General features: G+C 41.2%; 10 protein-coding genes across 27 annotated transcripts; 5 read left to right on the top strand and 5 right to left on the bottom strand.

Annotated features, from left to right (window-relative positions):
- Window positions 1-600: 600 nt before the first annotated feature.
- LOC124851010 (holotricin-3-like) lies at window positions 601-1,979 on the bottom strand. The gene is made up of 4 exons (XM_047337508.1): window positions 1,874-1,979; window positions 1,718-1,764; window positions 1,259-1,623; window positions 601-916 (listed from the first exon to the last, which is right to left on the bottom strand). Exons 2-4 carry the CDS (start codon window positions 1,734-1,736, stop codon window positions 881-883), a joined length of 420 nt encoding a protein of 139 aa, XP_047193464.1. The 5' UTR covers window positions 1,737-1,764; window positions 1,874-1,979; the 3' UTR covers window positions 601-880.
- A 4,048-nt stretch (window positions 1,980-6,027) lies between these two features.
- lss (lanosterol synthase (2,3-oxidosqualene-lanosterol cyclase)) lies at window positions 6,028-22,586 on the bottom strand. Of its 5 annotated transcripts, XR_004784337.2 has the most exons (26): window positions 22,437-22,586; window positions 21,105-21,273; window positions 19,653-19,791; window positions 18,708-18,816; window positions 18,172-18,293; window positions 17,821-17,917; window positions 17,272-17,407; window positions 16,414-16,522; window positions 15,989-16,107; window positions 15,656-15,753; window positions 15,415-15,442; window positions 15,158-15,214; window positions 14,897-14,968; window positions 14,632-14,682; window positions 14,346-14,495; window positions 13,871-13,967; window positions 12,901-13,006; window positions 11,739-11,804; window positions 11,568-11,648; window positions 11,285-11,455; window positions 10,202-10,280; window positions 7,650-7,853; window positions 7,394-7,536; window positions 7,100-7,127; window positions 6,853-7,016; window positions 6,028-6,357 (listed from the first exon to the last, which is right to left on the bottom strand). XR_004784337.2 is itself a non-coding variant. In XM_035604120.1 (22 exons), exons 1-22 carry the CDS (start codon window positions 22,448-22,450, stop codon window positions 9,901-9,903), a joined length of 2,247 nt encoding a protein of 748 aa, XP_035460013.1. In that variant the 5' UTR covers window positions 22,451-22,586; the 3' UTR covers window positions 7,963-9,900. The 5 variants fall into 5 exon arrangements, 3 of the variants coding, with proteins under 3 accessions (XP_035460013.1, XP_035460012.1, XP_035460014.1); XR_004784336.2 differs by having other exon boundaries at window positions 7,394-7,853; XM_035604120.1 differs by lacking the exons at window positions 6,028-6,357; window positions 6,853-7,016; window positions 7,100-7,127; window positions 7,394-7,536; window positions 7,650-7,853 and adding an exon at window positions 7,963-10,077.
- A 272-nt stretch (window positions 22,587-22,858) lies between these two features.
- LOC118282750 (minichromosome maintenance complex component 3 associated protein) lies at window positions 22,859-43,792 on the bottom strand. The gene is made up of 29 exons (XM_035604103.2): window positions 43,652-43,792; window positions 41,786-43,427; window positions 41,086-41,333; window positions 40,539-40,620; window positions 40,136-40,283; window positions 39,834-40,027; window positions 38,924-39,063; window positions 38,330-38,527; window positions 37,358-37,626; window positions 36,993-37,155; window positions 32,800-32,957; window positions 31,617-31,840; window positions 31,154-31,398; window positions 29,787-29,887; window positions 29,453-29,584; window positions 29,080-29,193; window positions 28,594-28,746; window positions 28,214-28,411; window positions 27,969-28,037; window positions 27,754-27,888; window positions 27,459-27,615; window positions 26,263-26,518; window positions 25,969-26,066; window positions 25,075-25,465; window positions 24,637-24,927; window positions 24,370-24,502; window positions 24,007-24,192; window positions 23,618-23,768; window positions 22,859-23,422 (listed from the first exon to the last, which is right to left on the bottom strand). The coding sequence occupies exons 2-29, from the start codon at window positions 43,317-43,319 to the stop codon at window positions 23,261-23,263; spliced, it is 6,330 nt and encodes a 2,109-aa protein (XP_035459996.1). The 5' UTR covers window positions 43,320-43,427; window positions 43,652-43,792; the 3' UTR covers window positions 22,859-23,260.
- A 294-nt stretch (window positions 43,793-44,086) lies between these two features.
- On the top strand, window positions 44,087-46,238 carry ybey (ybeY metalloendoribonuclease). Its single transcript, XM_035604126.2, has 4 exons — window positions 44,087-44,302; window positions 44,392-44,523; window positions 44,762-44,830; window positions 45,435-46,238. Exons 1-4 carry the CDS (start codon window positions 44,093-44,095, stop codon window positions 45,513-45,515), a joined length of 492 nt encoding a protein of 163 aa, XP_035460019.1. The 5' UTR covers window positions 44,087-44,092; the 3' UTR covers window positions 45,516-46,238.
- A 224-nt stretch (window positions 46,239-46,462) lies between these two features.
- Window positions 46,463-58,773, bottom strand: usp37 (ubiquitin specific peptidase 37). Of its 2 annotated transcripts, none has more exons than XM_035604111.1 (24): window positions 58,613-58,773; window positions 56,980-57,208; window positions 55,815-55,965; window positions 54,862-54,950; window positions 54,663-54,778; window positions 54,215-54,292; window positions 53,881-53,969; window positions 53,154-53,247; window positions 52,907-53,062; window positions 52,418-52,549; window positions 52,115-52,238; window positions 51,649-51,896; window positions 51,417-51,534; window positions 51,184-51,263; window positions 50,776-50,940; window positions 50,509-50,562; window positions 50,270-50,417; window positions 49,966-50,185; window positions 49,484-49,650; window positions 48,939-48,999; window positions 48,450-48,565; window positions 48,214-48,283; window positions 47,570-47,708; window positions 46,463-47,414 (listed from the first exon to the last, which is right to left on the bottom strand). In XM_035604111.1, exons 2-24 carry the CDS (start codon window positions 57,151-57,153, stop codon window positions 47,327-47,329), a joined length of 2,877 nt encoding a protein of 958 aa, XP_035460004.1. In that variant the 5' UTR covers window positions 57,154-57,208; window positions 58,613-58,773; the 3' UTR covers window positions 46,463-47,326. The 2 variants fall into 2 exon arrangements, with proteins under 2 accessions (XP_035460004.1, XP_035460005.1); XM_035604112.1 differs by having other exon boundaries at window positions 50,270-50,414.
- A 58-nt stretch (window positions 58,774-58,831) lies between these two features.
- On the top strand, window positions 58,832-63,885 carry cnot9 (CCR4-NOT transcription complex subunit 9). 3 transcript variants are annotated; one of them, XM_035604125.2, is made up of 8 exons: window positions 58,833-59,212; window positions 59,489-59,644; window positions 59,752-59,867; window positions 60,516-60,625; window positions 60,746-60,855; window positions 61,122-61,220; window positions 61,351-61,442; window positions 62,818-63,885. In XM_035604125.2, the coding sequence occupies exons 1-8, from the start codon at window positions 59,195-59,197 to the stop codon at window positions 62,984-62,986; spliced, it is 870 nt and encodes a 289-aa protein (XP_035460018.1). In that variant the 5' UTR covers window positions 58,833-59,194; the 3' UTR covers window positions 62,987-63,885. The 3 variants fall into 3 exon arrangements, with proteins under 3 accessions (XP_035460016.1, XP_035460018.1, XP_035460017.1); XM_035604124.2 differs by having other exon boundaries at window positions 58,834-59,212; window positions 59,459-59,644; XM_035604123.2 differs by having other exon boundaries at window positions 58,832-59,212; window positions 59,459-59,644; window positions 60,516-60,855.
- A 1,271-nt stretch (window positions 63,886-65,156) lies between these two features.
- On the top strand, window positions 65,157-82,724 carry plcd4b (phospholipase C, delta 4b). 5 transcript variants are annotated; one of them, XM_035604117.2, is made up of 16 exons: window positions 65,157-65,507; window positions 68,027-68,081; window positions 68,247-68,405; window positions 69,973-70,084; window positions 70,349-70,499; window positions 70,822-71,053; window positions 72,388-72,589; window positions 73,389-73,533; window positions 74,041-74,193; window positions 79,121-79,291; window positions 80,130-80,286; window positions 80,378-80,494; window positions 81,042-81,220; window positions 81,499-81,631; window positions 81,789-81,938; window positions 82,071-82,724. In XM_035604117.2, the coding sequence occupies exons 2-16, from the start codon at window positions 68,063-68,065 to the stop codon at window positions 82,160-82,162; spliced, it is 2,172 nt and encodes a 723-aa protein (XP_035460010.1). In that variant the 5' UTR covers window positions 65,157-65,507; window positions 68,027-68,062; the 3' UTR covers window positions 82,163-82,724. The 5 variants fall into 5 exon arrangements, with proteins under 5 accessions (XP_035460010.1, XP_035460008.1, XP_035460007.1 ...); XM_035604115.2 differs by having other exon boundaries at window positions 65,158-65,507; window positions 68,030-68,081; window positions 69,856-70,084; XM_035604114.2 differs by having other exon boundaries at window positions 65,158-65,507; window positions 69,856-70,084.
- A 275-nt stretch (window positions 82,725-82,999) lies between these two features.
- znf142 (zinc finger protein 142) lies at window positions 83,000-91,570 on the bottom strand. 6 transcript variants are annotated; one of them, XM_035604105.2, is made up of 8 exons: window positions 91,437-91,570; window positions 90,390-90,881; window positions 90,049-90,276; window positions 88,696-89,520; window positions 88,362-88,539; window positions 84,625-87,397; window positions 83,977-84,082; window positions 83,000-83,622 (listed from the first exon to the last, which is right to left on the bottom strand). In XM_035604105.2, the coding sequence occupies exons 2-8, from the start codon at window positions 90,874-90,876 to the stop codon at window positions 83,099-83,101; spliced, it is 5,121 nt and encodes a 1,706-aa protein (XP_035459998.1). In that variant the 5' UTR covers window positions 90,877-90,881; window positions 91,437-91,570; the 3' UTR covers window positions 83,000-83,098. The 6 variants fall into 6 exon arrangements, with proteins under 6 accessions (XP_035459998.1, XP_035460003.1, XP_035460001.1 ...); XM_035604110.2 differs by having other exon boundaries at window positions 90,390-90,787; window positions 91,437-91,516; XM_035604108.2 differs by lacking the exon at window positions 91,437-91,570 and adding an exon at window positions 91,271-91,402 and having other exon boundaries at window positions 90,390-90,787.
- A 1,199-nt stretch (window positions 91,571-92,769) lies between these two features.
- Window positions 92,770-98,476, top strand: LOC118283047 (mitochondrial chaperone BCS1). Of its 2 annotated transcripts, none has more exons than XM_035604690.2 (7): window positions 92,770-93,398; window positions 93,596-93,735; window positions 93,863-94,057; window positions 95,894-95,957; window positions 96,081-96,253; window positions 96,459-96,576; window positions 98,177-98,476. In XM_035604690.2, exons 1-7 carry the CDS (start codon window positions 93,079-93,081, stop codon window positions 98,424-98,426), a joined length of 1,260 nt encoding a protein of 419 aa, XP_035460583.1. In that variant the 5' UTR covers window positions 92,770-93,078; the 3' UTR covers window positions 98,427-98,476. The 2 variants fall into 2 exon arrangements, with proteins under 2 accessions (XP_035460583.1, XP_035460585.1); XM_035604692.2 differs by lacking the exon at window positions 98,177-98,476 and adding an exon at window positions 97,604-98,147.
- A 1,028-nt stretch (window positions 98,477-99,504) lies between these two features.
- Window positions 99,505-113,381, top strand: LOC118283128 (sterol 26-hydroxylase, mitochondrial). The gene is made up of 9 exons (XM_035604845.1): window positions 99,505-99,773; window positions 100,688-100,869; window positions 103,474-103,673; window positions 103,882-104,079; window positions 110,104-110,267; window positions 110,601-110,767; window positions 110,915-110,996; window positions 111,158-111,358; window positions 112,733-113,381. The coding sequence occupies exons 1-9, from the start codon at window positions 99,537-99,539 to the stop codon at window positions 112,862-112,864; spliced, it is 1,563 nt and encodes a 520-aa protein (XP_035460738.1). The 5' UTR covers window positions 99,505-99,536; the 3' UTR covers window positions 112,865-113,381.
- The last annotated feature ends 1,378 nt before the right edge of the window (window positions 113,382-114,759 follow it).

Below are 114,759 nucleotides of genomic sequence, written 5' to 3'. Positions count from 1 at the left end.
TGGTCAATATTAACATGGAGATGTGTTGAGGGCGGGACTCTTATCATACCTGAGAAGTTTCGTACAGATCAGACCAAGTACCTTTGATTCATAGCCATCACAATATGGACCTTGACACACAAAATGACAGAAGGGGGTGTATTATAAGGGGGCGTCAATTTCTGACGTGTATGCAAATTTTCGTGAGTTTTCCCATGTGGGAACAGCATAAAAAATGAGCGAACAGTAAAGAAAAATAATAATAATAATAATAATCCTTACGGAAACAATAGGGCCTTGCACCTCAGTGCATGCGGCCCCCTGGTGCATGCACCGGGGACTGCGCATCTTGGTGCTCGGGCCCTAACAAGAAATAGTGGCCCTTAAAGCCTGGTGAACGAACCTGTCTGGTAAAAGGCTTCATATCATTGTGAACTAAGTGTTTGATTACACAGGCTATCAAAATTTGATTTGGGTGATTGCACTAGTTGTTCCAGGGTGTGATGTACTACCATGACCAAACATTGTGGCTCAGCTAACTTTGCTTAAGGTTTCCTTAAACAGCTAAGTGTTTAAGGAAACTTGGAGACAAAACTAAAAAAAAGGCAAAACACTGCATAATTAATGTACTGGTATTTATCACGCAGTAATCTGTTTCTCAAAAACAAACATCATGGAAACAATAATGTCTTCAATAGGTCCCTTACACCAAAGTTATTAAATTTCGAATTTATCTGAATTGAAGTGAAATGTTTTTTTTGATACAATATGTTATGTCAGAAGGCATATGAAATTGAAATTAAAAAAACATATGTAGAGAAACATCTAGGCAGTAAAATATTGATTATAAAAATATGGTCGATGATCTCCAGGTGGCCACTTGTCTCTTTCCATCCAGGAATCAGTCAGAGTCACTGCTGCAGGAGCTGCTGGAGGACTACAGCAGGGACAAACAGCAAAGACATCCTTCAATGAATAACCTTGATCCTCTGAAACTCAGAGTTAAACTCTTTTATCTGCATTAGATTTGAGAAAAGATGAATAAAATCCTATTAATCTTTCAGCTTTCAGCTTTTTGGCCCCAAAATTTGAATAATTTGCCAATATCTGACCAAAAATACATAATTTCCATGATCTCCTCTACGTGGTTTGATCATATTAAGTTGTACAGAACCACTTTTTATGTTTTCTATATTTCAAAGTGTGTAATCAGAATAAAAGTGAATTTCTGGAGCAAACAAAACCAGAAAATCATTTTGAGAAAATCCCTGAATCTTACCCCATGACAGTCCTTTCCTTTCTTGTGGCACTTGCCATGCTTGTGACCATGCTTGTGCTTGTGCTTGTGGCCATGGCCGTGGCCTTGTCCATGGCATTGGCCATGGCCCTGTCCGTATCCCTGCCCTTGGCCATGGCCATAACCAGGCCCAGGTCCGTGGCCATAACCAGGCCCAGGTCCGTGGCCATAACCAGGCCCAGGTCCGTGGCCATAACCAGGCCCAGGTCCGTGTCCGCGGTGGCCTGGATGTGGACCGTGGGGCTGAGGAGGGCAGTTTGGTTGTGGGACAGTGCCTGGAAGATATTGAGGGTAACCCCCTGGCATCTGTTGAGGGTGGTTCGGGTAGCCAGGGGGGTACTGGTTTCCTAAACATTAGGAGAAGTGAGGAATCGGGTATAAGTCAGTATTTAGTAAAAGTGATTATTGAAGCATATTTTTTATGTGAAAGCAGATGTTTACCTTGGTTGTGACCGTACATATTGAATCTTTAGACAAAACAACGGATGCTGAGGAGAAAAAAAGCAGTCTGTCTTTCCATATGCATACACAGTCCTGTCATATTAATGTTACCTAAAGAGCTACAAACCATCAGCAGAGTTTCAGGGGTGAACTTACTGTGAGCTGGAGAGTAGGTCCACAGACACATCCGTCACCTGTCGGCCCTTTATTTATGTGCAGCCGCACCTCAGCTTGAAGCCTCAACTCCCATCAGAACATTTTTCCTCCATGACCTAATTGGGTGTGTGTGATTGTAATCTTTAACATACAGTCATTACGGATGATACACAATCAAATATTTCCTTAGGATACACACAGTCACACCAAAACCTTTGGGATTTTGTTATGTTGAGCTTTTCGTCCTGCAGTCACAGATATTTGGATCATTTGCAATATCATAACATTTGATTGATAAATTGTTTATCTGCCTTTATTAGACAGAATATTGAGTTCATTAATTACATTCATCAAGTTCCTTTTTTATCAGCTGTCAAACACAACTGACTGGCACCAGGCCAGAGGTGCCACATATCTAAAAGTTTCAGTCTGTTGAAGGCAGCGTGGGAAGAGCTGCAGTGTTTGCTTGTCACATGTGTATTTTCAGGGTTAAAGTTTATACAAAAAGGCACCTGACACTACTCTTCACTTGTCAGTGTCAGTGACACAGTTTGCAAGCCTAAATCTTTGATTTCTTGGGTGATGAAACAGGATTCACGTGAATGTACCGGGGAGGTGCAGGGTGTGTAACTGTTAGTGGAAAATATTGTTGGACAAAGGTCTGAATTCAACCTTCCCTGGGTAAATACAGATAATGTCAGTGGACGTTTATTAAGAACACAGAGAAATAAGGAAATTTGAAGTCAAATGAAAAAGAGAATAAAGATGAAAGACATTGTCAAGAGGTCAAAATAATTGCTTTTTCTGTGAATATATTGTTGATTATCAGATGGGAACAATTATGATCAGTGTCTAATGCATGGACAACATACACACTGTCACAAGCAGACTAGTGTTAAAGACTTTTAAAACATAGTGCTGGTAATCCATCTGAGTGGAGTCGGAGACCGGAGCTGTGTTGCTGAGTAGCAATTTAAACCTTCATATTTATACCTCATACAAGATATTACAGTATGTGACAGCTCAACAAGACTCAAAAAAACATTGTGTTGCATTTAATATCCTGGGTTAAAAAAAACACACATCGTTTAAAACATTGGTTGCTGAATAACTGTTTATTATTGGAGGTAGGAGTATGATGGTGTCCAGGTGGTTTCTCTACACATGTAGTCAGAGTCACTGCTGCAGGAGCTGATGGAGGACTACAACAAGAACAAAACATCACCATTTCCTGTATTGATGATTTGTCAATCATTTCAATAGAAGTTATTATTGAAATTCCTAATTGAAAAATTCAATTCATTAGATTGTAAATACAAATCTTGCTTCTTGATAAATGTCAAGAGTAATATTTTTGCCTCTGACAACTCACCAGGGAAGTAACGCTTTACCTGCCAAATGCTCCACTATGGTCACCAGCTAAGTGCTATTGTAGCGCGTCTGCTATTTGCTGCTGGGCAGGTAGCATAGAAGTGGAAAAACTCTGTGACATTGGATCAAAACAGAAAAGCTTCAGCTAACTTCACAGAGACGTCATTTTATATATATATTTCCTGAATAAAAAAGGAAACAAAAATTAAATTATTTTAAAAATTGCAATGTGCGGTTAAACTGTTTCCCACTGCATTTAACATTTTTATTAACTGCTTTTGTCAAAGTAATACGGTTTTAACTTTGGTACTCAAGAGATTTCAGTTTTTTATTGTTCAATAAAATAACTGGATCTTACCCTATGACCCTTCCTTCCTTCTTGTGACAATGGCCATGCATGTGACCATGTTTTTTGCGGCCATGTCTACGTCCGACAGGGCCTGCTCTAGCCATTTTGATGCCCTATGCCAAATTATGACTGATTATGAAGTCACCTTTTGTAGACTCCTATAGGTATGTATTCAGTGTTTCCCATAGGATTTTGAGAGACTGTGGTGGTGGTGGAGGTCAGACTCAGAAGGAGGGTCGGGGGGTATGCTCCCCCAAATCTGGTGAAGTTTGATAGCAATTTAGGAGAGTACATCTATGAAGAACGGTTTGATCTTGTAAACAATTGTGTGCTGTATCTGTATCAGATAATTTTTTCCTCAAATTTCTACAATTCTGTCTGTATTATGATTTTCATTTATTTTACCCCTATCATACCCCTATCAACACACTTGTTGTTTACAGCCAAGAAAGTGCAGTGTTGAATTTGGACATGTTATGACCATGATGGATTTTTAATAAACAGCTGATCAGCGCTCTCGAGCAGTGCAGCAGGGACTCATCAACGAGACACGTTGTAAATCACGACAAAGGTGTGTTGTTCTCCGTGTTCTGTCTGAGTCGAACTCTGAATAATCAGGTGAACTGCTGTTTGTGGCGGCTTCAGAACTCTGAGGACTAAGTCCACAACGCCTCCTCTCTCGTCCCTCGTACCGTCGCCCCGCCACGCCGATCTGTGCAGCCTCACTGGGGATCGTCACTTCTCCCCCGGGTCTCTCGCCCCACCCGGTCGTGCCCGTCCTCGTGCCGCTCCTCCGTTGTACTCTGGTCAACGGGGGAGCGCGGAGCACACTGGTCTCGCTCTCGCCCGCTGCTGCGCTCAAAAAAAAATCACCCTTGCGACCATGGTGTCCATGGCTGTGTCCGTGCCTGAGCCCGAGCCCCAGCCATGGTCATTTCCATGCCCAGGACCATGACCAGGTCCATATCCGCAACCATGCCCTGGTCCATGATCTTGGTCTCCATGTCCTCCACAAGGTGGAGCAGTGCCTGATGGACATGGAGGGTGTAGTTCTGGCACTGGCTGAGGATGACAGATAATTGGAGATAATTGTTCCCTAATGAAAAAAAATACTAAAATGTGTCACAACTTCAGCCAGACTTTAGTTTTTTCATTATCTGTTTCCTGTCTTTGTCACACTAACTCTCATCTCATTTCAGACTCTGCCACTCCCTCCTCCCTTCACCTGGCCTGCCCCACCCCCATAATCACCTGCTCTTCATCACCTAATCAGCTCTGCAGAGTATATATACTGGTCCCTTCTCTCAGTTTTCTTCCAGATTGTCTTGTGGGTCTCCTAGCTCTCCAGCATTTTGTTATTCTGATTCTGGCTGTACCTGTTTTGGCCTGCCACTTTGGACTTTCCTTTGTGCCTGCCCTACTGGATTTGTTTGCTTTGCCGATTGTCTACCTGGTTTGACTTCTGCCTGTCCATTAAACCCTGTTTTTGCACCTGAACTGCTCTGCATCTTCTTTTCTGTTGTGCTATTGCGTTCTTGCCTACCATTTTGTGGACGCCTGACAAAATGGGTGGATCTGATCATTTCCTCTTTTGGTTTTTAGATACATGATTGAAATTTTCAAAAATGTTAAGTTTCACAAGAAGATTTCAGAAGATGTTCTCTCTCTCTCTCTCTGCATTTATTTTTGATGCTGGCTACAGAAAACAAGATGCTGCAAAGTGGCAGTTGCTGAATTTTGTGGTTGGTCAGGCCAAGTTGTTGATTAATAAAAGCAGGAAAGACAAGATAGGAAATGTGTCCGGTCACGAGCTGACACATGTACGTGTCTCTGGTGAGAGCCAGAGTGAGAGTGGACTTCAGGTTCCACTCTCTGATGAACGACATGCAAGAGTTTTTGAATCAGTGGTGTTTCACCACGGCTGTGTGTTCAGTGATGGAGGGAGAACTCATCTTTCACTCTGTTTGTGACCTGATTTATTCTGGTTTTCTGTTATTTTGTTGTATGTTTTTTTTTCTCATTTCATTTGTAGAGGACCGTGATGTTCTCTTGTAAATCTTAAACATTGTTTTTAAAAATCTGTGTGTGTGTGTGTGTGTCAGATATAGCTGCTAGTACTCTTTAAACTTTTTACTTTTTTTAAACTTATTTATACTTGTGTGACGTGTGTAAACATATACTTGAGATTTTGGGCTCTTCTCTGCAACTACAGTTTTTTTCACCACAAGGTGACAAACTATTAGGATGTAAAACTATGAGAATAATATCTGTAGATTCATTGCATCTTTCTAATTGTATTGCCCTTTTTGTCTCATTATTCCAGTCACTTTAAGGATTAGATAACCATTTATATACTATTTACCACCATCCAGTGGTATTATTAAGAATGACACCAATAACACACCCAACTCCACTTCACAAACTCAACTTTTGATTTTGAAATTTTGCGCAGACTGTTTCACTTTACTGCAAACAAACACTCAGAAACATTTGAAAGCCATCATTATCACATAATAATTCCTTACAGTTGTAAAAAGCCCATGTTTTTACTGTGAACTTTATTACATCACAACTTAATACTCAAAACCTGTGAAAGCCTAATGTGTGTTTCAAACATTCTGACAAAAGTAAACAGATGATTGTATAAGCCAAGACGACAGAGGTTTCCTGCTGTCAACCTGCTTCATCCAGAAATCTTCATCTAGTCAGAGTCGCTGCTGCTGCTGCTGCTGCTGCTGCTGCTGCTGCAGGAGCTGCTGGAGGACTACAGGAGGGTTGAACAAACGAGACAGACATTATTATTTCACCAATTAAATCCACTGGAGACAGCTACCAATCTGATTTTGATTTGAATCTATTATTTTGTTATTCTTCATTATTTCAATTTGAGAGTGTGATAATGGCAGTGAGTTATTCAGCTGCTGACAGCAGCTAGAATGAGTTTTTGTCTCTTGTAAATAAATCTTCAGTTTTGGAGCAGAGAAGAGAACAGAAATGAATAAGTGCTCTTCCCATATGATGACTGAAGAGAAGGTACTAAAGCCATCACTTCCCCCATGGCAGCATGTAAGACTGTGGTTGTTCTAAGTGACATCCTAGTGTGGGATGTATGTAACTGTATTAATGTGGAGCATTAAATAAATAACTTGTTATTCAACATGTTATTAATAAAAGAGTATTCCTGTGTCAATTCTGATACGGTTGGAAAGCAAAAACTTTTACAGCTTGTTTGACTATAGATTGCACAATTAAATCTTACCCCATGACAGTCCTTCCCCTTCTTGTGACAATTCTTATGCTTGTGGCCTTGCTTGTGCCTCTTTCTGCACTTGAGTCCATGTTCATGTTTATGCCCGTGGCTGTGGCCACCACCACCATGTCCATGTCCATGTCCATGTCCGCGGCCTCCTTGATGACAGTGTCCTGTAATAAACAACATGTATTACATACTCAATGCATTTGGACAAAAGAGGTGATGATGAGCCAAAAGTCACTAAGTTGTTTACCTCCTTTTGGTCTAGGCATTTTCAAGCCCTAACATTAAAGAGAACAGAAATTAAATTCATTTAAATACATTCACACAGATCTCCAGTGACACAAACATTAATTTGACAAACCTGATATATCAATCAACATTACAAAACATTCAAACATGGAAGAACTGGAACTTGTGTTAAGAAGTAAAATTTAAAAGATCAAAATTATACCAAAAATTAGCCATCCCCCTCTGAACATGCATACATTCCTCTTCAAAGGTTCAGAGGGACACACCATGAGCAGAATTTTAGAGCCCAACTTACCTTGTGCAGGAGAACTGATCCACTGATGGAGTCGTCAGCTGCTGCTCATTTTATGGGCAGCCACACCTCAATCTGAAGCCGTTCATGGGGGGCAGTGCCAGAATTCCCATCAGAAAGTTGTTGTTGTTCTATAAGGGTTTCTTCTGCACCATACAGTGCATGTACATGTAGCCATGAATACAGTGAGGATACGGAATTTAAATTTATTCAATCAACATTTCCATGTTATTTTTAAAACTATTACATGAACTGTTACCTGATTTCCTGCAACACACACAAACACGCATCTTGCATTTATTTGTAGTTCTTTTTGTTCTCTGGAGAGGACAGCGCACTTGACAAGCCTGTTTTACATCTTTTCCTCAGGCAAGCAAGTGTGATGTTATCGGGAAGAAGATATGTATTTATTCTTCTCAAGAGTGAAGATTGAAGATAGACTTGGTTCGAACTCTTCTGTTTTCTTCACACACACACACACACACACACACACACACACACACACACACACACACACACACACACACACACACACACACACACACACACACACACACACACACACACACACACACACACACACACACACACACACACACACACACACACACACACACACACACACACACACACACACACTAGTTAACAAGTGTTAAGATTGTCCAGACTTACAAATATCGTGGAAACTTTTGACACATTTGAAATTTAGTGGAAATACAGCTGTCATCTGCACATCCTCCGTAAACTTTAATTTATTCTTATTATATTGATTGTTGCTGGTTTACATGCATTTGACAATGACAAGCCCCTGTTGCAGCTCAGCTCTGACATGAATGGCAAAACACAAACATGCTTACATCCAGTGGCGCCGTCAAGGGGGGGCGCGGCCCCCATGAAATCATTGGCCCCCCCAGTGGCCCCCTCTGGAGAGTTGCATGGTGGTAAAATGCTTCTATCTCATATTTTACATTGGGTACTATTCATTTAAATCAATAAAGTCTATTTTTATGATAGTTAAATAGTATAGATTGGTCTAAGTACAATAATAAATAAAAACAAATGCAGCCAGGCCAGCAGCTTGTATTTGATATGTACAAGAGCAGCAGAATCATAGTAAATTCTGCTATTATATGAAATTTTACATTAGGTACTATCCTAGTATATTTTTATAATAGTTAAATAGTATAGTTAGGTCTAAGTGTCACAGGTTTGAAGGAGCAGGGCCAAAATAAAGGATGAAGGTAAGAAGGGAAAAAGAGTATTTAATATCTAAGGTAACAAAAAACAGACTTAAAATAAACAAAATCCAACTCTCCAGACCTCAAATCCAAAACTCCAAGCATAAAAGAATTTCATGAAATTCAGTTCAGTTCAGCTTTTAGATTGTCTACTTGTAATAACAAATGAAAGGAAGTTAGGTACAAGAAAGTCAGTTAACCTTTGTATACTTATAAATGCAGTTGCACTATGTCCTTCTACTTTTTGAAATTTGTGCCATTATATTTTTAGTTGACAGCTGTGGATTGGCCACTGTTATATATCCTTATTTGTTTCAACCCTTTCTAAGATTCTTTCATATTTTTTATACTTGTATTAATTTAAGAGTTGTTGTCTGTGTAAATCAGTTTTTTATCCAGAGAAAAACTATATGTGGAAAAGCCGAGGGTGAGGCAGATTAAAACCAGTTTACTATCAGCACCTGGGCATGCCTACAATGGGAAGCACAAGATTAACCAGTTACATTGTCTTGTGTATTGTTTGCCTGTTTCCAAGCATGCTGTGACTGAAAAGACCCACAGTATGCTTCTTCACGCACCTCAGCTACACAAATAAACACCTACAATCTATCGGAGACACTCCCATGACATTGCAAAAGATTTCTCATGAACACACCTTTAATGCCTTTAAAAACTCTGGTGTATCAGTGAAAACACAGGCGGTGAAAGGGCAAAAACATGAGGGTTTGGTAAGTAAATACTTCTCAGGATCAGGGGGCCCTATATCATTCTGCCAAACTCGTTTGTTTATATTTTTTTGCATAAGTAACAAATTGTCCTGCATGTCCTGACTAAACAGCTAAATTACTTATTCCAAGCAGTAAAAATGCTTTTATTTCCTTATGTGCTTTGTGTCTGATACAAAACATTGTTACACAATCTAGGATGCATTCACTGAAGACAGTAAACATAATTATAGCATTAAAAAAATGCTTTTATACACTTTATAAACCAGAGCACATTAACAGGGCATCTTGGAAGGCGGCAGGTGATCACAAAAGCTGTGTTAGGAGTAGCTCCGGTGGATGAGCTATGCTAGAATGTCAACATAGAAAAAAATGCAAGATTGAAATGTGCTACTTCAACTGATGAATTCAACTCTGAATCTCTGAACCTTAAACACAGCTTAAGTGCCAAAACAGTCAGAAAGTATACACTTTCTTTTGATTGTCTGAACTTGCCGGAAAACATCGTTTTCTCATTCAACCACATAGTCGTGCCTTTAAAAGGTCTTTAGAGCTTGACCTTCCCGGCTAGCGGACTGCTGGGGTAAAGTGTTGAGAAGCGGCCAAGGGTCCAGACTGGGAACACATTTCTGTAGGAGGTGTAGCTGATGGCACAGCTCTTATTGAACACGCCTGCGATATTTTCCTGGCGAGGTGAAAGGAATAGAACACCACATAGCAAAGCCTGCATCATATTTCATATTCTCAGGGTATTTATTTGATATAATCTCGTTGAATAAAAGAGTTAACTATTTACAATTAATATATAACGTGTAGGTAAGTAAATAAAACGAATAAAAAGGACTCACCTGTGGCCAGTCTCCATTAGGTAGCTGCTTGTCAATCAGTAGCTGTACTCCTCTCTCAATGACCTGCCTGTCAGGATGCCTGGTTACACACACAAGCAACTGAATATTAATAAATTATTTTGTTTGGATGTAATTCCTTTTGTTTTAACTAGACTGATATCAATGATCTCCTCGTAGTCAGGTGAATAAACCATTTAGATACGTTCTACAGCACAACATGCATATGATCAGCAAATACCTAAATTATATTCATCCTCACGGTACATTACACAGGCCTTTAGTCAATATTTGAGCTGTCATGCAATATAAGCTGTTGCAGATGCTTTTTGTCATCTGATCTAATGCTCAGGAATACAGGCTGGCATAGCCGGGCCAATGGTGGAGTCTAATTTTACTGCAGTGACTGTCTTCCACCAAGGGGTGTAAAGGAGAATGAGTACTATTGGTCATAAAGCTATATTAACAAGGCGACAATGTCTTGTCCAAATTTTCTTAATTTTAATATATGCTATTTTAGGTTCCTATTCCATTTCATATACTTCTTTTCCTTTTGTTTTTACTTCCTCTCATGCACTCTTTTTAATGCACTTCACCTTTTAATTGAATATATTATCTTTTATCTTCTTTTATCTGCTCATTTGTATAGCACTTGGAATTGCCACTGTGTATGAATTGTACTATATGAATAAACTTGCCTTGCCTTATTATTATAATATTTATTACTATTATTCATGTTTCATTAGTCATGTTTTTTTTTCAACAGCATTACATATTATTATCATTATTTTTTTTTTTTTTTAAATTCGCCCATAACCGACTCCATTTCTGCTAGAGATGTCTTCCTGTTAAAGAGTTTTGAAAAAGTTTATTTTCTCAACTGTCGCCAATGTATCTTGTGATTTGGCACAAACAAAATTTAATTGAATTTCAAGTACATTCGATGTAACTAAAATCAGATCATCTGAATCTAACAACGTGCAATATAAACTTAAAACAGTTACTCCACCAAACCCAAAACCATCACATCCAGTCTGATCACATATTGATCCAACACCAAGTCATTGAGTGGAGGGCTTCACTTACCTGACAGCCATGAGGCCTAACAAAGCCCAGCAGGTGTTGTGGATCTGAGCAGTGCTGCTCTGGATGTAGCACCGCTGCTCACACGACTCAAAGTCCTCCCCCCACCCACCGTCTGGCATCTGCCGGTCCAGTAGGAACTGACAAGCTTTCTGCACCTCGACACACACATCCCTGGTTAACAGAGGGATGTAGGCTAGTAGTTAATGGGTGTCCTGTCTAGCTTGTTCAGCCCTAGTGAGATTTCAGTGAGCAGTCGTCTGTGATCAGCGTTCAGAGCTCTTACTTGTCCTCGTAGACGTGACCCATGCAAGCATAAGCCTCAAGGCCAAACCATATGCCATATGTGAAGCACACGCCCCAGGACCTGAGCACAAGCAGAAAAGATTGAGCTTGACCTGTCGATTAAGGAAGATATCAGACAGTAAATCATATGTGTGTGTGTGTGTGTGCTCACCCTTCCCATGATCCATCTGGCCGCTGCACCCTCCTGCAATACTCCAGTCCTTCTCTCAGAGTGGACCTGATGAAGAAACAACAGACTGTTTCACAGCATTCACCTCTTCCCTGATGAGTTTTAATCCCAAACTTGACAAGAACTGAGAAATTATTGAGGTATCAATTTATTTTAAGTGGATTCCTATCGCAAAATGTCATTTTAAAGGGCCCATATTATGCCCCCTTTTACACAAGTTACATTGGTTTTCAGGTGTGTGAACTACATGTCTTTGCCATTCCATGTCAAAACACCTCAAGGATCAAGGTACACAGAACCTCCTCTTTCTGTATAAACAGCCCTGTGAGACTACGGTCGATTCCAGCGCTTTCCTGCTCACTCCTCGCCCCCCTCCCTTCGTGTTCTGCAAAGCTCCGCCTCGCTCCGCCTCGCTCCTCCCCGCGTCTGCTGCGCAACTACGGCGTTGCGCTGCCATGACAACAGTCGCACGTAACAAGGCACATACACGACGTAGAGACCCGGGAGGCCCAGAACACATTCTCCATCATTACACACAGAGCACGAGGGGCTGGGCGATAGAACGTTAACGACATCCCGGCCGCGAGTCTAGCAACGCCGGCAGCCGCGAGAAAATGATGGCGTAGAGGCGATCTGTTTTTCCGCACTTCAAGGGGGGAGGTGCTGCTCAGGTTGGGGGCGTGGTCGCCCCAGTAGCAGGAGTCAACTTACGTCACTTGACGCCCGGGCTGTGAATGGCTCGTTTACAGACCGTCTGCACGATCAACCCAAACCACGAATCAACGACTCATTGTTTTCTTTTCATTCTCCGTGGAATGGCAGACACCCCAGATAACCAAATACACGTGGAGGCAGGCTGAAAAGGTGCCTGGAGCATAATATGGCCCCTTTAAAGCCCATTTCCGATAAGATTCATGAATCAACAACCGTAAATATAAATTATTTTCCATAAACCCGTTCTTTTCCATCAAAGAAATATGTGCTCAAAGAATGTTTAATAGAGGCAGAGAAAGCCATTTGAGTTTGAAATTAGCTTTGCTAAGTGTTATGCACATTTCATTCAGTCATTTTAGTCAAGTGTTTCATTCAGAAACAGAAATGATTTTACCCCCATGTGTACATTATTATACGTATTGTAGTTTACCTTATCTCCTCAGCACGGTGTTCAGGGTGGACCTTCTGGAAGTGCCAGAGAGCCTGCATTACCGCTGACGTGCACTCCACATAGGTGTAATCAATCATGATGTCACCTGTTCGTGTGTGTGAGAGACGGAGCGAACTGATAAAATATCACATTTCACAACATACTGCAGGATGCTTAGAATTGCTTTAACATGGAAAATGACAATATTAAGCCATTTGCCCTTTGATACCAAAGAGACCAGTGCGTTGAAAGAAGACTGAAATGTCATGTCTATATTTGACTCTGTGTTTCCTTTTTCATATCTGCATATTTGCACGTTGAGTCACACTGACATTCCTGTGTGCATTAAAACCACTGAACAGTGACCGGGGTTCCAACACTAAAGACTGATAAATCAGGAGTCAACTATTAAATATGGAAAGAGTCAGCAAGAAATGAATAGGGTGACTTTGTGCCACGTCTTTTTCTACACCTACACTACATTGTGTAATGTCACATATTGACACTAATGTTTTAAGACTTAACATATTTAGCGCATGCACCGCCCTGAGTGGCAGTAGTTGCAGCAGCTCTTGCTCACCGCATAGCATTTTCACTTTTTAAAATAGTTTTTGTTGAGTTTTATTTCTAATATTTCCAGCGTGTTAGTTTGTTGTAACATCTTTGCACTATGGAGACCAAAGTCGCAGTTTTTGTTCTGGTCTTTCTTAACAAATGTGCAATACTTACTCTCCTTATGCAATTATTGTTACTGCATTGTACATAGTAATTATATATATTTATATTTTTTACATATCTGTTGCTTGCTTTTTAAAATATTTTGCTGTCCACTTTGCTGCTGTGACATTCAAATTTCCATGTTGTGGGATGAATAAAGAAATATCTTAATCTTAGGTTATAACTGATAGTGAAGCATCTAACAGTGAGATGGGTATAGAGGGTATGGGTATAGTGCTGGCAACGTACTCACCGAATACCTCAGAGGGGTTGAGCAGCTCCAGGAGTCTCCCTCCTCTCTTAGTTTCATAGGTGGCAAATCCACCATCTGAGTTTTTCATGCTCAGAAGCTCCAGGGAGAGAAGAGACACGTAGTTAAAAAAAGACTCCAATACTGAAGGACTACAGTAGCAACTTGTCTTCTGGAGACTACAAAGAGGGACTACTGGTTATAGTTAAGACTGCAGTCTGAGTTTGTTTTGTGTATGGATTAAACAAATGGGGTATAACAAATGTATTCATGATATTAAGATGTACAGAGGGGTAGATGTACATCTACCCCTCAGTACATTGAGATATACTACTTCACCTATTTCAGTCTTGTTGCTATGCTAAGTTAGCTTACAGGGATAAAAATGGCGACAGTGTCAAAAGATCTGGAGTACATTGGCATATGAAAATGAAAAAAAGGTAAATTAATCTTGAATTAGTTTTTGTCTGTGACTCACCACATTGACAGCATCATATAGACGCTCAGTGGGGACAGGCTGGCTGATGGATGGACAAAGCTCCTGCAACAACATCACTGACTTCAGGCCCTCGGCTGTGCAGTCAGCCACAATCCAACCACAGTCAAGGGTACTGAAGGGGAAGCCTCCCTACGAGAGAAAAACAGGGTTTTGTAGTACAGTGGAAGTATGTTCTTTTAAATGGGCCATTTCTGACCGCCTAACTTCTAGAGGCATTTTTTTCTGTGGTTTGAGACTAATGGGAACAGGTTTTTGTGAGTTTTACCTTGTTCATCTGTCTGTAGTACTTCTGGTATTCAGGAGGATTCTCAGGAATCTGGTGAAGTGGAAAGGGATCAGGCATAAGAATTTGTATTTGAAAGCAGTGGATATTCATATTACATGTTTATCATACCTGAATGTTCTGGATATATCCAAATATATGTATGTCTTTTTTTGCATGATAATGAAAACCATGTAACTTTTGTTTTTCTTTTTTAAATGAAACATGAATGAGCTTTTGGAGCAAGTGAGACGCATGTTAATTCCACCTGTGTGATGGTGAGAAACTGATGGGCGTCTTGGAGGCATTCTGCTAGCCTTGGGGTGTCCTGGGCTCCAGCCTGAAAGAACCCACCAGACAACTGGTTATAAACTGCTACATGATAAGATTCAGTAAGGATTTAAAATGCTGTAACCACTGTCAGAACAAGAATGACCACATTTTAACATACCACACCTGTCCTTTGTATATGCCAGCTTGCTTGCATTAACAGTAAACAAAAACTAGTGTGAGAGAACAGTTGCGCTACCTCAAGGAAAGCCTGAACAGCAAAACAAGTGTCCCAGAGTTGAGATCCGTTAGTCCCCTGCGCAGAATAAAAAATGGACACAAAGGACAAACACTGAGGTTAAGTTATATATGAACTGACCAGATGCACTGAAACTCTTATTCCAGGACTGAATACAAAGTATGGAACCAGCTGTAGTTCCAAAACACAGCTCAGCTTTAACACGACTGTGACTTATGTCCATGTGTACACTGGCACTGGACATAAAAAAATCTCACCTGCATTTTCATGCCGTCCAGTCCCAGCCTAAAACACAGAGAACTAACCATTATTTAATCAGCAGTCTACTTTCATGCGCACAATTGCTAAGGATTTATTACTACCAGAGAACTTTTGACATTACACATGTAGATTGCAATGTCTAGCACAAGAACTTCCTGAACAGCTAATTGAGCATTAATAGTTTGTACGTTTGTTTTATTAAAAAGTTGTTGAGTTGTTAGAGACTGTTTGCCTGACCAGAGGTAGTCTGGGATCCTGGACACATGCTCCTGAAAGACTGGAGAGGAGGGACCATCGACATACCAGCGAACCAGCATATTGATAGTCTTAGAGATCTGAGGAGAAGCCAGAACTTCATGTTAATATACACACACACACACTTTCTTTAACAGTGCCAGTCTAAATAAGACGATTTTTAAAAGCCGGAGAGAAATAAAATGTAGCTGTCACATCTTGACTTAGTTTTATGCCATTTCTATTTTGTTTAAGTTTGTCTTTGCATACACTGTACATAGCCCATATTTGATTCAATCTGTGTTCTTTGTTTTGGCATGCCAGTGTATTTATTACCGGTCCGATGCTGATGCATTTAGTGAAGCGGTCGTCAGCCTGGATGTGGTCATACAGCTCTTTGACAGCCATTTCTCTCAGTGTGCTGCTGTGATGGGCTTCGTACACATTTAACACCTCTGCAGGGAAACAGAGTCACAAGGTCAAGGGATGGGAAACAGAGTCACAAGGTCAGGAGAGGAATTCAAAAGGAAAACATTTTATAATACATCCTATAGCCAGTGATACACCTAATGTTTTTTAATTAGTCTCCTTTGAGTTGAGAAAATTTCTTCTGTGCAAATTTATTGACAAAAATTTAGATTAATTGTAATAGCATAAAAAATGTCCTGTTATTGTTCATGACATAGTTCCTGTTTTACAGCAACATTTATCTGAAGGCGCTGGTTTATCATCAAGATGCACAGTGTGCTGTGCAAACCTACTGTAGGCAAAGGTGAGCAGTGTGCTGTGAGGTTTGTACATGTCACATGCGGCTACGTTGTTCCTCTGAGCAGGCCAGTTGATGGTGGCATAGTCTTGGAGATACAGCTCCTACACAACAAAAGAACACGACATGTACATTATAAACTGATCAAATACATAAATATATTAAGGGAAACACTCATATTTCAATTAAGACGTGGTCTGTGTCTGATCTCATCACATTGCAGCCTTGGATACTCCTACACTAACACAGATAGCTTTCCACTCAAAATGCCAAAGTGTCCTTGGGCAAAAAACCCAACTTGCCCCTGACAACTGTGTTGTTAGCATGTGAATAAGATGCACGACTGAGATACATAGCAAAGAAAATTTCTATGTAAACACAGTCTATTAACCATATAGATAAGGTGTAGAAAAATAACAAACATTCCATAAAGGGCACAACGGCTCACTGAATGGTATGATGGATATGAACATGATTTGAATCATATGCGGAGGCTTGTGGTCAAATAATAATGTTAATTGAAAGTCCATTGGTTTTAGGCAACTTATCGGACAAAATAAGTAATCTCAAGTCGTCACCTTTAGAAAATGTTCAATCAACAAAGAAAAATTACTGATCAATCATATTGATATATCAGTTGCAGCGCAACAATCAAAATTGATTACACATAATTTAAGTAGTGCTGCATCGTGAGGCAATCATGATGTCATGGCTTTAAGAATTAAACACAACCAGCAATGACAACTGAGCCAACACAAAGGGGAAGGAATACTTTCTAAATTGATTGAGCTCTAATGACTTGGCTGTGATAAAGAGTATGGTGCCCCCTTGTGGGACAGTTTGGCTCCAGCACCTGTCTGAGGCTCAGGACCAGGGAGTCTTCCTCAGCTGCCAGTCTGACAGCATAGCAGTAGCTCATGGGGAGGTAGACCTGGCGACAGTGACACCACAGAGTTGAGGGGTGGGCTGGCATCCAAGCAGGGAACAGCCTGGAACAGACAAATAAACAAACATCGTAGAGGGAAATGCAAAGGAAAACATTTTCACTCTGCTGCCATAAATATTTAACAGGAACAAAGGCAGCTGCCCAAGTGAAATCCTGTTTTTCTGCACTGTAAACAACAGTGATTCAGCTTGTTCCATGTTCTGCTGATGACCTGATGTCATAGCAGATCATCTGGTTCACAAGGCAGTGCTGCCATTTATATCTTCAACTGTGGCAACAGCAGTTTGCATGGGAGAAAGAGATGATCATCACAGTACCTTCAAAATGTCAGAATAACATAATCTTTGCAATGGTGCAGCATAATAATGTTTTCCCTGACCTCAGCTGAAACCCTGAAGCTTTGTGTGTGCAATTAAAGCAGGGCTGAATAATGGGATGTTATCCCATCCAGCTTACCACATCTCTGGTAGGAGTGTGTTCATTCCCTCCCAGCTGTAGACATTTAAAATGGCCAACCAGAATTTACCCCACGAGGGAATCCCAACTGCACCGCCTGACCAAAAAAACAAACAAACAAACAGGTACACTGACATGGTTATCATTATAAGCATCACCTCACCTGCAATCATCTTGCATTAAATTTGCAGGAATATATAAAAACACAAAGGAATAACCTATTTTCCTGGATTTGTGATGCCAATAAGTGTTACCAGTATATAAAGATGGGTGCTGTGGCTTCATTAATAACATACTTTGTGTTTTATAGAGCTTTTCTTTTAGGTATCATTTGAACTTATTCCTCCCCACCTTTGCCGTGCAGGTTATTCCTGGCTTTTACCATATCTGGATCGTCAGGCTCTACTCCAAGGATCCTTTGTGAGATGTAACTCAGTGCTGTTCCAAAGACGGTCGACTTATCTTCAATATGTCTGCAGAAAAACAAAACGCACACTCAGATTGCTGCATTGATCTATAGAGACTCTGACACTGTATCATTTTAGGCATTTCACCTGTAAATGTTTTTTTAGCAGTGGGATGAATAAACACTGAATTACAGTGTTTTTGTGGCAGTTTAATAACAGTGACACATATGTAGATGCTTGTTCCATAAGTTTTCTGTGTTTTTCAGAAATAAGATGACAAAACTATGCTTGCAAAGGTGTCAAAAGACATTTTTCAACTTTTGATGGTTGCCTTCCCCCTAAATGACAGTCGGCATAATGTCTGTCTACTACCTTTGCCGGTTTCAGTGAGAAATACTAGAAACGTGACATAATTTAAGTAGATGCATATCAGAGATAATGCATGCGTGAATAAGACGAAAAAGTGCGATAGTGACTTACAGACCCCATCCTCCATCTGGCAGCTGAACGGAGCGCAAGTACCTCACCATCTCCTTCTTCCAGGCCTCGGGCAGAGGTATTTTAGCCACGTGACATGTAATCAGGAGGCCTGAGGAGCACACAAATGGGTACACAGGGAGAGAGAGACAGAGACAGAACCACTTGCATTAAAAACTGGCATCATGAAATCCCTTTGCCGTATTCTGTTTACTCTAACAGCTCCAACTGCACCTTTTTACCTCCACATAACACCATAAGTTGTTACAGATATAAATTGTTGAGGAATTTCTGTCCTCTCCTGAGAAACTGCAATGATGAGCGATCTCACGCACTATGCAAGGACATTACTATGGCAAGCTAAGGCAGTTGGTGGGTAACTGAAGGCTATCTCGGGCGTGTCATAGTCGCGGAATTTGTGCAAAACACATAGTGGTGAATGCAGTGTGTTACTATGGAAATAGCTATTCTGTTTGTTAGAATACGACATGACTCCGACAAAGCTAAATACACCTACAGAGACCGGAGATAGGCAGATTGTCTTGTGATGCCATACACTGATCACCTTGTTGATCTTTGTAACGAACCACAAATCTACTTGATATATATTGAGCTCTTATAATAAATACTTCTGCTTAAGACATCCACGGTTTCCGTCTTCCTGATTCAACTGCATCAATTTTTCCCTCACATAAATCACTATCTATATGAGATATAGTCACTCAGAGACTGTCTGTTAGAGACTTGAAGTTTGCATGCATTCTGTAACTATTAGAAATCACATCTCCTGATGTCATTAAAACAGTGACTGCCAGCATCTTTGAAAGCACTATGACAGGAGGGTGACAAATTCTACACGTAGTGGCTTTAAACTTAATGTACCGATTATGTGCCACTGCATTTTTCAGGTATGAAATGAAAGGGCATGCAGAAGAAGCTTTGTCCTACCTGGGAGCAGGAAGAGGGGTCCGCCGTAGTCGCCCGCCCAGTGACCGTCCTCAGCCTGGAGGTGACTGTAGAAGTGCATACCTTTCAGAGCAACATCCACAGCCGTGTGGGCAGTGGGGGAATCAGAAACAAAGGTATTCTAAAGAGAGATTAGAGGATTAGAAATTAACAGTACATTTCATCAATGTACAACAAGGACTTCTATTCTACTATATTATACGAAAGTGTAATTTATTGTTGTGACGAAAGAAGTGTAGATCTTGTCTGTTTTTTTTAGTTTTTTTTTTACAGTTGCTCAAAACTGAGGAAAGATTTGTAATCTAAGTTGATCCCACACTTATAAAATAGCAAGTGGCAAGTATAACGATGTATAGTCAATAATCTGATGTGTTCAATCCCACCATATGATCTCTATATATGGTTACCTACATAGCGGATACAAAAAAATAGAGGCCAACTGATAAATGGACTATGGTAAATGGATTATATTTATATAGCGCTTTTGTAGTCTTATTGACCAATCAAAGCGCTTTACAGGACAAGTCACATTCACCCATTCACACGCTCCACTCCGGATACAAAACCTTGACCCTTCACCCCTCCAGGACCAGGCTGTGCACTATTGGGGATCGAGCCTTCTGCTCAGCCGCTCCTCGCCTGTTGAATTCCCTTCCAGACCACCTGAATGCTCCACAAAGCACTCTCTCTTTTAACAAGGGCCTAAAAACCTTTATTTTTAAACAAGCATTCCCCTATATTTTGTACTTTTTCTTCTACCCATGTTTATTCTTTTTAAACCTATTTATTTTATATTTCTTTTATCTTGATTTTACTCTGTAGCACTTTGAGATTGCTTTTAGCAATGAAAAGTGCTCTATAAATGAAATGTATTATTATTTTTATTATTATTATTATTATTATTATTATTATTATTATTAAGTGTCTTGCCTAAGGACACATCGGCATGAGGACTGGGGGAAGATGGGATCGAACAGCCAACCCTTGGGTTAGAGGACGACCGACTCTACCTCCTGAGGAGAAACAGATTGGTCTTTCAAAGACATATCAGTATTATGTTTGCCAACATGCCAAGGTATGAAAACGTTTATTTTATAGAGAAAACAATGCAGAAAAAGAATACATATAAATACATACACATACATAACACACAAGTGCTTATAGATAGTAAATATTAAGTTTTAACTGAGCTGAGCTGTTATTATGTACGCCCTACCGGGGAGATCCAATGTAGAACGGCACTTGAACAGTACACATGCAGGTCTGAAACTGCTGGCACCATTTTGTGATTTACTGGACGGAATTTCCTCTGTACAGTTATGTCCACTCCATCTTCCTAACCACATTTGACACGAAGGAAGACAGGAGGTCCTAACTTTACCCTTATAAAAAAAAAAAAAAAAAAAAAACAACAACAAAAGATGAAAAACCCACCGTGTCTATGCCTAGCGAGTGGGCTTCCAGCATGGTCTGCGCTCTGTCTGGGGTTTCCTGTTCCTCAACATAACGCCAGGTCTGCCTGCCCTCCATATTAGTCAGCCTCCAGCGGCTCAGGTCTGTGGCAGGCTCCGTCCTGTACGGCCCCCCTCGCCTCCGCAGGTGCCTGGAAGAGGCCGCTAGTAATTTAAATTTGTAGTACTTCTACCTCATTTTATATGCAATTCTGTGCTCAAAAGTATTTATTTTTGCTAAAAGTAATATTTTCTCAGCGGGTCAGAAGTGAATCCAATAACATAGGAGATGATACTGTTACCTATGCCTATGTGCAAAGGTGTGACAATCCAAAACTGGGCAGAGAATATGAAGCAAGAAAGGAGAGAATATTCATTAGAAAGGTTCTGTTTCCTCCCTGTTCAATTATGCTAGGTGTGATAGTCAGTCTTCACAAAACCATTTTTTCTTTTACAATATATTCCAACCTGATTTAAACCATTGTGAAGCTTATAAGCAACAAATAAATGTCTTTGTTGGCTTGTAGGTGCTTTTTTTAATCATCTTTTACTCCATCATCATCAGTGCTACATTGTTTCTACTTGCTACCTCCCATAAAAGATTTCAACAGTCCAACCTGTTATGGGAGAGAACACAGTTCACAGGTGAGACAGTTTGAGCACCTTTCTCAAGATGAGGTACATGTAGAATAAATTTGGAACCAACAGTATCTGGTTCCAAGCACATTTATAGTAACACATATACTTGATGTGAGTATCAACATTCGTACTCATTGTGCAGCAGAATGCCTCCTGTCAGTGTTTTTTATTACACTATAATTTGATTATAATTGTTAATGAATTAGTGTAACTGTAATTTAATTTGTAGCTGCCTGAGCTGGAGCTACTTTCAACAACTCTATTATTTGAGTTGTTTAAGCCACATCACGTTATAAACTGAAGACAGGTTTTGAAAGTAAAAGCTGAATCTACACAGTAACTAGCATATACAGCAGTCAAATGAATAGTAGATTAGCATAAATAGTATTTACTAACTGCACTTAAACACAGTTGCTCGTGAGTAAATGTACACAGTTAAATGTCCACCAATTAATTTAATAAAAGCAGTGAGTTATTGTTACTGGCAGCACTTACTGAAAAACACTCCGGGTTTATTACAACTTTTAGAGCTGTGTTCAATCCCAAATACATTAGTTCAACATTCTTCACAACAATTAATCACCTCCTTTAGCTTTCACATTAGTATTACATGTGAAATCTTGGAGTAATACTTTCAGCGACATTAAATTTATAATATATATAGATATATACTCACGTTCCTTCACTCATAGCTGTGGATGAAAGGCAGAGTTAAAGCCTCCTCTGAACTGAATGAGTGTTTCTTTTCATATGCTGTGAAACTCTGCCCCTTCTGCCTGGTTCATGGGAACTGTAGTGCTTTGTAGACACCACACATCAGTGTGCAATTCAGTCCCCACTACATTACCCAGAGAACACGGCGGTGCCTTCCGAGGAGTTTTCCACATGGAGAGATATGAGCAGACACCCAGCTGACCAATCACGAACCGACTGGGCGGAGTCGTAGGTGGGCCCGCCGTGAGGTCCTCCAATCAAAGCAGTTCCTACGACAACTGCTACTACACATGCTCACATATTGATTATGATGAGGCAATGAGAGCACCTGAGTAATAACTAGGGAATGGGAAATTCGCATGAAAAAATCCCCAACATTTTGAATTAATATGTCATTAAATTTATTATTATATAAAAATAGGTTCAAACACAGCAGCAAACAACAGCTTAGGTAGAGATTTTTTACACTGGGAATCAGCATCTCATCGAAAAAACAGTTAAATGCTGCATTTGTTCTTACACACGATCAAAATTATACCAAATATAAAAATCTTGATTTTCTTCTCAGAACTTAAAAACAAGACATGCATGGTTCCAATCAGTGCATCTCATCTCAACAGACTAAAATAAATCACAACAGAGTGAACTAATTTTGACATAGATTCAGCTAGAGCTCAGCAAATACATCAAAGTAGTCTCTCATTGGAGACAAAAGGCTTGTCTGTCCTAAGTATTCAAACAAAGCTGCAAACAAATTTCTGAAAAAAACTGCGCAGCAACAGTCCATCACTCATCGACAATGTTCAGCAGACCACTCAGCTTCAGACTACAGGCCAGCTCTTCCTCTTGGCTTGCAAGTATCTGTCGCTTGAGTTCCTTCATTCGCCATGCCATAGACACAGGACTGGTTTTAGGCCAGTCTGCTTTCTTTGACAGGTCGTCAGGTTCCTGAGTAGACAATGAACATGCATGATTACTGCAATATGTACTTGCAAATTAAATCTATTATTATTTCATCCACATGTTTTTTTTAACATAAAAAAAGTGCTTTAAGATCAGTAAGTTCAGCCAAACAATTTTCTCTTTACAAAGCGTGCTTACAAAAAACCCACAGTGAATCAATGAAGGATAGTGTGGTCGTACCTGCGCAAGTGTGGCATCTCTAATCTTGGCTTTGGGGGAGTGAATTATGGTTTTGGGCATGGACAACAGCATGGAGGATGGAATGAAGAGAGGTGTGGACAAGTGGTCCAAGGGGTCACCATCCAGCCAACGTTGAAGCTGCTCCATGCTCCTGTGGCAAGATATAGTGGTGTGAGTTAGACACATATAGTAGATTATTTCTGGCAAATAAGAAGTGCAATGGAAATGAAATATAAAAAAACAACAACTCTAATTCTGTCTCAAAGTTTAGCCATTTAAGATACGATTATTCTGTTCTCAGTCATGTACCCCTGCCCTTTCAATACTGTTGATAAGCAAAATGGCGAATTCGATTAGCATCACACATGACAGCATAGCCGTTGCTGTACCTTTTGCTCTCTGCCTTCTCCTTCTCTAAATTCTGGAGGACTTTGTGGGCCAGCAGCTCTTGTGTTGTGGGAATGTGTGTGATGTCCTGTGGGGCCGCAGAGGCCTCGAATGGCTCAGCCAAACTGTGGAACAACCTCTGTCTCAGGGACAGACTGGAGGGTGTGGCACAGGCAGCTGCACTTGCCCTGGAGATAGAAAGACAGGGTAAGGATGAAGGAGCGAGACAGGGACAGAGGTTTAGAAAAAGTGATTGGCAAAGGAGATGTGGGTGTAATAGATATCAGTTACTGTACTTGACAACAACTAAATCTTATTAAAATGATAAATGTTGCGGCAGTAACTTCAACTGAGGAATTTAATACCCTCTCTCTTCCTGCTGCTGCTTCTCCCTGTGTGTCTGTCTAATGGCCCTGGTCCATCCTTCAGGAGGCTGGAAATCCTTCATGGCCTTTGAGGGGCAGTAAACCAGGATCTCCCCATCCTCTGTCACAGCGTCTGCAACAACAAAACAAACAAACAGTAGCATATTGTAATATCAGCTAAACACAATCTGTAGGTACAGGTAGAACATGTTTGTTGATTCTTGATCTACACCACAGTTAAATCACTTTCCACAAGAATGCCCTCACCTTCACAGGCAAGCGGTCCAGGTATCTGCCAGTCTTTCAGCTTGTGGTCTATGCAAATCACCAGCACGCCATCCCAAGGGATCTGACTATAGACTGGAAAAGCACTCTCATCTCCATTGTCCCAGCTTCCATTGGTTACCTTGGATCTGGGGGTCCAGGTACAGTGACCCTTTAGCCTAACCCTTTCCAGAAGGTTTTCCAGTCTGGACATTAGAAGAGGCTGACTGTGACGTGAGACTGGGATCTGAGCCGCGTAACAAAAGATGGAGGAGCAGAGTTCAGACCATGAGTCTAGAGAAAGGGAAAGATGAGTGAGCGCAAGAGGTTTATTGTTTTCATTAGTACAAATGATGATTATTGCACATTCATACAAACTAAAATACAAATTGCACTTCTTGCAAACAAAATTGATACACTAAAGTAATATATTTTACTGACCGGTGGCAGAAAGCTGCTCCCACTGTGGCAGCTGCAAGCTGAGGATGGCTTTACGTAACCAGGCCAGGTGCTGAGCCGAGTTCCAGCCCAGATGAGGAACAAAGTCTTGGGTCTCAGGCAGGCAGAACTCGCCTGGCGGCCATGAGAATTTGCAGAGATCCTGGGACGACACTGTGTCAGCAATGTGAGCCAGGATAGCGTTGTACAGTTGGATGACAGGAGTGGGGTCCTGGGAAGGAAGATGTGCGGTTGCTCGTTCCTGCCGATGGCCGTGAACTCTGGGAGTAAACTCACAACTCAAACTGGCCTCTACAAGCTGCACCAGGGTCTGGCAGGAGAGGGGGAAGGATGGTGGAGCACGGGCCAGCAGCCAACGCATGGCGTGGCTTAGCTAGAGACAGACAAACAGGACAGGTGGGAGAAAAGAGGGAGAACTTTAATAGGCCATAAAGAATTAGAAATATCTGTAATGGGTGAAGAGCGCAACATCTCAAAGTTTATTTTGAATAAACTTCGGGTGTGAGCTGGCAGCACCAGAGAAGCGATCAGCAGAAAAGGCAAGAGCTGCAAGAATGGAAGAGCGAGATGAAAGAGAGGGAGCTTGCTAAGGTATGGATCAAGGAGGCGAGCAAGTTGAATGTGCGACCTCACCATTAAGAATACGATGGAAAAGGGAAGAAAAGGAAACCGAAGAGAAGGAGACTTAAGATATACTCAAGACAGGAGAACAGAGGAGACAGAGAAAGAGAAGAGAAAGAAAAAAGTGAATGAAGGAGAGAAAAGAACACGCTGGAGCAGACAAAGAAGGAGAGAAGTAAAATCCTTTCTCCCTTCCTAAACCCTCTCACCCCTTTGCTTTTCAGCCCTACCTCTGTGCATGTGCATGTGTATTACCTGTTGAGATCCCTGGATGTCACTTGTGGTCTCTGGTATGAAGAAGAATGTGTACTCTGATATCAAGCCTTCCTTGACCAGTGTGTGTAGCATCAGGGCTAAAACACAAGGCACCAGGAGAAGAATAAGTCCTATTTCACATTTTTTGCACAAATGAATACAGCTACTGTTTCATTAAGAATGGACTGACATGCCTCACTGAATATCTAAAGTTATTTTTCTACTTATGAACATTATTTTAATCCGAGAGTATATCAACCATACACACATTAAGTCATTATTACTGTTGAATACCTTCTTCAAGTTTCTGTGTTTCACCATCGCCACCCTCAGGTCCTGGCACCAGAAGGACCAGGGGCAGTGGGCAGTGCCAGGTGCTGGCTTGCTGTAGCTGTTTTAGCTGAAGCAACGCTGACAGCAGAGGGACATCCTTCTCGTCGGGCCCTGGCTCCATGGCAGGGAGCAAAATGATCAGAGCCCCTGTCCCATGGAGCTTACAGCTCTCCTCCATTTTAGACAAGCCGTCTTCAGTCAGTGGACCTCGGGAAGCCTGGGACACAACATGGAGAGAGGTGGAAAAACTATATATATATATTTACAATACAATACAGTATATTTTATATACTGAGATAATATCATTATTATATAAAAAGAGTAGATACGTAGAAACAGTTGTACTATTGTATCAATGTGGGTTATTAAAGAGATAAGATTAATTCATACAATCTGACCCCACTGTATCATAGTGCATCTATCGTGATTGATAGCTCTGCTGACGAATACACGTTTGATTTGAGATAAAATAACAGATAGTACAGCACAAGTACAAGTTTCAGCTTTAATCAGAGCAAGATTATGTCAGTATAGAAAGAACTTGGGAAGATAAACAATAATAATAAGTAATTGGACACTTGCTTGTGACACAATGCTTGTGAAAGGATTCCCCACAAGAATCAAACCAGTTAAACTTCAAAAAGGGCCAGGCTGCAAAATGAAACTAGAGTTCTTAGTTCTATGAACTGATGAATCAAAATTCAACCTCTATCATAATGATGAAAAGAGGAAATTGTGGAGTAAGAAGGAAGGAAACAGCCAACACATCAAACATCTCCCACACTTCAAATGGAATGTTCTGAAGCTACCTCTCCAAATAATTACTGTCTAGAGCATATAGTTTCCTTTAACAAAAGTTTATTTATATCTTAGAATTTTTACCCTTTATATATATTTTCTAATTACCCTTTTACTCTTATTACTATTTATTGCACACTTGCCTTTGTAGCACAAGAGTGCTGCACATACTGAATGAGCACATGACAGATAAAAGGGTTACCCAAAATTCGAAGCTCTGTAATGTCCTTCACATGTATCCACAATCTTACCCGAGATGAGCCCTGTTGAATACACATCGTCTCAAAAACATTCAAACATGGATCTCTAATTTTTTCACTTGACAGCAGCCACCCATATAAGCTGCTGTCTGATCTTACCTTGACGCTGATGTGGACTTTGTGAGTGTGTTGTCCTTTCTCCTGCAGTGTGTTGATGACACACAGGTTCTGCAGTGTGCCAACCGGCTGCTGCTCCTCCTCCACCTCCGACGCCTTGTCTCCACCAAGTTTCACCTCCAGCCAGTCTGACAGAATCCTGATACAAAAGACAGAGAGGTCACACTTAGTGAAAGGTTTGGTAAACACCGAGTGTGCCGCCATCACAAATGAGTCTAATTTAAATATCTGCTGTTGCTGTGCTGACCCTTTGTCGTACTGCATAGCACCTGCCTACCTGTCTGCCAGGCTGGCTACACTCTCGTGGTCGCTGGGTAAGAGGAGAGCAAGTTTCCAGAAGATTCGCTCAGGTGCATCAGGGAAGGTATCTGCCACCAGCGCCGGCAAGTCGAGCGGCGCCCACACGATCTCACTGAGAACCACATCAACACGAGGTCAAATTGCTGCTTAGTGACCACAGACTAAATAAATACTGTTCAACTGGAGACTTACTCAAGCAGCTGTTGATAGTAGTAGTGGACTCTCATCTGGTGGATTGCTTCTTGCCTCATTTTTAACAACCTTAACGAGATACAAAACATTTACTGGAGTGGTAAAGTGACATTCATTTCAAAGACAGTGGAGTAAAAACAACAAGGATTTAGCCATATATAAGGTACTGCAAAATCTAACCATCTAATCAAACGTCATGTACTGTAAATTACACTTTTTCAGTAGACTTCATGTTGTTGAAATACCTGGTGCTAGAGAGGGCTAGGGTGCCGGCATTACCCAGGTTGACCAGACCTCGGGCCAGGTCTGACATGGGGGGCGGTGCAGGTGCACTGGGAGCCAGAGCCTTGAGCTTGAATCGAGGGTCCACACAGCAAGGAGCTGCTGGGAAACCCCTCATCTGTCTCTTCAGCTGCCGACGGACTGCGACCACATCACGCCACCTGGCGGTACAGTTGAGAGGGGGGGAAAAGTTTACAGATTTAGTAACGGCAGCAGAGTTGCAATGGTTTACTTGTGTCAGTTCAACTGGTTGATATCGGCAAGGAAACCTCTGGGCTTCGTTTTGGCGTTTTGTGTAAAGCAATTATTTGACCGGATTTCCAGATTTTCTTTGTTTTCCTACCTTTTGATGTAATTGTGGATACGCTGGAGCTCAACGTCAAGGATTTCTTCAACCATCAGAGCAATATCTGCTTTCAGCGTCTCTTCAACTAGACTGGTGCAGACCTGCTCCGTGCATTTAGCAACACGCTCTGCTTTCTCATTCACTGACTGCCTAAAAGGGGTCACAAACAAATAAAATTTTAATTCCTTAGAACACACAAAAACTGAGTATTTTATTATCATTATAAAGGATTTGTGTTAAACTATGTAACATCTGGTTTTATTCATTAATAAATTGTTTTTTATATTTTTTATGCAGTGGGTCAAATGAGGCTCAGAGCTGGTGGTGAACCAACACTTTAAGGAAAAACACATTATTTTATTCTTTTTAATTTCATCCCATAAAGTTCTTTATGCGTTCCTCAATTTTTCAACCTTGAAGCACATGTGCTCCTTAGTAAAAGCAAGAGCATGGATTATTCATATTGAATGTAAAAATGTTTACTGGATCTCAGAGGTGCAGGTTTCCTTGATGGTCTCATCTAAAACTTCATAGATGATTTCCGTGCAAAAAGAGAAGCTGAACTGGGTCAGGAAAGCCTCGTGCTCCTGCTTCCTCCTGGTACAGACAGAAAGTAAAAATGACATTTGGGTGAATTATGGGTGAGTACTTGCCCTACTTAACCTACTCTGGTGGTCACAGACTGAATGCAAGGCTTTGTCTGCTTAAATAAACATAAAATAAAAAACTAACAGCTAACAAAGGTTAATTTGTATTCAGGGGCACAAGATTTGTTCGCCTTTCTTAAACAAGCTGAGGGTAGAAATTACTGGTGTGCTATAATCAACATGCTGTTCTCAACTGTCAGCAGACCAACCTGGCTTCTTCAAGCTTGTGTTTCTCTTCAGCAACACGCTCCTGTTCCACATGGATCTCTGTGGAGGACACCTCCTGCAGCATCTGTCCCAACACCTCACTCACCAATGAGGCTACCTGCATGCTGCTTTCACTGCAGAGCCAAAGAGTAAATATGACAGCAAGTCAGGTCATCTGTATAAAATAAAGTTTAAATCTCCACTGGCTTCACAGACAAATTAAAAATACTAAAGAAGTGGGTTAGGATGGTATTCATTCAAAGGTATGTTATTTGAACGTATGCACAAGGAAAGCAGGTACTGAAGATGGACAGATGATAAATCATCAGAACTTACACAAGAGCTATTGTGGCGTAGCAGGCACCAACATCGGCTATCTCCCTCACTGCTGCTGTGACCACCTCTTCAATCACAACGTCTAGTTCAGCCATTATGTCCTGCAGGTACAACAAAGCCAGTCACAATTACTCTTGCAGTCAGACTCTGCTCTTTTATTTATTTTTTTGAATATATTTTGACTTCATTATTTCTACCCCAAAATATCGGTAGTACTTAGCTTCTTTTACATTTTCAGGAGTAATACGTTTTCAGGTTTCAAGGGCCAACACGAGGAGCCATTTATTTTGACCGGACAATGTCACACCCTTATTGAAGTAGTGTCAAAATGCTTAAATTCCACCAGCGCTAGGCGTGTCTAAATTCTCTTGTTTGGATGATATATTGTCCCAGAAATGATTGCAATAAAAGATACAAGTCATTTCAAGACCATTTTCCACTGAATCATGTGAGCTTGCCGTATAGGTCTACTGGTCATTACTTGCTAGTCACTGCTTTTCTCGCTGCTGAGAGAAATGTTACCCCCACGGAGATTGTGAGATGGTTGTGGAGGGAAAAAAAAGAATATTCAAATAAAAATATAGACATATTTTAGACTGGGAATTGTTTTCTATAAAAAAATTGTCTGTGCCAGTAATACCGTCTGATTTAGAATAGAGGCTATTGAGTGTATTTGTGAGATACAAAGTCTGTCTGGCAGCTCAGGGGAAGAAAGAAAATCACAGGTTCCTTACGACCCATTTGTGCTTAAAATTTAAATGTAATGTGATTCTATGTCTCCACATCTCTACAGCACAAAGGGCTTAAAACTCACTCATTAAGATTAAGTCTCTTAAATTGAATGTCTCAGGAGTACATTTCTCCATGTGCCCACAGGCGTAAAAGGTTCAGACAATCAAGGCTTAGTATCAGTATTTAGATCTATTACTTAGGTCAAAGTACAAGTAAAATTTACTTTGAGTATGACTTTCTGAGTGTTATATTAATACATTGAACTACTGGATTATTATCATAGGTTCATTCATGTGTAAACAGCACTTCAATGCAAGATGAGTTGAACTGATATTAACTACTTGTCCTGAGTGGTTTCATCTACAACAGTGCATCATATTTAAGAAGCTTTTTAGATGTTTTAAAAAAAATCTTAATCTGCAAATTGACAACAGTTATAAAAAAAGTTGAAGTGTAAAAAGTCTTAAATCAATAAAAATGAATTATTTTATCACCAACTTTACAGATATACAAGGATCAGAGGAAAAAAGATTACATTAACTACAGTCCAAGCAATTCAGTGTGAATGAATTCATTCTAAAAGTAGGATGTCTATGTGGAGGATAGGAGAGAAAGAGCAGAGTGATCTTCCCCACCTCGTTGCTGTACACTGGCCGAGGTATGGGCGGAGGAGACGTTGATTTGACAGGCTGAGGTTGAGGTATCGGCTGGAAAGGCTGCTGGCTGTTTGCTGGCTGGGCTGAGCCGTAATGCGATTCGCCCGGCTCATCTGTAACAGCTGGAGGCAGCCCAAACTCAGAGGGGGTGTCCAGAAGTGACGCGACCTGTGGCGGAGACTCAACGCTGGGTGATGCCTTAACCTCCAGATTGGCAGCAAGAGCTGAGATAATGAAGACAATCAAGGCATTTTATTCCTCATGAACGCATACAGTTGCACAATGTGGCATTAAAAGGGTCAGATAAAAGGTGAAAAACTTTATTTCACTTCAACTCTATACTTTTTCCAACTCTGCAAACAAACAATGGTGTCATGCATGTGGCTGCTTTGACAGAGGCATGTACTGTTAGAGAAGCACACGTGTAAAACAGAAACAGTACCTCTGAAGTGGCTTGAAGCAGTCTCAGCCTGAGGGGCCTCTCCGCGGAACTTGTTATGGTAGTCAAAGCTGCAGACAGGGGTGTGCTGGGGAGGGTTAGGGAGCAGGCCTCCGTTCACCACCTCACCAATCAACACCATTTTCTTTGCGAGGATGGCCTCAGATTTCTTCTGGGACAGAGGCAGCTCGGGCTCCTGATATGATGTCCGACTCAGCTCAACCATACTGTGGACAAAACGGCATTTGTTTTTAACTTGATCGATACCACCGACTTGTGATTTTTAACTCTACTGAGGCGTTTATGCTTTTGGTTCTGTCTTTCAGTCAAATGTAGCCAGTTTAATATGTTGTAATTCTGACCTTCTCTTCTATTCCTTCATGCTTCCTTGAATTGCTCACGTGAGCTACACATGGCGCCGCAATCTCAAGGTATTACAAGGTTGATAACAAACTGTGGATTTGAAAATGTGATCCACCCTTGTGTATATTCAGTTTCTGATCTAATGGGTATCAATTATTCTGTTGATACAGTATCAGTATCATTTCAGTTTTGAGTATTGTTTCGTATTGAGTAGAGCCCGACCAATTTGGATGTATGGGGGCCAATGCAGATATTAGGGAGTAAAACATTTCTGATACAGATATAGGGGTCGATATACTGTTTGGTTTTTTTTTTAAATGGCAATGATTCCAACGATGTAGTTTTCAAAACCCTTAAGACAAATAAATGTAATTGAGGCTTGATATTTTACAATTTCACCATGAAATGTGTCATAAATAACTATAAATATAAAGAAAACACAAATACAGACAAATATATTGAACTTGAATTTAACAAAACAAACAAGATTTTAACAAAAAATATAAATGTACAATTTTACAAATGTACAAATTTTTCTGCAGTTAATCAGTAAGTAAAATAAGTTTTAGGCTCATATCGGCAAACATAAACACTGATATCTATATATCTGTGAAAGGCTCATATCAGCAAATATTAATCGGCAAACACATGCATTGATTGGGAAGGGGCTTTTAGTATGTAGTACCGTGATGCTAAATTTGGTATTAGTATAATGTCAAAATGATGGTATTATAACAAGACTAGCATGATAGAGCTAATGTCAGGAATTGTTTAATTACATAATTAAAATAAACCCTCTGTCAGACCTCGACAAGACACTTACCCATCACTGACATTAAGGCCATACTGCTGGATGAAGTCAGTCGCTTCTGCAGTGTTGCGGATCATCAACATCCGAGTTATGTCCTCAATTGGAAACGCAGTCGACCGCGGACCCACGGTGTGGGCGATGTTCAGGGTCTTCAAGGCCTTAGCTCTTACCTGCGCACACACGCACAAAAACAAAGGGAGTAAAGCAAGAGGACGGACGTGCTGAACAAAACATTCTATCTGGACCTGCTCCATCATGTGACATTTTCAAACACCTGTATGTGATGGCAACAGTCACAAACAATCACCATATGTAAAAGAGCAGACCCTTTTCTCACAAACCACATTTCAGTTGAATAAAACCTGAAAATCCATAAAGCTGCCATGATGAGTTAATTGCTTGGTTAGCGAGTCAACAGAAAATTAATATGCAACTATTCCGAGCTCCTCAGATTTGACAGTTTGCTGACGACCCAGATTTTTATGATTGTTAAGCGAGAAATCTTTGGTTAAAACGACCTAATTAAAGCCATGACGAGACTAGACCATATAGAGACGAAAACATCAGCAGGCTGCAACTTGCCAGGCAGGACAAAAAACCTGGACTGGATTTCAGTGCTAACCGGCACAAACTTTCCAGCCTTCCCCGACCCCACCACCCTCTCACTGTGCCAACCTTGCGCTCCTCAACACCCGATCACTCAACAATAAAGCCCCTGCCCTCCATGAACTAACTCTCCTCCACGACAGTTATCATCATTTACTGGCCACCTAAACCAAATCCCACCTTCCTCTCTGATTTCACTGAGCTACTCCCACTAGCCTCATCCCTCTCTCACTTAACCCTCATCTCACCCAAGGATCTCACAAAACATCTCAACTCCTCTTTGTCTACCTCCCTCAACCTTTTGGGGGAGGGAGACAAAAACACAAAACAAAAACTGTCTTCTGGCCACCAACTTGAACTACTCACAAAGAAAACATCACCACCAAGAAGGCTACAAACTCCACCTCATTGGCTATAAAGATGCCCTCATCGTGGCCAAGTCTGCTTACCTCTCCACCATCTTCACTGACCCCTACTAAAAGCCAAGAACCTTCTCTCCATTTAGCAACCTCCAAAAGCCTAGGACCGACACCCTCCCTACATCTACTTGGGATCTATGCGACTCATTCCTCCTGCATCCAACCCCACAGCAGCTACCATGCCCCCACTTCTCACCATCTCTCTGTACCTCCCTACCCCTCTTACCCACTGCCGCCTCTCCCAGTTTGACCCAGTTACCCCTCCTGAAATCTCCAAACTAATCAGCTCCTCCAAACCAACCACCTGCCCCCTTGAACCCCTCCCCACTCCCCTGCTCTTGCATCCCCGTCCTGTGCCCCTACCTCACTAACCTCTTCAACTCCTCACTGTCCCATTCCCTCTGCCTTTAAAACTGCTGCCGTCACCCATATCCTAAAGAAACCTGGTCTTAATCCCTCTTCCCTTAATAACTGCTGCCCAATCTCCAACTTCCCCTTCCTTTCTGAAACCCTGGAACACAGTCGCCACACAACTTCAATCCCATCTCCACACCAACAACCTATTTAAACCCCTCCAATCTGGTTGTCGCCCCCTTCATAGCACAGAAACCCCTCCTTCAAAGTCCTCAACGACCTCCTCACCTCTGCTGATACCGGTTCCCTCAACATCCTCATCCTCCTCGACCTGAGTGCAGCCTTTGATACCATGAGCCATGACATCCCTACAACCACAGTTACACAAGGCCACCCCCAAGGCTCTGTACTCAGCCCCCTCCTCTTCATCATCTACATCCTCCCCCCTCCGCCACTTCAACCTAGACTTCCACTGCTACGCCGATGACATCCAGATCTACCTCAGCACCAAATCCCCCCACAACCCTTCCCCTTCTCCCACATCGACTCCTGCATGTCAGCAATAAAGACCTGCAACATAACTTCCTCAAACTCAACAGCGATAAAAACATATCTCCTCCTCATAGACTCCAAATCCACACTCGGCAAAATCAACAACCCACACTCACCATCAACGGCACCATTGTCCTGCTCCATCAATAGACTCCAGCTGGTCCACAACGCAGCTGCTCGACTCATCACTCACACCAAATCCTGGCATCACATCACCCCAATCTTAAAAGAGCTTCACTGGCTCCCTGTCGCACAGCGATCACTTTCAAAGTCCTGGTCCTCACCTTCAAAGCCCTCCACCATCTTGCTCCGCCATATCTCACTGACTCCTCTCCCCCTACCAACCCACACGGCCCCTCAGATCCGCCTCTGCCAGTCTTCCCTCCACCCATAAAAGCAACCTCTGCAGTTTTGGGGACAGAGCCTTCTCCAGGGCAGCTCCCAGACTATGGAACTCCCTCCCCTAAGAGATCCGCGACTCTGAGTCCCTCACCACCTTCCAGTCACGTCTTAAAACTCATCTCTTCTCCTCTGCCTATCCATAGAACCCCCCCTCCCATCAATCTTTGTGCTTTGTTTGTTGTTTTGTTCTGTAAAGCGACTTTGAGTCCCTGAAAAGCGCAATATAAATATAATGTATTATTATTTATTATCAGGGCTCGAGCGCCGGCAGCCAGGAGGTTGTCAAAAGTTCTTTTGTAATCTCAATGATTATTAGGGCCAGAGTGCCGACAGCCTGGAGGCTGGCGAAGGCTCTATTGTAATCGCAATGATTATTATTTTTGTGATAAAAGAATGGGTATTTTGAGGGGCTAAACGTGCTCTGATTTGGATGAGACTTTCACCCAAAATTCCCGACGAAAATGTACATCCTTTAAGCTGTTCGCGAGTGGGCGGGGCAAAATGGCTCGACATCGCCCCCAAACTTCAGTCTGGGAATTGCGCTTATCCCACACGTACAGAATTTTGGAGGCAGATGTATCATGTCAAGACATACAAAGAAAGTCTATTGGCGCTATACCCTATAACCAACAGGAAGCCGGACATTTTTTTTCAAAGTATTATTTTTGTCATCTAGGCCATTTCAAATTTCGATGTGCCAGCATGAAGCATCAGACTGTCATAACTCGACCATATGTGGTCATATCTTTACCAAATTTCTCAGGAATGATAACAGTCCTGCATTCAACACATTTGCATGTCAATATTGACCCATGGATATAGCGCCACCTACTGGCAACAGGAAGTTACCTTGCCTCGCAGGTTCACCAGATTCACCTCAAATCTGGTCTGCTAAGTTATGAGACGTTGATGATGTTATGTCATAAAATGTTTGACGATGTAATGAACGCTGTTGCCGTGGCGACGCATTGTTCGCCATCAAATATAAATATGTGTTTTAGGGACTTGGGATGCTTAGTAGCTCACGATACTTGGCAGACATGTCCAGAGTGGCAATTCCTGATGTCCCAAATTACATTTTAGTAAAATTCAGTCAAAATGGCTCAATAGCTCCCGCTACAACATTTCAAAGTCACAGCCGCTACCTTTAAATTTGATTTAGATGGAAGAAATTTGGTAAGCACCTGTCTCATGTCACGAGAACTTGGAATTAACTGTGCAAATTCTGGGAAATTGACACACATTACAAACGATGAGTAGTTTCATCTGATATGGCTTTTGGGCTTGTGTATTGCAAAATGGCTCCATAGCGCCTCCTAGAAATTTTCAGAAATCAAGCCCCTCCTTACTGTTTCACCTACACGTATGAATTTTTTAGGGGCACCTGTATCATCTCCAGCATTGAAAAAAGTTATCTTGGTGCCATGACCTAAACCAAACAGGAAGTTGGCAATTTTGAATTGAGGACACGGGGAAGTTAAATTTACACATCCGACTTGCGACACACCCCGGATTGCATGTGCGTGAGGGCCCGCATATCGCCGCTTGCAGCTTTAATTATTATTATGACTGTGGTCTCTTTGTTACATTTTCTGTCATAAGAAATATGTAACAAAAGAATAGTTGATGAAACTATTTTTTGGTTGCAGCCCAACTAACTAATTTAGTTCATTTTCATCTCATCCTCTGCGACTGGTATAGATTTAACATTGAAAATCATAAGGGACAGTGATTTTAACCCGGATTCAACTCATCAGTGTACATGATGAAAAGAATAAGCTCTAATATAATATAATGTTCAGGAACAGAGTCATGTTAAGGAGACAGTTCATGATTTTCTCCATCTCATTCACTAGTAAAAGAGTTGGTGACCTGATTGAAGTATCTGTGGAGGAGGCAACTGGCGAGGTAGGAGGCTCCTTTCACCAGCTTGAAGAAGCGCACAAAGTTGTTGCTGTTGACTGCAGCGAATGCATGAACTGCAAATTTCACTTCAGGCGAGTTACGCACATCATCACGGAATTGCTGCACCTCGCTGTGAGGACATAAAGCGTGAGGAAATGTTTCATTAGTATTACACAAAATATGCCCTGAACACATAAGTCCCAGGATCTGTATGAAATCATTCTCAATTCCTCTATAGCAGAGGGGTAGACTCACTTAACACATTTTTTTTGAACATTTATTGTTATTTTGAATAAATCGTTTAATGCTATGTGTGCGTTTCCATGACTGACCGCAGGATGTCACCATCGTTAAGCCTCAGCAGCACGCTGTACTGGCGGAACTCTGCCTCCCGGGGGCAGTAGGTTTGACGTGTAGCCAGGTCCTGGTACATTTCTTTGAGACTCTGCAGGCACTTTGTCATGTTCTCGTTGTTGATCTTGGAGTCGAATGATGACATATGCTCCTCACAGAGGTGGTGGGCACAGTGCACGTGGAAGCGTGTGCACTTTTCAATCAGAGACACTGTGTGTGGGCAGCACAGGTGCTGCTGGGTGATGTCCTGTGGGCATGACAGAGGATTGAAGCAGTTTCCAATACATGTCCTATAAAGTGTTAAGATCATGTCACAACTGGACCCACGAAGTGTGTTGGCGCAATGGGTTTGCTGTTGTGTGTAAGAAATTGTTTGTGAAACTACACCTTTTGGTTTTCAGACATCAGAATTATATAAGCACAACACACTACAAGCATTACTACAACTACAACTTTCCCCAAAAAAGATGTTTCTGGAGTTAATGCTTTTTGAGCCTCATGTGACTTTGTAATGTAGAAACGTATTATTTAAACCCTGTAAAACCCTGTGCAAACAATGCAGCACACACGCATGGAAAAACACCTTCACTGCAGAAAAAACATTTTTTGGGACACTGATCGCTTAAATAAAAAAAAAGTAAAAAAAAAAAGTCATGAAGTATGATGAATTGCATTCAACAGCTGGAATAGGTAACCGCACAGTGCAGCAACAGGAAGATTTTGGATGGACTAGTTTAACATTTTTATGGTGAACAAATAGCGCTAACACATTAACTTGGAGTTGGGTGTGAAGAGCAGCAGGGCTGTTTTTATATTAATATGAGACCATCACAGTATAGATTTGTGTAGGTAAATTTGTGTAAAAACAGGTTGTTTTTTTCATTCACACAAATTCTATTTTATTACAGAGAATATTTGAAAAGGGCAGCTGATCTGAAGCAGGGCTTTACCTTACGGATCCCACGGGTCCTGTTCCAGACAAAGTCATACCAGTCGCGGTAGTTGTCATGGCCCTGGTCCAAGATCTGAGTCACCAGATAGTCCATGGTCATGCTGAGCACAGGCAGGGGGCGCAACTCATGTGGCAGGGGCTCCTCCTGGTCGGCTGATGAGCGACTGTATTCCTTGATGGCTGCCCTGTGATCCACCTAGTTGTGGACAGGTGGTGAGTTTTTTGGGTTTTTTTTCGTCTACGGTGTCCCTCCTGAACCAAGAAGCTAATTTGCAAAAGCCCCAATTGTCTTTATCCTTTAAGCTACAACATTTATTTAATATATTCCATATGCCTGGAAAACAGTTATACCAACAATATGATATTACCAATAACCAACAAATAATAAATGCTAGAGTAATTTAAAAAAAATTATGTCTTTCTATATTTTTGCCTTCCTTAGTTGACAGGGAGTATAATAAGTGACCTAGGCTGTAAAAAACCTGCTCAAAGGAATCTGAGAATACCAGAGACATGATGTAACATCTAACTGGACTGTCTCAGCTGAACATTCCTCAGTCAAAATGTGAAACATAAGCCTTAAAGTCGTTACCATCTCGGTGTCTGGAATGACCTCGAATATGCTGAGCTGGTTCCGTGTCTCTCTCATGTACCGCTCCTTCTCTGGACACATGTCAGGACACGTCCCCACAAACACCTTAGACAGGTCCAGGTCCGTTCGCTTGGGCCGACCTGTGCAGACATAATATGCACACACATTGAATGACTCCCATGTAGAGTTTCAAAGGCATGAAAATTTAACATCACGGTTATAGTGACCAAAATTATCACGGTTATCAGGATTATCGAGGTATTTTTAAAATATGATGAACTGTTCCAAAAGATACATAAACCTTTCAAAAGAACGGCGTTCTTTTTTTCTTGAAAAAGAAAAGGCACGTGTAAGAGACCTACTGCGGCTGCATTGCATACACAAAAATCCTATCTCGTGCAGAGATGTGCCAGTTTGATTCTGCTTTACAACATAACCACCATGAAATAATGAGATTTGAAATAAAACAAAACAGTTTTATTTTCAATATTCTGATTCAATTATCTGTCCTCACTGACGCTGCTCCCTCTCTGCATTCACTCTACTCGCTCGACCACGGGCTCTCTCTGAAACTGAAACTGAAAGAAGGTTCTGCGCTGAACCTCAAAAACATATAGCTCTCACTGATTCTTTCTGCAAAATAAAAAGCACCGCTCCCAAGCGTGACTCGGATCCACAACTGACGTTGCATGCTGCGTGTAGGACTATTGCTAACTGAGCTGGACAGTATTTACTAGGGTAATCTACGGTGGTAATCAACCGCGTTTTAATAATTAAAATTTGGAAAAGTAAAACTAACTCTGGAATTTCACCATGGTTTACCGTGAAATCGGTAACCGTTTCATCCCTACTCCTGTGTTTCAAAGCCATGTTTAAGGCTGCATTAGACTGATGCGAGGAGTAGCTTCACCTTGACGTAGGATCTTGTCTCTCTGCTCCAGGAGGCGGTACTTGTCCTCGGCGTTCTCTGCCAACTGGCCAATGAGGGGGAGGAGGGAAGACGGGAAAGGGTGCTCTGTGCTCTGGGACTCTGTGCTGCTCTGTCTCTGGAATTCAGCGTCTAACTGCAGAGACTTGGCAGATGTTGTCTTTTTCACTGGAGAGCTGAAACAGAAGTACATATGTAGGAATATCACAGCACGACAGCAACTTTTTCACCTATTTAAAAGGCGTCAATTTGTACATGAAAGCTCACAATAAACACTTTCATACCTGTGGCTGAAGGCCATGCTGCTGCTGACTGCGGGAGCTCTGAGTTGAGTTCTTCTGAAAGGGGAGGAAGCAGCCCTGGATTCTGGGTCCTTCATGCTTTCTGCCTCTGCTTTTTTTGCTGCAGGTCTGCTTCCCTTCTCCTCTGGACCTGATACACAAAGAAAAACAAACAAAGAAACAACACGAGTCAATATTTTAAATTGAAGCAAGGAATAAAAAGTGAAATGAAATAAATTGCTCAAGACTCAATAACAAGTCCTTTTTTTCTAGTTACTTATGATTATGATTCTCGGGCTATACTGTACCTCTACATAGTTATATCAATCCAGGAGAACAGAGACTGTTGACTGCTGGCAATATTTTTTATATTAATTGAGCTTTTATACAAATATGTAGTATTTACTCTGCTTCTTTCTCTGCCACAAGATCAGGAGTTCATGTCGATGCAGGACTTTGCCTTTCTTCTTGGCCTTTGCTGCAGATGCCTGAAAGAAAAAGGAAATAAAAAATATACAAATATACATCAACATGTTTGGCCTGCTTTTGTTTTTCTTATATTATAAACAAGCCTCAAGTTTACTTTAAACTGAGCTCCAGTGACACAGTAGGTAATGCCACAAACCAAACATGCTAAGATGTGTTTTATAAAGCTTGTTCAAGTTTAAAAAAAATAGGAAAAGAGCCCTATCTCAACAGTTAACTAGTATTAAAAACAGTGCTCCACTCTAGCTGTAATACCGTTCTTCTAACAAATAGCTGGTGCATAGCTGACACTAAAGGTGACACTAAAATTATAAAATTACAGTTTCAAATTAAGTGTGCTAGCAAAACAAAGCTTTCTGAAGAATAGAAATCATTAACTGACAGTTTTGAGGAGGCCAGATCACTCAAGATAGCCAGATTATTGTGAACGTACTTTAATGAGCACAAGCAGAATAAATTTAACTCACGTGGTCATCAAAGTGTACAAAGGCCAGGTTCTTGCCAGGCCGACAAAACACCTTAGATACTCTGCCGAACCGAGCAAAGTGCTTCTCGATTGTGTCCTTTTTGTTGAGGCCTGGAGGAACATTCCTGCACTGGATGGAGGTGCAGTCAGTCGGAGACATGCCGCCGAGGCTCTCCGAGCTCTCCCTACGGATGCCACGTTTCACAGGGGTGACGGCTTCGAGCTGCGGGTCAGCGGCTTTTGCTGAATCTAGACAAGGATAAGGGGTAATAGGCAGACAACAGGATAAGCATTTTTTAATAGTAATCTGCTGATATAATTGATTTGAAGATATGTACTTGAAATTCAGCAAGATAAAGATTCTTCATCAAAACCAAAAACTATTCTTTGAAGAGGAGGGTAACGAAATAAATATATATTAATTAATGTTGCCCACAAATAATTACCAAAACAAAAATTGATATTAAATTAATATTAAATTTAACAATTCTTTAATCAGGTGTGGAGAACTTCCAGCTACCCTTGCTGCTTCAGCAAAGAAAAGAAAAAATACTGATAAACTGGTCAATCAAAGGCAAATTTAAGTTTAAGATTTTGTAATGGTTGTTTCTCAGTTGTGCTCCCAGGCACCAGAAATCTATAAGCACACCTTGTTGCAAAAGGTAGATAAAAACAGAGTGTGTATGATTTGCAGAGCTCACCTGACTCCTCAGCTTTTTCCAGCACATCTCTGGTGAGGGCTTGTACAGTGGGTGGTGTAGAAGCCAGGTTGTCATCCTGACCTTGGACATCTTCCTTCTCCGTCTCCTCCCACTTCACTGCCTGGTGCGGGGTCTCCTTTGTGGCCTCTTGCCTTACTGGGTAAGTGCCCTCTCTACGAAGACCACTTAGTGCCCTACCGAATAAGCCTCTCGGAGGGCCCTGGGACCTCATTAGGGGCCTCTTTGAGGGGTGTCTTGGTGAATCTGATTCTGCTGGAACATCCTCCTCAGTGGCAGGCTTCTCTGTGCTGGCTACCACTGGATCCTCCTTGCGCTTGGTGCCTTTGCTAAATCTTGCAAATACATCCGTATCCCCTAGGGTCTCAAGATTGTTCCTTTTTTCATCTGTGCTGGCCTCTGTTTGGCCTTTGGTGTCACCAAAGGCTGAGCACTGACCAAAACTGGTTCCGCCAAAAAGGGTTGTTGTCTTGGTCTGGGGGGCCGTAACTGAAAAGCTAAAACAAGATGGGGTTGTGGGCTGTGTGGTGGCTTCCTTAATGGTGCTTGAGCTGGAAGGAGGGGCTGGCTGGGAAAAGGTGAACTGCGGAGTGTTTGTAGGACCGCTGCTACTGTTAGTTGTTAGTGGATTGTTTTGAGCAGAGATAGAGGCGGCTGCAGCTGGCTGTGAGAAGCTGAAGCCCAGTGGCCCAGACTTAGCATTGGTCAACAGAGAGAAGCCAGTGGTCGTGATACTGGAGTGTGTCTGATTCCCACTACCACCAAACGGTGAGCTGGACATGGATGTAGTTTGAGGGTTGGTAGGCTCAGGGCTGGCACTGAAGATGGGTTTGAAAAGTGCCTCATTGGCCGGCTTGAAACTGAATTCAGAAGTACCAAATTCTTTGCTCTGGGTCACACTCTGACCTGTGCCAAATACAGTGGTGGTGACAATGGTCGACGATGGCTGTCCAAACGCAGACTGTCCAAATGGAAGTGGCTGAGGTTGCCCTAAGGCATAGGTGGATCCAGAAGCCATCTGGGACTTTCCAAATCCAGAGGGCTGTTGGCCAAACCCTAGGGCCTGTTGGGTAAATCCTGGTGCCTGCCCAAATGCAGAAGTCTGACCGAATGCAGGTGTCTGCCCAAAGACTGAACTCTGGTTCGGTCCACTAGTCTGACCGAAAGCTGGTCCTGTGCCTCTCCCGAACCCTGAGCTACTCATTCCTGCTGAAAGTTGTCCAAACGCTGGAGCTTGTCTCATTGTAGGAAGCAAGGGAGGCTGTGCAGACGACTGTCCAAAGGCTGGGGCCTGTCCAAACATGGTGTTTCCGTGAGGTGAGGGCTGATTTAAGAGAGACGGCTGATTTAAGAGTGACGGCTGTCCAAACGCTGATGAGTGAAAAAAACCCATAGTCTGTGGCTGATTGTTGGAACTTTGCTGTCCAAATGGTTGAAACAAGCCAGTCTTCATGGTGTTGCTTGGGGCTTGGAAAGCTCCACCTTGTGGACTGCCAAACGGATTGGACGGATTCATGGCGCAAATATCAGCCGCCGATTAAACCTTGGTTATTCGTTGGAGATGTTTCTCATCCACACAGTAGATCAGAGCGGACCTGTCTCCCAAGCTTCCGGGTTTAAGACACTTTGTGAAAGTTAACAAAATCCGAGGGATGATAGGAATGAATACAAATACATGGATTTGCCACTAGCTTAAGCTAACACGAAAAACACTGTTTCCATTAACGTTAGCAAAGCGGATTATTTTACCCTTAATGACGGTGTATTGACAGACTTTAGAAAATAGGGCGACCGACTGTTTTTTTTTTTAAAGGTCAACATACAACACTTATGCTAAAAGAATCTCACCTTTGAGTTTGCTGTGTCGAATGTTTGGTTCAGATCAAAGACATTTTCAGTTCCGGTGGTCCGACCGTTGTCTTGGTCCGCTCTCAATGCAAAACTCCTCTCCGCGATTGCCAACGTTGCGGCCGTTTCGTTCCTCGAAAAGGGTTTGAACCGACAAATCGACCACTTTATGTTTTTTAATGGTACATTATCATATCCAAACAACCAAGAGAAAACTCACACAGTCGGTTTTAGGCAACTTATCTCAATAAAGCCACGGTGTGTCACCTTGAATTCTGCCTGCTCGGAACGGTTGAACGTCGGTCGCGGCTAACGCAAAGCTAACCAACAGTTCTCCTAAACTAGCTGCTGCACTGGTTGTGACCGTTGTCGGAGAGGTTCAGTTTTAACGTCTACACATGTCTCGAGTTTTTTAATAGCTGTTTTGTCTCGAGTTTGAAAATGGGAGTAGTACTTCGGAATCTCCAAAAGGTGGTGCCTCTTCGCCGCGCCAGACTGCGCAAGGACGTTGAAACACTGAGGCACATCCTGGGCATTCAGAAATTTGATGTGGGAATCATTTGCGTGGACAACCAGAGGATTCAGCAAATTAATAGCATCTACAGAAAGAAAAATCTGCCTACGGATGTCCTCTCGTTCCCATTCTACGAGGTAAACATGGCTGCATAAATATGTGAGTAAAGCTGTTCATTCATTGACTTCCTCCTGCTGTCGCCGACATTAATTGCACGTGTTTACAGGACCTAAGACCTGGTAAGCTGCCTTGCCCCCTTCTTAGGGATGAGCTGAACCTTGGGGACATTTTCTTGGGGGTCGAGTTTGTGAAAAAGCAGTGTCAGGAGGAATCCCTGGATCTACACGACACTCTTACTGTGAGTAGTTCAGGGCTGGACAGATGAGCCGTTTCATTTTATGTGATAAACATTTGTCAACTGTCAGAATGGTTGATGCTTATAGTAAAACAGTATTTAACCATTAATTTGAATCTTACACTGTAGCTTTTACCACCCTTCAGTATGTATGTGTTGTAACCTACCCTCTTTTACCTGTGAAATGAATGGCATGTGTCTGGTGTTAATTGTTAGTTGCATTCTTTTGCTCACGTTTCAGGTTGTCACGGCACATGGTATCTGTCACCTGTTGGGCTACAGGCATGAGTCAAAGGAAGAATGGACTGAGGTTTGTTTGGAGAAGCTTAATGTGCACAACACAATTAAAGGGTCAGTTTGCCCAAACTACAGAGGAACATGATTTCTCACTGTAATTTCTCCTGCGGTCCATGCAGAGATTATTAGTTTTAGACCCTGGTCTCATCTCACCTTATGGTTCCAGATGTGTGTATCAGAGTCCCTGCTCCAACCAAATGCAGTCGAAGCAAATCAAATTTTGGTTTTCTGAGCACTGGAAAATTTTACCTAGAAAGTGAATCAATAAAATATCTTTACAGATACAGACAGATTATATGTTGCTGTCAATAATCTGCAAAACATGCTGGGTTTTTTTGGAGAATTTTCTATATTTTTCATGGAATAGTTTTAACTTCTGCACAGTAATGGAAGCAGATTTGAGGAAGACGTTTTGCTGTTCAATCATTCATGTATATATTTTTTAGCTTTCAACATGATTTTTCTTGACAGGTCAACAAAAATGCTAAAATTGGGTTAACTGGCCCTTTAAATGGGAAAAAGCCCCCCCATTAATTTTTGAAATGCAGTTAAATCAAGTTCAACACGTTTAAATGACTCTGCTCAGATTATAAAGACTAGTTTGCATTTGCTTGCAGATGCTACAGAGAGAAAGCTACATCCTCAGTGAGTACAACAGACTCACAGGGCGTCACCTTCAATCACTGATGAAGACGTGATCACGATAGATGACTTTGACTGTCACCTCCAACTTTTATTAGCTGTGGTGCTTGATATTGCTTGTACACTGTACTACAACCAAGTGGACTATTTTATTCACTGTCCCGACACATATTTCCATCACATTTACAACAAATATTTCCTGCTGTTTCCTGAAGAATTTTATATTGTGGACATCCTGAGACACTGGACCTGTGTTGAAGCTTTTGAAACAACAAATTAAAAACTCTATGCACTTTAACTGTAATATTTTATTAAAATCTGCTTTAGGAAGAGTCAGTTGTGTATGAAGGGTAGAAAAAGCTGTTCATTCTAACTTCACAAATACATTTTATCCTCTTTACACTGCGTTTGGGACAGGGTGTTCCAGAAAACACCACATTTCAGAAATGCAAATTCAAGGGGCCGAACACAATTCTGCATAACTTGTCAGATGTCATAACCAGGTGTCCATGGTGCAACAGAAAACCTTTGTTCCAGGAAGTCAGCTAATGATGCTGGACACTTCCTAAAAACCTAACTTTACGCATATATTTGGTACAAATTTATTATTACTCATGTTTTATTATACTTTGTAGAGTTTGTTTTTGTGGGAAGTTGAAAAAAATCTTGTGTGGTTCAAATATGTCCATCAATACAACCATCTTTCAGTGTGATTTTGTTTTTAAGTGGCAACTTAATCGCTGTACAACTGTCTAGTATTAAAACCAATACAGATATAACACTTCTCCCATTTGCTTCATTCTATATTTAAGCACATCTGATAGGAACTAGTTCAGCAAGGTTAGCAGAGGTCTTGGGTGTCAAGTACTGTATACTGGCCTTAAGGATGATGAAACGAGAGACATTATGTTATAGCTAGCTTCCATTGTGATCTGCTATCAATGTCTTGTATTTGCCATGGCATATATCGATGGGTTAATTAAGACACAAACCTAGTCTTCAATAAATAGAAAAATCTGTTTTTTATAGAGAAAAATCTGACCTAGACATTGAGTTTTGACAAACACTAAAAGCAACACAGTTGTGCAACTTTCAAAGTATAGCTTGTACATGTTTATAAAAGTTTTCTTGGGAGGCACAAGTTCAGGAAACCCCAAAAGAATCAAGGTCTTACTGAGAAAAACTCTATAAAAACAGGCCATGTTACTACTGAGCTGAATGATTTCTTTCTAAGTCTGCAAAATATGGAGAAGGCCACACAAAAATTAGCTCATTAGTCAAGCACAGAAAGAAACTGGGAAAACATCCACACACACCGACAGAAAGCTGATTTGAATTGGCCAATTTGTGCCACAACATAAATATTGCACCAAATGTTCCCGTTAAATACAACAACCCTTTAACTCTATAATAGCTTATACTCCAACATAGAATATATATTTATTTAGTTTATATGAGAAATAAAGGGCCTGCAAAACAAAATCAGAAGCACCAGTAGCATCTGGTGTTTGATAGATTTTGAGTCATACGTCTGAATGAACTGCATTAAAGTTTAAAGTATATCAAGAAACAGAAAAAACCTTTACGAAACAGTTGTTTGATAAAATAGGAAAGAAAAACTCCAGCCCCAAAATCATGGAGGCAAAATATTGATCCATTGACGATTTTAACTGCATTTCTGGTATCTTAAAGAGTCTTGACAGAGTAGCAAGTGTTGGCATTTACAGGTGCTTACTGAGACTGGCATTAAGTGATTCGTGGAGAAGTGCCTAAGGATGACCAAAAAAGGACGGCAATCAGTAGTACTCAAAGTTGTTCAGAGAAGAGCTCCATCTAGCAGAGTTCAGCGGTGTGTATGGTTGCTTGTTCAGAGGGGCTGCAGGACGTTTCTTCCTGCCTCTGAAGTGCTGCTGGCTCCAGCTCGCTCCATCTCGAACAGCTGTTCAAACACGTCCCTAAGGAAACAACGTGTGGAAAAGCATTCATGCCAAGTCCTCTGCTATGAATGCACAGATAGTGATTTATCCAACACAACAGGTAAAATGAAGAGAGGTTGGTCACTTATATTATGGTACAAATGCTACATGACATTGCTATTCTGCCAACTCACTTGTGCATGTAGAAGAAGATGTAGCCACTGCGGTCTCTGTCTCGCTGGACAGCTGCTTCCTGTGTGCGTGACACGTCCAGGTCATTGTAAGTCAGCCATGACTGCTTCTTCATGTCGTACACGTCACTGATGTAGTGGCCTAGGGTGGAAGACAAACAAATTTCATGCACGGACACTTGTGGGAGGACAGGTAGTGATGTGCCACGATATCCCTGATGTGGACATGGTGACAACAAACGACTATACGAGAGGTAAAAGATACTGTATGAAATTCAGTCTCCATCAGCAGGCTTCTTCCTAACCTTATGATTAAATGTGAATTTAAATATTAAGCAGTCTCCATAGTTTACCTCTAATGTTAAATCACCACTCATCTAGGTAGTCTCCCAAACAAAAAACTTGGCACTGTACTGGTTGGGTTTTTTAGCACAAATGTATTAATTCTTCCACGGAGCAAATCAGTAAAATCATGTAGTGTAGTCTTTTGTCACAAAAAGCTGTATCCTCACAGCCATGTCACATGATTGGAGATGTTTATACTTGATGTACATGTATGATGACTCCAATGCAGTAGTTTACATAAATGTCAACAGAGGATTCATCTACATACACACACACACACACACACACACACAGACACTCACCAGAGGAAGAGCTGCTCCCAATGTGACTGACAACACTGATGAGTCTAAAAGAGTTGGCCAGGTCTCCGCTCTGTAGATAAGAGTTAGAGAGCAGGTTACCTTCCAGTTCACAGCAACTATCACTAGTGCAACTAGAGAAGTTTTGTAGAGATGATGACTAGCTTTTACTTATAATATAGACCATTCCACTAGTTTCAATCAAGGCAGACATAGTTCAGATGCAGGATGTTACGCACCTCAGCGTTCCTCTTCAGGTTTTCAGCCTCTGCTTCAGTGTACTCCATGTCCAGCACATCCTCATTACCGGAGTCTTCATCTGAGCACAGCAGCTCAGGCAGGGAGTTGTTAAACTCTGTGGGGTGAGAAGGGATATTGATTCAGGCCTGAACAGTTCTCATAGAACAATGAGTCGGATTAAACGGTCTCTTTATGGAGAACATAGAATGAATTAAATTTGCAACTGGAACCAGAAAGTTGAACTTTGCATGGGTGTTAACAGTCTGGGGTCTTTGTGTGGAAAAAAGGAAAGGTCAACATGAAACATCAGAAGAAACTGCATTCAATTTGTGAGAATTCTTTCTCACTTGCTGCTTCCACCACTACAAAAACAGACATAAAAAAAGAAATCGATGTTCTGCCAAAGTTGCTCACTGACAGACAAGCGTCAGAGGCTCAAGATTTTCAACAGCCAGCTGCTCAACATGCAAACAATTTTTGACCCGTACCTTGCAAGCTGAGCTCTGTGGCCCTCTTCAGATCGTCATCCTCTCTCATCTCCTGGGCCTCCTGTATGGAGGAAGGTGTGGGACAAGGTATTACATCACTCAACTGCTTGCACACAACTTTGATTTTCTCTGGTTTCTCTCTATAGTATTGTAAGCTGTTGATCTTACTATGTAAAGTGCCTTGATATAACACGTGCTGGGAATTGGTGTGACCAAAATATTGAGTTTCAACAATTAGTTTTCCCTCGAGTCATGTCTATTTGCATTTCATCTCTGCTTACGACATTCTTTAGTGAGATCTATTATATGTTGAAGACGAGTAAAAGGAACTAACACAATGTCAGACTGGATGGTCAACGTTATTCATTAGGTTTGCAGAAAGGGAAAATTTGGATTTTGGTACAAGTTGTTAGCCCATCATCCCACTGATTAGATGAAATCTGCATTGTTGACGCAGGTAGTCGTTGCATTGTATTACAGTGCTGCATTATGAAGGTACAGCGTTGAGGAAATCACTGCAGATGTCACATGGCCTTTGAGCTTACATGCTCTTGAAGGCTCTGGGCCAGAGCCTGTTGCAGCTCCTGTTCCTCCCTCTCCTGATCCAGACTGTACTGCTGAACCCAGTCCAGCTCGCCCTGCTGCTGCACACCCTCCGGAGTCTGGTTCTCCTTGTTCTCATCCATGGTCAGATCCAAGGAATCCAGCACATCTACACAAAAACAACACATACAAAAGCAATTAACTTCATGGTAAAATATGAGTAAAGCTTTCTCTATGTTAACATCTATGTACTCTAGTTTAATAATGTTAACTCTCTTAAAATATATTCATATTTCAGCCAACCCAGGTTTTGTGTGAATGTAGTAAGCTTTGATTTCAAGCAGCGTGTAGTAGCAAGACAACTGACTGATGCAGACCAAATGAATACATTTTTCTATGTAACTCGTGTTGATACAATCACTCTTATTGCTTTCTGAAGAAACCCAATCCATTTACTGTCTTAACCTCAAGATGTTGGACTAACCTGCAGGCTGTTTGCTGTCCATTTCCAGCAGATCTGTGTGATAGGCCAGGTCATGGACGTCTGTGTCCCCAAACCCTGTGTCTGGGCTGCTGGTTGGCTCATCCTCCAGGGGAGGGGGAGCAGAGAACCCGGCCTCTTGACGACTCATCTCCAGCACTGCGGCCAGCATTTCATCATCATTTATGCCACTGAAGTCTGCTGAATCTATTGTTGCCCCCCGCTAAGAACAAACCAAACTGTGTTATTAGAGTAACAGAGAAGAACTGAGACTGAATCATAAATTTCAATGGCAGCAAATGTTTACTTCTTCCGGTCGGTCATCATCATCAGGCAGACAGCTGCTGAGGCGTCGCTTGCGACTTGCGCTAGCCCTTCGGTTAATCTCCTCTTCACAGTCAGAGTCCATGAGGATAGAGGTGCAGCCAGAGTTTGCCACTTTACCTCCAATCCTTCTACACACAGCCATAAGTTCAGTCATTCATTTTACAAGCCAAAAGTAGATATGCAGTCTTTGTTTTCTGTTTGTGTGTTGCAGAGACTTACCGGAGTGGTGCTGTGGAAGAGTTTACAGACTGTGACGTTTTGAGTGTTCTGGACCTGAGAAAAACAAAGAAAACAGACGATATTTACTACAAGTTAATTAACCATTACCTCTCAGCCAATGGTGCTAAATTAAATGCATCCAAGTCAACTGCAAAGCTTTCACTTAAACCTCACTCATTTGATAAATAGCTCAGGATGTAATTACCCAAAGTGTGAAATGTTTGAAGTTCTTTCATATTGTGTTTTAAGGGGTTGTGGATGTCTTACATAGAGGCTTGGGAACTCCAACCGAGACTAACAGGAGGTCGCGTGGATTCGGTGCAGTGGGACAGCAGGGTCAGGTATCTAGGAATCACCACCTGCTGGCCCAGCTTGCTGTTCAGAGACAGCTGAGCGTTAAAGCTGTAACGTTTGAGGTGTAGGATGAGCACTCTGTGAGGAGGACAGAGTCAGACAAAACAGAAAAACGGTTGGTTTCTTCGTTTACTTCAAAGTACTTCTCATAACATTACATTATCCATAGAAGCTTACAAGAAATGCCAGTTGAGATTATAATTGGGGTTTAGCAGCTACCAACATTAGGATTCTACTTAACTCTCAAATGTGTCCAACTGTATGTGTGCCACCTTGTCAATGTGCATGTGTATTTCACTCTAATCGTGCGTGGCTGGATACCTGGGCAGTTTGCTGAATTTATGTGTAACAGTTGCCGCTTTTCCATTGCACTTTTCACACGAGTACTCGATTTCCTCCATCTGCAAAAGTAAAAGGAGCTTCTATCGCAAAATGTTCAAACATAATATATCCAGTTAATCAAGTTGCATTAATTTACAAGAGCTTTGACAAGTGGACAAAGATGAATCCGTGAATGGACCTGGTCAGCCAACTGTACACAACAAAAGACTCACCCTAAAAAAGAGATCCAGAGAATCCTGGATAGAGCGAAGTGGGAGAGTCTTCTTCCTCCTTGGTAGGTCGATGGACAAGTCGTTGAATTGCTCTCGCTTGGTTACTACCTCTCCACAGCTGCTTAACAACAAAGAAGCAATAACATAAATTCAATTTTCTCCAGTCCCTAACAGTTTGTGCAAATACATTGCAAAGACAGATTCTGATGATGGAAGAGGAGACAGGCCTCACCCTTTGCAGTTGATGGTGTGCTGCACCTCAAACTCCATGTTAACTGCCACAGGGCAGGTGTAGATGCGAGATGTGTCCACCTCTTCACCAGGCTCTGCCTTGGCTGATAATGACATTGCCTCCTGGCCACTCTCACACAACACAGAGGGTGATGAGGATGCTGAAGCTTCATCTGTCCAGCTCTTGTTCATTTTCTCCACGTCGTCCTTCAACTGGTCCAAACACTGGCTCAGGAACTCATGAGCATCCTGACAAACATTGTGATACAGGGGGACTCAATTAAGCACAATGAAGAAATATGGTTATTCTTTTATAAGAATTATTCATATTTTAGAGATCCGTTTTTGAATCTGTTTAACATTTGTCACCACCTTTACAACAACTACACTATTTTTAAATCTATTAAGTTACTTTTTATAGTATTAAGTGCACCACAGTTGTACACTGCTGATTCTAGAGGTCTTACATTCTGCATGTTTCCAGAGAAGCGCTCAGCTGTGGACGAGATGGCACTCTTCACTTTCCTCAAGAGGTCCTTTTTTGTCTCTGGACAGCCAACGTCCTTCTTCACCATGAGGTGAGCAAAACGCCTGAGTGTAGATAGCGCGCAGAATAAAGTGAAAGCTTTTAAAACTTGTCTTTGCAAATATATCCAAAAACAGTGCTAAAAGCATATTTATGCAGGTTTTTAAAAAAGGGGTCAACTACCAATGCACAAGAAAATTTAAAAACAGCCATCTACAGATGCTAAACAATCATAATATAGTACCTGAGTAATGCATTGATGGGCACCTTCTTCCACGGTATGCTTTGCCTCAGCATGTCATTGGAGAAAGAGGGAAGGCTGAAAAGAGACTGCAGGATGGCGTTCATGTAGCAAGTGTTGCCCAGGTTGGAAAAACTGCAACATACACATTGAAAGAATTGCACATTAAATGGCGTCTTAAAAAAGTTGGAGAACATTCCCCTCCCCACAAAAAGGGGCCAAACAAATCTATTTTCCTTTAAAACTCACTTTGAGAGCAAACACCTGTTTTTTTATGATGTTAGAAAATGTTTTAGCATAACTTTCCAAAGGACAAGGTCAATCCAATAAATCAAAAGCACAAAACTGACTTTTGGAGACAGATTTTTTTTTCTTTACTCAAGCTAAATCAGCTTCTTTGCTGTTGTACAGTTTTTGTGGTTTAAGGTATTCACAGTATTTGCAATCCATTCTCTCTTCACATTTAATGGAGCCCATCTGGCTGGTTCTTACCCTTGCAGTGGGGGCTGAGGCTGTGCCAGGGTGGAGGGCCTCTGCTTGTTCCAACCGCCGTAGTCCACAGAGGGACGTACCTTCTTGAAGGGTGTGGAGTGGTTGGGCAGCATGAGGCTTCTCTTGGCTGTGGTGCTCTGTGCTGTACTGGATGGCCTGAGGGGATTTTTGAGCAGAGGAGGGTTAATAACTGATTTGGTAGCATTTTGTTGATCCTTTTTTTTAGCTTAACACTAAGGAAAACTACCTTTCCAGAAAAGAGTGGCTCTGGCAGTAGTCTTTCGTCACAGATCGGCTGCCATAGAATGATGATGGCTGAAGGGGAGTTGAACCCAGTTGAGCTGAGAAAAGGCGTGGCAATAAGGAAGTGTGTTTAAGGCCCCAAAATTTGCAAAAATGCTGTAAATCTCCTGAAGTTATGCAGGTACATTTTTACAAGCAAGCTAATATTTTCCTGATTCTAGTCAAATTAAAAGTCAACACAGCAACACAGACTACACAACCTAGAGGTAAAAGTAAGTGTTGTTAAATGTTTCAATACACAAGTGAATAGAATGGCACAAAGCAGAGTGAATACCAATGACACATTTTCTTCCAGTTATTATCTGGATCAGGATCAAATTGTATGAACTCATAGATCTTGACACCATAAATACGTAGGATTTCTTGCTTCTCCGTGCAGACATTGTTTCTAGAGAAATTGACAAAAATTGGAAAAATGCCCTAAATTTGTGTGAATGTTAATTTATGGTAATAAAACATTCCTGGACCTGCCCGTTTAACTGGATTTCAACCAAAATTGGATGCATTCCTCACACCACCAAAATTTGGTGCAAAATCGGTCCAGTACTTTTGTGTAATTTTGCTGACAAATCAACAAACAAACATAATGTCCTTGGTGGAGGTAATTTAAGACATAACCAGCCATATATTCACTAGAGGGTGCTGATGCTGAGTTGAACAGAGAAGTTTACCTGAGCTCCTGTTCTCCTCTCCCTGCTTCAGCTTCTCTTTGCAGCTCAGGAGAAACTTCCTAGATGGGTCTGAAGTGGCCTTGTTGTTGCTGAGGAAATGTATAAATATTTTTGATGTTATTTTTTTTAATTTAAAAAAAGCCTATTATGCCAAGATAAAGTTTTTTGTCTGCCACTCATCTACAATCTGAAGTTTTACATTTTTCCACAGACAGCAATGTATTACCAACTTTCTCATATTTGTCTAACAGACGCCGTAAAAAATAACAACGAAAAGACTGGTCAGAAAAAGCCACAAATATTCAGTCTGGGCAGTGAGGTGTTTTGCTTTTACCTTGAGGAGTCATTTTCCTTGGGGTAGTCCTCGTTCAGGTCACTTTCAGAATTAAGGAGTCTCTTTCTCTTCTCACTCCTGAAAGACAGGAGTTCTGTCACAAGCCTGAACTAGCTATCCCTAAACTGGGAATCAATTCTGCTGAGGTTTGACTTTATGTGGTGTGTATGGTTTACTGTCCCAAATATCTGATAAAATAACAAACATTTCTAAAAAATAAGATAAAAACAAACAACCACAGATTCTAGGAAGTGGAAGAATGCCTAACATTACTCACCAAACATCACACTTGAGTTATAAAAATAGTTCTTAATACTTAATCCCATAGAATTTAGGATAAAATGATTGCATCCAAAAAAAGGTTCATGACAAGTATCATCACCTCAAGTCACATTCAACATGATCAAATTGTTCACAAGACATAACTATAGCAATTGCGACATCATACCTGTTCTCAGAGAGTCCAGTGCGAGTGGGGGTGGAGGCGGCTCTGCTTGGACTGCCCAGAGGCTTCCGTGGTGTTGTGTCCTCTCGGCCTTCTGCGCTCTGCCGCCTTGGTGTTGTCTGGAACATATTAGGTGTCTGGATAACTATGTCAAACTTACATTTGCCTAAATATTTTCAAGTTTGCTTGAACTTTTGCTTACCTGTCTCTCCCCCGACGGATTAGTCTCATTTTTCACAGAGCGGTTCCCAAGCACACTGAAGTTTGCACTTCCATGGGATGACTTCAAAACTACGAAATTAAGAAACAAAAAGACCTCAGGACAAAAGAATGAAGTTACTCTGGAACATTTCAGTTTGGGATTATGAATCTTCTCAGAAAACACCATAATATGTTACTAACTAACTAGCACAGCCTGTAGCTGCCTCACTGACTAACTCTGATTGACTGTATGCCCATTTCACCACAAAAGCAATTTATTTGTACTGAGTTGGTAAATGCAAAACTAAACAGGAAATAATGAAGGACAGCTGTGAATTTTAAACGGTATATTTTGGAGTTGGTTTGAGCTATAATTGTCAACTTCAAAAAAAGTTTAGCAAACGGTGTCGCGTATTGTGACGAAAATTACATATATATTAGTACCTTTATTTATGCGTGTAACTAGAGGCCTGCTGTCAGTAAACATTAAGTCAGTCTAATGGGATACCAGTGGAATAAGTATTAGTACTGTACATGTTACTGTCACACTCGGGATGGGTGAGTCCATTCTGAGTGAGACCCTGAGTGAGAGGGAATTAAAGATCCGAGGCAAATAGGTTGCAGCTGTCTTTATCATGAAGTCAGGATTGACAATGATATCCAACATCCAAATATGTGTCTGTGGCTGAAGGGTTGTGACTATAATCGGTTCGAAATTAAGAAATGTATCAATGTTCACCGACCATGAATCTTGGGTACATGTCACGGGTATTTATGTCCATCTGTACCAGTTCAACATTAACTTGAGAAATACAACTCAAGGAAAGCTGTAACTTCACATTCTGCCGCGTAATTACCAGGGAACGAATATGACAGTATACATCACACCCTTATCATGCTGTGAGCAATGAACATATGTATGCAATTGTTTAAAATGAGCAGTGTTGTAATTACCTGGCTTTCCCTGCTTCAGCTTCTCCAGGTATTCTTTAGTCTTCTGAACCAAAGTCGGAGGCACCTTATCCAAGGTGATTACGCTGCTGTCCTTCAAAGTCAGAATGATTCGACTCACATTCTGGTTGATGCTCTTTACGTTCTGGTTCAGCTGAGGGGACAAGAAAACAATTCCTGAGCCTGCCTACAGCTCATTTAGATTTAGTGCGAATTTCAACTGCAGTTTGATGAATGACCCCAATTCAACTTTGTCAGTCACTACCTTTAAAAAACAAAACACCAGATTCAAACAAACATATATACATATATCTCATGACCATGAGTGACCAGGGACATATCAGTAATCCTTCACAGTTTGACAGCAAACAGAAAAAAAGTCTGCACCTTTTTATTATCACTTGAGCTTACGTCCTTATATGGTTATTTTAATAAAAGTATATAACTTAACTTGTTTTTCATGACTATTTACATTCAATACTGTTTGTAGTAACGGTTGTGGTAAATGGATTGTATTGTCCACTGCACGTACTTTTCTAGTATTAACCACTCTAGGTGCTTGACATGTCACATTAACACACACACATTCATACAGTGCCTCTACATGCCATGCTTTTCTATAACACACCATTAACACACTGCCGGCGCAGCCGCCAAGGACAATTTTGAAATGCGGGCGGGAGGAGCTGGGGTTGAAACCACCAACCTTCTGATAAGTGGATGACATATTCATTATGAATACAGCATCTAGTTTTTCAGGTGTTTCTAACTTAAGGTTTATTTTACATTTCACACTATTACTACTGCAATTGTCAGTGAAACCCTTGAAACTGACAAAGTAAATGAGGGCAAGGTTAAGGGACTGGCCGGGTGTGAGGTTATGTCTCACTGCTAGTTGTATAAAATAGCCATAGCCAATCTTTTCCAGATTAACGACAAGCAATGAATCTAGTATCTAAATATCTGTGATATCTAGATACTCAGTAATATTTAGATACTGAAGGAAGAAGAATCCACAACTACCCGGATCAAGTTTCTAAAGCGGAGATTTAAAAAATTTGACCAATTTTCAAGATAATTCATTGACAACGACATTGCTTGTTAGTCCTAATGCCTTTGTAGTTACACCCCTAACTGATGAAGAATGACAAAACAAACTGAACAAAACCTGGAAAGTTTTGGAAGCGCCGCCGCAGTTGAATCTTAGGCAGAGATTGACTTTGTTGTCCTTTTCCAGAATCTCAAAAGTTCCTTCTTTCCATTTGGTGGTGCCCACGTCGATGCTGCTAAAGCGGATCCTTACAGCACCACCGCTGGAGAGTTTGGGCACTATGGTTGTCATGGCTTCCTATCCAGATGGTGCGCGTCGGAGCCTGGGACTTGTGATTGAACAAATCCTGAACAATGGATAAGATAAGAGATAAGATAAGATAGGTACTTTATTGATCCCAAACTGGGAACATTTGGTGTTACAGCAGCAGGTATCACACAACTCACCTCACAAAATATACAAATATGAACAACAAAAATATAGAGAATAAGGAAAATAAATATGAAGAATGGACATGAAATAATGCAGTATGTGTAATCTGTTGCCCAAAATGTGCAAAGGAACCTAGTAACATGAAGGTGCAAATGTGCCGTGATTTGTGTTAGACAGAGTCTCTCTGTCAGACAGGGGTGAGGTGTTGTACAGTCTTATGGCTTGTGGCAGGAAAGATTTCCTCTAACGGTCCTTGAGACAGCAAAGCATGATAAGTCTTATGGAGAAGGAGCTCTGCTGCCTGTCCAGTGTGTGGTGGAGAGGGTGGTCGGGGTGGTCAGGGTTTATCCTTGAAAGATAACAGTCTGTTCATTGTCCTCCTCTCCACCACAGCTTCGAAAGTCAATACAAATTATATTAACGGCATCGGTACAAACAGCAATGTCTAGCCTATATAGAAAAATTGATTAGAACGAATTATCCTCAACCATATCAGTGTGCCCGAATACCACTGCACAAAGTTACTAAACAGTTTAGTCAATAAACACAAACTGTCATTATTGTCATTGCTCCTTAGACAGTTGACATTAAAGCAGGTTGATGAGCTCAACGATAAACTCACTTATTAGAAAGCAATCTTCAGGCCTAACATTACTCGTCTCATTCAAACACAACGCGTGGAAAACTACTGACATGCACGTTAACATAGCTGTTGCAAACATTTCCAACGTTTACGTTAGTTAGCGAAATCAACCAATAAACATGAACATGCCCGTGCTACCCAAAGCGTCACTAGTGTGCTTGTTGAAAATCACAACAAACTCTAAGTCAACCAAAAGCACCCAAACGCAACTGCCAAAGGCGCACAGCTAATTAAGACACTGCGAATACACAAGCAGCGCGATTTTGACAACAAACTGGGAATATTTTACAAAGTGGGCACTGGAGATCGGTACCATTTACAGCCAGTTCAGCCTGTGGTTGCATTAGCCATCAAATTAGCCCAACAAGCAACGACCAGCGTTTCTTAGTTCTACCTAACGATAGCGATAGTCAGCCAAGACAAGTGCAGTCACATACATGTGTAAAACCAGCAAAGTGATGAGGATCTCGCCATGTTGACACTAGATCTAAGCTGAATGTCTGGGATGCAGGTAATGTCGTCCCCTCCTCTACAGGCGCTGAATGGATAGAGGAGGCCGACGTTAGCAAGTCGGCTAGCAGGCTAGCTGGCGCTAGCTAACTGGCTAATTTGCCTGCATGTAATTTGGATGATGGAACAGTGTCACAGTTTGATTTCTTCGCCGCACTTCTTTACCTGTCGATGAGATGTGGTCCTCTTGAAACTTTAAAAACACAGTAGGGGTTCCGTGGGTCCTACAAGAGCAGAAAGTTTGTTTTGCCGGCATTCACCTGCTCCCCAGTACGTGTGTTGTTGACAGTGCACCCGCACACGACGCCTCGCAGCAGTGCGCGATGATGGCGGGAATGTGAAAATTGACAACGGAAGTGCAAACCGAGAGTGAGTCTGATCCCCATCTCGCGATATTTTGAGAGTTTGTATTATCGTTTCCACCATTGCCCCAAAAAATAGAAATCGTTTCTGCATTTTGTTATTCGATTAATAGCTTTCAATCTGACCTCGACTCGCGGAAGCGACGACGTTGAGGTTTTATCCTGCTATCACAATGAAGATATGTTGCCTGCAGTTTTGATGTACGCTCTTTACGGCGTCCTTTTGACACGACTTTTAACAGCTAACTCGGGCTAGCTGTCCGTGCTGTGTGTTAGCCACGCGAACTTTGTTCCATTGCCTCCTTATTAAGTTTGACGCTACGCCACACTTCAGGTAATAAAGTCGTTTCAACTACGTATTTAGGACGACTGAGGGGTTCCGACAATGCTGGCGACTGGAGCAGTGAGTATCTAACATCAGCGTAACGTATCTTATCATGCAGTGTCTCAAGTGTGTTCAAAGCTGCTAAAACCATCTTACTCAGCAGCATATGAGTAGCTTTCATCATTTTTTTCTTTCTGTAACACGTTTCAACTCCGCATTAAGGTCTCCAAATTACTTCCACATTCATCGCTTCATATATATCCAATATTTCATTAAATTACATTGATGAACACATCAGTCACTTCTAGACCCTTTGTTTTCCAGGCTGTGACTAATGTCACTGCCCTGGCCCAGGTGGACCGGGAGAAGATCTACCAGTGGATCAATGAGCTGTCCAGCCCCGAAACCAGAGAAAACGCCTTGTTGGAACTGAGCAAGAAGCGTGAATCTGTGCCAGACCTTGCTCCAATGCTCTGGCACTCCTGTGGAACCATTGCTGCTCTGTTGCAGGTATGACCCATGTCGTATTTATAACTGCACAATCTTTGTGGTTACTATCCGAGTGTTTACATTCATCCACTGGTGTGTGCCCCCTCCATCTGATTTTGTTTTTCCAGGAGATAGTGAACATCTATCCATCGATAAATCCACCCACACTTACAGCTCACCAGTCTAACAGAGTGTGTAACGCCCTGGCACTTCTGCAGTGTGTCGCCTCGCATCCTGAGACACGGTAATGAGGAGTTTAGTACAATGGAAAATTTTGATTGCTCTCTTTCATTTACTTTTAGTTAGGGCAGACTGTTTGCAGAAGTAAACAATGTATATATCCAGAAACTATATAAAGGACATGGGGATTTTCACTACATCCGACATAATATTCTCGGAACTTGTTGAAACTTGAAATGTCAGCAAATATTTTTATTTATCCCTCAGAATCATTGAAGAAGTATGTGTGTCTTTTCATTTCATTTGTGTAGCAGAGCTGGAAAAAACTTTTTGAATTTTTTTAGTAAACTTCATATTAATGTTCATCAAGTAATGAAGAGGTGCATTTTGATATTTTGGGTTCCGTGACATTTGATTTTTTTTATCTTTATGTAAATAAGAAAATAAACTTTAATTATACTTATAAAAAGATTCCCTCTCATGTCTGGTAAATTTATCTTTCCAAACTCTCACCCACGCCTCAATCTGGAGTTGGCTCAGGCTTTATTCCCAGCCTTTCATGAATTTAGGTGTTTGTAATGTTCTACTGTCCTCATTGTTTTGGGTGTCAGCAAGTAAAAGGCAAAGTAATGTCTTTTTCGTATGTATTTCCTGTGTGGTCCGAGTGAAGTCACATTGATTAAAGTGCTTTTAATTCTTGGTTTCTCACCAGGTCGGCTTTTCTTGCGGCCCACATCCCTCTTTTCCTTTACCCCTTTCTGCACACTGTGAGCAAAACACGGCCATTTGAGTACCTGCGACTCACCAGCCTCGGTGTCATAGGTAAACTGCACTGCTGCTTTATTTGCTTTATTGACTTTTCAATTCTTAAATGGGCATTGTTCACACACACCGGTGTCTCCATGAGTCTCAACAAGATGTCTTTTTGTATTTCTTTTGCAGGTGCCTTGGTCAAAACAGATGAACAAGAAGTGATTAACTTCCTCCTCACCACTGAAATCATCCCGCTGTGTCTCCGGATCATGGAGTCAGGCAGTGAACTATCCAAGACGGTACATAACTATTACAGCTGCTTTTCAGACACTCCTCTACCAGACAAATGCTCTTTCTCAAATTATGAAATACTGTTAGTATATCAGTTAAAACCATGTCCCTCCACAACATTTTTCTCATTCTTTCCCTCTTCATCCATTAGCCAAACTATTTTACACAGTTTAATCTGTTCCCTCTTTAACTGAAGTTATAGGAAAATAAATATAATATCACTGCGAAACAGAATTGTACAGCTCACCATTCATCTCTTTGTTTTGTTTGCCAGGTTGCTACTTTCATCCTGCAGAAGATTCTCCTGGATGACACAGGGCTGGCCTACATATGCCAGACTTATGAACGTTTCTCCCATGTGGCCATGATCCTTGTAAGTGTCCTGAGTCAAAACTCGGAATTCAGTTGAATTGACCTTTGAAGTCTTTCTGCATATAGGGACACTTGGCATAAATGACAAAATATGTTCTGTCATTATGACATCTTCATATTTTTCTTTACAGGGCAAAATGGTGCTGCAGCTCTCGAAAGAACCGTCAGCACGTCTGCTGAAGCATGTTGTTCGCTGTTACCTTCGCCTCTCAGATAATCTCAGGTAACGCAGTGTTCAACAGATGCAGTTTACTGTTTGTGGTCACCGGCTGTAACTTTGACTCTCGATAGAGTGGTGATTTGTCCAAGATTTTAGGCTTTAGCTTCTCACAACCCTGAAAACTCGAACGAGACAGAGAATGTGACTGTGATCATTAATAGTTGCCACTAGGAGGATCCATGAGTCATGCCATACATTCAGTGTGTGGTGACTGTCAGTGAAAAGTTTTATACACAGCATTTTAGAACTAATATAGCGGCTAATGGCTATTATCTATGTAAAGATGTAATGGTGTCATGATCATAGAATGAAGTCACACTTCCCATGTGTGTTGTGGTATGTTCTTTGCTCTGGTAGCCAGTCTGTGCACGTTCATATCAGTGCTTGTACCTCCCTGTGAAAACGTTGGCCCTCCCCATGTGTAAAAGGCAAGATGGCTCTAGCCCAAATCAGCATTGATTCCAACATTTTGTGTATTCTGTGCCGCTCCAAAGACCAATAGTGCTTTTCTTTTTTTCCCTTCCTTTTTTTTTTGTACAAATATTAGTTTTCACAACCCACTGTCTGTTTTTATGCTTTATTATGAAATTTCTATAATCGTTTTTAGAACATTCATTGACAAACCTACTGCACACTATTGAGTAAACTATCATGTGTCCAATATATAGGGACCAGTGCATGTGTGAACAAGGTCATATTTAGTGAGTTGCTGCTTAATTGTTTCCAAAAGAGATGTGAAGATCACTCTGATGCAGCAATGCAGGCGATCACTTCATGCATTTGTTCATGGGTAGTCATAGCAGCACATTGGGAGGTCAGAATAAAAAGAGAACATACAATTTTTTTTGTAAGTTGAATTTAAGTGGAGTTAAATGGCTCAATCCATAATATTAAGGTGGGGAAGGAGAGAAAAACAGCCTACGAGAGCAGAGGAGTGTACCCAGTCAAACATCATTATCAGCGGGTTATGAATTTTACATAATAGTGTAAATCCTGTTGGAGCCAAATTGAGTTTAAAATTGTACATTGGCCAGGATTTGGTAAATTTTGGTTTCAGTGACTAATCAGAGCCTCTCTGCTCCTTCTAAACAGGCCTTGCATGTATTTACTTGTTAACCAGTTTCCTGTGTGAACCTTTGCACGTCTTATTGAAGTTTACAAATATAGTTTCTACAAAATACATTATCGCCACTATCCATTTAAGTAATATCAATAATGCATATAAGGAAAGCTGGAGTGGTCATGCTTGAAATAAGAGTGTGGATGCCGATGCACAGTGTGTGTATGCCACCAACACAAGGAGCTGTGTGTATCATAGTAAGATGTTGTTGACAGAAAAGTACTTAGGTTTGTGACATGTTGTGCTTGTTCCTTCCAGAGCCAGAGAAGCACTGCGTCAGTGTTTGCCAGACCAGCTGAAGGACAGCACCTTTGCCCAGGTGCTGAAAGACGACACCACCACTAAGCGCTGGCTTGCACAGCTGGTGAAGAACCTGCAGGAGGGTCAAGTCACTGATGCCAGAGGCATCCCCCTTGCTCCACAGTGATGGGGACAACGTGTGCGCTGCCAGTGGACACAGAAGGACAGAGCACAAAAGTCTCTCGGTCTAGATTTTGTGTTCGGCCAAATGTGGTGCTATAACACTGTCTGCAAACTAAAGGGACTATAATAATAGAAGGAAGATATTTTGCTGTTGGGTGGATTAATATCTACAAATTTGTGTGTCATCACCGCCACTTGAGGCTACTGTCACGACTGAAAACCTTTTTTTAAGAGCCAGGCAGATAGTAGATAGATCCATTAAATAGATTTTCAAAGATATCAGTAATAAAATTGATAATGGCATATATTTGTGTTTGACATAAAAAGATTTGGCAAGTGCCCTCAAAGATTGGTTGGTTAAAATGTTGTGATAAAGATATGTCTTTGTGGGACATCTCACACTTCTTGTGACTTCAAATCTTCATTATCAAAACTACCAGTAGTTTCTGAACTGTAAAACGTGAAATATGAAAATGTACATTAAAACAAAGCCTGTAAAACATCTATTGCTGCAGTTAAATGCACTAATTATCTGCATGTCTGTCAACATTCAGGTCAATGCTAGTATGGCTACATTGGTGAGAAGCCAGTATCTTTGGTTAAGTCAATCCTTCTAAAATATCACCCAACTTTGCTCATGTCACTTGATGTACCATTCCACTTCACAGTATGAACTGTTTTTTCTGTGCAAATTTCAAATCAGACTTTTTAATCTTCCAGGTGACTGGTTGTTTCTCTTATTTTCAAGCCTCTGTTGAAATATATAATTTCTAGGAGTTTTACTAATACAGTGGATGTGTTTCTCTATACTTTGTCATAACTGGTATTCTGTTTGGTGGCCCAGTAAGCAATCTCAAAAACTGGTCTTGTTTTTTCATATATAAAATGTTTTCCACTTTCCAACTTGACTACAGGAAATTCACTGTTAAAGGCAGAATGCCCATCATTTTGAAAAACATGTTTATGAATGTCTTGTGGGCACAACACATTCAGAAACAAGACATTAAGCAACAGGAAATGTTATCCATTGTTGCTTTTCACAGTGGGGAGGTGGGATTTTCCCTGTCTGATGGTTGACACACAAACTTCAACCATCAACTATTTGCCATTTTCGCCAGATGCAACGGCTGAAATCATTAATTATTGTCATTGTCAATCAACAGTTTCAACACTACAGTATATTTGAGACATTCAATATTCAACCCAGATTACCATTATTTTGATCAAGCATCACAAAAACGTTTTCTAGGGTGATTTTATTTTTTAATTGTAGGATATTCCAGTGAAAGTTTAGAAGTTATTGTAAAATTAGGTTTCTCCTGTCAGTCAGATGAGAGTGGCTCCCCTGTGCTCGCTGAGTGCTCCATCTAACAGCCCTACAGGCTTCACCGATGAGCTTGCATTTCCTTTTACCGGTACATTAACAGATAGTTGCCCCCATAGGTTCCATTATCCTCACAACGTCTGAGATGGGCCTCATGCATCATGGAAACACCTTCGCTCAAGCCTTCCATTTGTGAGCAAATCTGAGGCCCTTGGGACATTGTTCCTAAGGATGTATTGTGTTTTTTGTGTCTGTTGATGAGGAACGAGCTGCAGTCTCTGAAGTCATAATGGGCCTGGTTCAGGGAGCTTTGTAAATGGAGGAGTACATTAGCTTGACTGGGTCAAAAGAGGAAAGTGATTTTTTTTTTTGTGATTTGTGTTGCTACATGGGATTCAAAATCCATGTGGCCTGCTGCCAGGCTCGACACTATAGTCTTTTGTCAGTCTCTCGCAATTGTCCAATACCATCAGATGTCAGATTTGGCCTGAGTCCCCGTTATATCAGGGAAAAGGAGAAGAGTTGTCAAAAAGTCCACTGTGGACCTGTGATCAAATCTGCAGAGGGGAATATTGTTCATGTACAATAGGCATTTCTTGATGTTTTATGATTTGGCTTCTTTGTTCAATAGAGAACCCCCCTTCCCAGAATTGTGTTGCCCGTTATCAGTGTTGATACAGAAACGAGGCACCTCACTTACAACAAGCCGGAGGATTACAGAGGAGGACGGACAGACTGAGGCAAAGCAGACTGCAGGGAGCGACCTTCACTAGATGCAGCGAGGGGTATGCAGATGGCGGCGTGAAGGAGTGGCAGGAAAGGAAGGAAGGCTGGAAGGGAGGGGGTGTAAAGGAAGAGGATGAGGAGCGGGGGGAATGGAGCTTACCAGCGTGTGGCAGCAGTGACTAGGGAATCAGGTTTCTCAGACCCTGCAGTAAGACTTGAGCGAGAGGGGAGGAGAGAGGCTGAGCCAGCTTCCCCTCTAGACACTCCTGGTCTTTTAATGTCCTGAGCACAGCTAACAGTCCCCGGATCCTCCTTGATCTGGACCTCAGTGTCTGGGCCAAAGTGACGTACACATCTCCCAGCACCCGCTCTCAAACCGCACATCCAGGATCTCACCCCTTTTATATGAGGCTTTTGCTGGGAGAGCCCCTCTGTAGGTCTGACTCATAATATCCCTGGTGGAAAATCTCCTTTGGTAAGTGTCACTCTGTTTCTTGCCAAAGACAAATCCTTATTGTCGTCATTGTTACTTTCTTTAGCTGCAGTTGCATGCAGGCGTTTGCTGAAGTGATGCTTTTGTGGCTCATATTTTTGTATCTGGTTCTAATTTACTCTGCACAAGCCCCCCTCCCCGCTGGAGTTTGGACTTATATGTGGATTTTTATTGGAAGGGCAGAGGCCGTTGACATGTTTGTCAAATTCTTCACATAATTGTGTTCAAGGAAGAAGTCATGGGTAAATACCAGGGCACAAATCCTACTGAATAGTGCAGGGATAAGTGATTAATCTAAATACTACACGCAAGTATAAAGTGGCTGTCAGTCTTCATCACTTAGTTGTTTATTCATAGTTTTGTTCCTGTTATATATCCTCATGAGTCATGTCTCCATATGTCTGCGTGTCTGTGCGTGGTCAGTGAACTTCCCTTAAGAAGTGCCCAGTGTGACTCACCCCAGAGTAGAGCGCCCTGTCCAAAACACTTCATCATGGCTCCAAAAATAAAACAACATAACGTGACCTAATTGGTGTTAAACTTTCAGCGGAACAATCTGAAAAACGTGGATGGAAAATAAAAAAATGTGTTTGGCGTGGCTGTGCAGAGAAAACACCACATAAAAAATGTACTTTAATTTATGGAGCAAATAGCTGTGGAAAATAAGCCTCACTTTCATGGCCAGTCTGTTTCCTCAGTTAGGAGTGTGATTTTAAATTGTGAGGCCACTGCGAATACATTCCTTGCATCATGTCAGTCATGCTGGGGGGGGGCATGGAGAACTCAAGATTCGATCTTGTTGTTTCAGGAGACAGTGGAATGAAAGGATAGCTGTCAGACAGGAACACAGATAAACAGACTTCAAAAAACCATCGCACTTCCATAAGAGCTTGATCCACATTTATCAGCGAACAACAGAGATAGCAGGAGTTAATCAGCGTCCACTGATAAACAGTGCATTTATTTTTCTGTGTCAGTTTTGCTGTTTTTAATGAGATACTTCATGAATCTGTGAGGATGATTTTGGGCTGTGTAAATAAAAGTGGCTTTTTCGTCAAGCTACAGTTCTGTTTTAGTCGTGCCAGCAGCTGTGAGGTGGCAGCCTTCTTTGACACAGTGGCACATGTTCAACACAGCGCTTACATGGTGATGTTTAGCAGGTATAATGTTTACCTGCCAAACATCAGTAGTTTGCACGTGCTGAAATCTGAAATCTTGATCAGATGGTAGATGAAAAAAGTTAATCACCAAAGTTAATCCAACTCATTTTGATGGGGACAAGGGGGTTTCTGCCAAATTTCATTACAAACCCTAACCCTTACCCCAGTGTCACCCTCATGGTGGAACTACAGGGACATAATAATGAATAGTTAAGAATAATTTTCTGGGAAATATGGATGAATGAATTCGCCAAAATTCCTGGCACTGCAGCAACGGTTGTATATTACTGTCTGGTGGATCAATTGACGAATGTCAGCCATGCTGCTAGTGGGGCTAAAATATATACACATGTAATTATGCTACATTAAGAGCAGAATATTGAATTAAAGCTCCATTTTCCATACAATGTTTTTGTGGATTTTGTTTCATTCATAATAATGATTAAATAATCTGGAAATTACAATACATGACTGCATTCCAATCACAAATAGGTAAATCAAATAAAATTAAAAAATATATATTTTCTTCTAATGGTCTCTATTTAATCAGGCCGATGCAAAAAGCACAGACTTCAGAGTGTGTACTTTCTCTATGTCAGCAGGCAGACCACAGGAGTTGCCATGCACAAGCCTCTCACTCGGCTTTCTGCTAATGAATGAGTAAAAACGATGGCGAGACTGGACCAAGATTTAAATGCTGACTCTTAGACCTTGAAGAGATGCTAGCAATGATAGAGATAGTCCAGTCTACTAAACAGTTCAAGAATGTATCAGTGTCATCCCCTTTTCAACTTCAATGATCTTTTGAGGGAACCAGATTTTTGCTTGCCCCAGTGGTCAGGGTCAGCAACTGCACAGTGGATGGTGAGAACTTAGTACTCTGCTCAGGGACACTTCAGCAATGCAGCTACTTGCCAAACCAGGCTCCAGACTCCCGAACTTACAGCTGACAATCACAATTACAGTCCCTTTCACCGTCTACTGCCCAATTGACTATGATTTAAACAACTGAATAGCTGGTTATTAAATGTTATGGGCGGAGGTTTCACATCCCTGGATCGGCAGGGAAATCCTCTGGACAAGTGAAATTCTCTTGTCCTTCCTTAACAGCTCTTATGAAGATTCCTTAAAGTGACATACTGATTTCAGTTTTTCCACTAAACCTTTTCAGTGTCCAGAGGAGAATATGAAGCATGAAATTGTGATCCAGTGTGCTACTGAGTGGAGATTATTATTATACTGTGAGCAGTTGGATGTACAATGAGATTTTGTAAAAATTCATTTTTTTTTTAGAAACAGGGAAAATATTTGAACAACTGAATAATATCTGTTTCTTTTTAGCAGCACATTTCCTTTGGATATGATTCAAGGCTAGCAATGGATCCTGAAGGCTCTCGTGAGTAAATGATGTTCATTCAGACTGAAGATACAGAAATTGTGATGACTTTACAATTTGTTTAAAGATCTGTGGTCTAATAGCATTAAATTAATATATGCCAGTTCTGATTGTTGTTGTGTCAAAGTTATATTGATCTTTGACCTTTCACATCACCGTGCACAGGTATTCGAGACGACCCACATGTCAATGTAATGATGGCAGGGTCGACTCTGAGAAAAGTCAAATCCCGTTCATGGAAGAAGCAGCGGCATTTCCGGCTTCTGGAGGACGGGCTGACGATCTGGTACAAATCCAGATGGGCGGGAAAAGGTCACTCCACATGTGAGTAGAGAAGTGTTTACATATGTTGCATGCTTGACTGTTCCGTCTTAGTAACCGTTGTTTCATTCGTTTGACTTTCCCTGTAAATAAACCACATTATACAAAGCTCATTTTTAAATTGTGTACAAGTTAAAAATGTGATCTTGGGAGCACTCCTGTAGCCGTTCAGGTGCATGCCACTTGCTCAGGACGTCACAAGCCTGTCTGCCCCTCAGAAACAAAAAAAACTTGTAATGTAACTAAATATGTAATTTCCTCCCAAGCTTTAGAGAATCCCTCTTTCGTTTAGACCCAAACCATAACCCCATGACTCTAACTAAATTGTTAAGCGTTATGTCATGGCCGGGACCTGTTGCTAGGCAACTGGCGAAGACTCTCGGAGTTACCAGGCTGATTTAGTTACTTTTAGACAGAGCCAGGCAAGCTGCTTTCCCTGCATTCCAGTCTTCATGCTAAGCTAGCTAAGCTAAGCTAAGCAGCATTAACTGCACAGGCATAAGAATGGTATCTGTCTTCTCATTTAACTCTACGCAAAAAAGTTAATATGATAATATTTAACATAGCGCGGGCGCAGTCACCCCCCATGACACCGGGGAACATCCAGGGAAAGGACATTGAGAGAGTGGAAGTACCAGGGTGTTCACCTGAACAATAAACTGGACTGGACAGACAACACCATGGCACTCTACATGAAGGGCCAGGGCAGACAGTACCTGCTTAGGAGATTTTTTTTGACACTGTGATTTGACACATTGTTATCATAATTTTTTTGTTGCTGGCCCGTGAAAAAAATGATTCCATTGAAAATTAACTGAAAAGGCTGCAGATATAGAAAGAGGCATAATATTATTTTATTTAAGAAATGAATGACACTGATGTGTCCTTTTTTGGAAATTGATTTCTCAGGTGTTTATAGTATTAAGCATGGGTTGTTCCAGATTCAGTGTTTAAGTAAAACTTAACTTTGTTCCCATATGAAAAGGTGCATTATTATATCTAGAAAGAAGGCTTTTTTTTTTCAATTAATATGAAATGTGGCCCGCGACTTTGTCCCAGTTTTTAATTTTGGCCCACTGTGTATCTGAGTTTGACACCCCTGTCTTATTTTATCTTATCTTATGTTATAAACAGTGTGCCAAGTATAAACAGACAGGTTTCATTAAGTTAAGTTCATTATGTAATCCCAGGGTGGATAGTAATTACAGATACGTAGAATTACAAAATATATAAATACTCATATATTTATGCATATATTTGCGTGTGTGTACTACTTAGAGTAACACTAGTCTAGTGCAGAGTACGTACCTCCGAGCAAGTTTATTTTGGCCAAACTTCTCATTCAACATACATTCAAACTGCACACAGAGGCACATCAAACACATTAAAGAATGACAGTATAAAGAATTATTGTCCCCCACTCGACTATTTCTTTGTCACAATCCTGTCTCAGTCTCAGTGACCGAGTTGGAGGCTGTGCGTGAGGGCCACCAGTCAGAAGTCTTGCAGAGCATCGCTGAGGAGTTCTCTGCTGACCTCTGCTTCACCTTGGTGTTTCATGGTCGGCAAGGCAACCTAGACCTTGTGGCGGAGTCCCCAGAGGAGGCCCGGGCCTGGATCCAGGGAGTGCGCAAGTTGATTCATAAGGCTCAGACGATGGACGAGAAGGAGAGGCTAGACCAGTATCCTTTTACTGTTAGATCACTGTGTTAGGAATTTAATTTAATTATATTTTTTGAAGCACAACAGTGTTTATTCTGATGGCGTCTGATGATAAACATGATTTCATCCCTTGTTTTCTCTGAGTAGAACCAATTATTTCCCTTGTGCAGCCAATCAGATTATTTCAGCAGTGGACAACATATTTTCTTGTTGAACTCCCTAGGTATTAACATGTTTGAAGCTCTGACTGGAACTTTGAGTTTTCATTTAACAATACATCAAAGTTTCCCTCAGCATCCTCTCAGATGGGTCTGCGACTGGTTTCAGAAGGCTGACAAAAACAAAGATGGGAAGATGAATTTCAAAGAAGTGCGGAAACTGCTGAAGATGATGAACGTAGAAATGAATGAAGAACATGCTCTCCACCTCTTTACGGTAAGATTTTGATCTGAGGATAAGAGGTTGGAGCAGAGTAAGATATACATCTGAATCAGGTTTTTAAGTCAAACTTGTTTTATTCTTTTTAGCTAACTTTGGCGCTAGGTTTCTTAGACATGACATATTCTGGTGTTGTTTTCGCATATCCTGCCAAAAATGTTTTTCAGGTGGTCAAATTTGTTTTTGTTTCAATTGGTTTTTAAATATGTGATTTCCCGAACTTATTTATTTATTCATTTATTTGTACATTTTACACTGACGTGTTTAGAGTTCCATTTTTAAAAATCGAACACATAAAATCCCTCCTTTGTTTCCACAGATGGCCGATAAGTCAGAGAGTGGCTCTTTGGAAATCGAGCAGTTTGTCCACTTCTATAAGATACTGACTCAGAGAGATGAAGTGTGGAAGGTGTTCCAAGACTACTCTGGAGATGGAGAGAAGCTATTGTTGGAGGAGCTGGAGAACTTTCTGATGATAGAGCAGCAGGAAGGGGGGCGGAGTGCCCAGCATTCCCAGGAGCTTATTGATCGCTATGAACCCTCTGAGACAGGTAACGGTGGCTGTGACTGAGAGCAGTGTAGTCAATGTTTTACTTAAAATACAGCCACACATGATTTCTTTAATAATTTAACCATTAATAAGTTAGTTTTATTGCCTTTTATGATTTACACCTACCTTATGTATATGTAGTATACATCTACTGTAGATCAGAAGGTTGGTATTAGCATTGTACTTCATGTCTGACCTTCTATTGTTAAAAAATATATTGTTTTTGTGCAATACATGTGTTTTTTCTTAGAAGTGTTATACATTCACAGTTAATTAAACACAGAGAAGGGCCCCCATCTTCATGAGTATCCTACTGTTATTCCACAGATTTTAAAGTAGAATTTAATTTTTTATTTCATCATCAGAGCAATGGATCATAGTTTAGACTGCAATTTAAAAATGTCCCCATAGGATATAATAATCATGCCACAGAAGGCCTGAAACCGACTGGATGCAAAGATATAATTAACATGATCACAGTGACATTGCTAACATGCTGATGTTTAGCGGGTAATGTACCAGGTTTACAGTCAAGGTTTTGTTAATAAGCACTTAAACAAATAGAACAGCAGAGGATAATGTAAACCTGTTAGATTTTTGGTCATAAATCATAATTCAAAAGTATTGAACAGTTTTGAAGATTGACACTGATGGTGACACAAGATGAAAACTTTGGGGATCATCAGACCGATTAAAGGGGATCCTCTTGGGATTTGAGTAATTTAATACATTTCTTGACAAGCCACCCAACGATTGCATAGATATTTCACTCAAAACTGAGACTTTCAACCTGCTGGTGGCACTTCAAGTGTATTGCTGTGGTCGACTGCATGCGATCTGCACCAAGAATTTTCTTTGTCACTAGATCTACGGTATGATCAACTCAACAGATCAACTGAGCCTATAGGGCCAAGTAGACGTTGTCCTCTAGTAGCCATGAATGTCTGGACATTGTTGAAATATTTTGCTTTGGACCAAAGTGGTTGACTGAGCAAACTGTCATGCCTACATTATCATCATTAGAGCCACATTAATGCTAGCATAGTCTTGTGACTGAACATTTGCAATGAATATAACACATGATTTGAGTGTGTGGATAGCTTTCTTTCTAGTCAATTTGTATTTCTTAAACCTCGTCAAAGACTTAACCACATGAACTGCACATGCTGCCTCTTGATCTGTGAATGCTGTGATAAAATCACCTTTTACTTAGTGTCATGGTGGATTTTTAGATTCACATTTTCGAATTCATGGCTTGAATGACTGTCAAAGTAATTACGGCCAAATCAATCTGGACAGTGTTGTGCCAACCCTGTTTTGTATCCCTCCGTTCAGCCAAGAAGCAAGGTGTCATGTCACTTGATGGCTTCCAGATGTACCTGTGCTCCCAGGAAGGCTCCATATTGAAACCTGAGCACCGGGGAATTTACCAGGACATGAACCAGCCGCTCAACCACTACTCCATCTCCTCCTCACACAACACCTACCTCCTGGAGGACCAGCTCCGAGGACAGAGCAGCCTAGAGGCTTACATCCAGTGAGGACCGCTGCACATACACACAATGGCATTAATGGCATAAAAGATGATCAAACATAGACTTAGTGTACTTAAGAGAGAGATAGACACTTACTGGAGACACCTTATGGAAGAATCTTTATTACTCAAAAATTAAAACATTTGTGAAGCCAGATTGCTGGAGAAAATGTGGCAAGATAAAGGAAAACCACTCACACATTTTCTCTTTTTGGCCCGTTTTAAAATCTTTCTTTAGTTCAGTCACAGTGAAAAAGTGGAAAAATACCACCCTAATTGAGGCAGTATATCTGTATAAAATACTTAAAATCTCAGTCCTGAAGCTAATAACAAGGAACTGGATATGACCTTCAAGTCTGTGAGTTCAGAAATGGAAAGCAACAATATACACCGACACACATACACACACACATACACAGACACACACACACACACACGTGTGTATATGTATGTGCATGGAGGAACAAATCTTTATTCTTTTTTTATTCTAATTAAGTCCCTAGGTGTATATTTAAAAAAAGAAAGAAATAATAATTGCAGTAACTTAGAAAGGCACTGGATATTTTGTGGTTATACAGATTTATGAATTAATTGTAACATAATAAAATACATAGTTGGAGAACTAGGTCCAGTGATAAGAGACACAGTTTTCAGTAAATTTCCTCCTACAATTCAAACTTTGTCTAAAGCCTGGTTTTAGTCAGGAACAATCACATAGTGCTAATTAGTAGTATGAGCAAGTATATTATTAACAAATTCATATTAAAGTGTAACATTGATCGGTACTTTTGTATGTGTGTAGGGCTCTGAAAAGAGGCTGTCGCTGTGTTGAGGTGGACTCCTGGGATGGCAGTGATGGGGAGCCCGTTGTGTATCATGGTCACACTTTGACATCCAAGATCCTCTTCAGAGATATCATTTCAACACTCAAAGAATATGCCTTCAAGGTGGGCAGCGCATGCACTATCTGCTTAAAAAGGATTGGTTTGCTCAGCTTACAGAGAAAAACCTCCACTGGTTGCCCAACCAGGTTCAAAAGAAACATTAAACTCAAAAGGACTATTCAGAATAGATGCGGCTGTTCACATTTACAATGCTGCAAATACCTTAATGGCGTTCCAACCGCTTCCATCTCTATTGTATTGGGGTGTTGGCAGAATTCACAGAATTCAAAACCAACCCTTTGAGTCTTAAACTGGGCTGAATTACACTGTTTGTGATAGGCCCAGATGGAGCAGTTGGTAATCTTCCCTGCCCATGGAATCAAACGTACCCCTGTAAAATTGACCTACATGGAAAACCACCAGGAATGTCTCGTGTCTCCACTCTCCGCTCAAACTTTCCGACTAAACATTTTGGAGCATGTGATTGAAGAAACTGTTTTGAAGGATTGTGGAAACTAAAGATACATGTTCATTTTAAGAGCATAGCGTCTTCTCGTCCTTGCTCGACAGGCATCAGACTTCCCAGTCATCCTGTCCCTTGAGAATCACTGTGGCATCGAGCAGCAGACAGTCATGGCTCAGCACCTCCGCCACATCTTGGGTGATACATTACTGACCACCCTGCTGGATGGACAGATGCCTCAGCAGCTTCCTTCTCCACAGGTTAGAATCTGTTTGGGTTTTGATTGTTTTTTGTCAAACGTGCACTTGTTAGGGTGAGGTGCACTGGAACTCTTGGTTCCTTTGAACCTGTCATGAAACTGTACAAAGAACTAAAGAGCTGTGCTATGGAGGGCGGCGGGCACTTGACACACCCCACCCTCTTTCGGGGGCCACTCGTTGGAGGAGCAGGTGGTAGAACAACGTCAACGTTTTTAGGTACCTGGGCACTGCGATCGACCACCACCTGTCCTTCACACAACATGCAGACAGAGTCTACAAAAAGGGCCAACAGCGCATGTTTCCCCTAAGGATGCTCAGGAGTTTTAACGTCAGACAGGACATTTTAACAACAGTTCACCGGTCACTCATTGAATCAGTCCTCACATTTAACATTGTATCCTGGTACAACTTTTTCACTGTAAAAAGCAAGACAAAACTCAACAGAATCATAAACCAAGCAGCTAAAATCACTGGCACCACTGAGACCCAACTCTCAGAACTTTACAGTCGTGCAGTGGAAAGGAAAGCAGTTGGCATCACAATGGACTCCTCACATCCCCTTCATCACTCATTTCAGTTACTTCCTTTAGGCTGCTGCTTCAGAGTACCTTTGGTTAAATAGAGAAACTACAAAAAATCCTTCATTCCCACTGCAATATACACTTTAAACAAGGCCAAATAGACTACGTTTTAATGCAGCTCTGCTTTGCACACATGTTTTTACTGTTTTATTGAACTGTTTGTGAATTTTTTGAGAAAAAAATCCCTTTTAACAGGAAGAAATCTCTGGTGGAACCGGACTCAGTTGTGGGGGATCATCTGTCTCGATCGGTTGGGATGAGGAGAAAAGGGGGGAGAGAGGAGAGGCAGGAGGAGAGAAGAGAGAGAGAGAGAGAAATAGAGAGAGAGAGAGAGAACAGTTGTACAACCGCTGTTTTAATCGCTACCAGACTGGATGAGAAAAACTCCCTTTTAACAGAAAAAAATCTAATAATAATAGGAGAGAGAGAAAACAGAGTAAGTGACATGTAATGTAAAAACATGGGGGCAGAGAGAGGGGGGGATGCTCATGATGTTCCCCCAGCAGTCTAGGCCTATAGCAGCATAACAAATAAATGTTTTAGTAAACACCTGAGCAGTTCTAACTATAAGCTTTATCAAAGAGGAAGGTTTAAAATTTAACTCTAAATGTAGAGAGGGTTTCGGCTTCCCTGACACAAACTGGGAGCTGGTTCCAGAGGAGAGGAGCCTGGTGGCTGAAGGCTCTGCCTCCCATTCTACTTTTACAGACTCTGGGAACCACAAGAAGTCCTGAGTTCACAGAGCGAAGTGATCTATTGGGATAATATGGAACTATGAGCTCTGTAAGATCTGATGGAGCTTGATTATTTAGGGCTTTGTAGGTTAGGAGCCGGATATTGAATTCTTTTGTGAATTTTACAGGAAGCCAATGCAGAGATGCTAACAATGGAGAAATTTGATCTTTTTTTCTAGTTCCTGTCAGAACTCGTGCTGCAGCATTTTGGATTAACTGGAGGCTTTTCACAGACTTATTGGCGCTTCCTAACAGTAATGAATTACACTAGTCCAGTCTAGAAGTGACAAATGTATGGACTAGTTTTTCAATATCCTTTTGAGATAGGATGTTTCAGATAATGTTTCTCTGAGGTGTTTAGGGCCGAGTACAATGACCTCAGTTTTGTCTGAATTTAGAAGTAAAAAATTATAAGTCATCCAGGCTTTCGTCCTTAAGACAGTCCTGAAGTTTGTTTGCCTGATTAGTTTCATCTCGCTTTATAGATAAAAAGGGCTGGGTATCATCTGCGTAGCAATGGAAATGTATGTGTTTTTTTCTTATAGTACTGCCAAAAGGAAGCATATATAAAGTGAAAACTATTGGTCCCAGCACAGAACCTTGTGGCTCTCCATGACTAACTTTTGTTTTAATGGAAGAGTTGTTGTTAACATTGACAAACTGAAATCTATCAGATAAGTAAGACCTAAACCATTCTAGTGCTGTTCCTTTAATCCCAATGTGTTCTAGTCTCTGTAATAGAAACTTGTGATCAACGGTATCAAATGCAGTACTAAGACTTAATGGGACGAGAATAGAAACATGTCTACTGTCTGAGGCAATGACACGGTCGTTGGTAACCTTCAGCAGTTCTGTTTCTGTACTATGATGTTTTACTAAATACTGAATGAAAATCTTCAAGGAAACTATTCCTGTGTAAATAGGACATTTTCATTTTCTCTTAACTTGTTAGTAATGGTAATTGGTTGCTTTGATGAAGTGACAAGTAAAGTCAGCTCAGGCAGATATATGCAGGAAAAGATAAAGAAGCTCATGAATTCATTACTACTAAGAGTTGGAGGAATAGACTGTTGAGTAGAGTTTCTACTCTCTGTCAACCTGGCTAAAGTGCTGAAGAGGAACCTGGGGTTGTTTTCATTTACCTCTATTAGTGAAGAAGAATACGTGGTTCTGGCATTTCAAAGAGCCATAAACTGAAGGCAATTTTCTGTCACTGTGATAATGTTACGGTGGTGCAGTAGAAAAAATATTTTTAATTAAAGAAAATGAAAACAGACTTAGTGTGTCCAAATAAAACAACAACAAAATACAACTAAAGGTTTCCATGGGTGTGGGAACAGAAACAGGAAATCTCAGGCATAACTAACAGGTAGCAAACACAGGAGCCAAAAACACATTGGGTGAGGTCGAATTGTCCTTCCTAGCTACCATTCCTATCTACAATTACTTGACCTCAGTGGAAAACCTCATGAGGTCAAGGAAAGATGTAAAGGAGGACTGTTAGGACATAGGAAATGCCGACAGCTCTGCTTAGAGAATCAGACTCGACTTTCACTATAGTACGTCATCACGCGATGGCGGATGTTATTGACATGGGTCTGCCATGCTGAAACTTCAAATTTCCGTATATGAACTACAAAAAATGCAGCGGCTCCATCAGCATGTTTCAGTATGTTTTACCAACGTGTGACATCAGATGTAAATGATTCATATGTAACAGTAACTGACATGATGTGCGTCTCTTTTGGGTCATATTCATCCTCTTCTACTTCTTCTACTTCGGATTGAATCGTTTACGTCTGTGCATGGCGCATTACGTTAAATATCGCTGCCGCAATGAATTGTGGGGCGTCTATGGGTGAGGTCGAAATGTCAAATTGGCTAAGGAAGTTTTCTTAATTCCTAAACTCTAAAAAAACAAAGGAAACTCCAGTGTACCCTATGCTAAAGTATATAGGAAAGGAAGCATTGAAGCTCCTTTCCTATGCATTTAGAGAATCCGAACAGCTCTTAAAATGACTGCTGATCAAATACTTCCGGGTCACGTCAAGATTTAGGAAACTTCCTAAGACAATTTGACAATTCGACCTCACCCAGGAACAGACTGGGGGAAAATCACAGACCAACTGAAAAAGACAAAGGGAGGCACAGGTGATGGGAAACAGGTGACACATTAGGAACAGGTGTGGACAATCACTGGGGCAAGAGACATAAGTCAAAACACCAAACACACAGGAGAATAGGAAGTGAAAACACACAAGGAAGGAAACCACAAAGTAAAACAGGAAATTGAAACCTAAATACAAGAAACACAAGGGATGACAAAAGTAACTTAACAGAGGTACACAAGGAATTTTAAATGAATGAATCAAAGTTCACAAGAAGTAATTAAAACATGAATAGCAGACCATGAAGAAAAAAAAAGACTTCTCAAGAGTCGACAGAGTTCAAGGGGGCAGAATCATGACGGATAAGACAATATCGTTTTTTGAATTTGAATTTGAATTTTTGAACACAAATGCTATTGACGGATGTTTAGAGCAAATAAAGCCAAACTGATAAATAAACCAAAATATTGGACCGATTGCAGTTTAAAACTGCTGATGATGCTTGATGACCCAAATAATGGGATTCATCCTAAGAGCTCAATGAATATCTGCTCCAAAATCAATGACCTTCAATCCAATTGTTACTGATTCATTTCAACCAAATAGTCAACCAATCAATAGGCTACAATGAATGCCTGTACTTAATAAATGTCATGGTAATGCATCCAGTAGTTTTTGAGATATTTTAGTCTGAACTTCATTAACTGACAAGACAACTCTTTCAGAACCACTTTCATGGCATAGCTCACAAATGAAATTGACAATGACGTCATCATATTACCTGCAGTTTCTGTTTCAGTTATTCTACATCCTGTTTGCATATTGTAGTTTTTGAGTCAAAGCTAAACATCAAAAACAGTTACATGGCTCACAGTTATATTCGGTTTATTATGTATTAATGTCAGCACATATACTGACAAAAACCTATTAATGGTAATCCAGTAACAATTCTTCTTTGAATTAGGATAATAAACATATTTTGGGAATAAAACGTCTTCAGACAAAAAATTCTGCCCAATCTGATGGAAACTATGGTATCATGACCACTTCAGAAAATTTTTAAAGATTAATGGTCTCTCTGTACCTTGTTATCCATCACTGATCCTAAAAGCAATAGTATCTTCCAAACTCTTTTCCATCAGAGCACTTAGGACAATCAATGATAAGTTGAAGCAAAGATAATTGCTTTGCAGAAGTCCATTGAGGATTTGGCCAATTAAATAGCAGTACATCGCTGCATTTATTTAGGAAACAGCACAATGTAAGAAGATGGACCACCTTCACAAGTAGTCTGAAGACAATAAGTGCAGATGATGGTGACATCTGAGTTTTTTGTGCGTTATTCCTGCAAGTCCACCTCACATTACAACAACCATTCAGCATCTTCTACTGACATGTGGAACAATTTCTTTATGTATCTTGAGTAAATTAAATACTTGAAAATGGACAGGTGAACATGACATACAGTATGTAGTACACGCCTGCTTATTGGTGTTCATCACAGGAACTGAGGGGGAAAATTTTGCTGAAAGCCAAGAAGATTGGTGGTCTGGTAGACTGTCTCGATGAAACCCTGACAGATGAGGTTAGCGATGAGGAAGAGATGGCAAACGATGATGCTGGGAGTCCGACTGCTGAAGACCCACCTGCTGACTGTTTGAATGAGAATAACAAGGTACATGTAGTTCATGACACTTTTTGACCCGGTGATTTCTTGCTGTTACCCTGTTTAAACACGGAGAGATTTTTATGTCTTTCAACAATTGTTAGACAGTGATTGATATCAGAGGCCACAGTGAAACAGGACAGGAGTGAATGGAGCGTGATAGTAAAGAGAGCCAGGAAACTTGGATAGGAGGTAGACATGGTGGCAGGACTGCAGTAAAATACGGGAACTTGTGAAAAGAAACAGGACACAGGGTTTAGTGAGACAAGAAACTGGGACTGTTCTTTTACTGCAGCTGTGGGTAAACATCTCTCATATCAAAATATATATTGATATACTGACTTGGCTGAGAATTAAAAAAAATATAATTACCTTGAAAATAATACCCATAAGAATGAAAAATTACAAAGAATTATCTATTTATCCCTTTGACATTTTCAATGTTGTTATGTGGTTAAGTGATTTAATTTAAAGTTTTCCTATCATTAAAATATTTAACAATCACTTCTTTATTAATAAACCATTGCCATTGCTTATTCAGCACTGAATAATATTATTCACTTATTTTTCATAGAAATATTTTGTGAATTAATGATGATTGGTGATTCATGATGCAAATGTTCAGCCTCTTTACAAGTACTGGCTACTCATCCTTATTCTTTCAGGTTCTTTTTACATTAATTATTATACCTTTTTTGATTATTTATTATATCATTATTTATTTGCAATTCAGTTTTATTATTAAATATATATAATTGGCCTCTGACTTACAGGGCTAATGTTTAGATTAATGGGGGGCCAGATTTTTTGTTGACTAATTTTACATTTCATTCTTCGATTTTTGCAGAAGTCCAAGTCTAAACTGTCGAGGGAGCTGTCAGACTTGGTGGTTTACTGCAAGAGCGTGCACTTCCATGGCTTTGAGCATGCTCGCTCACACAGCAAATGCTACGAGATGTCTTCATTCTCGGAATCCAAGGCCAAGAGGCTAGCTAAGGAAGCAGGTACAGTGTGTTTTGGAAGGAGGGTGGAGAGTTATTAAATCTTAAGTCGATAGAAACATATGAGCTTCATTCTTTTCAAACCTCTCCTCAGGGACAGATTTTGTGCAGTACAACACAAGGCAGCTGAGCAGGATTTACCCCAGTGGCCTCAGGACGGACTCCTCCAACTACAACCCGCAGGACATGTGGAATGTTGGCTGCCAGATAGGTGAAGGGAAGATTGCCCTCTGCTGGTCCTTCAAAATCCCTCATTTCCCCTGCTGCCTTTCTTAATACCAGAATATTCTGACATCCACAACCAAATGCACTGCAGCTAAAACTATGTGGTTACATAAAATGATTCAGCCACAAGTGTATTGATTCAGCCACAAGTAACATTTTTCTGGATCCTCTCAGTTTGGTGAGTTGTTAGTTTGGTACCGTTTAATTTGTCATATATGATTAGCGCTTGTTACAACGGTTGACTTTGCTGCATTTTTGATTTGTCCAGTGGCTAAACTGCCACCCCCACCTAAAAGCATCAGTGTTGTAGGGAGGTTACAGGTCAGGGGCAAACATAGAACATCAGCACCACAGCTTGAGGAGTTTTTGTCACAAGGCCTCAAACTGCTGCTGTGTGCTCTGGATAATTTCTTCTCTCATAAACTTTGATGTCTAGATGGATGTCTCTGATTCTGGGAAATCATGTGATGCGGCAAGCCAGAATCCAAAAATGAAATGGCTTTTAAATGCATTATTTCTCCTTTTCCCCACAGTGGCTCTGAACTTCCAGACAGCTGGTCTGGAAATGGATTTGAACGACGGGCTATTCAGGCAGAACAGCTGCTGTGGCTATGTCCTCAAACCGGACTTCATGAGAGACAGCAGCACTCGATTCAGTCCAGAGAGACCCGAGGAGCGGCAGGGCTACATACCCCTCCGCCTGTCCATACAGGTTTGAAACTACAAGGAAGTCTCGTTGGTTTGTGGTTACTGTTGGCTGCCAAAACTGTCAGTATATGTAACTGTTTAAATGTGAGTCATGGTGTCGCAGAAAACCAGAGAAAATTTGTAATATCTTTACTTTTGTAAATATAAGACAATTCTAACAATTCTAACAAAGATTTACTTTTGTAAAGATATTAGTTAGTTTACTTTTGTAAAGATTTTAGAACTCAAGTACAACTCAGCTGTTTTATATCAAATATAAAAGTACGTTTGTGTGTTTATCAGGTTATTAGTGGACAGCAGCTGCCAAAGGTGAATCAGAAGGAGGGCTCTATTGTTGACCCCCTGGTCAGAGTGGAGATCTATGGAGTGCCACAGGACCAGGCCAAGGAGGAGACCAGTCACATTAACAACAATGGTGAGAAAATGTTCAGTGTTTTTTTATACAGCTAATTCATGTACCTCATTCAATTTTGACAATATGAGGGCCAGGATGTGAAAGACAAATCTGGAAATTAAAAGAAAGCCTCTTCCCAGTTGGTCATGGTAATTTTCTTACTGGCCTCTACTTTCAGGTTTTAACCCCTTATGGAATGAAACTCTAAATTTTGTCATCCACACCCCTGAGCTGGCCCTAGTTCGCTTTGTTGTAGAGGATTACGACAAGGCGTCCAGGAATGACTTCATCGGACAGTTCACTCTTCCATTCACATGCATCCAAGCAGGTGAGCTAGCAGAGTGCACGGTGAACCAAAACACAAAGTGTGACACTGAAATCACGACAATATTTTAAAATATTAAATTAAAGTCTCCCTCATTACCACTGTGTACTGACACAATCTTCTTACTCTTTCCAGGATATCGTCACATACATCTTCTCTCTAAAGATGGAACAGCTATCCCTCCCTCCTCCCTCTTTATCAACATCAGCATTTCAGAGCTCAAATGAAAGAGTCAAATGTGCAGATAAGGAGCCAGAACTGCTACAACATCTCCATAATCAATTTTAGATTTTAATGTAGTGCTTTCATCTGGTATTAGCGTCTCATACTGAGCACTAACGTTTGTTTCTCTTATGGGACATTTCCGAAATTGATTGCTTTAGTTGGAATAATTTGTGATCTTTAGTGACAGAGTAGTGTTGATGCATCACCTTGAAGCGTAATTCACCAAGCAATTAGAAAACTATTAAGAAACAGGGACTGTCAAAAATCGTCGTGTTGTGCAAGATTACATACTCCAAAGTTTCGGGTAAAATGCTTTTATTTCTGTTTTTATGCCAAATGTACAACTCTACGAGTCAGGCCCTCATGAAAATATTTCCCACAGTCATGTGGTAAGATGGAAGATTTCTGCATGTGTACAATGTCTACATATACCCATGTTTGCCTTTAAAAGCACTGTGCATCCAGGGGCAAGTCCCTATGAAATAACTGAAAGTCAGGTTTTAAAATGTAATGATAGAATGTGGAAAATACATATCAGTATTAAAAACCTATTATTATAAAGTAGCTATGCATCATCTACAATTATGTGCATGCTTGAGTTTTTTATTAATGTACATTACAATGTACACATTTCACAAGGTTTGTTGTGTATAGTGTAAATGTATGTGTTTAGTGGTCTGTAAATACATGCTATGCATTTTCTGAATGGTTCAACGCAACAAAATGTTTGTTTTAGTCAATTTATTCCACGTATAAAGTTATTTATCACACACACACACACACACGCACACGCTTTATGTTCACTAAACTATGTGTACCAGTGGGGTTTTTTTATTAGCCTTTGACAGTACGATGAAATTATGTGGTGAAATATGAATAACAGATATGTCACTGTAAGTGACAGTGACAGACTTCAGTGCTGTGCCCTTTTCTCAGTGTTATGTCCCATTGTCTCGCCCTGTGTTCACGACCTCTACAGCCACGACTGCCGCTCCTGCAGTGGCTTTTCCCTCTTCCTCCACTCCAGCTGCTCTGTCGTCCAGTGTCCCCTGCAGGGCCTTCTTCAGCGTCAGGCTAACGGCTTCCGAGTCTCTCACCACTCCCTGCTGCACTGACATCTCCGGGTGGTGTCTTTGCAAATGCTTGACCACTTGGAACTTCTGTTTCGCTCTGTAGGCGCAGTGGCGACAGCCGAAAGGCTTCTGCTTGGTGTGAGAGAGGTAGTGATGCCTTAGGCCTGCCGGCCACCGGAAGGCCTTGTGGCACAATCCGCACGTGTATGGCCGATCGTCACTGTGCTGCCGCTGGTGGGTCTTGAGTATGAAACTAGTCTTGAAGGCTTTGCCGCATTTTTCACACACGTAAGTGCGAATGTCACAGTGTTTCGTGTCCCGGTGGGTGCGTAGGGCATCCGCTCTGTTGGTCCGGTAGTCACAATCATCACAGGCATATGGCTTCTCTCCTGCAGAAATAAATACATGTTTTGTTTTCCTCAGCAGTTTAAAATTCTTAACATTAATATATAAACTACACTTACAACCATATACAGATGACTGTTCTAAAAACTTGCAAACATTTGAAGTAAATGTTACATAAATATGCAATGATATTATGTGATACTAATTTTGGAAGATTTAGCTGAACAGCAATTATTTAGATGGAAACTCAGCCTCACATTTATGAAATGTTAGCATTTTTTTTGTGTGAAAGTAACTGAGCCAGGCATTAAAGCCTATATAACCATTGTTTAAAATAGATCCCAGACCAAAAAAGTATGCATATATCATAATTGCCAACTTTTATTTCTAGCTGATACCTGTGTGCTTGGACATATGATACTTCAGCTGAGTCGCCCACTTGCATTTGTAGCCACACTCTGGACAAAGGTACTTCATCTCCTCTTGGTGAACCCTCATATGAAGCTATGGCAGAAATTATTATAAAACAAACAAAAGAAAAGAGCATTTATCATCTTCATTGTGCTTTGTTTTTTTTGGAAATCCAGGAACAGAGAAACTACAGGAGCAATGATGTTGAGTAGAAAGAGTTCTGCCTCTGCCTTCATCTGATGCAATTAAAGGCAGATTAATTTACATTGAAAAAATATTTCTGTAGATCCTCCAAAATTCAGGAAAAATTAAGGAGAAAACAGTATCTACAAATAAAATGTATTCTGTCATCTTTGCTTTACATTATACAGTAAAATGTTTGTTTGAAACTAAAGTTTCATACTATATATAATAAATAATTGTATTAACTTTTTTGATTCTTTACAGTTAATTAAATATATCTATGTTTTGCTTACTTTTTGTCCATCCATTATTAATATCTACATCAAAATAAATTCAACAAATCAATTTCCAATCCAGTACCTATAAACATTTTACAGACCACATGAATTAACTCTGCCAAAGCCTTTCCCAGACATGGATGCTACAAACCATCCTACAAAGTTTGCGCTCACCTTCAGCCTGGAGGGATCGGTGCAGTTGTAGCTGCACTGCTCACAGCTGTAGGGCTTCTCCCCGGTGTGTATGCGAATGTGCCACGTGATCTTCTGCTTGTTCCGCGTCGAATACACGCAGTCCCTGCATTTGTACAGACGCCTACCTCCATGTGAACGGAGATGCTGCTCTAACACCAGCTGATGCCAACAGGCAAACTGACAAGTGCTGCACCTGAGCGGCTTGTCCTCCGCAGGTCCGTCATCGTGTTCAGTCGCAAGGTGCTGAGCTAACAGCTGCCTTGTTTTAGTGGCAAAGGGGCACAGCTGACACCGATGTGCCAGGTGGGTTCTCAGGTGAATCTCCAGGTTTTCCTTAGTCAAAAAAGCCTTGTGGCAGGTGGCGCACTTCACCTGACGGTGTTTGCTTTGTTGGTGTGTCTTCAGTATGACCTTGCTGCTGCACGTGTAGTCACACAGCTCGCATAGGAACTGGACTTGGTGCTGGTGCACACGTTTACAGTGGTTTCTTAGTGCAATTTCCGAGCTAAAGCAAGCGTCACAATCAGCACAAGCATGCTTTAACTCCCCTGTGTGGCACCTGAGTTTGTGTCGCCTGATGTCATCGAGCGTATAGCCACTGAAGTCACACAGTGAGCAGAAGTGTGTAGGCTGTTTGTCGTGGATGCGCATCTTGTGCTGACGCAGTTTTGTGACACCCCCAAAGGTCTTGGCGCACACATCGCACGTGTGACGGCCGATTCCTGTGTGAAGGGACTCATGCTCTTCCAAGCGATAGCGCCTTGTGGTGGCAAAGGGACAGTATCGACAACTGTGAGGCCGTACACCTCCGTGTTTGAGTGCAACGTGTTGTGCCATGCACCGTTTTTGCTTACAGGTGAAAGTGCAGTGCAGGCAATACAAAGGTTTAGGTTTGTGCGCTGTGCAGCCTCTCTTTTCATGGCTGTCTGCCGTTTCCTGACAGCACTTCAATGCACAGCTTGGATTAGAGACAGTCTTAAGTTTCTTCTGAGTTCTTGCATTGCACCCATCCACCAAGTCCTCTTTACTCGTGACCGACTCACTATCACACTCACCATCCACTTCTGAAAGGATCTGACTCTCCACTTTCCTGAATGTTTTTTGGCAGGTTGCGAGGTGCCGTTCAACTGATGCAAGCCTGACTGAAGAAAAAGTGCACAGCTTGCATTTAAATTTACCATCTGTTTTCATGTAAAGGGACTTTTTCTGCAGTGACATACCTTTGTCTTTGTTTCGTGAAACCAATTGTTTTTTCACAAGCTTACTTAACTGAGTTTTGCTTCGCGGTTTTCCTGCACTGATTGTTAAGTGAGATGAACCTACTTCCTCTTCTTGCTGATGAATCTCCTGATCATTTGAATCTGTGGACACTAAATTTTGCAGAGACAGCTCTGTCTGATCAGAATTTGTTCCCTCTGGCACTGTTGAACCCTCTTTCCCCAGATCAGAGCTCTCCTCTGCAGCTGGACGTATTTTTGAAATGCCTCCAAATGTCCTTGTTTTCCACGGAAGTGCCGGGCACTTCTTCGCAAGGTGACTATTGAGGCCTCTCCTCTGTTTGAACTGTGCACCACAGGCCTGGCACGTGTGTTTTTTAATCTTTCGATGGCAAAGAGTCTGGCTGTGGTGCTTCAAAGCCATCTCCTTAAAGGTTACAAAGGGGCACAAGTCACAGCGGTAAACGTCTTTAGTCTGCACCACAAGCATCTGCACCCGTCCATCCAAAACCATGGCTTCTGCCTGGTCCTTGTCGTGCTTCTTCATTGCTTTCAGTCGGACCTCGGAGTCAAACGGCTGATTTTGCAAAGGAGGCAAAACGGAACTGATTGTTTCACCATCACTCTCCACCTCAGGAGTTTGACACTTCCTAGGCTCGACTGATTGACCGGTTGAATTATTCAGAGGCTGGTAGCTGTCATCTAAGTCACATGGTTCGCACTGTTCGGGGTTTAATGCAACATTATCTTCCTCTGATGAACTTGTAGATGTATAGACGTCTGCCTTTTCTTGAGTCGTATCAGAAGTGGCCGTCCTTGGAGTGTTTTTTGCACAGTTTTCCTCCACATTTTGCAATGAGAAGGTTTGACAGTCGGTGGTAGACAGTGTAGTTAATATCAGAGTGCAATACTCCTCTGGACTGTCTGAAACACCTTCATTCACAACCTCGTTAGGAGATTCATCCAAAACATTGACTTTATCCACAGCTTCTGATTCAGATACCATTTCTTTGCTTGCACCAGGGATCCCAGACTGTTCTCTCCGAGATGATCGCTGTCTTTCAGTGTATTGTTCAGACTGCTCACGAGCTGCTGAGTGCTTATTGTAAAAATCCTCCACACACTCTGTTGAGTTCCTCTCCCTCTCCTTTGCAGCATAGTTCTCTAGCCATGCTTTGTCCCCAGGTACATACCCATGAGCTTTCCTCTTGTGCAGGAAGAGGCTGATGCTGCTGAATGAAGAGTAGAAACAGAGGGCACAGCAAAACTCTTTCAGCCTGGTATGTTTGCAGTTCTCATGATTCTGAAGTGCTTGTCGGTAGCAGGTAGTGTATGTGCAGTACTTGCACTTATGGACAGCTGGCTGTCTCTCCTCCCCAGCATGTTTGGCTAACATGTGATTGCGAAGCTCATATTTGCGCTTGCAGGCATATGCACAGATCTCGCACATGAGTGATTTAGCCTGATGTCGGAGTTTGTGGCTATTCAGCTGGTCCATGCGGTGACAACGATAGGGGCACTGATCACATTGATATCTAGGAAAGGAGAAAGAACATTTTGAAATAACCATCCCCTCCCCAGTCAAATAGAGAGCTACTAGAGAAACTTTCTGCACATAACCACAACCATATAGCTGTGATTTTCCACTGCTTAATTACTAGCCTGCGTACTTTGTGTACCTTGAGTACTCAAAATTATATCCACTAGTAGGTTGGAGATCAAATTATCCCTGGCTGAAGCTGGAATATCTTCCTTAAGAGCATGCAATTATGTTCAGACTGCACAATTAATTCACTCAGGTTTCATTTGATGTCAATCTGTGCAATTCTGTTAACATTGTACATATAACTGTTATTTTCAGATTTCCTTATGTTTATATTGCACATGGGCTGTACATACAGATGAATGACACCTCTCTACTTCCTCCCACTGCACAAAAAGGAAGCCAAAATAAACCGGATGTGAATGCTGACATCTTGCACTGGTCAGCGCAATTTGGTGCCAGAGTCGCGAGTCTCTGATCTCAATTATGATGCTTCACTAGGTATTTATTTATTCATTAAAACTAAAATTACTGGAAAAAGGACACTTGAATATACATCAGCAATAAGAACTACCTAAAATGACGGAAACTATCTTTGAGAAAAATGTATTTTGTGTTTACTTTGATTCTTCACTTTTGCCCTTGACGGCACCTGCTGTCTATGAAAATAACCGATTGTTTTGCGCATCTCGCCAAATTGTCGTTTTACTTTTCAAGGATGTGAACAACACTCCAAAGAAATGAAATGTGCAGGTAAGCTATGCTGCACCTGGGAAAGCATAGTTAAACTTAATATGGGAAAATACCTGTGTGGGCGTCGAAGTGGCTGGAAGCTAAATCTAATTTGGTTACAGAATGCAAGACATTGTTGAAAACTCTTCAGAACTTTTGCCAAATCTGTTTGTAGACTGCAGCGTTTAAACAATACCAGATAAAAATATTACCGACAAAACTACCTGAGGTCTCCCGCATGTTTCCTCATATGGACGTTGAGATAGTGCTTCCATTTAGTGACGTATCCACATTCAGCGCACATAAAGTTCTTGTTGTCGGAGTGAGTGAGCATATGTCTGGAGAGGTAGGACTCGTCTCGGCACCTGAAATCACACAGGCTACACTTGTGGGGCTTCTCACCTTTTGAAGAGAAAAAGAAGAAAAGAATGAGGAGATGTCATGTAAAGTAGTAGCAGAGAAGTAGTTAAGCCACCCAAACAAATGTAAAAACTGGAAACTATAAGGTGAAAAATCTGAAGACAAAGCTTCAGAACATTAAAACTCCTCCATTCTCACCACTGTGCATCAGCATGTGTCTATTCAAGCCACGTTTATGCGAGGTCACATAACTGCACTGAGAACAGCGATGGATCTTTTCGTTGGCGTGCAGATGTCCAATGTGCTTCTCGAACTCAACGGGGTTGAATGTGACGAAAGAGCAAAAGTTACAGCAGAGCTGGTCAGTCCCTGGGTGGCCGTGCCGCTGGTGCTGGAGGAAAAGAGTTTTATTGGAGGAAGAGAAATCGCACTGTGAGCAGTGGTAGGCAAGGTGTGTCCGATAATGACTCTCCATGTCCGTCTCTTTATGAAAAATGGCACCACAGGCATGATGGCGACATTCTACTGCTTCGACTCCATGGACTTCAACAGCGTGTCTGAGAAGTTCTTTGCGCAAAGAACTCTGGAAGCAACAGGCCTCCTGGAAGCAGGCCACTGGCTTGCTTGCTGTTAGGATGTTGTGCATCTTCATGTGCGCCTTAAGTGACCTGCTCTGGCGAAAGCTTTGACCACAGGTGGGACAAGGATAACTTTGACTCTTTATGCCATCTTGCGCCTCATCAGCATGCATGCTGACGAGGTGCCGACGGATTGCATTCCGCTCCACGGCAGAATATTCACACAGGTGGCAGCAGTGAAGCTTTTCACCCGCCTCGCGCAGCCTGTGTATCCGTAGCTTGCTTTTGCTGGTGAAGTTATGCTTGCAGGTGGGACACTGGAGACTGGGGTCAGGGAAATGTAAATGGAGGTGCTCCTGCAGGTGGGACCGCATCTTGAAGCAGCGGCGACACGTGGGGCAGGTGTGTGTGCGATAGACATGCTCTGCACCCTCTGCAACGTACCCTGATGGACAAGAACATAGGACACATATTTAGAAGAACCTGACAAAGTTTGTTTTCTTGACACATTAGAAATATTTAGACAAGAGAATTAATACACAAATACATCTACATCTTGTCTAAACAATGAATAATATTGTCAACATTTTAACCATCAATCAATTCATGGACCATCTACATAAAAGCTGTGATTGCACATCAAGTCACCATCTTTGTAGACCATCTAAGTCATTCATTGTACACATTATCATATTCACCTGGAGTTACCCTTGATAACTTTGTAACCTTCTTGGTGAGGTTGCCAGGTACAAATGCAGGACATCAAAGATACCATCTTTTTGCGACTTAGGGAGTGTGTGCTCATCAGCTGTATGTCACTTTCTGCTCAGGTTTGGACTGGTAGTTTTTTTTTATGTTCTTGTGTGTTTAAACATAACTGGAATAATTTGAAATGCAATCACTTCTCTGAACTTAACAATTTCACACATGTAAAATGGCAAGTGCTCACTATAATCTACCAAGCAGACTATACCTTTGGACTTCGAAGGTGCCGTGTCTACTGCTGGAGGATTGTCTCTTTTCACTGCCTTTCTAACTCTTTTATTATTGTGCCCATCCCTCTCAGGCTGTTCCATGCACCCATCTCCTGGTGAAGATGATGCACAGGCTCGGTGGGAATTCAGTTTTCTTTTCGGTCTGTCGGACACCTGAGGCTGATAATTTCCAGAAGTGCCAACAGTTGTGGGCGTGGTCTCCTTGGCTATGAACACATGTTTGATTTAAAATATATATCAATGTAAAATCTACACACGATCAGCGACAGCGCAGTAGAGATATGGGTTTGTGCAACATAACATTCTGTGCGCTGTTTACCTTGAACACATGATGGGAAATGGTTGTGCTCCAAGAGGTGGTCTCTCAACTCTTTTGCATTTCCAGAGACAAACTGACACTGAAAGCAGCCGAAGGGCATGTGGCCACACAAGTGTCTCTCCATCTCACTCTGAGTGGGCAGCAACACTTTGCAGGACCGGAAGGTGCAAGGAACAAGAGTGAGGCAGTGTGTGGACATCAAGTGGGCTTGATATTCATGGTGGTCTGTGCTGCTGAAGTGGCAGCCTGGCTCTGTGCAGGGGAACAGGCCTTCAGGGTTGGGTCCACTGTGAGTGACATTGAAGTGGTGTTTCAGAGCTCGCGGCTTGGAAAAGGTCTCACTGCACTGAGAGCATTTGTAGCTGCCTGGTTGTCTTTCACGGGATGGAGCGGCCTGCCTTTTTGAACAAGGGTGAGACACAAAAACATCACGGTCTGTGAAACTCCGTCCACATATTTCACAACAATGAGGCTCATCTGTCTTCATAGTGTCTGAGAAAAACAAAACAGAGCACAGCATTTAGTTTCAATGTGACCCATTTAAAAAAATCAGCTATTCAGAATTAAAGCTCATGATTTTTGAATTTACAATTTTTTCACATTCTGAGTGCACTACGTACATACAGTATATACATTACACAATACAAGTTATTATTCACAGAGGTTTAAGCTGTGAGGAGGCTGTTAGCCAATTTGAACCAATTTGGTTTATGTATTTGGTTCCATAATAACATGTTTACAGTTCTGGAGATCTATAAATTTATTGTAATCATACAATAATGGCGTGTGATTATACACATATCTAACATGTTTATAACACAGTCACACAAAAACATCTTCGTGTGTTTAACTCAACCAACACTAACAGATATCCGACCTACTGCACGCGTTTCCACAGCGCTTTGTATCTGTGAAACAGATCATCAACTTGCATCAGGTCAGCGGTATGGACGCCATGTCCGGCTCCTAAACACCCGCCTTTACTGTCTGGTCCTTAGAAGGATATCTTACTTTGTGCTGGATGTTAATATACGAAGTCACACTTACTTTATTTGAGAATATAAACTGGTATCTTAACGCTAATAGCATCACTGTTGACGCTAGCTTCTTCTAGTGCTTCTTCTTCTTCTTTCATGTTTTACTGAAGTTGGTCTTTACTGCCCCCTTCTGTTTATTCTCACTCAAATTATCATGTCATATTCATTTTAAACCGTCCAGTCATATTTACAGTACAGAAAACACGTCTACGTTTACTCTCTTGTACCCCTGTCTCCACTCTCTAATTCACTTTTAACGTTGTCCTCCACTGTGTCATCAGTGTTTGTAAATATGTTGTCTCAGCCACTTGGCAATGATGACAAAAATGGTTCAATTATGTGAAGAGCCTGCTTATTTTTACTTGTTTTGGATTGAGATAGATTCTCTTTTATTGTGTTGTTCAAATGATTTGCCACTGTTGATTTACTTTATTTCTCACACTGTGCTATTAAATTTCAACCATTTCTTTTTTTGACTAGTCCTTTTTCGAGTTGATCCGTTCACTCATTTCCCAGGATGCTTGAATACACTGGGACCCACATGAATGTGATATTTTCACCTTGTCTAATTATTATTTAGTTGGATTTAATAAAGCAGCTCCTGATGACATCTGGCTGTGTCGTTCCTGTCAGTGCTGGCAAGGGCTGACACAGAATCATTACACATTACTACATTTCTGCAAATAACCTGTTTACTCCATTCTAATGCCATCAACAATATAATTCAACAATAGGCTACATACATACATTTAAGCAACCAGCTGTGTTCTTATTAAACCCCACCTATAGGCACAGCAACTGCAGATCCAACTGTAAAAAGTTGCATACTATCTTTACATCTACGGTCCCTATAACTAAAGTAATCACTTAAATTAATTTAAAAGAAGATCCATATCGGCCTACACTTTCATAACCACACACTCCTGTTGACTTCTATTCTACACTTTGGAATGCCTTCTACTTCTTCCCATTTTAAACATTATATCATGTTAAAATGATGCTCTGCAGCTTTCACAGTGACCTGAATCCTTTAAGTATTAGATTTGATCTTGTATGTCACAATTATTACTCCTGTTATTAAGGTCACCAATTACTGGAACTGGTTCTTTTTAACATGCTCCCTATTTATTCAGGACCCCCCCCCCCCAATCGGTTCTTGTTAGGGATTCTTTTTTAACTGTTGCGGTCCGTGCGGTAAAATGCACACACTAATATTACCCCAGTCTGTATATAAAAACATATGTATCCACCGGTTTTATCTTCGCTTGTGAGCGAAGATGTGCTGGATTTACATTTAACGGGAAAAGGAACGAATGTTAGTTAGAGGGCGAGCCGTCGGAATGATATTCTTCAAACACAGGAAGTGTAGTAGAGGTCGCTGTATTGCAAGGATTGAAATGATTGAAATCCATACATTGCACACATGGGGACTGTAGTCGGCTAAGCTGTGCTCTTTACAGGGAAACCACCAATATCACACTCTTGCCGTATGAGATGAATTCGAAGAGGTCAGCGGGAGACTAATAATTTTACAGTATTAGAAAGCAACAGCATCTGTCGGCAGCTTGGCTGCGGGTCTGCAGCCTCTGACAGATACAGATCTTAACAACTATATAGTCTGATTCCACCGAACGAGTGCAGATATCAGCAACATGCCCCTGTCAGACTTACTGGGCAGCCTGAATGACAACCCATACTTTGGGGCAGGCTTTGGACTGGTTGGGGTTGGGACTGCGTTGGCAATGGCCAGGAAAGGTGCGCAGGTGGGGATGATCTTCTTCCGTAGGCGCTACATGATCACTCTGGAGGTCCCCAGCAGGGACAAGAGCTACCACTGGCTGCTGAGCTGGATCACTAAGCACGCCAAGCACACACAGCACCTGAGCGTGGAAACTTCCTACCTGGCACATGAAAGTGGACGGGTGCACACGCAGTTTGATTTCCACCCAAGCCCCGGGAACCACATCATCTGGTCAGAATTATTCACAAGATATACTTCTTTACAACTAGTTTGGCATGGAATCAATACGCTTTACAGACCGATTTTGAAAGCTTTATGCCAGGTTTAAGTTGTACGACACACAAATACAGTGATAATACCTACACATATTAATCTGTTCTCTCTGTCAAAAGTACAACTTGTGACACTGACATTGTTGTGCCCTGCAGGTATGGGAGGAGGTGGATCAGGGTGGAGAGGACCAGAGAGAAGCAGATGATGAATCTGCATACTGGAACACCATGGGAGTCTGTCACTTTCACTGCTTTAGGGAGAGACAGACAAATCTTCTTTAATATCTTACAAGAAGGTAAAGGTCTCTAGAGTATATACCTGACAAGTGCAAGTGTCAGAGATTCTTAAGTTGTCATACGCTATATGCTGAACTTCTCTCGGCACCTTAACCATTTAATGCAGTTGTCCATCGTGTTTTGTAGCGAGAGAATTGGCCCTAAAGCAGGAGGAGGGACGGACAGTGATGTACACAGCCATGGGTGCTGAGTGGAGGCCCTTTGGATTTCCACGGCGCCGCAGACCCCTCAGCTCCGTGGTCCTGCAGTCTGGTGTGGGTGAAAGGATTGTGGACGATGTAAAGGACTTCATTGGAAATCCTAAGTGGTACACGAACAGAGGTAAAATATGCGTGAATGCCTAGGATTGACTGCTGCAAAGCACAGCGAAGTACTTTTTGCAGAGACAGATCATGTGAACCTGGTCTCAAACCTACAGTCTTCTAGCTGGGAGGCGACAACGCAGCCACCTGCGCCAATGTGATCTCGCTAGTTAAGTGTCATTTTGTCAATGAAAAATAAGCAGCATTCATTCAGAATGCCTCAGCATTCACACATAAGAAAGAAAGACTTTGAGAAAGAAAGAAAGATGTTAAGAAAGAAAGACAGAAGTAAAGAAAGAAAGAAAAATACGAAGAAAGGAGCAAAAAAACAAAGACATTAGTGATATGTACCGGGATTCAAACCAACAAGCTTCTAGATTGGTCAGTACTAACCATTGTGCTAAGGTAATCATACACGATAAGTGTCATTTTGTCAATGAATAAAGAAACAGCATTCATACAGAATGCCTCATACATTTTTAAAAATGAAAATTTGACCAAAAACCGCCCTGTAGGGGGCCAACGAAGCTGCCACAAGAAGAAAATGGAAAAAACAAACAAAGACATTAGTTATATGGACCGGGATTCGAACCAACAGTCTTCTATCTTGGAGGCTATACTACTAACCATTGCGCCAAGATGATATTGCTAGATAAGTGTCATTTTGTCAATTAAAATTGAAGCAGCATTCATACAGAATGCCTCAGCATTCACACCTAAAAAAGAAAGAAAGAAGTAAAGAAAGAAAGAAGTTAAGAAAAAAAGAAGTTAAGAAAGAAAGAAAGAAGTAAAATGTACATGAAATGTACAAAATCGCAGCTTCGCCTCCTGCTGGCAGAATTGTAGAAATTTCATGTTGGCACCCCGCTGGCAGAATTGTAGAAATATCAGGTTCGCCCCCGTCGGCAGAATTGTATGAAATTTTACACGCTTGTGTGGGCAGGCCGTACATACAAGATTCCAAAGTTTGGTTCCAATCGAGCGTAGTGTCCAAGAGTTAGGCCCTTAATATATAAATAGCCACTCCTTCAAATGTTTGGTAAACAATTACAGATAAACCTTGTGGAATATCCAAAAACGGAAAAAGAAGTTTTATTTGTGGCAATCAAAAATCCAAAATGCTGGGAACATTTTCTAGGCGCAAATGGGCATGGCCTATAACATTCGAATTGGCCTAATCCAAGGAACACCTGGTAAGAATGGTGTGTTGATATGTCCAACGGTTTGCGAGCTAAGGAGGTTAGTGTTTTTGCGTTTAAACCGAGTAATAACTGACCACACGGTGGCGCTATTGGTACCATACTTTTATAGTTAATGCATGTTAGTATAAGACACCTGTCCGTGAAGTGGATACTTTAGGCCTTTTACTTTTGAGATATTAACGTTTCAAAATCGCTCCCATTGACTTACATTCAAAATTTGAATGATTAAAAAATGTATATAAACTCACTGGAATATGATAGAGCTTAGAAAAGTAATAGCCATCATGTCATGAGTGAATCGGAGGTTTGATGTGAAAATGGTGCCTGTAGCACAAAAACTGAGTCATAAGATAGCTTTCAAAAAAGGGAGAGAAGAATAAGAATAAAGATTCGAAGATCTAGATGTGTGAATGCATAAGTGCATTCAGACATAATAAAGACTCGAAGATCTAGATGTGTGAATGCACTCATGCATTCACACATATTTAATGTTTAGCTATTATAATGGTTACTATTGTTGGGTGTTATGGTCGCAGGCCATGTGCACAACTTGTTTCTAGTCAGCTAAAAAATGCAAAACCACAGGAATAGTCCTGTCAAATTGTTTGTTTTACAAAGCACAATGTGTATGTTTTTTTTCTTTGTCTCTGCAGGCATCCCATACAGAAGAGGATATCTGCTGTATGGACCCCCAGGATGTGGAAAAAGTAGCTTTATGTGAGTGTGCTAATATTTGCTGTTCCCATTTACAATCTTTGTGATTATAAGATGGACTAAGTCAAGTAAACTCTGTACATACTGCATGACCTCACCTTCTGTCTGTGATTCCTTGTGCTTCAGTACGGCACTGGCAGGTGAGCTAGGCTACAGCATCTGTCTGATGAGCCTGAGTGACCGAAGCCTGTCTGATGACCGTCTGAACCACCTCCTGAGTGTTGCACCGCAGCAAAGCATCATACTGTTGGAGGATATAGATGCAGCCTTTGTCAGTCGAGAGCTGCTTCCTACAGAGAGTAAGTAAAAGGGAAGGACATGTGGTTTCTGGATTAGTTGTGAGAAGCTAATTGCAACAATTACTTGTTGCTGTTATCATTGTGCTGAGAAACAAAAAATGTGTACTCCTTTATTTCAAATCATCAGATATTCCATTTGTGGCCTGCATCATTAGATGCTGATTAGAGAGTTACTTTCACATCACTTTTTGTCTTTGCCTCACAGACCCTCTGGCCTACCAGGGAATGGGAAGACTGACTTTCAGTGGTCTGCTTAACTCTCTGGACGGAGTGGCTTCATCTGAGGCCAGAATAGTTTTTATGACCACCAACTTCATTGACAGGTACACTGTAATTGCACATCACTGAACTTTCAGCTCTGCTGAGCTTTTCTTTTAGTCTATCTGGGGATCTTGCTTGGTATCCCATCCTGCAAACACGTTTCTCCTGAGCCTTGTTTCCACTAGCAACAGGCAGCTATTTTCAGCAGGCAGCTCTGATAAACACACTGTAGACCCACTGCCACGATGGCCCTGTTTAGACTGGGTATCCGATCACGAGTTGCAGCACTAAGTTCCTCAGTTCGCATCTGGCATCAGAATGCTTATCCCCGTGTCTCCTGTGACCACTTGTGATTGGATCTTACTTCCTGAATTTTAATGCAAATGAACATGTTCGTCATTTTTGTTCGAACCAAATTATGTATTTCGCCAGTCTGACTCTGACAGACTGGTCCATTGTCTGTACGTTTGTGTCTGTGTGTGAGAGAGAGAGAGCTGTGTAAGGAGAGCCTGAATGAATCAATGGTCCCATTCAAACCTGGTATGTGTCCTGAACGTGTCTCCAGTGTCCACATATGATCAGATCTCACTTCCCTGCTCTCCATGCAAACAAACGCATGCATCATTTCTATCCATAAAGACCAAATTATGATGTTTTTAGCCTGTCTGACGGTACATTTGGGCCTGTTGTCAATGTGCTTGTGTGTGTCTGTTTGTTGGAGCCAGTTAGGGATAAGAGTGAGAGAGAGCGGAGTCAGGAGGAGCTGTGTGCAGCTCTACTAGTATGGAATAAGATTTTCCCCATTTGAAAACGAATAGAAATCGTGTTAATATTGTTGCAGTGACCACAAATACATTAATATATGTGAAACAAAGTGTAGAAATATGTTGGGTTCATTAAGAAACCGTAGCAGTGTGTCAGAGGTCGTCAGCTGAGTAGGTGATCCTTCACTGTGGCACAGGACTCAATTGCATTCCAGACCACCTGTGAATGTGGAGTTGCCCTCTGCTGGTGATTCCAGAGAATACAAGCAATTCTGCATCAGGTTCATTTTCCTGACCCAGTGACTACGTCTGATTTTATATACAGCTGATCGGATCCTCAATGCGTCTTGGGTGTGTTCACACCTGAACTCAGAGCTGTCTACTTGTGATCGGATCGCTAAGGACAGATTTTAATACCAGGTATGAACAGGACCTTTGTTAGACACCAGCTCGTAGTGGAGTATTTAGCAAACAAATGGCCAGATCCACGAGGGTGTTGAATCAGGAGCAACTGGACTTGGTTGTAGTTTCAAGAAACATCAACCTGGATGAATGACAATGTCCACAGACAAAGAGAGTTCTCAGGAGTTGGTGGAGACTGAGATATAGTTAAAAGAAGAGTAAATGTTGGACTTCACATGAATGATAATGTTGCTACATGTCTGCTGGATGTCCAGATTAGTGAAGGTTTCCCAATACATTTGCCACAAACACTTCATATTGCAATGTTGTGTTTATCTATTTTTAGTGTTGCACTGCCCCAAGTGGCCAAAAATGGAGTAATGTAGCTTTAAAATATTTACATTTTTTTAAGTTTAAAAAACAACAAAAACATTAATATAGTTATTGCATGTAACTGTTTTATCCACATCATTGATTTTGAGTTCTCTGTACACAGGTTAGATGCAGCACTGATCCGGCCCGGCCGCGTGGATCTGAAGCAGTACATTGGCAACTGCACACACTGGCAGCTAAAGCAGATGTTTCAGCGGTTCTACCCAGATGAGCCTGCCTCTGAGGGAGAGCGGTTTGCGGAGGTTGCCTTAGCCACCCACTCTGAGATCAGTGCAGCTCAGGTGCAAGGACACTTTCTTCTGCACAAAACAGACCCTGCAGGATCTATAGACAATGTTGCCGAAATGAAATGATGACAAGACAGGAAGGAGACAGACTTTTGAATAAAGAGAAATATGAGAAACATGAGTAAATGTTTTTTAATTTTCAGTTGTAGTTATGTTTTTATTAAGACAAATGTGCTATGATTCCATATGGATTATGTACATTACTGTGCAACAGTTTTATACTCTTCAGTTGTTCCGAATCATGATTATAACTAATAATCATGAAACCCAGTACACTAAGTAAGCCACAAAATGACAAAAATCCTACAAATCTATTTCAACCCCCATTTCAAAAGCAGCAAATCATATAATATATTATGTCGAAGGACTTTGCATAGTAAAGTGGAGACCATACAATATTATACAGAGAAATCCAAGAGTTCCCTCAATGAGCAAACAGTGGAGAGGGATAAAAACTGGAGGAAACCTAATGGAGACAAACTACTTCTCTATTGATATGTACAGTTCGGAGTACTACTCATGGTTATATCTGTAAACAAATACAAATAGATAAACTTGATTTATGTAGCACTCTTTCAAACTCCAAGTAAGCGTATGGTTAAAATTGTACTTTCAGTTAAGCAATCAAGAGAAAGCCAAAGTTTGTTTTTTTAAAGAAAGGGATTTTAATGTTCTTCCCAGCAACGTGCGCTGATCAGGCTCCTCTGAGACTTTGAGAGAGAATGAGTCCAGATGTTTCACAAAAACACATTTACTGTGTAGTTGAATCTTCAACTTCGTCTCTACAGTGGTAGACTGTAGATTTTTTTCATCAAGAACATAAATGTGTTATTCAGTAGTTTCATTAGAAGGCTTTTGTCATGAAAAAGTTTGTGGTATATGGAAAAGCACAATTGCACAAATGAAAATATCACAACCATACAATTTAGTGATATCTGTACAAATTCTGCAGTTTCTTATGTGCTTTAGTTACCCAACATACTTATTATGGCTTTTTCATTTAATTTTGCACTACAAATGTATGAGAAGAACGACCTCCATCCCTTATTGGTACTGGTAGACTCTCTGCTGGAACTGCTGGAAGGGTTAAACATTCAGTGAAACATGACTCCTCCCTGCTCATCTACTCTGGTGGATGCCACAGGAGCCCTTTGTATTTGCTGTTTTCTCACCATCATGGCTTCAGGGCTGTACCAATGTCTAACGAAAAGGAGTGGTGGCTTGCTTCTACCATGCCCCTTGGCCATGGCCCAGGTCCGCTCAAGGTGGTTAGCAAACAGGTCTTCCCCGGGGGGCCTCTCCGCCTTCCAGGTCAAGCCTCGGACATTGAAGGACCTTCCCCATGTCAGCTTCTTGGAGATGATGTACAGAATGATATTTCAGGGTTTCTACAAACGTTTACATGAGCTACAGGTAGGCCAGCAGCAGTACACTGCTCTGCACAGACTCTGTTTGTCACAGATTTACACATTCACCATTCATTTAATTTCTGTCGGAGCGATGCTTCCACTTTTTAATCTGCTTCCAAAAATTTGCACAGGATGTTTTGTGCATTCCAGAAATCCCTGATACAACGTGTCTGCTTTAGTTGATTCTGCCTTCCTGATTACATTTACTCCAGCGACAATGCATAATAAAAAATGTCAGACAAGTTCCATTACTATGTTCCCATAGTAACCTTCAGATTACCACAGCTAATATCAGTTTACTCTCACAAAGGAGAGGCTTGTTTGCCCTTTTTAAAAGAGCACTTTCTGTTGTAGGGCTGCACGGTGGTGTAGTCGCCTCACAGCAAGAAGAATGTTTCAAATCCTGGTTCGAACTAACCAGTGCCCACAGTCCAAAAACATGCAGATTGGGGTTAGTTTAATTGGTGATTGTAAATTGACCATAGGTGTGAATGTGAGAGTGAATGTTTTTTTGTCTCAGTATGTTGGCCCTGTGATGGGCTGGCGACCTGTCGAGGGTGTACCCCACCTCTCAGCCAATGTCAGCTGGGATTGGCTCCAGCCCCCCTGCAACCCTTAATGTATAAAGCTGCATAGATAATGAATGGATGGATGGGCTTTCTGTTGGGTGAACGTCACTCAGTCACGCCATGACAATCACACACTCACATGCTTTGCTCATTGGCTGTACAAATGTGCAATATAATTTCCCAGTCAAAAAACACAGTGAATCGATCGATAGGACAAATATTTAAACTTTATTCATATCAATAGCATTTCAACTTTTAAAAAGTCTTCTTCTTACCTCATGAGTTATAAGACTGCTTACACTCAAGTTTCTCTGGTAATTTGTCTTTCATTCACTTTGCCTCCCATCAGATCTATGAGAAGCAGCGATACGGGCCCATATACAGAGATGGACTAAAGGCAGTATCCGTGAACACGCCAAAGTTGCTGGAGGAAGTCATGAGAAACGATGACAAGTTCCCTTATCGAGGAGACATGTCTCTGTGGAAAGACTATCGTGACATGAAAGGACTCGGCTATGGGCCTTTCACAGTGTAAGATTTAAAAAAATACATTACCTCGTTGCTCTATTTCCCCACAAGCACTGCAGCATGTCTAGACAATACCTCTGGTTGCGAAAGTGGAATGATGGCGACCTGTTGGCCTTTGCCATATATGATAGTTTAGTTAGTTTAAACAAACACAAACTTTCAATTTAACTATCTATCTGAAGCCAGTGCTGTGGGGAACAAAAGCCTGATTGATAAATAGGCCGGACTTGTATACTTTCATATACTTACAAATATGTTAGCTTAGAAGTAAAAAGAATTTTTAACACTGAAATTTCAAAGATATGTATTTGAAATCATTGAAGCTCTATAATATTGCGAATTACTTTTTCTTAGCTTTAAACCTCATTGCACTCTTAAATAAGACTGGAATATGATTTTTTTTTTTTACTTTTTAAAATAATGCTTGTTCACTTTCTTGCTGAAAGTTACTTGCAGGCAACAGGCACAGTTTTCAGACAAAAACTGTGAGATAAATATTGTCTGGAAATTCACCCAAATGTTTTGTTGTGTCTTGGTGACGCAAAAGGCAGGACATGACGATAATTCTGCTGCGGAAAGCAGTGTTTTTGTTTACTGTCATCAACATCCTGCTGTGTCACTCACATTTTTACCAAATTTTACCAGGTGGCTGGCAGGAAAGTTCCAGAAAATGTCTGGAGCAACATTTGCCTTAAAAAAAACAAACCCCTCTGGATTTCAGTGCATGTCTGAAAGCAGCTAAGGAGAACCCACTGAATTAATGCTCAAGCAAACAAATGGTCACTGACAAATTGTTAACTGACATTTTTACACTTGTTAGTCAACATGAAATAGGCTACTTTTTTTCTCCCCTAACATCAATGACTTAATATCTTGACAGATAATTCTATGAAGATGCTAGTCATGCTCCTCACTAAATAATTTTCAATCAGTACAGGTAAACTCTTCCTAATAGATCAATTGACCCGGGTATAAATCATCTAACCCTCACCCCAAGACAGAAAATAAGCATAGTTCTCAGAATATGTAACTATTTCTTAAAAAATCATGACTATGGATCCAGTTTTGTTTGGATTATTTAGGGAACAATATTTCACTTGAATATTAACGTGGGTACACCTTACTAAAATTTGTCTTTCCAGCCTAAATACAAGCGTGTGCCGAGAAAATATAGATAAATTCCCTCCGATGTCCTCTTATCCACTCTTGTGGAAGTGAAGCATTATTCATCATAATCAGCAAAAGTCATAACTACAACATTATGGTCAGCAAGGTTGCTACATGGTTGACAAATTCAGCATTAAATCAACATTTCTACACAGTCACAATGTATATGTTGCGAAAAGAACTATTGAATCATCATTGTAGAAAGGTCATGATGCCATTTAATTCCAACTTAATACTTGAAACTAATTATCAAATTTAAATTAATTGAAATATTAAATTAAATTTAAAAAGGATTGGGGAACAACAATTTTGGGGGTGATGTGGAACACATTTCCCCTGTGATGCACTCAACTTATTTTGATTTAGATGACAAAGAAAGCTAAATTATTTTGTAACAAGGAAAACATCTGTCACCTTTGGAGGGAGACTGCAAAGATTAAAAAAATGTTCAACTGCACCGAGTGCTAAATGTTCTAATCGTCTCTCAACAGCCTGTGAAGGAGGTAAGTTTTAATTTCTTAACTAAGGACAATAGACTAAATGTACGTCATCAATACTATTGCAAAATATTTGTTAAATATGAACCAGTGCAATGCTGTATAACTAACAGTTTATTAGCCATTAGCATGTTTGAGAGGATGAAATATGGCCTCATTTTTAAACAGATGGAAACAGAACCATAGGTTACATTTAAGAGTGGGGCAGTTCTCTTTGAACCCAGTATGAGCCCAACCCTCCATGAAAATGCAACCTGCACAGGAAGCACATGGAGTCATTTCACTGAAGTATGTATCTTACATAAGGCTTTCTGGCTGACCAAAATATATTTTCATATTAAATGTACAGTATGTATGTATTTGTGACATTCACTCATCAAGGTCTAAAGAAGGGAGGTCACAAGATTGAAAAAGGTGCCAAGATCAAAACACACTACATGTAGGAGGCATCATATAATGAGTGGGAGAGTCTTATAGTCTTATAGTTTCAAGCCAGTGTTGAATGACATAAGTCTGCCAATCCGTTAAAGGCATTGTTTCCCTGCCTAGGGTGTAACCAGGATGAACAGGGAGGACTTTAAAGACCTACAATTGTGAAATGGCCTGGATGACGAGGAAAATGATCTCCTCCTGGAACCATTTATGTTCTCACTTAATTCATTTTTTTGGATTTCATTATAGATGTTTAAATAACTGTAAATATTTACTATTTACTATTTTAATACATCGAACTGTTAACAGGTTGATATTGTTTAGAGGGGACCCCACAATACTTTTTGAAATAATCTGGTTTAGTTCAGCCAAAGTCAATTTGTAATTACATCCTCATTTCTTTGTATGCAGGCAATGTTTTTATTCCAAATGTACTGCTGTAATATGATTTCTAGGCTGCAGTGTTCATAATTTACTTCATTCAATATTGAGACTCTGCTTTTGTTCCCAGGGAGGGGGAGCAGTGGTACAACCTGAGGGCAATGCTGAACAAGCGTATGCTGCACCCGAAGGACTCTGCACAGTATGGTGGGGTAATTACTGCTGTGGTTACAGACTTCATCAAGAGGATCTACTATCTGCGCCAGTGCAGCCCAACAGGAGATCTGGTGACCAACATGGCCAATGAGCTCTATCAATTCTCACTAGAGGGTATGTCCAAAATCTGGAAGACAGTTGAAGCTGCACAATCAAATTGTATTGTTGCAGTGCACTGATCATGTTTGCTAAAATCTCCTGCTCTATTTAAAATTAATGGTAAAATTATTCAAATCAACTAAACTAAATTCAACTAAAAATAAGGGCTAAAAATTTAGCAGTTTTTAGAAAAATGTCTTAAATGTTAACTTTCTCCACTCAGGTATTGCTGCCATTCTGTTTGAGACAAGGCTTGGGTGTCTGGAAAATGAAATTCCTGCAGGTACACAAGACTTCATCAATGCCATAGGTCAGATGTTCACGAACAGCATGCCTGCAATGCTGACACCCAAGTGGAGCCGCAATTTGCTGCCCTACTGGGGCCGCTACATCGCTGGCTGGGAGGGCATCTTCAGTTTTGGTGAGTTGTAAAGAAGAGAAAGCACAGCTGAGATGTTAAAAATAGTTAAATTGTTTGTTCTGTGTGTTGGGGAAAGAGTAATTTATATATAGTCCAGTCCATATAAATAGTCCAGTCTGAGGACCTGGTCAACTGTCCATTATAGGAATCAATAGACATTTGGTGATTGATACCAGTCTAATGGATATACACCATATATCAACGTAAAAAATGAGGCCACATGATACTGATATTTGGGCCAATATTTAAATTATGAGCAAAGTTTCACCCTGACAGTCTACCCAGGACATAGTTCAGGAAGCGGTTGCGCAGAGTGACGACGGTCATAGAAGACCTGGTAAGCTGTCTTGGTCTGGATGTCCTTTTCCTGGACTTGATGCCACTCAACTGGAGAAACTGGTCTTCTTCCCAGCATAGGAAGTGTAGTTGGAATGTCTCTTCCAGTCATCAGGAGAGCTGGGCTCACTCCTGTAGCGGCACTAGGGGTCGCTCTGAAGCACATGAGAGCGAGACACGGATCAGGCTGCTTCAAGATGTGATTAGCAGTCTTAATGGCTCGCTCGACAGCACCATTCGCCTGGGGGTAATGGGCTTCAGTTTAGGACTATGCCTCTTATTGTGGACAGTCACCCAGCCGCCCTGTCCTGCCGGCTGCTCTGGAGCTGCTGGGGGATCTGAAGGAGCTAAAGAAGCTACACTGGAGCGGCTAGCACCGGCTAGCGGCGACTGGCTAACAGTCTCAGCTAACGACTTACTCTCCACGGTGCAGAGCCGCACTTCTAACAGACTGAGCCTCGCCTCCATCCTAGCAAACAAACTACACTTACTACAAGTATCACTGTCGCTAAAGGAGGCAGAGGAGTAACTAAACATGGAGCAAACAGAGCAGGAGACAGCAGGAGAGGAAGAAGCCATTGTTAGCTGCTAAAGCTAACTAGCTAAGCTACGGTGAGGAGTGCAGATAAGAGCGTGTCAACCGCTGTGAGTTAGCGAGCGAGTCGCTGAAATAGGAAGAGAGCTGTGAGTGTTTAGACTAAACAAGCGAGAGTGGAACGGATAGTTTTCCCAATAGTTAGAGGAAACCGCAGTGTTAAAGAGAGACGAGGAGGAGCGGTGGATAAACACAGTTCACAGAAGCGACAACAACCGGAAGTGACACAATACGTTACCGCGAGAGTTCCTCAAATTCATGGATCATGGATCTGTGTGATCTCTGCACTGATTTGCGGCCACCATACTGACATTGTGGCACGTGCTCGGCACCTTGTCAGTCCTTGGTGTCCCTCATGCAGCTGTTTCAGCACAACAGGTCGTAGTAACAAGTCTGTCCTGGGATAACACTAATCCATCAGTCTCTGAGAGGTGTGCCCCCGAGTAATAATTGTGCAGAGACGGGAACAGTGTTGCCCTCCGTGGCCAACCATTCCTGATGAAACCCATGAGAATTTTTCAGCTCTCCATCATGCAGTGTGGCTGCATGGATTTCACTGCTGATGACACTGGTGCGTTGGTTACTACTGACTCCACATATGCTTGTACCTCATGGTGTGTGCTCCTTTCACCCACTTCGGTCAACGGACTTCTGGAGAGGGCATCGATCGGCGACAACCAGCTCTTTCCCCGGGTCATGCTCAACTACTACATGGAACCTTAAAAGGCGCATGAGGAGCCTTTGGCACCTTGGAGGGGCTTTGTCCAAATCATATGTGTTTATGAGAGGGTCCAGTGGTTTGTGGTCAGTTTGCAGACGGAAACTGTCCACGCCCTGCCAAACACTCTTTTTCAATTTGGGAGTATTTCTGCTCTGAGTCAGACAGTGTGCGAGAGCAGAATCCCACTGGCTTTTACTCACCATCATCGTTGCTTTAATAACGCAGCTCCTAAGCCATACCTGCTTGCATCTGCGCTTATCACAGTTTTCCGGTTGATCTCATGATATGCCAGTGCTGGGGCTGACACAAGCATGGCCTTAATCTTGTTAAACGCCTGTTCTTGCGCGTCACCCCAAACCCACTCACTCTCTCTCCTGGGCAGGCCAGTGATTGGATACAGCTTCGTGGAAAGGTCAGGCAGGAACCTCCCTACATAGTTAACGAGACCAAGGACTTGATGCAGTCCCTCAACGTTGGTTGGACTTGGCATTTGCGTGATAGCCTTCACTTTGTTAGGGTCGGTTTTCCTTTCCCTCAGCACTAATGACATGTCCAAAATATTGTATTTCGGACTTGCCAAAATGGCCCTTGGCTTTGTTCAGCTTAAAGCTACTGTCTTTAATTGTCCTCAGAACAGCATTCAGATGTCGTGCTCCTCCCTGCTTGCACACCAATCTGTGGGCTCCGTGACCTCCTCTATTATGTCCATGGCCAGCATGCGCTACAGTTCAGCTTCAAGTTTTGACAGAAGGGGAAAAGGGATGCGGCATGGCGTCGACAGAGTGTAGGGCTCAGCGTCAGCTTTCAGTTAAATTTTGACAGGGTCACAATTAAGCAGACCTATGTCCCCAAACACATCACTAAGCATGACTGTGTCAATGCCATCGACTCTCATTATCCAGTCCTCTTGGCAACACACCGTCCGAGCAGGTTGTGAGAGTATGGCTAACCAGTACCTGTATTTCTGTGCTTCTTACTGACTCGTGGCCAGAAACCTGCCTATACTCTCGACTGTGCCATCGTGACCAATCGTGAGCGTTGTGACAGTTTGTTAAATGCAGTCTCTGACATTACAGTGATGTCTGCGCCTGTGTCTATCTTACATTTCACAGCGCTGCCATTTACAGGTAAATCCACAAGCCACTAATTTTCTGAATCTGGTTGCTCAATTATGGCTGGCGTAGCTTCAGTTACTACTCCAAGGAAAAACGTGTCCTCTCTGTCTATCATAACATTGGGCATCGACCGCCACCTCTTTTAGCATTTTTGTTTGACAAGCTTCCTCAAAATGTGCCATATTGTTGCACTTTCTGCATCTCTTGTTCTTGGCTGGGCAGGGATGTGTTTTGCCATGTCTCCTTTTACAGTGTGAAAAGGCAACAGCTTCTCTTGAAGACTCACCATATTCCTGCTTTCTCGGCCATAGTCGGTCACTGCCGCTCCTTTTAGCATTGAACTGCCGTCACATCATCCATTGCACAGTCCGCGCACAAACTCACGTTCTGCTCCTTAATCTGTTCTCACTGGCGGGCTATCTGAATAGCTGTCTCCAGTGAGAGATTTGACTCAAGTTACAACTTCTGAGAAACATCGTTGTCTGATATGTCAATAACAATCCTGTCTCGGATTTGTTCATCTTTAGTTCCTTTGAACTCACAGTATTGTGCCAGCTCGTATAAGCTTCTGTCAAAAGCTTTGACCTTCTCTCCAGGCTTCTCCAACTGCCTGTGAAAGCATGCTGTGTCATGTATCACGTTCCGCTTAGGCACAAAATGGTCGCTAAACTTGGTTATTACTGTCATGTAGTCGAGCGCTGGATCAATCCTTTCTGTGTCGCTGTAAGAGTGCTCTTCACCGTCACCGAACACAAAAGAGTCGTAGATTGTTTCTGCCTCACTTGCCAAGGCATAAAGAAATGTGTTAACCTGCACTTCCCCGCAGTCCCTGTCTAGCTTCGATGAAAGTCGAAAGCGGTCGCCACATTGGCCATTCCGCCGGTCAGATGAAGTCAAGCGGTTCTGGTGGTCCGAGCTTTGCCATTTCCTCTTTGTAGGGGTCCTGTCGGCCACTTCTGACACCATGTCATGGTGGGCACGCTGCATGAGTTTACACAATGCACACTGCATGAGTTTACACAATGCCTAATATAGATTATTTTAATTATGGCAAGGCAGATTGGGAAAAATTCTCTAACAAATGTGATAGTTGTCTTGACAAGTGTGAATGGGGAGGGAACAATTGCTGAGTGGAACAACAGTTTATGCAAGATGATATTGTGTAAGGCGTATGAGTGCATTCCGTAAAGAAAAACCCTAAAGCAAGAGTGAGTGACCCTTGGTGGAATAAGGCATGTGATGAAACAGTGAGGGAAAGGAACTGTGCAGGAACTGAGTTTTGAGGCTAGAAGAGTGATTAAGTCCGCAAAAAAGGAGGGTTGGAAAAGGTACTGTGGGAGATTGGGGGTGGATACATCTGTCAGGGAAATATGGGCAGCGGTCCACCAAATCTCAGGAGTAGTAAGGAAAAGGAAAATGCCAGTATTGGGCGAAGAGGGAGTAGTAGCTACAAGTGATAAAGAAAAAGCAAAACTGTGTGAAAGTAAATTCAAGGTAGTCCATGGGGGAGCAAACATTTGGGAGGAAGGTATTAGGAAAAGGAATGAGACGCTAAAACAACATAAATCCAAACTTGAACCAAATGATGTCTCGAATCGGGACCAACCCCCTGACTTACCATTACAGCATGACTTCTCTTTTAACTTGAGTCGCTGTATTATATTAATACAGACCGCAGACCCCCCTCTGCTTTTACCCATTCACACACATTCATACTTTTACCGTGCCTTTTTCTGCCACATTCATACACTGTCGGAAGAGCCGTCACGACTCTACCTCCTGAGCCACAGCCGCCCATAGGCCAAGCACATGACGGTGCTGCCATCATGAGTGGTAAGCATTCCGGGGTCCAGGCTAGAATCAAAAAGCAAGCGTTTAAAAATCCTTTTAAATGTCTTTTAAATCCAATTGCAATGTAGATAGTCAAAGCTGTCCCAGAGGCAGATGAGTTCTTCTCCTTTCTTGAAAAACGATACGTGTTCACATCTGGGTCATATGTCCATCCTAAATGGCTAACCATAAAAAGAGAGATGTACGTAGGTGCACCAAGAGAACTCCAACGATTAAGAGACACTCGATGGGCATATCGATTTATAGCACTACGTAACATTATGGATCGATTGTCTGCAATAGATAGCTCAAGAACACCGTGGTGAAGATCTACTGAGGCTCGAGGTCTGTTGGAACAGATAGATCTTGAATTCATTGTACATCTTGTTCTGTTTGGAGGAACAACATTTGTCTCTGATATGCTACAGTCTTCATCATTTGACTTTTCAAAGGGTGTTGATTTAGTTGAAGCTTTAGTTCAGAAATTGAATGATTTCAGACAGGAGTTGTTTTTTGATAACTTGTGGGATAAAGTGTTGAACATTTCTGAGCAATGTGATACTGTAGTACAGCCAGCTGCAAAACAACAAAAAAGGCTGAGCTCTAAACTCGGTGAACACTGTGTACTTACTACTGATGGTCAGAGACACAACCAGATAAAGATTCGTCTCGTACAGCCTTTTTTACCCTGTCATTGATCAGATGCTCAATGAGCTTAACAGACGGTTTTCAAAGACAAACTGTGACATAATGAATGGCATCCAAGTTTTAAACCCCCAAAGTGATGTATTTTCTTAAAGAGACAGCTCTGTTTTCATTTGATTCAAATATTGATGACCTGGGATAATGACTATATCAGTTCAACTGAATTTTGGAAAGGAAAATACAGACTGGGATGCAGAGACCCTCTAGTACAGTAGAGCTGTTACTGTTCATTGAGCCTTATAAAGAAGTGTTTGTGCTGATAATGCAAATAATGTGCTGTAAACTTGACATAAAGCTAAAAGTAATGTGTTTTATTTTTTCAACGATATAATTTAATAAAATTGTAACTAACTACAAGTTACTGAACCAAATACTGTAAATAATTGTACTGAACTAAAAATTTTGGAAACTTGAACACTGTCTTTGTCTCTTTTTCCCGGCTGACAAAACAACTGGCCCCAGCTTGGCCCCCCTGGTAAAATTGTTCTAGAACTGCCATTGTCCATGCTAACTGATTGCTAGCTGTGTCATATTTGTACAATCATAACAGTGCCATCAATCTTCTCATCTAACTGAATTACCTATGCAAATGGCCTATATCTGAAATATGTCTAATGATTTACCTTTTATTTGACTTAAAAACAAAGAAGAAATTGTTTAGGAGTTAATTTTTGTTTGTATGCTTGATGCTAAATTGAAACACTTTTCTGCCGCTTTCATAGCAAAAGAGTTGATTGACAAGAAGATGGAGGACATTCAGCAGTGTGTGGACCACAGCCAGGATGTGGAGGGCGAATACCTAACATATCTCCTCTCAAACACACAGATGAGCTTGAAGGATGTGTACGGCAGTATCACTGAGCTGCTGTTAGCAGGAGTGGACACGGTAAATGTGATACTCTAAAAGAAAAAAAAGAAAAAATGTTATGCTTGCTTCTCCATTCAAACCAGGTCTTTATGTCATCAATTTACCTATCTTCTACAAAATATATCACCCTCTACACTGAATATGTTTTTACACGCAAGTAAGAATTATTGTAGAGTGTGAAAACGCCTCAAGAAATCTATCCCAAAACCAAAACACCTTACTTGCTATATGACTCATGCTCACCATTTTGAGATGTCACTACTCATTTTCTCCAGCATATACATATAAGCTATAAACAGATATGAATTTCTCTCTGCCTGTCTACTTAATTGCATTTCTTTGATTGTCAAGACATCCAATACCCTCACTTGGACTTTGCACCTGCTGTCCCAGGACCTTCAAATCCAGGACAGACTTTATAAAGAAGTGTCCACATTCGTACCTGCAGACCGGATCCCCACCGCTGCTGAGATCACTCGGATGCCATATTTAAGGGCTGTTATCAAGGAAGCACTGAGGTAGAGCTGGTTAGAGAGGGGTATGGTGTTGGGGCTACCAGTGAAGTTAAAACATGTACATACATGGTATTGGAAGGGGATCTAGCAGACAACAATGATTTTACAAATTGTCTGAAAGAAATGGAAAGATAGATTTTTGTTTTGCAGGATGTACCCTGTGGTTCCTATGAATGGAAGGATCCTTTCTGAAAAGAAAATTGCTATTGGTGGATATCAGTTTTCAAAGAACGTGGGTTTGCTTTTTTTTATTACTATAATTGGATATTTAATACTTGTTTTGTGAGCACTTTTATTATCAGTTACATAGAATAGTCTACAATGTCCAGTAGTACAAGTTTATAATGTCTAAAAGATCAGAATTTAATGTTATCTCGACTGTTGTGTCTCCAGACTGCTTTCACACTTTGTCACTATGCAATCAGTCACGATGAAGACACTTTCCCAGAACCATTCACATTTAAGCCAGAGAGATGGCTCCGTAATGGCTGCGAGTTACCAAACGCTTTCGGCTCCATCCCGTTTGGCTTTGGCGTGAGAGGCTGTGTCGGTCGCCGGATTGCTGAGCTTGAGATGTATATGGTCGTCTTTCAGGTAAGTGACAAGGAGGGAAAAAAAACCTTTGCAACATGTACTGAAAACACAGGATCTAATGTAAATGTTTGAGCTAAAACACTACAGTAAAAAGCTGCTTTGAAAGTTGGCATGGAGTTTGGAGGAAAGCGAAGAAATCAGACAACCTAAATATACAAATGAAAGATAAAAGAAATATTTGGTCATTTATTCTTTGCAGACCATGTGACCACTTGGCAGCAGATCTTAGCTATTTATCCATATCATTAAATATTCATGACTAAATAAGCTACACCAAGTTAAATACCTTCAGGTCTTATTTATTAAGATATTAACTATGAGTAACTCAGTTGATCCACTTCATCAGGATTGAAAGGGTGTGTTTAATTAGAATTGATTGACAGTGACCAAACAACCCATCAACTGTTGTCAGATTGTGGTTAAAATGTGCTTGTGATTTGTACGCATGATTACATGAAATCATCCCACAGTGTCCTGTCCTTGTCAAAATAGCACAGAAAAAAAAGAAATACTGAAATCTCAAGAAAACAAACGGAATCTGTTTCCATTTTGACAGACAACTGTGCCCTTTTTTCAGGATCCCATCACTCATAGTAATAAGTTGTGGGTACTAAGTTTTCAGGACCTTAAATGTTTGGAATCAAAGACCACCAGAGGAGCACAAGAGAGTTTATGAGAGTATTTTGTAGGATTCTCTACAAAAAATTATACTGCATTACATTTAATTGTTCTGTTGTATTACTGGGCTTTATTTAAATAATTTGTGCCAATTATAGGTCATCACACACCAGCGGATTTCCTGAGTTGATTTCAAACTGCTGTAATTTTATTAGCCACTTGGGGGCCGCAGAGCAAGCAGTTTTTTGGGATAAACGAAATATTATCTTATTTTATCTGTCACGACGAGCAGGAAAGCAGGACCCAAATGCAGAGGTGCACTTAATGTAGTCTTTATTAAAATAGAAAAAAAAACAGACTTAGGAGGTTTTCAAACGAAAAAACTAAATCCAACAAAAGGTGTCCACGACATGTAGCAAACCGATGAACTGAAAAAACTAGAGCCAGGGGCAAAAGGACAAACTGTGGCAAAACAACAGACGCCGACCAGGGAACATAACAGGAGCAGACATCAAAGGACAGACTGGGGAAAAACAACAGAAGATCTGACACAGACAAAGGGAAGCACATAGACTTAATACACACCCAGTGGGTAGGGCAAATTGAACATAGGTGAGACACATTAGGAACAGGAAGTACAAAAACTAATTCAAAATAAAACAGGAAATACAAAACACGAGATCATGACATTATCATTCCGTTAGATCTATAATAAAGTGACTTCGCTAACTCCATACTTCTTTTTGTCCATCACAGCTAATCAGGGTTTTTGAACTCAAACCAGACCCGATGATGAAAGAGTTGAAGTGCATCTGCCGCACTGTTCTGGTCCCAGAGCAGTCAGTAAACCTCCACTTTGTGGCCAGAGGATGTGAAAATGCAACTTGATTTGTGGTTAGTTTGAAAGCCAATGTTGCATCTGAGTGAGCAAAGTTTCTATTTAATTTTAAGAATGTCTGATTCTTTATAAGCAAGACTGCTGCTTCAGTCTTCAGGTTTTAAGGCTTTACTATAATAGATGTTTAGCTCATTCGTATATTTTCAAATAGGTCATGTATCCTAGGTGCAATGTTGCCTTCCATTCAATATTGTGAATACACAGAGGAATGTTTTTTTAACGAAATAAGAAATAAGTTACATGGATTTCTTGGAATTCTTTTTTTATTTATTTCTTAAAAATGGTCACTTTACTTACTTGTGGATTCATTGTGTTCACCATAAATTAAAGAAAATCCAATCGAGTATCAATTCTATTCCTTCTGTCCATTAGGCCAGATTTCTGACCATATGGTTTCACTTTGTATTGCACAATAAACCATTGTATCTCTTGCCTTGTTTGGCTGCAAATACAACTTGTGGGCAATTCTGTTTATTAAAAACTGATTCCTTCCACTGCTTTGACTGATTCCCCTTTTTTAATTTGTTCCTCAAAATACATGTCATGTATACAACTACAGTCTATACACAGCACCTGTCTGAATTTGAAGTCAGTGAAAACCCATCTCATGAAAGAATACATATCAATGCTCCACACTTAAATACTAAATATCAGTGACATTACCTCAAAAATATAAATCAAACTGGGATTCTATATAAAAATCTACAGTCTATGCTACTGTTCATAACAAAACTGAGCACACCCCCATGCAGTATCACTAAAATGTTAAATGTAGAGTGCTGATTTTATCGGCTGCATTGGGCTGATTTTGAAATGATGAAAACACATAAACAGATTAATCTTAAAGAGAAGAGATGGTTTGTACCAATTTTAGCTACCAGTCAATTACCTCCACCAAGGAGGTTATGTTTTCACCCCTGTCCTTTTTTTTGTTTGTTATTTGGTTGTTTTGTTTTCTCAGCAGGATTCTACAAGAAATACTAAATGGATTTCCACAACACTTGGTGGAAGGATAGGACATGGGCAGATTGGGCTGGGTTTGCCTGGGTTGTGACTATTCCAACATGGCTCCACATAGTGAGGACACACGTTAAGTCACCGCATCCTTTCTTCCAGATTCAGCCTGTCAATAATAATATCGCAACTTTACAACTTGGTTAGCAGCTAGTGTTAGCTTAGCAAACTGGCTACCAAAACATCAACATCGGGTTGTTTGGAGCTGCGGAAAAGTGCTTCCGGGTCACAATTTTCGATTATATTCTGGAAGAAGTATTTCAACTTTATTCTCAACATTCGACTTAACTTGAAATGTAAAAAAAAAAGAAAAGAAATCTGCCCACTCGTTTTTTTCTTCTTCTTATGACTGGCCCTGATATTCACTGTTACATGCTGCTTTGGAAAATAAGTTCAGGAAAATTCCATTGCACGTTACTTGACTGGCTGTTATCTCCATTGAGACTCAGGTTTTGAGAGGTCAAATTGTTACAAAAGTATTTAGATGTGTTCCAAAATCTTGTCTGCTGCTAAACGTTTGTTTTTTGTAAAATGTATCGAAATGGTCTTTTCTATATTGAGTAATTGACTCAGTTGCAGGACCTTGTAAAGATTGGTGGAAAGTTGATATTTATGCACCATCTTGAACTTTGTTGTTTAAGAAAATGTTTAGAAATGTATTAGAAATTAATTTTAAACAGTTATTTACAGATTTTAAATGTCCGACATTGAGTGTTTTAAATATGTAATGGCCTTAAACTTTTCTGTGATGACATAATTGACTTGTTGTGACATAATAGCATACTCAATTATGCTATTATGTCACAACAAGTCAATTAAGATTTTCTACCCTTTATTTGTTTAATCTCTGGGGCCTTTGAAATTTGTGTTG

This window comes from Scophthalmus maximus, chromosome 14, assembly GCF_022379125.1.
Source record: "Scophthalmus maximus strain ysfricsl-2021 chromosome 14, ASM2237912v1, whole genome shotgun sequence".
Classification (NCBI taxonomy): domain Eukaryota; kingdom Metazoa; phylum Chordata; class Actinopteri; order Pleuronectiformes; family Scophthalmidae; genus Scophthalmus; species Scophthalmus maximus.
The sequence above is the reverse complement of the archived record's forward strand: the minus strand, read 5'-3'. Positions and strand labels throughout refer to the sequence as shown.

What these genes read in the sequence shown, in the direction of transcription:
- lss (XM_035604120.1), bottom strand. An exon ending in TGGTCCTGAGCCTCAGACAG is followed by an intron (nt 16,523 to 17,271) that starts GTGCTGGAGCCA and finishes TTTGTTGTGTAG; the next exon opens with GAGCTGTATCTCCAAGACTA. An exon ending in AATGCATCAGCATCGGACCG is followed by an intron (nt 15,754 to 15,988) that starts GTAATAAATACA and finishes GCTTCTCCTCAG; the next exon opens with ATCTCTAAGACTATCAATAT.
- LOC124851010 (XM_047337508.1), bottom strand. An exon ending in AAGGAAAGGACTGTCATGGG is followed by an intron (nt 917 to 1,258) that starts GTAAGATTCAGG and finishes TCCCTGCTGTAG; the next exon opens with TCCTCCAGCAGCTCCTGCAG.
- cnot9 (XM_035604123.2), top strand. An exon ending in GCCTCGCATCCTGAGACACG is followed by an intron (nt 59,868 to 60,515) that starts GTAATGAGGAGT and finishes GTTTCTCACCAG; the next exon opens with GTCGGCTTTTCTTGCGGCCC. An exon ending in CGCCTCTCAGATAATCTCAG is followed by an intron (nt 61,443 to 62,817) that starts GTAACGCAGTGT and finishes TGTTCCTTCCAG; the next exon opens with AGCCAGAGAAGCACTGCGTC.
- plcd4b (XM_035604115.2), top strand. An exon ending in AGCCTAGAGGCTTACATCCA is followed by an intron (nt 72,590 to 73,388) that starts GTGAGGACCGCT and finishes GTATGTGTGTAG; the next exon opens with GGCTCTGAAAAGAGGCTGTC. An exon ending in GAGGCTAGCTAAGGAAGCAG is followed by an intron (nt 80,287 to 80,377) that starts GTACAGTGTGTT and finishes ACCTCTCCTCAG; the next exon opens with GGACAGATTTTGTGCAGTAC.
- LOC118282750 (XM_035604103.2), bottom strand. Translation starts at nt 43,319, where the DNA reads ATGAATCCGTCCAATCCGTTTGGCAGTCCACAAGGTGGAGCTTTCCAA. An exon ending in ATCCACAATTACATCAAAAG is followed by an intron (nt 28,412 to 28,593) that starts GTAGGAAAACAA and finishes CTGTACCGCCAG; the next exon opens with GTGGCGTGATGTGGTCGCAG. An exon ending in GGAGCAGCTTTCTGCCACCG is followed by an intron (nt 24,928 to 25,074) that starts GTCAGTAAAATA and finishes CCCTTTCTCTAG; the next exon opens with ACTCATGGTCTGAACTCTGC.
- LOC118283128 (XM_035604845.1), top strand. Translation starts at nt 99,537, where the DNA reads ATGGCTTCAGGGCTGTACCAATGTCTAACGAAAAGGAGTGGTGGCTTG. An exon ending in GGCTATGGGCCTTTCACAGT is followed by an intron (nt 100,870 to 103,473) that starts GTAAGATTTAAA and finishes TTTTGTTCCCAG; the next exon opens with GGAGGGGGAGCAGTGGTACA. An exon ending in TGTTAGCAGGAGTGGACACG is followed by an intron (nt 110,268 to 110,600) that starts GTAAATGTGATA and finishes TTGATTGTCAAG; the next exon opens with ACATCCAATACCCTCACTTG.
- ybey (XM_035604126.2), top strand. Translation starts at nt 44,093, where the DNA reads ATGGGAGTAGTACTTCGGAATCTCCAAAAGGTGGTGCCTCTTCGCCGC. An exon ending in TCTCGTTCCCATTCTACGAG is followed by an intron (nt 44,303 to 44,391) that starts GTAAACATGGCT and finishes ACGTGTTTACAG; the next exon opens with GACCTAAGACCTGGTAAGCT. An exon ending in ATCTACACGACACTCTTACT is followed by an intron (nt 44,524 to 44,761) that starts GTGAGTAGTTCA and finishes CTCACGTTTCAG; the next exon opens with GTTGTCACGGCACATGGTAT.
- usp37 (XM_035604111.1), bottom strand. Translation starts at nt 57,153, where the DNA reads ATGACAACCATAGTGCCCAAACTCTCCAGCGGTGGTGCTGTAAGGATC. An exon ending in CTCTGGATCTCTTTTTTAGG is followed by an intron (nt 51,264 to 51,416) that starts GTGAGTCTTTTG and finishes TTACTTTTGCAG; the next exon opens with ATGGAGGAAATCGAGTACTC. An exon ending in ATCTTCTTCTACATGCACAA is followed by an intron (nt 47,415 to 47,569) that starts GTGAGTTGGCAG and finishes TTGTTTCCTTAG; the next exon opens with GGACGTGTTTGAACAGCTGT.
- znf142 (XM_035604104.2), bottom strand. Translation starts at nt 91,313, where the DNA reads ATGATCTGTTTCACAGATACAAAGCGCTGTGGAAACGCGTGCA. An exon ending in ACACATGCTGATGCACAGTG is followed by an intron (nt 88,540 to 88,695) that starts GTGAGAATGGAG and finishes TCTCTTCAAAAG; the next exon opens with GTGAGAAGCCCCACAAGTGT. An exon ending in AAACATGCGGGAGACCTCAG is followed by an intron (nt 87,398 to 88,361) that starts GTAGTTTTGTCG and finishes CTCCTTTCCTAG; the next exon opens with ATATCAATGTGATCAGTGCC.
- LOC118283047 (XM_035604690.2), top strand. Translation starts at nt 93,079, where the DNA reads ATGCCCCTGTCAGACTTACTGGGCAGCCTGAATGACAACCCATACTTT. An exon ending in CCCGGGAACCACATCATCTG is followed by an intron (nt 93,399 to 93,595) that starts GTCAGAATTATT and finishes TGTGCCCTGCAG; the next exon opens with GTATGGGAGGAGGTGGATCA. An exon ending in ACCACCAACTTCATTGACAG is followed by an intron (nt 96,577 to 98,176) that starts GTACACTGTAAT and finishes CTCTGTACACAG; the next exon opens with GTTAGATGCAGCACTGATCC.